General features: G+C 35.0%; 1 protein-coding gene across 2 annotated transcripts; it reads right to left on the reverse strand.

Moving 5' to 3' along the window:
* Positions 1-16474: 16474 nt before the first annotated feature.
* LOC101894182 (band 7 protein AGAP004871) lies at positions 16475-111461 on the reverse strand. Of its 2 annotated transcripts, none has more exons than XM_059131250.1 (8): positions 111298-111461; positions 62009-62118; positions 55179-55251; positions 54921-55003; positions 47784-47987; positions 42125-42180; positions 22272-22452; positions 16475-22140 (listed from the first exon to the last, which is right to left on the reverse strand). In XM_059131250.1, the coding sequence occupies exons 2-8, from the start codon at positions 62105-62107 to the stop codon at positions 21853-21855; spliced, it is 984 nt and encodes a 327-aa protein (XP_058987233.1). In that variant the 5' UTR covers positions 62108-62118; positions 111298-111461; the 3' UTR covers positions 16475-21852. The 2 variants fall into 2 exon arrangements, with proteins under 2 accessions (XP_058987233.1, XP_058987232.1); XM_059131249.1 differs by lacking the exon at positions 111298-111461 and adding an exon at positions 78657-79317.
* Between the last annotated feature and the right edge of the window lie 9127 nt (positions 111462-120588).

Raw genomic sequence — 120588 nt, forward strand, 5'->3', positions numbered from 1 at the left:
TATCGAACCTTATATCAAATGTTTCTATTTCTGTTTCAAACTTATCATATTTAAAATCGTTGTGTTCCGCTACAGTATCACTCAAATTTTTTTAGTAGTACCACTAAAATTTTTTAAGTTATGCTGTACCGGTACAGTACACTATGTTTGTGTACAGTTTATTTTCGAGCGCTGATTAAAATACATATTAAATATATAGATCAATATTCAATTCCTCAAAATTCTAAAACTTTTTCGTGCATTGAAATTTATACCATATAAAATTGTATAATTTTTTGTTCCGCAAACCAGTTTGCAATTTCCATTTCTTCATCCTCAGCCTTTCATTTCAAATCACAGCATTGTTTCCGAAATTGATATTGTAATGTAAATTTGCATTCGATTTGATAGCTCAACACACAAAATGCCTTGGAAAATTCGCCCATCCTCCATTTGCTATTGAAATGTTCTTCTTATCTTCTTTAAGTGGAAAAAAGAATCTCCGGAAATTTTATTTAACATTTTGACATCTTTAATGCAGAGATGTTCATTTTTGCAAAACTCATTGGCCATGTTTGGACAAAACGAATCTCAACTCTAAAGAAATTGTTGCTGAGCCCAAGCAGAGGAACTTTCAGGCAATGCAAACGTTGCTAGGCAAAGGATTCTATTGTCTTCGGATAAACAATTCAGGGCAAAGACATTGTTATTAGTATTGTGTCTATGCATAATATTAGACTGACTTTTCTTTTCCCCTCCATTTCCCTCCTCCCTCCGTTCGTTCGTTCGCTAAGTGTTGCATGCTGCAAAGACATCTTAATGTGGCAACATAAGAAGAAAATACTGCAAGCTGCCATTTTCTTTTCGTCTCTGTAACTGGCTGCTGTGCGGGTAAACAACTTTAGAAAAATTTCATTTTTTCCCTTAGTTTTCCTCCGACTCTGACTCCTTTTATGTCTTTAATAAAGAGTTTAAGTCAACATTTCCTTTCATTTGAACTGTTTGTGTGTGTGTGCGTGTGTATGTACGTGCTGCTGGTGTTGGTGTAGTTGGCTGCTGTACATCATTGCGTTGTTGCTGCCTGAACTTGTTGAGAGGCAGAGATAATGAAAAATTTCTCGGCATATTGCCAAAGGTTCGTCTGGCGGTCATGCAAAGAAAAAAGTAAACGCCATAGAAAACACCAACAAAATCGGGAAAACGGAAAAAAGTAGCTACGCCAAAATGCAGTACAACGCAGAACAGAGCAATATATATCCAAGCTCCAGACAATTTATGCCATAATATGCCAATAAAGTGCACAGATTTAAACAACATAATTTGCTTTTTTTTCTTCGGTTTGGTTCGGCTTGGTTTTCTGCTACTGCACTTATTTAAAGAGCAAAGCCTCCGGCCACGGATGGGTGTCTTAAGCATGGCATGCGATTTGCAACAGTTGAGCATGAAATAAATATGAACAATACGGTGTTTTGGTTAGTAGTCACGTTCGTTTGGAAATCAATTACCAAAATATCCTTTAAGGCATTTCATCGGATTTTGTTCATAATATCATTGGCAAAAAATTTAGCCTGGATCGATTATATGATGAATAAATTTATTTGTTCAGTATTAATTGAATTTGAACCAATTTTCATAAAAATTTTCAGAATCGTTTCTAGGGTATATAAAGTATTTTTTATTTGCGCTATGCGTAACTTCTTGCGTCTCTTGGCTAAAAAAAAAAATAATAAAAAGAGCAAATTCTATCCCAAAGTCTTAGATGCTTTATGGTATCCTCCCTTTAAGGATGACCCTTTAGTACTGGCAACGGGGCTACTGTGTTTCAGCAGGAAACCCATACATTTCTTTCGAAAACTAAGACTGGTTGCTTCTGAGAAATTTGAAAACCAAGTCCTTTTTTGTCCAAGTCCTAATTTTTGATTTTTTATTTAAAAAAAAGTCAATTTTTTATCAAAAATTTTTTCAATAATCTTGAATCCTATGTGGGGCAGGTACCAGAAGGAGTGTTCCCATCTCTACCATCTTCATAACAGATCTCGTTTTGATAGAAATATTGAGAAGTATCATCTCTGAATGGAATCGGATGGTAATTTCACGTTTTATGAACTTCATGGATACTCAAAATTTTGACCCTTTGTGGGGAAGGTACCAGATGGAATGTTCCGATCCCTACCTTCTTTATGACAGATGGTGTGTTGATAGAAATATTGAGATGTACCAAGTCTGAATGGAATCGGATGTTAATTTCGCGTTTTTTTAACCTTCTTGGATGTACAAAATTTTGAACCAGAAGGAGTGGACCGATATATCCCAACTTCACAGCAGACTTCAGATTAATAAAGGTATTGCAATGTGTGTAATTGATGATGATGATGATGCTTTTTCGGGTTTTATGATCACTTTGATTATTAAAAACTTTGATCCTTTGAGGGGAAGGTACCAAAAGGAATGGCACGATCTTTTTCATCTTTATAGCAGAACTTGCGTTTATGGAAATATTGAGATGTGCCCAGTCTGAGTGGAATCGGATGTTAATTTCGTGTTTTATGAGCTTCATGCATATTTTAAAATTTTGACTCTCTGTGGGGAAGGTACCAGAAGGATTGGGCCAATATATTCCATCTTTTTCACCAGACCTTCGGTTAATAAAAATATTATGATATGTATAATTTGAAGACAATCGGACACTTACATCACATTTAATAAGAGTTATAATCGTTCAACATTTTGACCCTTTGTGGGGGAGGTACTAGATGGAGCACTGATGCAAATATTAGGATTCGAAAAGTTGGAGCAAAATCGGATTATCCTTTCTCCTTCTGTGCAGCAAATTATTTTCTTTGAAAATGTTGACATTTTGTGGGGGAGGTACCAGAAGGACCTATATTGCCCATCTCCCAACTCGATATAATTTGACAATAATATTACGATGGGATATTTCCTGCGAGAGTTATCGTACGCACTAGCCAGCCAGAATCGTTATTACGATGAGGCACCTTTTGGTCATATCAAATGATATATATCCTCTCTAGCCATATGGCTCAGGGTATAAAAATGGCGATTTTTTAAATTTTTGATCATAAAAAAAAAAACAAAGTAGTATGTACAGAGAGATTATAGCCCGGGACAACTGCTACAATTCTCCTTTCAAAAGTATGTGAAAGTTTCAAATAGTTTACAAGATATAAACCCATGAAAATTTTCACATTTTCCAAAACCCCATTGAAATGTGAATTTTCTATATTTTCGACTTTTTGACCATGAGTACGACGATTTTTTTAAGCCTTCTTTTGAATGCAAGTCCAAATTTTAAATAGTTTACGAACAACATTTGTATGTTTTCCAAAATAAAATTAAGTCCGATAAAAAACTTCAAGTCAAAATGGTCTAGTGGACCTCGGTAATCAGAAACGCGAGGCTCTCATAAGCCTTTCAAATCGCCCCATCATAATGTATATACTTTATGGTGTCTAAAATGCTTATTTCAAGTTGTTCCAAATGAAATTTGAAACTTAATATACCCCTTTATAATATGGTGGAGGGTATATAAATATTCATTCTTTAAATTAGTGTATGATATTGTTAAACTTCTCACAAGTCAATATCTCTGCATATCTCAAAGAAAGCTAAGCTTAATCTGAGATAGAGCCTTAACTTCATTCACCCTAAACTTAGTTTAATCTATATTCTGTTGCCTGATACATCCCGGCTTGTATTGATCCATTCCATCTCCACAATAAATTGCGATCATCACGTGAAACTACAGATTCCGAACACCATAAACAAGATAAGATATGGGCTTCTTCTTCAACAGCAAAGCTAGATCGACTCAGCTAGTGGATATACGATGATCGGTATGTGAAAATGAAAGTCTTGGATTCATATATCGTGGTAACATCTCCAAATATTGGTGTAGGGTAGAAGGAGTTTATTAGGGTAGAAGGAGTTTATTGCCATTGTTTGATTTTTTTTAATTATTATCGGCTAATCTGGGTGTCCAGTAAAGAAAGTCTTAAAGTCGGGCGGGGCCGACTTAATGATACCCTACACCACTTTGCTAATTTAGGAGAGCTCCACATAACAATTAAAAGTTTTTATGGGAGAAATTAATCATTAACCATTTGATATATATGAGAGCTATATCCAAATCTGAACCGATCTTTATAAAATTTAGCAAAGATATTTATGAGATGTATTTCATATATTTCCCCAAATATCCACAAGTATTACGGAGTGCATATTACGGCTGTGGGTAACAAATATAACAAATCGGATGAACAATATGTATGGGAGCTATAGCTATATCTGAACCGATCTTCAACAAATTTGATATACTAGCTTCTAGTCTCAATTCGGTCGTACATGCCAAATTCCATCCCATTTGGACAAATATTAGACGTTTGGTGCACAATCAAAGGTAAATCGGACGAAGTTATACATGGGAGATAAATCCAAATCCGAACCGATCTCGATAAAATTTAGCAAAGGAATTTCTGAGCTGTATTTGATATATTTCCCTAAATATTGTTATTATAGAGTGCATATTACCGCTGCGGAGGAATAAAATAACAAATCGAATGAACAATGTATACTGGAGCTATAGCTATATCTGAACCGATTTCGATCAAATTTGGCATACTTTTTTTCAGGCCTAATTTGATTATCTCCGATTTCAATAGGGTCCCTCCTTGGGCCAAACAAATGATTTGTGCAAAATTTCATCTGGATCGGGTAATAAATGCGAATTGTACTTTGTTCACAAAAATACATGGACAGATGGACGGACGGACGGACATGCATAAATCGACTCAGAATGTGATTCTATGCAGATCATCAAAAGGAAATATGGGTCTATCTCGTTTCCTTTTGCCTGTTATAAACAAATGCACATAGACCACCTTGTGTATAAGAATAACTCCGAATGAATTCCATACCCATAATGTTACTAAGTCATACTGCACACATTCAGAATAATGTATATCATTGATCTCGCAAGGCAGAGCCTACATTGTACAGTTCTTTCTCCAACGTTACATATGCAAATCAACTGAAATCCACACATGCCTCTCTCATGGATCAGCAAAAGTCATTGTAAACCAAATATTAATTTATATTCCGATTTCATTTTTATTCATTGTTTATGTACGTATGTATGTAGCTAGCCATTGAATATTCTAGGCAACGTCATAAATATTTAGAAAAAAAAAATTGTAGACTTACCTCATAACGTGTATCAATTTCCGGTAATTTTTCAAGAAATTCTTCAACCATACTGGTCCGAGACGATGATGAGGGGAAAATGATGTAGTCAAAGCAGCAGAAGGCAGACGGCTGGTCTTTGGAGGAATGCACTACGGCAAATAATTATGAATTCAGGTTGCTATTTGAGAGTAGAATTCCTTTTGCTGTGGGGCGGGTGGCAAGTATGCAGGCATGTATGCAGGAGTGGAGGGTGGGCGTTAAAGGCATGTGCCTTGATTTTGTAATATGTTGTTGTTGTTGTTGACGCTGATGATTGTTGCTGCTACTGCTGTTGTTGTACCTGCTGAAGCATCAAATAATAAAAATAATAGTCGTCGTCGTTGTTCTTGTCGGAGCAAAACAATCACAAAAAGATTCAGGCCATAGAACAAAGTGAACCGATGATGGCGATGCTGATGATGATTATTATGCTGCTGCTCTTGTTGCTTCTGCCAGCGATGATGATGATGGCGATGCAGCCGTTGATGTTATGTTAAAGCCAGCAAATATTTTGCCGTTCTTGTGCGCCCCCTTTAAATGAATCGGACCGTGTTGCATGCGAAGAAAACAACAAGAAAAAAATCAAGAACACAACAAAAACGCTATGAATCCTTTTGTATTTGTGGAGAACCTGTTGAAATTTATGTTTTACATTTCCTTTTTGGTATTTATTTTTCGTTGTTATTATTTGCAGTTTGCCGTAGTTGTAGTGGTGGCTGTTTGTTTTGCTTGTTGTTTTAATCAAAAAAGTTAAACATGCTTTTGAAATGAACTTTTGTTAATGATGCTGATGCTGAAGGAGCAGAGGATGTGATAGATGAACGAGTTTTTTCGTCAGCGTAACACCTTTTCAATATGAATGAATTGCTTCGCTTCGACGAGGTATTGAAAGTATTTTTGTTTGGAGGAGGGATCAACGACTGTTAACCCCTGGTAAAAGCCCCTTCACACACATACACATTTATTCATTTACTAAAACTAAACACAAACACTTTTATCCTCTTTTGTGTGACAGATAAGACAACAACACTTGTTCCACCAGCGAAACCACACACACAAAAATAACGTTACTTTTTTCACTTTTCTTCACTACACTGGCGGTCCGTCACTGGCTCACGAGTTGCTCAATGGTCTTTTCTGGATTCGATTCGATTCAATTCGATTTCATCGATTTGGAAGTCTGCTTGAAGGGAGCCGCAGCAACAGGACTACGTCATCGCAGCTTCAAGTCAATACACAGCACTAAGGAAAACCTTTCGAAAGTTGATATTTTTATATTTTATATAGAGATGATGTTCTGTGGAGCCGAAAGGAAAACAAAATTTGCCACACAGCCACAACACAACGAATGTGTGATGTTTCTGTGCTGGTTTCTGCCATCTGCCGTCTGAGGTTCTGCTGGGTACTGCTGGCAGTGTGCCTGTGTCGTTTTTGGTTCTCTGCTCAAAAACTACCACTTGCTTGCCAATGTTTTCGCAGTTAATGCTCAGGATAAACAGGAGGACTTGGCAGCCAAAGACACCAACAGCAACAACAGCGACAACAAAAAGCATAACACAACGCGACACACATGCATACACTTTACAACGTCACATACGTACATGGAATTCACCACCAGTAAAAAAAGCCATGGCACCCCATGCTCACCCACACCCTTGGAGCAATAAAAAGCACAGCGAACAGAGAGCGAGCAACAGCCAGTGATACCTCACACATCGATACTCTTTTGCGTAAGAGAAGAGTTGTAAAAGAGACCAGCAAAAGTTAAAGCTTAAAAAACTGAGCATTCCCTAGCCAAATACTCTTCGGCTTAACACTTTTGTCCTTGTCAACTCAGAGTGATAACATTCTTGCACGCAAAACTCTTCTCTTCTTGAGGGTTTACTCTCATTGAGTGAGTGTTTTTTTTTTTTCGTTGGAGACACAAAACAACTAAAAGTCTCATGTGTGTGTTGCACTCAAAACTTTATTACTCTTCACTACTTGGAGCATTTAAAAGTTCTCCATTACAGAGCTTTTGGTTTTTTTTTTGTCTCCAAACTTACTCTCAATTTGCCAAACAAAAAACAAAGAAAGAAGAAGACAACTCACTCCATGTCAAAGTTCATCATCCATGGCACTCTCGGCTCCGCAAGAGAGAGAGAGAGGAGTCCATGGCACAGTTGCTGGCACTCCAGTGCGTATGAGTTTGCCGTTTATAAGGTTCACTTGCTTCAAATGTGAATTTAATTTCGCTGCACTTCATGCGGAAACTTTTGAACCACATTTAGCGGCATGCCGATGCCGCCACATCGATGTCATTAGATGATGAAACTCGTGGTTGAGATGCAATGCTAAGCGTACACATACATACACGCATACACACACGTGTGGAAAGTTGAAGAAAATGCGCCAAATGCATGGCGTCAGATAGCACCTTGAGTTAATTTCCAAAAACGAATGCATTTCCCGCTTTTAATGTGCCATCTCTTCAAGTAGTTGGATTTTTGTTGTGAAAATGATGTGCCACTTATTTTGTAATGCATCAATTAATAATTAAAATTATTTTTGATAATCAAATAAACGTACATGTAACATTTTTAAGTAATTAGTAACTGACTTGAGACAAAAAATAGGAAAAGACAAAAAATAGAAAAGTATAAAAATATTCAAAATTATTAACGAAACGCGTCGCATAGTGGTGAGTGTGGGATAGTGTCTATCTGGCTTCCTTTTCAGATCATTAAGCTCGTCTCGAAAGAGAAATAAACACATAAATCGCCTTAACAAGGCAAAACTAAAAAATCATTAAATTTGGCTTAACACATATATGTTTCTAAAACAGCTTAGTGACAACTTTTGAATTTTTATTTCAGCACTTAAAGAACAAGGGTTCTCATGTAATGAAAATTTGTCATATGAAAGCACTAGATTCACTTTTCGATGTAAACCCCATATAGCTGCACCGGACATTTTTGTTACTTTAAACGTCTCGGAGAGATAGGAAGATCCATATATAGTTTCCTATGTCGGGGATCAATGTTCCGAGGCATTACATAAATCTTGGCCCAACACATAGTGTTGTAGGGTATAAAAATTCGAAAATATCCCCAGAACTGCGAATATTTTTAATCCCGGCCAAATCACAATTACATTTAACGGTCACTTCTGGCCATTACAGTAATTCTGATAGCCAAGATATCGGATATCTATCAAAATAGGTTCAATATACAGGGTGAGAAAAAAGAAGCTGAATCAAAGTCAAATGCCATCATTTTTAATTTTTTTTTTAATTTATTTGTATGAAAGCAAAAAATGTGGGAAATAGGTCAAATTTTTGAATAAGTTTAGATTTGTTCGAATTGGTCACCTTTGGCACGAATTATGGCCTTCAAATGGCTAATGAAACCATCACACGCTGCTCGAATGTTGTTCTGCGGTATTTTGGCCCATTTCCGGCGAAGCGCTTCCTTGAGGTGATCAACAATTTGGTATTTTTTAGTGCCGACCTTGCTTTCCAAAATACTCCAACGGATCGGTATACGGAGATTTTGGTGGTCATTGTGCATTGGCTGGAAAACTACAAGTGGTTATCGTTAGAGCACTCCAGCATTTAAATGTGAATAAATCTTTTGTGTCTCGTACCATCGCCCGTTACCGTGATACTGGTAGCGTAGCCCGACGACAAGGAAGTGGACGGAAGAAATGGTTCGAAAAGTAAAGAAGCTACTTGATCGAAACCCGTTTCGCAGTGGCTAAAAAATGGCTCGTGAGCTGAATATATTGCAATATTCCATTCAGCAAATTCAGCCATTGAAATTCCAAAAAGTGCAAGAACTTACACCGCGACAGAAAGAAAATAGACTCAAAAGAGCTTCGCTTGGCCAAAAGTGGTGAGCTGCCGAATTTGGTTGTCTCCGATGAGAAAACATTCGTTGTTCAGCAGTCAGCCAAAGATGTCAGCTGAAAATGTGCACCTTCCGTTGGCCACCTGAACTCAACCGTCGGCCATGGTGATGGTGTGGGCCGCCTTAACAGCGGATGGTCATTCTTCGTTCGCATTAATCGACCTTGGCATCAGAATAAATGACGAATATTATTGCGAAAATATTCTGGAGGGTGTATTAAAGCCATGGGCAAGCAAACATTTTGGCCGCAAACCTTGGACGGTCCAACAGGACTCAGCACCATCGCACTTAGCACGCGCCACCCAAGAATGGTTACAAAATGAGGCTCCTCGTTTCATTTCCAGCGCACAATGGCCACCAAAATCTAAAGATACCATTCCGTTTGAGTATTATATCTGGAGTATTTTGGAAAGCAAGGTTGACACTAAAAAATACCAAAGTGTCGATCACCTCAAGCAAGCACTTCGCCGGGAATGGACCAAAATACCGCAGAACAACATTCGGGCAGCGTATGACGGTTTCATTGTCAGTTTGAAGGCCATAATTCGTGCCTAATGTGATCAATTCGAACAAATCTATACTTATTCTAAAATTTGATGCTATTTCCGACTTTTTTACTTTCATTCAATACAATTTTATAAAAAAAGTGTAAAAATATGGCGTTTAACTTTGTTGCAGTTTTTTATATTTGGCTTTCCTTACAAGCAAATCATTATTAATGTGCGAGGGCGGTTCAGAAACTTCTTAGCCTTTAAAACTGTAATTGCATCTTCATATGAGCTAAAACGCTTGCCAGCAATGCATTTTTTTCAGATTTGGAAACAAGTACAATTTACTAGGAGCTAAATCAGAAGAATAAGGTGGGTGGTAATGCAACTCTTACTTTAATTCGTTGATTTTAGCCATTGTTAAAACACTCTTGTGTCCTAGTGCGTTGTCTTGATGATAGTAATTTTTTTGTATTGTAAGTCAGAACGTTTTTCTCGAATTTGTACATTTAATGGATTCAAAAGGTTGCATTAGTACTCTGAATTAATGTTTCACCCTTTTGCAGGAGAGTCAATCAATAAAATACATTTGAAGTCTCTAAAAAATTTTGCCATTACCTTACCAGCTGATTGAATTGGTTTTGCCTTCTTTGAGTCACTTCCTCCAGCTTCAGACCCCTGTTTGGATTGTTCCTTTGTCTCTGGAGTATAGTCATAGACAAATAAAGGTATAGACTAAAAAGTTGTCTCATCTGTTATCTCTGAAAAAAGTGCTTCAATAAATGTCATTCATGCTGTGAGTCTGAACCTCTCTCACAGACTCACTCAATTCTCTCAAAATATTAAATATTTCTATGATTTTTTATTATTTATCAATTAAAACAATTAAAAATATAAAAATATATAAATAAGCAAACCGTCATAATGTTAGTTGTTGTGGTCCATTTTTCATCCATAATGCTAGAATTCTTCCCTGTCTTTAACTCTCTTCTCAGGCGTGCCGTTGTTCAACTGAACCCCTAAATATTTTGCGATCATCTCCAAAAGCAAGAGGCCGCTCTGTATCTCCAAATTTAGACTCATCTATTTGATTTGCTTGTCTACGATATTTGGCTATATTCGCCAACGAAATCAGCATAAAAAATCCAGAAGTTCGCCTTTTGTTTACTTCGGATATCGCCTGTAAGTAATGCTGGTAGTTTTTCACACAAAAGTAGTGGTCCATTCTACTCGCTGTCCTAAACTCAAACTTCGTGCGAGATCTCGTGTCCTTTGGTTTCTATTTGTGACCTTTATAACGGCTGCAAAATCAGGAACATTTTTAGTTGTTGGTCCATTTCAACCCTCAGATATATTGCTGACATCTTTAAAACCAGTAGGCCTAGCTCTTTTGAGCCTAACCCTACCCTTGTGAAAATTTTCGTGAGGATCGGACGATAATTGCAATCTGTATATAATAATCCCAGCCTGTGTTGTAAGGTGAAAAAATATTACAAAATATACTCTTCAATATTATGAGTCAAATTAAAAAAATCGCATGCGATAAAAAATATGAAAAAATTAAAAATATCACAAAATACTACAAAACCTATATTAACATCATTATTAACATCTTTTTATGCGATTTTCTTAGATTTTAAACTTTTATGCCAAGAGGGCATTTTGAATTGACAAAATTTGTCAAAATCGGTCCAGCCATTCTTGAGATATAAGCATTATAGCTAACATCCCCTTCCTTTGTATATATACATTGTATAAATTTCGCTATATATATCCGATATATTTACTATCGGCATCTACGTAACGGTCAGAATTGCCCTGTTCGTCTATTTGTGATTTGGCTGGGACTAAAAATATTCGCGGTTTAATGGAAAATTTGACTTTTATATAACACAAATGTTATAGTCTATTTCACCCACTAAATATTACCTGATGACCATCAAAATTGGAAGGCTTCTGCCCAGCCTTAAGCTCTAGCCCATGCTATTTTCCGCGTCGATTGGTCCATAATTGCGACCTGTAGAACAAAGGCAAAATTAGGATTTTTTTCAGTATTTGGTCCATTTTGACCCTAAATATTATGCGATCATCACCAAAAGAAATAGGGTTCTATTCTGACCTTAACCCCACCTCCATACTAAATTTCGTTAAGATCGGGCCATAATTGCGACCTGTAGAGTGATTACAAATTAACATGGACAGACGGACGGACGGACATATATAGCTAGATCGACTCAGCTCGGCGAGATAGGAAGATCCATATATACTTTCCCATGTGGGAAACCAATATTTCGTGGTGTTACATAATTTTTGGCCCAATCAAATTTATAATACCCCCAACACATAGTGTTGTAGGGTATAATGAATAAATTGTTTTCGAAGTCAGGTGACTTCACTAGCCCTGAGTGATTTGACTGGCCCAAGATCAGCAATAGTGACATCTGCCGAAAATTAAAATTTTAAAACTTTTTAGTCCTTACCTTTATTTGTCTCTGGAGTATAGCGTCGGTGGATCCATTTCTCATCAACAGTTATGAAACGACTATTCTCTTAGCAGGATTTCTTTGATTTTCAAGATGTCCTTTCTTGACCTTTCTTCGAGAAATCAATTATAAACCCCCAGCCAATATGTAATATTCAAATTAAATAAATAAAACATCCACAGTATTATCCGTTATTCAGAATGAACTTTTATTTAATTGAAAAGATACATAAAACTTGTTGTTATTATAATTATGATTTTTTTGTTGTTTTTTTTTTTAATTTTTTGTTTCAATTTGTCATAATGGTGAGTTTAGTGAGTGAGTGAGTGAGTGGGAAAAAGTGTTCATGTTTGTCATTTGTTGTATTTTTATGTTGACATTTCGGTGAGTGGTGTTGGTAGGTTTATTTGAGTGTGTGTGAGTGTTTGAGTTGTATAATTGTTGGTAATAGAATAAGTATATAGGTGTTTGTATGTGTATTAGTGTATAAATGTGTTCGTGTGTGTATGTCAGGGAATGTATTCCATTGTATTATTATGAGGTTAAATTTGAATTTGAAATCTACAGAAGAAAAAAATCCATATGTTTATGTGTATATTGTTATTATTTTCTTATTTGTTTTTAATTAATATTTACAATATTTAATATAGTTGTTGTTGTTGTTATTTTTGTTTTTAATCAATTTTGATATCATTCGAGTTATTCGTCAATAAATAAGTTGTTGTTGATTTAAAGGGTTATGCGTTTTTTGTATGCATGTAAGTGTGTCTATGTCTTTCTAGGAAAGGGATGAAGTCGTGTGGAGCAATGCTTAAGTTGTAACAGTAAATAATATATACGGAATGAAAAGTTCTGGGACTTTAATATAATAAATTAAATAAAAATTAAGGCTTAACATTCAAATGCATTGATTAGTTTTTAAATTAGAAATCATTGTTAGTCCCTGAACTCAGTCATACCCCTCATTTAATTAATAACACATTCAAATATATGCATAACAAAATAATTGTTTAACTACAATGTATAACAAAATTCTCTATAAACAAAATTTTTACTAAAAATAATTTAAACTATTTCAATTTTTGTAAAGATTTGAAACCCATTAATTATGAAATTATTTTTGACAATTTTTTTTTATTTTTTTCATGAGGATAGAATTAAACATTGGTGATTAGCCACTTGTTGTTCGAATTTGATACGATTTTTGATTTTAAATGACAATTATTGACTAATTAAAACTGTTCCCTTTTTTTGTAATATAATTTATTAATTTATTATTTTTTTTTTATTTTATAAGTTTCTTCCTTTGCTACCATCATTTTAATAAAATGTTTATTCTGGTTTTCTTATTTTGGGGGTTGTTTATTCGTATTGGCTTTCTTAGTTTAAATTTAAATTCTTTTAATTCATAACTACGTTCATCCTTGGTTTAGGTTTTTTTATTTTTGGGTTTTATTTTTTTTATTTAATTAGTTATGTTTATTTCGTTTTTTATTGGTTGGCATGGCTGAGTTGTGTTAAATGATTTTATGTTTTATGAAAAAAAGGCTAATTTGATTTCATTTTTTTTAGTTCAATTATTTTGATTAAGATTCTCTTTGTGTCTATGTAGAGAAGTTTTCATAAAAGTTTGGCACAGTTTTTATGTCGAGTGTTTTGCTTGTGTAATTAAGTGAAGTTCATGTTTAAATAAATTGGTTAAGCGTTTCACAACAAAGTTAAATTAAAAAAAAATTCTGTAAATATCGAGCGCTATAAACAATTTCTTTCCGGGAACCCATAGGCGGAAATTCTAAAGAGCTATCAAAAAGGTCATTATTGGGTGGCCCATCTTTACATCTAAAACAGTCTAGTAACATAATACGAGCATATAATACGACCAAAGATGGTGCCCATACCTTAGCACTAATTTATATAATTTCCTAGCCGTTCATGTTCGGATGTAATTCAAATCCAACAAGTAAACCAGTAAAGAAAGTCTTAAAGTCGGGCGGGCCGACTTTATGATACCCTACACCACTTAGCTCATTTAAATGAGCTGCGCATAACAATTAAAAGTTTTTATGGGAGAATTCAATCATACACGCTATGATTATAATTATAATTTAAAGTTCAAAGAACTAAATATGCCGAAGCATTTGTATCTTTTTAATTCGGACTTGTATTGCCCATTTGGTGCACGGTACAATGAAGAGAAGGTAGGTCAACTTTGAAAAAATTGCAAGTATAGAGGTCTACCTGTTTGGCTTGTAATGTCAGAATTAGTATCAAAACAATAAAAAATCAAAAAACTTGTTGCATTTATTTTGAATAAATAATTGAAAAACGCGATAACTGAATGAAAGGTTAGAACTTCTTTTCAAAATCATGTACTATATATCTCTAAAGGATTATTTCGCTACAAAAACTCTAGATTTTGTCAATGTATACGTTGAAATAAACATTTTGAAAACACCCGAAATTGAATATTTTCTGAACAATTTTTTTGTTATTGAAAAGAAAACACATGCATAAACAAATAAAGATGACATATTAAGCCAAGAAAATAAAAAAATTGAAATCATATGGTAGTTCTGCCCTACCTTGAATTCATTGTACCATGATTTGGTGCACAATTAATTTTAAATCGGATAAAAATATATATGGGAGCTATATCCAAATCGGAACCGATCTCGATTAAATTTGGCAAAGATATTTCTCAGAGGTATTTGATATATTTCCCTGAATATCGTTGTTACGGAGTGCATATTACGGCTGTGTGTAACAAATATGACAAATCGGATGAACAGTATATATCGGAGCTATAGCTATATCTGAACCGATCTTCACCAAATTTGACATACTAACTTCTAGACTCAATTCGGTCGTGAGTGCCAAATTTCATCCAATTTGGACAAATATTAAACGTTTGGTGCACGATCCAAGGTAAATCGGACGAAGTTATATATGGGAGCTATATCCTAATCTGAACCGATCTCGATAAAATTTAGCAAATGTATTTCTGAACTGTATTTGATATATTTCCCCAAATATTGTTGTTACAGAGTGCATATTACGGCTGCGGAGGACAAAAATAACAAATCGGATGAACAATATATATGGGAGCTATAGCTATATCTGAACCGATTTCGATCAAATTTGGCATACTTATTTTCGGGTCCAATATGATCGCACATGCAAAATTCCATACTATTCGGACTGATATTACACGTTTGGTGCAAAATAAAAGGCAAATCGGACGAAGATATATATGAGAGCTATATATAAATTTTGACCGATTACCTCCAATTTCAATAGGGTTCGTCCTTGGGCCAAACAAATGATTTGTGCAAAATTTCATCTGGATAGGTCAATAAATGCGAACTGTACTTTGTTTACAAAAATACATGGAGAGACGGACGGACGGACATGCATAAATCGACTCAGAATGTGATTCTGTGCTGATCATCAAAAGGAACTATGGGTCTATCTCGTTTCCTTTTGCCTGTTACAAACAAATGCACAAAAACATAATGTAGGGTATAAAAAGCAGTTAAGTTCGGCCATTTTTATACCCTCCACCATACTATGGAGGGTATATTAACTTTGTCATTCCGTTTGTAACTCCTCGAAATACTCATGTCAGACCCAACAAAGTAGGTCCACGTTTTCATATAGCTCCCATATAACGGTAACCCCCCTATATTCGGTATTTTGATGATTTTAGCGACGTTATTCACCGGAATTGTTTCAAATCTGGTATTTGAAGTTCCAAATGGATACTACACCCTAAGACAGAAAATTGTCTTTGCAGGTCCACGTCTTCGTATAGCCCCAATATAACGGTACCTCCCTATATATTCGGTATTTTTATGATTTTAGCGACGTTTATCAAATCTGGTATTTGAAGTTCCAAATGGATACTACACCCTAAGACTGAAAATTGTCTGTGCAGGTCCACGTCTTCCTATAGCCCCCATATAACGGCACCTCGCTATGTTCGGTATTTTGATGATTGTAGCGACATTATTAACCGGAATTGTTTAAAATTTGGTATTTGAAGTTCATTATAGGAACTACAGTCTGTGACAGAAAATTGTCGGTGCGGGTCCAGTTTCGAATTTGAATATGGTAATGGCTTATGACAAACAATGCATATGTATGTCCACGTCGTTTAGACCCCAATATAACGGCTATATTCGGTATTTTTAAAATTTTAAAAGAATTTTTTAAGGATTTTATTTTTTGAAAATTTCCAAATTCGTTGCAAATGGTGGAGGGTATTAAAAGTTCGGCCCGGCCGAACTTTATGCTTTTTAACTTGTTAAACTTTTAGACAGGTTAGCAAAATGAAACATAATTATTCCTCCTGATTTTCTTAGTTTTTTTTCTAGAATTTCTTGAACCTGGAATCCTGGAAACTTGAAATATAGCTTTTTAATACCTTTCACCATACATAGCATGGAGGGTAAATTAAGTTTGTCATTTTATTTGTAACTCATCGAAATAATCATTTGCGACTCAACAAAGTATATATTCTTGATCAGCATAAGATTCTATGTCGATATAGCAATGTTTTTCCGTCGGTCTGTCTGTCCGCCCGTCCGTCTGTTGTTATCACGTTAGAGTCCTAACGGCATGCGGTAGGAAAATAACATTTTGCATAGAGTGGTATTTTGTCTGCAGTCGGATCAAGTTCGAAGAATAGCCATATTTTACAGGAAAGGTAAGTCGTCTCTCAAACTCTGTTAGATCCCTGGACACTGCAACATATCTGGCAATGAATCGGCTATAGAATTGACCAGACGCTGATCTGGGTCAGTAGATCTAGAAATTGAGAGCTCAGTGAAGCCACCTATCTGCCACTTCTTCCAAATACTGCATAAACTTTATCTTAGAAATTTTCAACCGAACTGGCTAATTGGGAGGGAATGTAAAGTCTCCAAAGGAGATCAAGGTCACTCATATTCTGATCCCTGATCACTTCCCCGACAAAGTCGGACATGACGCTTGTGGTGGGCCTAATTACAGGACACTACAACATAATTGCCATGACTTCTAAGGGTGGGCGGGGGACGATGCTGAATACTGCAGGCTTTGTCAAGACGAGGAGGAAATTGAGGCGGTGGAGCACTTACTCTGCCACTGCACAACTCTTATCGGAGTGGGTAAGCAAATTCTGACCGACTTGTGCTCCCGACCGAGCCAGTAGTCATTCTTCAATAAGCCAGAAGACTAAAATGGCTGAATACACAGTGGATACAAACCTACTAACTTCTCTAGTCCTATCTTCAAATTCACGCTTCTTCACTATTCGTTAACTTCCCTTTTATTATTCTAAGCTTCCATCTTCTCTAAATTAGGACGAACACAATAGACCAATAGGTCACCGAGTCGAGTGGTTGTTTACACAACCATGAATCCTTTTAACCTTACCTAACCTTGGTCAACGTTTATCTATAGCTCCCATATAGTTGTACTTCCCCATATCCGGCATTTTGACGATTTTTCCCACACTTTCTAAAGTGATAGTTTAAAATTCGGTATTTAGAGTTTATATTGGGATCTACCTCCCGTGGCAGAACTTTGTCTTTATGGATTCACTTTTTCGTGAAGCCTCCATGTAACAGTACCTCCCGTTGTTCGTAATTTTGACAATTTAAGTCACATTTGCAAGCGAAATAGTTTAAGTTTTGATATTTAGAGTTAAAATTTTGATCTATCTATCGACAAAATATTGTCCATATACGTCCATGTTTTCCTATAGTCCCCATATATTTGTATCTTCCCATATTCGGTATTTTGATGATTTTAGGATCAGTTTTCAGAGGAATAACGAAAATTCGATATTTTTAGTTCATATTAGATTCTACATCCAGAAAACTGTCATTATAGATCCACTTTGTCCTATAGCCCTCATATAAAGAGCCTTCCCGATATTCAGTATTTTACGATTTAAATCACACTTTCTAACGGAATTGCTTAAAATTCAGTATTGATATTCCATAAAGGGTTCATCTGTTTATATTGCACAGTTTCTATAAAAGTCAACTCCTATCCTCCCGATATTCGGTATTTTGATGATCGTAGCCAATTTTTTCACGGAATTGTTTGAAATTTGAAAAATGAAATTTTGTGTAGACCTACCTGCCTATAATTAGTTATGTATTTTAATTAAAATTTGACTTCTTCCGGTACATTTTGACAGAATATTGTATTCCTCCCTTCAATATTTATAGCATCAAAATCAAAAAATTACGTTTAAGAGTATGTCAGTTATCTTTTCGGCCAAAACGAGCTGTCATGATATGGAATGGAAATCGACCTAATTTATGGAATCTTTCTGCACAGTAAAACCATTATAATATACCAAACCAGTAAAGAAAGTCTTAATGTCGGGCGGGGCCGACTTTATGATACCCTACACCACTTTGCTAATTTAGTAGAGCTCCACATAACAATTAAAAGTTTTTATGCGAGAATTCAATCATACACGCTATGATTATAATTATAGTTTAAAGTTCAAAGGACTAAATATGCCGAAGCATTTGTATCTTTTAAATTCGGACTTGTATTGCCCATTTGGCGCACAATTAATTTGAAATCGGATAAAAATATATATGTGGGCTATATCCAAATCGGAACCGATCTCGATAAAATTTGGCAAAGATATTTCTGAGCTGTATTTGGTATATTTCTCTGAATATCGTTGTTACGGAGTGCATATTACGGCTGTGGGTAACAAATATGACAAATCGGATGAACAGTATATATGGGAGCTATAGCTATATCTGAACCGATCTTCACCAAATTTGACATACTAGCTTCTAGACTCAATTCGGTCGTAAGTGCCAAATTTCATCCAATTTGGGCAAATATTAGACGTTTGGTGCACAATAAAAGGTAAATCGGACGAAGTTATAAATGGGAGCTATATCCAAATCTGAACCGATCTCGATAAAATTTAGCAAACGTATTTCTGAGCTGCATTTGATATATTTCCCCAAATATTGTTGTTACAGAGTGCATATTACGGCTGCGGAGGACTAAAATAACAAATCGGATGAACAATATATATGGTAGCTATGGCCATATCTGAACCGATTTCGATGAAATTTGGCATTCTTATTTTCAGGCCTAATTTGATTGTATGTGCAAAATTCCATACTATTCGGGATGATATTACACGTTTGGTGCACAATAAAAGGCAAATCGGACGAAGATATATATGGGAGATATATCTAAATTTTGACCGATTGTTTCCAATTTCAATAGGGTTCGTCCTTGGGCCAAACAAATGATTTGTGCAAATTTTCATCTGGATAGGGCAATAAATGCGAACTGTACTTTGTTTACAAAAATACATGGACAGACGGACAGACGGACGGAGGGACGGACATGCATAAATCGACTCAGAATGTTATTCTATGCAGATCATCAAAAGGTACTATGGGTCTATCTCGTTGCCTTTTGCTTGTTACAAAGAAATGCACAAAGACATAATACCCTTACCACTATGTGGTGTAGGGTATAAAAAAAATCCGTTAAAAATTCTGTTATAATCTTAACTGCTTCATTCGGTAAGCAGTTGTATTAGGGTATGGACATGCATAGGCCACTTTTGTCATAAGCCATTACAATATTCAAATGCGAAAATTGAAAAAAAATCGGTGAATAATGTCGCTAAAAACATCAAAATACCGAATATAGGGAGGTACCGTTATATTGGTGCTATACGAAGACGTGGACCTGCACAGACAATTTTCTGTCGTAAGCTGTAGTATTCATAACAAACTTCAAATGCCAAATTTGAGACAATTACGTTGAATAAAAATTCTGTTATAATCTTAACTGCTTCATTCGGTAAGCAGTTGTATTAGGGTATGGACATGCATAGGCCACTTTTGTCATAAGCCATTACAATATTCAAATGCGAAAATTGAAAAAAAATCGGTGAATAATGTCGCTAAAATCATCAAAATACCGAATATCGGGAGGTACCATTATATGGTAGCTATACGAAGATGTGGACCTGCACGAACAATTTTCTTTCTTAGGCTGAAGTATCCATTACGAAATTCAAACACCAAATTGGAAACAATTCGGGTAAATAAGGTCGCTGAAATCACCAAAATGCCGGAAAAAGGAAGGTACAATTATAAGGGGAATATACGAAGACGTTAACCTGCACAGACAATTTTCTGTCTTAGGCTGCAGTATTCATTTCAAACATCAAATACCAAATTTGAAAGAATTCTGATGAATAATGTCGCTAAAATCATCAAAATACCGAATAACGGGAGGTACCAGTATATGGGGGCTATACCAAAACGTGGACCTTCATGACCCATTTTAAATACCACAAGTCCTGCATACACAATACATATTGGAGTAAAATTCTATCAACCTACTTCATTTCGTTCGGAAGCTAGAGTGATTTCCATAGACGTATAGAAGGGCAGACGGAAGGATATCGCTAAATCGACATAGAATTTTATGCTGATCGAGAATATATATAGTTTGTGGGTTCTAAAATGAATATTTCGAGGTGTTACAAACGGAATGACAAACTTAATATACCCTCCATACTTTGGTGGAGGGTATATAAAAACCATCGCCAAAAATCTTTAAATTGAGTCCAAGTTTTGATACAGACCCATGCAACGATATTCTCCCTTTATTGATGTTCAAAGGCCTTATCAATATTTCTCAAAAGACCTATCTGCCTATATCATTAGTTATGTATTTTAATTAAAATTTGACTTCTTCCGGTACATTTTGACAGAATATTGTATTCCTCCCTTTAATATTTGTAGCACTGATTAAAAGCAATGCATGTCGGTTATCTTTTCGTTCAAAGCGAGCTATCATGATATGGAATGGAATCTTTCTGCACAGAATTGACAGCTAGGTGTAGAATACATTGCAAAGAGACTCAGAATTTTAAAGGATCTGGCATACTGCTTGTATAATGCTGAACCCAAATTTTAGGGTTCGCGTGGCCAACCTATTTGGATTTTGGTTGCGTTTTCCCATGGTGACACAAATGCCGATCTTTTTAAACTTATTCATAGTAAAACTATTCGATACAACAAACAAGGTTAATAAAACTTATTTTGATGATGTCATATTGAAACGTAACAATCGATCACTCTAATGCCATGAAAATAATCTTGTGTGGCGAACAAGAACACAATTTTTCGTGTATTTATTAGAGTTCGAATCGTAAATGAGAGTGAGATGGATTGTGATCGGTTATTGTTTACAGCTTTGATTAAGTTCCTCTTTTTTAATAATTTTATTTTTGTGTTTTTTTTTTAATCCTTGTATTGCCTGTTTTGTGAAATCGTAAGTTCTGGAGGGGTCTTGTTATTATTTTCTTCATCATCATCATTATTATTATTATTACTTTTACTTTTTCTGGATTTTCATTTAATCTTCTCTTTTCAACATCATTTAAGGGGGAGGATCATGCATTTTATTGGGGAGAGAGAGAGGGAAATCAATTTGCTTAGTTTGTGTATTTTGAACGGGATCGTGGGGGGAGGGGTTGGAGAATGGGAATAAGGGGGCTTTATGTTCATCTGTATACATAAGTAAATGCCATCTTATTTGTATTTATTGTTGTTGTTTCTGTATTTGGGTACATCTCAAAATATTTGCACTGACTGACACTAACGTTTTTTGTTTTTTTTTTTTTGTTTTTTGCTTCTTTTTTATTTGTTGCTACAACTCGCGCTCTCTCTATCTATTCTCATATTCATTTTGTTTCCTTTTTTCTCAGAGCAAGCAATTTTACATAGCTGCAGTAACAATGCCATTGGTTTCATGATTCACATTGTTCACATTGCTGCTCGTTGTCGGTATGGGACCCATGCCCGCCATCATCGATGCAGCCCCGGCTACGGTGGATGGCACTATGACGGGTGTGGGAACGGCTTCGCGGTCAGCAATGGCCTGGGCTGTATTGGCGGCGGTTTTTATTGTATCAGCATCGTTCGACTTGAGGAAATACGTTATCAGATCAATGGGCAATGGGAATACGATGGTTGAGTTCTTCTCGGCTGAAATGGCACTCAATGTCTGTCCATTGAAATTGTAACGACAAAGGGAAGCAAAGAAAACGCAGAAGGAGAAAGAGAGAAAAGATACAAAAGAAAGACATTTCATCATTTATCTAAATAACAAATGATTTTATTTCATTCGAAATTTACCTGTAAATAACGTAGCTGTAATGCTGCCGGTGAATCGCCAATAACTTCGGAGGCTTCTCTTAATGCTCTCGAGGCTTTCTGTTCACCCTCGGCGGCTATGACTTTGGCACGTGCCTCTCGTGCTGCCTCTGCCTCGGCAGCCATGGCTCTTTGTAATTGGACGGGTAGACGTACATCTTTGCTGTTGATGGAGAGAAATAGGAAGACAAGACAAGACATGGTTAATGTTCTTCAAATGGCTGGAGATGTTCGAGGAAAATAAATGTGAAATTTTCTTTCCCAACTAAGGTGCTGTTAAATATGTCCTTAAGGATATTAAATGTGAAATATTTTAAGGTACATGAAAAATACTTAAAATGATAAATGTGCGTGTTGAAGAAAACATAGAAGAGGTGAAAATAAAAAGGGTTCTGCTATGAATTTTAATTGCGTTTACAATTTATATAATTGACTACAATTTAAGAAAAAGTACTGAATGTACCATACTCATAATATTCAGTTTAGAGCTAGAATTTTAAAAATATGATATAGGCAAGTAAGATAAGGGAGACTTTTTTGATGTTTGCACCAAAATTACAAATCAGCGAACGAGAAGAGCAAGAAAGAGCAGTTTTGAGTAAGAATTTGATGAGTTTTAAAACAATTCTAGTTTTTAACTTTTTCGATAAAAATTTTATGAGAATTTCCGAAAAATTTTAATCAATCTAAGTTGATATAGCTCAAAGCACATATACGTAAAATTACATAGGACCATTAAATATATAAAGTTAAATATTCGCTTTTTAATCATTTACATCTTAGTGGGGGCTATTCCTCATTATGACAGAAATTGTATCAACGACCGATTTTAAGTAATGTACATTGAGCATTTTAGAACCCACAAAGTATATATATTTCGACCTCCATTAGAGTCTATGTCACATACGTAATATGCACTACAGAAGAATGGTATTTGGTACCAGACATCACATACTGCCCGAAAATACCTCTGTGAAATTTTATCGAGATCGGTTTAGATTAGGATATAGCTGCCATATAAATCTTTATCCCATATCAGGCTTATTGTGCATCAAATATATATACCAAATATCACCCCAAATGGACTGAATATTGGCAATTACGAATGAATTTATACTATAAAGCAGTACTTCAAATTTGCTGTAAATCGGTTCAGATATAGATATTGCTACCATATATACGTTTTATCTGATTTGGAGTTAAAAGTCCCTCACAAGCGTAATATGCATTTGACCACAATGATATTTGGTACCAGATATATTATAGTGCTCGGAAAGACCTTTGCCAAATTTTATGAAGATCGGTTCAGATTTGGTTATAGCTCTCCTATATATATTTAACAGTTTTCTGGTTAATTGTGCAGCAAATGGCCAATATTTGTCAAAAATTCCTGAATTTCGGTACATCCGACCGAATTCAGTCTAGAAGCAAGTACATCAAATTTGGAGAAAATATGTTTCATCCGATTTGGTGATTATGTCCCTCACATTCGTAATATGCATTCGACAACAATGATATTTGGTACTAGATATCTTATAAACCTCGGAAATACCTTTGCCAAATTTTACCGTGAACGGCTAAGATTTGCATATAGCTTCAATATATATGCTTAATACGATTTCAGGTTTATTGTGCAAATAATGGCTAATATCAGCTAGAACGGAGTGAATTTCGGACACGTACGTTTCCATTTTGCGAAACTCGGCTCCGATATATATTTTTATACCCTCCACCATACTATAATACTCATGTCAGACCCAACAAAGTATATATATTCTTAATCAGCGTAAAATTCTAAGTCGATTTAGCGATGTCCGTCTGTCTGTCTGTTGTAATCACGCTATCTTTCGAATGAATTGAGATAAATGGCTATAATTTTGCATAGATGTTTATTTTTCCATTAAGTTCGTAAATGGTAAATGTACCTCCTGATATTCGGTGTTTTGATGATTTTAACGACATTATTCACCGGAATTGTTTCAAATTTGGTATTTGAAGTTCGAAATGGATACTACACCCTAAGACGGAAAATTGTTTGTGCAGGTCCACGTCTTCGTATAGCCCCCATATAACGGTAGCTCCCAATATTCGGTATTTTGATGATTTTAGATACAATTCCCACGGAAATTGCTTGAGATGTGGTATTTGAAGTTCGTAATGGATGCTAAAGCCTGTGACAAAAAATTGTCTATGCAGGTCTAAGTCTTCGCACAAGTTACGTAATTGTTCAATTATGCCCTTCACTGTATATATTGTTTTACTTTTTCTTTATTTTCATTCTTTATAAATTATTCTTTACTCCTTTCCTTTTAAATTGAATTCTGATCTCTCTCATCCATAACCCTTAGTTTTAAGAAATTATGTTATAAGTATTGTTGTAAATCATAGAGTCATTTCAGTCGTATGTAAGAAGTTAAAGCGAAGTGTCGCAAATATTAAATAATAAAATTAATTGAACTAAAGTGTGTTTCTTCTATTTACTTAACTGGCGCAGTCTACATAACGAATCTACCTTAATAAAATCACAAAAAAAATATTAATAAACTAAAGTTTATTATAACATGAGATAAAAAAAAGAAAATTGCAACAATCAAGTTAAATACGAATATGTGACTTGAAAAAAAAATAAAAACAGAATATTCTAATTTAAAATTTGTTGAATTCACTAATTGTCAAAAAATGTGTTGTGAAAAAAAAACATCAGTAACAAAAAATAATCAATTGAACGTTCAAGGTCATTCAAGGGCAGAAATTGCAGTTGCTTCAGACAACTAAAATATGAAAAAGACAAGATATTGCCACCAAGTGAAGTAAAAAAAAGACAACAGTGAAGTAAATCAAAAAAGTAACCAAATAAAGCAACAAATTCACTGAGTAAAAGGGCTACGTGACTTTGATCACATAAACAAAGAAGAAAAAAATAAAAATAAATAAATAAATTGAGAGCCAATAAAAAATATAATTTTACTCTCAGAGAAAATTTAAGTGAATCAAAATGGCCCAATTATCACTCTCAATGAATGACATTCTAAAAGACGCTCAGCGAATTCATGAATACAGGGGAGACGAGACTTATGCTCTCACTTCCTTTTTAAGAGAGGTGGATACAATATTTTCTCTTATTCAGCAAAATGCCGAAGCGAAAGAGTACATCTACCAAAGAGTTGTATTAAATAAAATTCAGGGAGAGGCTCTTCATGTTTTACGGACCTTGGGCCCAAATCCGAGTTGGGATGAGACAAAAGAGGCATTAATCAGCAACTTCGGAATCCACGAATCGTATCACCAATTATATCAACATGCATTTGAAGCAAAAAACGTTTGTATCATTAACTATTATAAGCAACTAAGAGAAATACTATGTAAATTAAACGAAAAATATGAATACGACAAAGAGAAACCTGTAGAATTTAGTCCCTTATATGTAGAGAAAATAATTCTAAAAACATTTTTAAATAATATTGATTTAAATCTTGCATCTGTAGTAATTAACAGAAATATTGATAAATTAAGAGATGCATTTAATTTGTTGGAACGCGAAGGTTTGATTAGATTAGAAAAAGAGAAAAAAAATGTTGATCAGCCAAAAAGGGACAATAATTACGATTATAATTCTTTCAAAAGAAATAGTAATAGGTTATATGTTAATAGTAATCATAACAATGGAAATAATAGAAATATAAATGTTAATTCAAGCCAAACAAGATCATTTAATAGTAACCAATATTCAAGAAACTATCAACGCAACGGCTCTAATGTTCATCGATCTTTTGGAAATGTAAATAACAGTTCAATACCTAATGTAAATAGTGAAATGGAAGTAGACCATATTCAGTTCAGCCAAAATGTTAATTCAAACGGGGAAGAACAAGTAAATTTTCTTACAACTGCCTCAAAAAGGCACTTCCAATGATTTATCTTACTATTGGAGAAAACAAAATTAAAGCACTTATTGACACCGGCTCAACTACTTCCATTATGAACGAAACCAAACTTCCAAAATTTAAAAGAATTCCACTTTCTAAGAAAATATCCTTTACGTCATTAAATGGTAGTATGGAAATTACACACGAAATTATTACAGACCTACCCATAGAATTTAGTGAAAAGGCAACAATGTCTTGGAAGCTAACAAAATTTTTTAATAAGGATTTTGATGCAATTTTAGGTCAGAACATATTGAAGCCTCTTGGAGCTATAATTGACATGGAAAGAGATACATTGACAATTAATAATATTACGCTAGATTTTATTAGAATTTGTCCATATGAAGCTGATGAGATTCACCAAATCGAGACATTAGATTTTGAAACCACAATTTTAGATCATTTATTCAAAAATTTGAATCATGAAGAATCTTTAGCTTTAGAAGACATTTTATGTTCATTTAACGATTTAGTGTATCGAGAGGGCGATAGGCTGGGAAATACACCTATTGTCGAACATGAGATTAAAACCATTTCCGATAAACCTGTATATACCAAAATTTACAGATACCCATACATATACGAGCAAGAAATTTGTAATCAGATAAAAGAAATGCTTGAAGGTGGTATAATAACTGAGAGCAATTCTCCTTATAACAGTCCTCTTTGGATTGTTCCGAAGAAAATAGATCACTCAGGAAAACAAAGATTCAGGATTGTCATTGATTATAGGAGACTCAATGATTTAACGGTTGATGACAAATTCCCAATCCCCAACATTGATACAATACTGGATAAACTTGGTCGTTCGCAATATTTTACTACAATAGATTTGGCGAAGGGGTTTCACCAGATTATGGTAAAAGAGTGTGATAGACCTAAAACGGCTTTTTCAACACCCTACGGACACTACGAATTCGTCCGAATGCCATTTGGGTTGAAAAATGCCCCTGCCACGTTTCAACGGCTGATTAACCAAGTTCTTCGTGAGTTTATTAATAAGATATGTGTCGTATATCTCGACGATATACTTATATTTTCGTCCAGTCTTCAAGAGCATATGACAAGTATTAGAAAGATTTTTAGTGCTTTGAGAAAAGTAAATCTAAAAATTCAGATCAATAAATGCTCGTTTTTTGCAAAGCAAACTTTATACTTAGGCCACTTGCTGACAACACAAGGAGTTAAACCTAATCCAGAAAAAATCGATACAATTCTAAACTTAAAATTACCTCATACTATAAAAGGTATAAAATCATTTTTGGGTATAACAGGATATTACCGCAAATTTATAAAAGATTACGCCAAAGTGGCATATCCAATGATTAAATACTTACAAAAAGACGTTCGATTAAATGTTAATGATCCAAACTTTATAAATTCATTTGAAAAATTAAAAAGAATCTTGACAGAAGACCCAGTATTAAAATATCCTGACTTTCACAAACCTTTCCAATTAACAACTGATGCTAGCGATATCGCAGTTGGTGCCGTTTTACAACAAAATGGACATCCAATATGCTACGCCAGCAGGACACTTAGTAAACATGAACGTAATTACTCAGCCACAGAAAAAGAACTTCTAGCAATAGTTTGGGCAACTAGCTATTTTCGTCCTTATCTGTACGGCATTAAATTCGATATACTATCAGACCATCAGCCATTGAAATGGTTACTTGTAAAATCTCAGACAAAGGAATTGAGCCCACGACTATATCGCTGGATAATGAAATTAAGTGAGTTTAATATTAATATTGGGTACATCAGAGGAAGAGATAATACGGTTGCTGATTTCTTAAGCAGACTTAATAACGATTCGGGGCAAATTAACCATTTCAGCGATTCCAATGGATCATTATACAATAATGGTGATGATGATTTGGAAACCATCCATTCGCAGTTGGAAGGCGATAATGATTATATAAATATCCTTGATACTGTAGTTAATAGGTTTAAAGTACAAATTATTTTGACAAATGATAAATATAAAGAAACTGATGAAGTACATGGCAATAAAAAGATTTTTATAAATTCAGAAGATTTAAATGCTACTGTGGATAAAATACTAATGGACAATATAAAAAAAGGAATAGTTGGAATTTTTACAGAACTTAGTGATAAAAAGTACTATATTTTACAAAAAAAGATAACAGACCTATTTCAGGGCAACTCTTCCGTTAAATTTGTTCGGTGTGCATATATGGCACAAGATATGAAAAATGAAGACGAGACATATCAACAAATACATTACTATCACAAAAATGAGACTGGACATACCGGTATAAATGAAAATTATGAGGGTTTAAAACGAAAAATATATTTTCCCAACTTAAAATTTTTAATCCAAAAATATGTTAATAATTGTGATATTTGCAGTAGGGTAAAATTCGATCGAAATCCCATAAAAGCTAAATTTCAAAATACGGAAACTCCAACCGATATTAGACAAATTATCCATATGGACATATATATAAATTCAAAATGCAGTTTTTTGACATTTTTCGACCGTTTTTCGAAGTTTGCAACAGCTTATTATTTAGAAGACAGGACTAACCAAACGGTCATAGAAAAAATTCGTCTATATAAATCACAAATGGGATACTTCAGTAAACTAATCACAGACAATGAATTTAAAAGCATAAATATAAAAGATTATTTTAGAGAGGAGAATATAGAACTGCACTTAGTCAAATCTAACAACCATACCGGAAACTCTGATATAGAAAGATTCCACAATACTCTTACAGAAAAAATTAGAATGTTGTATATTGAACAAAAGTCTTTATCTATTAAAGAGAAAGTAAGTAAAGCCGTGGAATTTTATAATAACAGTTACCATTCAGTCATTAAGGAAAAACCATTCGATGTTGAATTTGGAGTTTGCAATAAAACAAAAGTCTATGAAAGAGCCATTGCTATAAAAGAACATGTAATAAATAAAAGAAATATGAATAGAGAAAATTATACAGAACATAGAGACAAAGGTTACATTAAAAATTATAAATCTGTAAGGCATAAAGATGAGCCTAAATTTCGATTAAATGATCTTCAAAATGTGCATAAATCCAATATAAAAAGAAAAACGAAATATAAAGATGAATATGATATCAAATGCCTTAACTCTTAATATATTTAATTAACATTTGACACTAGTATATTTTATTATTAGTTTGTATAGTAAGTTATTCTTAATGTCTTAAACAAAATTAACAACAATGTGGACATTGTCCTGATTTAAACGAAGGGGAAGTTACGTAATTGTTCAATTATGCCCTTCACTGTATATATTGTTTTACTTTTTCTTTATTTTCATTCTTTATAAATTATTCTTTACTCCTTTCCTTTTAAATTGAATTCTGATCTCTCTCATCCATAACCCTTAGTTTTAAGAAATTATGTTATAAGTATTGTTGTAAATCATAGAGTCATTTCAGTCGTATGTAAGAAGTTAAAGCGAAGTGTCGCAAATATTAAATAATAAAATTAATTGAACTAAAGTGTGTTTCTTCTATTTACTTAACTCACAGCTCCAATTTAATGGTACTTCCCTATATACGATATGTTGATGATTTTAGCTACATTATTCGCCGGAATTGTTTCAAATTACCAATTTAGAGTTCGTTATGGGAACTACAATCTGTGACAGAAAATTGTCTATGCAGGTCCAGGTCTTCGTATAGGCCCCATATGTCAGCACCTCCCTATATTCGGTATTTTGACGATTTTAGATACAATACCCACCGTAATTGTTTGAGATGTGGTATTCGAAGTTCGTAATGGATGTAGCAGCCTGTGACAGAAAATTGTCCATGGAGGTGCAGGTCTTCGCACAGCTCCGATATAGCGGTATATCCGATATATATATTTTGATGATTTTACCGTTTATTTCAAGTTTCGAATTTGAATATGGTAATGGCTTATGACAAACAATGCATATGTAGGTCCACGTCGTATAGACCCCAAATATATATTTGGTATTTTTAAATTTTTAAAAGAATGTATTAAGGATTTTATTTTTTGAAAATTGCCAAATTCGTTCCAAATGGTGGAGGGTATTTAAAATTCGCCCCGGCCGAGCTTACTGCCTTTTAACTTGTTTTAATATAATCCTTCTCCAAGATAGCATGCACTCTATAGCAAACTATAACTGCTGTAAGCCAAATGTTGATAGGTGGTATGATCTACTTGTAATAAATTCTTTTGTTACGGAAGCTCTACTTAATATGCATAGTGGTGTAGGGTGTCATACATTTGGCCCCGCCCGACATTTGGCATTGCCTTACTGGTTTGAGATGCATTTAAGATCCGTAGAATTTTTGGCATTGAAAATAGGGGTTAGAATGGACATAATTTTGCAGTTGATCTACGAGTAACAATTAAAAACCAATGGACACGGAAATTGGTATGATGTTAGGGTGGACTATAGCATGGAGCTAGAGTTCAGGGTTGGGCAGAAACCTACCATTTTGTTTGATCATCGAATAATATTTAGCGGAAGAAATATACCACAATTTAATGTAAGAAACTTTCAATAAAACCGCGAATATTTGTAATTCCTGCCAAATCACAAACATGAAAAGGGTCACTTCTGACCGTTACATTGATGCTGATATTTAAGATATCGCATTTAAAGCTTAAAAAAACCAATACAATCTCATATACCATAGGCAGAGGCTAAGATCGTGCGGGGACTGACCATGTGATACCCTACAACACTACAATATATTGAAAGGCCCCTTATATCCAAATCCATTTTGGAAGATTTCGTTTATAATATAATGTCGTAGAGCTCTACCCTTAGCTTTTTGATCGGGGGGCAGTTTTAGAATATTTACGCTCTCCGTCGTGTTATTAGGTATTCAAATATCCAGTGTCGCTTGGTTTTTAAATGTGACCTGTAGAGCGTCTGCAAAATCAGGAAAATTTTATTTTTTTGGTTCATTTGAGCTCCTAAATTCAAACACAATAGGCTTTAATTCTGACCCTAACCTAACTGTTTTTGGTCTATTTCAACCCCTAAATATTTTGCGATCATTTCCAAAAACAATAGGGTTCTATTCTGACCATAACCCCACCACCATTCTTAATTTCGTGAGAATCGGGCCACAATTGCGACCTAAAGCGTAATTACAAATTAAAATGGACAGACGGACGGAAGTACAAACATAGCTAGATCGACTCAGCTCGGCAAGATAGGAAGATCCATATATAGTTTCCTATGTCGGAAACCATTATTTCGAGGTGTTACATAATGTTTGTCCCAATCAAACCTATAATACCCCCACACATACTAGTGTTGTAGGGTATAATAATGGTTCTTCTACCAATCGAGGTCCTTTTGATATCTAGTACCCATTTAACTCCAAGTTTTATCTTTTAATTTTTAATATTCCTATTATATACTTTCGATAATACTTTTCTAATACTTTTTTCCCAAAATGTCAATTGTAATTGTATGTCAAAAGAATTAACATTTTCGACATTTCATGATGACTTGTCAAAGGCTGACATATATATATATATATTATAACAACAATGAACAACAAGCCTTTGTGACCCAAAGAATATAATATTCAATACAACCATTTCTATGGAAACCAGAAGAATTCAAATTCTATTCTCCTATAAGAGTCGCTTTCATAAGTCTCTATCACAAGTATAATGTTATAATGTATTATAATCATATTGTCACTCAAAGTATTATTCATATCATTCCATTTATTAATTATTTATTGTACACTCGCTTTCGTTCTAATTCATTTCTATTAAATATCATTGCAATTAAATACATTTTCCTTCCTCCTTGTCTTTGTTTATTTTCTCATTTCCTTTCATTTTTTTGAGACAACATTGAATTTCCTTTTGAGGCTCTTTGTTTTGATAAAGACATTGACATTTTATTGACCCAAAATAATTTCAATGTTGAGTATGTTTTCATGCTCTTCATCCGGGGCGGCTGTCCTTGTGACCAAGTGTCGCTGCCATTATCCATATCTTAATGGATGGATTCCTTTTTTTGTTTAACTCATAAGATAATAAAAACGAGGCAAATGATTGCCAACCGTCGCTAAATAGTGAATGTGAATGAATGTGTCACTTTCACTCAAGCAGACAGGCAAGCAATCGTTTCAACGTCGCCATCGCTTAATTCGAACGACATCATTCAATGTGGCAATGGTAAGCCAACTAACCGACCAACAAACCATCCCCATGATCATAAAGCTGTGATTAATTTCATCGTCATCATAATGTCATAAACAGGCGCCAATAGATGAAATTGTCTGATTGTTAAACAATCGCTAGATATGATGATATATTTCTCAGGGTTTTTATGAGCCATACTGGCAATGAAGTGCATATATAACGGAAGCGAATTTAATAAAACTACACTCGGACTGAAATGATATGGCAATTTTTATGATCAAGTGTTAATGTTTTTCAATAGTTTTTTTTTTTCTTCTACGGGTACAAATAAAGATATAAAAGCGGCCATTAAAGACTTTATTGAAGGAAATAATTTTGTAGAATTAAATAGACCTACGTGCAGACAAAAAATTACATGTTAAAAAAAAAAACAAGTAAAAAAGCTGTAGTTCTACCAGGCCGAACTTTAAATACCATCCAGCTTTTGGAACGAATTTTGCAATTTTCAAAAATATAAAATCCGTTAAAAATTCTGTTAAAATCTTAAAAATACTGGATGTAGCCGTTATATACATCGTCTATAGGACGACGTGGGCCTGCTTAGTCACCTTTTGTCATAAGCAATTACAATATTCAAATGCGAAACTTAAAAAAAGGTGAATGATGTAGCTAAAATCGTCATAATGCCGAATAGAGGCTGGTACAGATAATTTTCAGTCATAGGTTGTAGTATCCATTATCAACTTTAAATATCAAATTTGAAACAATTCCGTTGAAAAATGTAGTTTAAATAATCAAAATACCGAATATCGGAAGGTAGCGTTAAATGGGGGCTAGACGAAGACGTGGACCTGCACAGACAATTTTCTTTTATATGCTACAATATTCATTAAGAACTTCAAATACCGAATTGTAAATAATTCCGGTGAATAATGTCACTAAAGTCATAAAAACGCCGAATATTGGGAAGTGTCGTTATATGGGGGCTATACACACATCTAGATCTGTACAGACAATTTTCAGTCAAAGGCTGTAGAATCTATTACGAATTTCAAATACCAAATTTGAATTGTTTCCGGTGAATAATGTCGCTAAAATCGTGGGGGCTATACGAAAATGTGGGCATGCACAGACAATTTTCTGTCTAAGGCTGTAGTATCTATTACGAACTTCAAATACCAAATTTGAAACATTTCCGGTGAAAATTTTCGCTAGAATCATGAAAATACCGAAAATGGGGAGGTACCATTATATGGGGCTATACCAAAACGTGGACCTACATGGACCTACGTGGACTATTTTCATTACCAGAAGACCTGCAGACATAATATACATTTGAGTAAAATTCTATCCAGCTACTTATTTTCGTTCGGAAGATAGAGTGATTTCCACAGACGGACAGTCGGACGGACATCGGTAAATCGACATAGAATTTTATGCTGAGCAAGAATATATATCCAGTGTTGGGTCTAAAATGTATATTTTGAGGTGTTACAAATCGAATGACAAACTTAATATACCCTCCATAACTGACTGAGATTGACGCTAAAATTGAAGCATACTAAAAGGTTACGAAAAGTATTTTGTATGTGGTGGTTTCAGAAATGTGTACTTTAATTGAAGGAAAAGTACAGAATGATACTAAATTTGGTGTTGGGTGTAGGGGTAGAGCTGTAATCCTGAAATTTAGATTACTAATGGTATATGTGTTTAAGATTTGACAGTGGTTTGCAAATGCATCCAATATTTGCAGGAAAAGTACCAAATGGTACTAAATTTGGTGTAAGGTCGAAGGATCGGGTTTATATCCTCAATTTTGCTATTGAGGTCTTTGTTGGTATCTGGAACTGAGATATGGAGGTGGTTTCGAAAATGCATACTACAACTATACGAAAAGTACTAAATTGTACTAAATTTGGTCCTTGTGGGAAGGATAGAGATAAAACTCTGAAATTTGATATTTACATTACTTATGGTATCTGTTTTTGATATATGGCGGTGGTTTGAAAATTCGTCCTATATTAGTACGAAAAGTATTAAATGGTTTAACATTTCGTATTGGGTGAAGGGATATGACTGATATCCTCAATTTTTCTTGGTATCTGAATTTGAGATATAGGATGTTTTTGAAAATGTGTACTTAAATTGTTCGACAAGTACTTAGTGGCTAAATTTGATTTTGGTGAAGGGATAGAGCTGGAATTCTGAAAGTTTATATGGATACCACTCTTGTTGTTTGTAGTTGAGAGAAGGAGCTAGTTTTTGATATAAGTACTACAATTGTACTAATTGGTACTAAATTTCGACAATGGGGGACATTACAGAGCTTAAATTTGAGATTGTCTTGAAATGCGTACTTTAACTGCACAAAAAGAACTAAATGTTACTAAATTGGTATTGGGAGAAGGGACAGAGCTGAAAATCACGAAATTCGATATGGATGTCACTGTTTAGAGAAGGATGTGGTAATGGAAGGTGTTGGGATAGAATTCTGCAATTTGGTATCAAGATCACTGTTTACATATAGGTTGGTAAGAATGGGAATGTATACTATGATTGTGCGAAAAGTGCTAAATGGTACTAAATTTGCTGTTGTGTGAATGGATAGAGCTTGAATCCTGAAATTTGATATGGAGGTTACTTTTGATTTCTAGCCCCATTTTTATACGCTCAGCCATATGGTTAGAGAGGCTGTATACCATTTGATACGGTTAAAGCGTGTCTCATCAAAGTAACGAGAACAAATTCTGTTACCTCTTAGGACCAAATCCGTTTCAGAACATTTGGAGTCGATCTATGGATGTCCGTCTCTTTGTCTGTCTGTATGAGGACTCTCGAATCGTAATATTATTGTCAAGCTTAGATCGATTTCGGTTCAGTCAACTCCTTTCGAACCTCCCCCACAAAAGATCAAAATGTTCAACGAAAATAATTTACCGTAAAGAACAAAAAATGATCATCGAATTTGGTGCCAACTCTCCCAATATTCGCAACGGTGCTATGTCAGGTGCAAACATTTTAAAAAAATATTTTGAAGGATTCTAATTCTCATAAGATGTAAAATTTCGCACATCCCAATATTTAAGCAAGATCTGATGTAAAGATGGTAGATATCGATCGACTCTTTCTGGTACCTCACCCACAAAGGGGTCAACGTTTTGAATAACCATGAAGTTTATAAATCGCGAAATGAGCATCCGATCATTTTCAACCCAAGCACATCCCAATATTTATGTCAACACATGATCAAGTTTGAAGATGGAATATGTCGGACCATTACTTCTGGTACCTTCTCCACAAAGAGTAAAAATAATCCTAACGATCATAAAAAAAATATTTTTATTCGCACAAGATTTAGCGTGAAGGTTGTAGATATCTGCCTACCACCTCTTGCATCTCCCGCGCATAGGATCACAATTATCAATGCTTATATCTCTCAAACCAGTGAAACAAGTCTGCGATTCTATTCAAACTTGTTAGGTCTTAATATTTTTCTCAGCCAAAGATTTGAATATGGAACTTATAGCTCCACTCTTTCTCGTAAATTCCCCGGAAAAAAGGTTACATTTTTGATTAACAATTATTCCCATGAAATTGATAATAGATTTCTGACATTCTTCAAATTTTGTACATGCCAATATTATTATCAGTTTTAGATGAAACGGAACACTTCAAAAAATACCACGCGTTACGCAGTACTGTAATCTGTGGTAGTATATCATCCGGCTGTACATGATACATTATCGTACTACTTAAATAATTTATCTCCCCTTCTCCCTCCCTTTCAGTGGGACCACTACCAATATTCGTTGAAGGGCAAACGCGACATTGTCAATCCTTAAAATCATATTTGTCCTTATGTCCTTGTTGTTAATGGATTCATTTGTGGGTATGTGTGTACACGCTTACATATTTATGTAAATACATACATTTGTTTATGCACATATTTATTTGTCAATATGTTTGCTTTTACGCGCCCAGTTTGTTGTATTTATCTCATCTTAACGACGACGACGACGAAGCATAATTTTGCTCTAAAATACTTATGTTTACAATGACTTAACGACCTACATTCGATGTCAGCTGGAAAGATGTTGTTAGCGAACAACAGTGGGAGCAGGACAATGAAATTTGGGAAAAAGGAAGAAAAAATATTAAAAAATGAGTAAAAAATACGAACTTTTAATACCCTCCACCATTTGGAAGGAAAATAAAATCCGCTAAAAAATCTGTTAAAATCTTAAAAATTCAGAAAGTAGCCGTTATATTAGGGTCTATACGACGACGTGGACCTGCATAGGCAACTTTTGTCATAAGCCATTACAATATTCAAATGCGAAACCTGAAAAAATCCGGTGAATAATGTGGCTAATCATCAGAATACCGAGTATAGGGAGGTACCGTTATATCGGGGCTATACGAAGACCTGGACCTGTAGATACAATTTTCTGTCGCAAGCTGAAGTGCCTATTACGAACTTCAAATACGAAATTTAAAACAAGTTCGGTGAATAATGTCGCTAAAATCATCAAAATACCGAAAATCGGGAGGTGCTGTTACATTGGGCCTATACGAAGACGCAATTTTCTGTCATAGGCTGTAGTACTTATTAGGAACTTCAAAAACGAATTTTGAAACAATTCCGGTGAATAATATCGCTGAAATCATCAAAATACCGAATATCGGGAGGTACAGTTATATTGGGGCTATACGAAGACATTTACATGCACAGACAATTTTCTGTCATAATTTTTCATCTATTACAAACTTCAAATACCCGATTTGAAACAATTCCTGTGAATAATGTCGCTAAAATCATCGAAATACTGAATATCGGGAGGTACCTCAATATGGGCTCTATAGGAATATAGGGCTGTAGTATCCATTACGAACTTCAAAAACCAAATTTGAAAGAATTCCGGCGAATAATATCGCTAAATTCATAAAAATACCGAATATCGAGAGGTGCCGGTTATGGGCCTATACGAAGGCGTGGTCCTGCATAGACAATTATCTGTCATAGGCTAAAATACCCATTAAAAACTTCAAATACGAATTCGGGTGAATAATGTCCCTGAAATAATATCGTCCTGTATATGGCGGCTTTACAAACCACTGGACCTGGTTAGACAAATCTTTGTCATAGGCTGTAGTAACCATTAGGAACTTCGAATACGAAATTTGAAACACTTCCCGTCAATAATGTCGCTGAGATCAGCCAAATACCGAATATAGGGAAGTACCGATATATATGAGGGCTATACAAAGACCTGGGGGCTATACAAAGACCTGGAACTGCATAGAAAATTGCCCATTTTCGAACTCCATCTAAGTTTGAACATAATATTATGGTGTACTAAGTTTGGATCAAATCGGATACTCCCTTCGAAAGTTATGGTGTGCATTAGTCAGACGGCCGGTCGGACACCCCTATGTCGACTGCAAATGTGCTGAAACGGATTTGATCCAATATTCAACGGACCCATGTTTTTTTCGGCCATTTCGATGACTCTTTGGGCCCATTCCAATCGACGAGGCTTGTCCGCAGGGAACAAACGCAAATCAATGGGAATAATCCGTTGTAATGTGGACCGAGCCATGCCCAACTGCTGAGAACGGCGTTTTTGGGATGTTCTTGGGGACCTCTCAACACTGGCTCGTGCGGCAGCGATATTCTCGGCCGATCGCCTTGGTCGACTTTTATATGGCCTCTTCGGATTAGAAAGAGCCTTACCAGTCGAATATTTTTCGTATAAACGCTTAATGGTGTTCTAGAAGGAGAAGAAAATGACCTCGAATCGTATCAACTAAGGAAATGATAGAACCACTCCCGACACTCAATTCTGCTTGTTAATTTATATATGTGTACGCAAGACCTCATATATGATTGCTGGAAATTTCGTTTAAAATATTTAAATCAATGCATTCATTCATCATTTTAAAATTGTCCACAAATTAGAAAAAGTTCGAAGACAGGTAAAAATGGTTGACATCTTTTTATGCGCAGTTGGTTGCCTTCTAGTACTTGCGACCATTGTAATTTTATTTATTTTTTTTTTCTTTTAATGTATTGTGTGTGTTGTCGATCCACAAAATCTCTATGGTAAATTTTGAATTTATAAAATTTATTTTTAAATCTATTTTCATGATTTTTCTTCCTTTTACGCCCACTGTCGACACCATCACGTTGACAGTGGAAAAGCATGAATGATGTTCGTTGTGTTGCACTTGGCATCCATATTTGGCTTGGCTTGCCCTAAGTGGTTACTTTGGGTTGAAAGGGTCACCCAAAACATCTCCGCAACTCGGTGCCACACCGCTGTATTCCCACCATCCACCAGCACGCATTTACTCAAACAGGGTTAGGCACTTTATTCACAGTTGCTTTCACATTGTCGGGATGAGGTCAGGAAGGTCGTCAGTTTGAATGCCTGTGGTTATGTTAAATTTTGTATAAAGTGGACTGTGAAATGGTTTGAGGTCACGGCAAACACAAATTCCATGACATTATCCATTATCGCTGCTGGTAATGTGAGCGAACGAACACGATGGAACGGCGGATGTCTAAATTAGACTGAGAAGAAATTCATTTAAATAAATAAATTGTTGTCGTCCAGGCTGGGCCGTACTTTATTACTTAATTTGTATTAAAGTGTTGTATTGAATGAATTAATTTATATATAATACAATTATATTAAATATACTTATGTATGTCCCACAACACTGTATGATTATTATAAATTTAATTTGGCCAAAAATATTGTAATATCTCAAAATATGAGACCTGGACCCACTATTTCGACGATCTGAGTCGATGTAGGAATGTGGCCGTCCATCTTTACATGTTAGAATGTAATCACTCTTCAGGTCGTAGCTATGGTACTGAGGTTTTTTATATGCGGCCAATGAAAATAAGCTAATATAATTTGGGGATTTTGGGAATAGACTAAAAACAATTTTTTTTCTTGAGCTTGCAGTCGCTTTGCGGATCACAATAATAAACTAATATATAAAGAATTTTGCATTAGGTAAAAGGAAAAGTAATAATGACGGCCCCTATGGAATTATTCTCAAAGGAATTTATCTAACGGAACGCACCATTATAGCCCAGCTCCGCACCGGATCTTAGGTGGGTAATAGTATTACATTATTGTCATGCTTAGACTATATCATAAAAAGTATAGCTCGGTGGACCACATTTTTATGCTACCTTAATATGGACACATGAGATTTAAAAAAAAGAAACAATTAAAAAAGCATCTAAGTTCGGCCGGCCATGCTTTAAATACACTCCACCATTTGGAAGGTACAAGTTAAAAAGTTAAATTATGGACCGATCCTCATGCAATTTTGCATGGAGGTCAGAAAAGAAGCCTATTGCTTTTGAAGATGATCACGTAATATTTAGGGGTTGGAATGGTCCAAAAACTCAAAAAAACCTGACTTGCAGTTGCTCTACAGGTCGCAATTATAGACCAATCGACGCGGAAGTTAGCATGGGGCTTGGCAGAAGCCTTCCAATTTGGATGGACATCGTTCGTTCGATTGTTACGTAGATGCCGATAGTGAATATAGCGGATAACAAAGCGAAAAATATACAAGTATGTACAAAGGAATGGGATGTTAGCTAGAATGCTTATATCTCAAGAAGGGCTGGGCCGATTTTGACAAATTTTGTCAATTCAGAATGCCCTCTTAGCAAAAGAGAATAAAATCTAAATTATATACAGATTGCAATTATCGTCCGATCCTCACGAAAATTTTCGTAAGGGTAGGGTTTGGCTCAGAAGGGTTAGGCCTACTGTTTTTAAATATGTCCGCAATATATTTAGGGGTTGAAATGGACCAACAACTAAACGTCACAAATAGAAACCAAAGGACACAAAATCTCGCATGAAGTTAGAATTTAGGACAGCGGGTAGAACAAACTACTTTTATGGAAAAAATACCAACATTTCCATTCTACCAAAACGCTGAAAATAACATGCAGGCGAAATCCAAAATACACAAAAGGAGATCTTCTGGCTTTTTATGCTGATTTCTTTGGCGAATATAGCCAAACATCGTAGACAAGCAAATCATATAGATGAGTCCAAATTTTAAGATACAGAGGGGCTTCGTGCTTTTGGAGATGATTGCAAAATATTTAGGGGTTCAAATTAACCAAAAACAAATGTTTTCCCGATCACACAATTGAAGCCAATCGACACGCCTGAGAAGAGAGTTAAGGACAGGGAATAAGTCGAGCAATTTGGATGACTATTGGATTATTTTTGCTGTAAAATGGACTACAACAACTAACAACCGACGGAGTGCGTAATTATTGGGCAAATGTCCCAGGTCAAAATACTAAGGGTAATATCTGGGCATAATTTCAAAAGCGAAATCTTCCGAAATGAATGTGAACATAAGGGGGCTTCTAACATATTGCAGTGTTGTGGGTATCACATGGTCGGCACGATTATAGCCGTTGCTTACTTGTTTATTATTATTATTTTATTTATTTTTTTCTTTTTGAACGTCTCCGACTCGATTCCGAAAATAAACTCATATTTTTTCTTTAAAATGTTGTGTATATTAGATCCTCTCCCTAGCGATTTGAAGGTATATTTACTAAGTTCTTACTCAATCAAGTGTATTAAATGTATATTGTTAAACCTGAAAATATATTAAAATCTGCTCGCGAAGCGTTTTTAGTGTAATGAGATCTTAAAGTTTCAAACGAATGTCAATTTTGTTGTTATTTGGTGCTTAAAAATCCGGATATTCAATTAAATGCATTCGATATGGGTAAATTAAAGGTTAAAAATCTAATCAAAGTCTAATTATTTTTTTCTCGACTCAAACTCCAGGAAAACTGTCTGACTTCTATTTATAAAGTCCGACTCCGACTATGAAGTCCGGTTTCTACCAATTCCCAATGACTGTACAAAAAGGGTCCAATTTCTTACATACGATATTGAAAATAAACGATCGAAATGATATTAAACATAGACCTTTCGCTTGATTTATTAAAAATCTACATGTTATGTTTAAGATTTAAATGAAAATATCTATAATTTTCCAATACAGTTTTCTTACAGTTTCCCATCCTACGCCTTTTGGTACAATACCTGAACAACACTCTTTCCTTTGTCCTTGCAACATTACTTTTAAAACACATACTTAAGATATAACATTTTTTTCTCTTATTGTTGCTGTTGTTTGTGGTGGTTGATAAATGGTTTACTGCCTTGAAAATCCATTGAAAGTAAAACATCTCTAAGGACATCATTTGTAAACATTAAAAAAATATAAAATAATAACAAGGCGAAGACGACAACGAAGAAAAAGTAAAAGAAAAAAAAGAAAGGAAAAAATCACTTTAGAATTCGTACACCTGCCACAGCAATTCATACGGAACAGGAATAGTAATTTTATCTACCAAAACAGTAGCTGCATTGAATTTGGCCAACATCAACAAAAATTTTTCCTCGAAATAAAGGAAAAACAGAACAACTGCCACAACAACAACAACACATGATGGAGTACGTGTCTTGGTGACAGAATAAAAATGATTTCTTATCTCTTCCAGTCTATTGTACTCGTTGGTAGGTTGTTTGGGTGGTTGGCTGGCGGAGGAAATGCATCCAGGACAAGAGAATGTTGTATAGAAAACATAAATAGAATCTCGTGCAACCCAACTTAAAATCTATGAATGAGCAGCAAGCTAACGAATAAATGAATGAATGACAGACGGAATGACTGACTGACTGACTGACTTACATTTCAACACGTTCCACTTTAATGCCCCAAGCGTCGGTAGCTTCATCCAATTGTACCTGAAAATAGATGAAATAGTATATTTAAAATACATGGATGATAATAATGCGAAGAAGAAGAACAAGAAAAGTGAGATAACATAATGCAATAATAAAAGGAAAACGTAATTGTAGATTGCGATAGAAATCTGTGCTGCCACTAGATGTGACTGCTGTTGCAGCTGCTTTATCTACCGGGTTTAGTCATTTTTTGAGGTGTAGCGAAATAATGGCAGAGTTTTTTTGACTAATTTGTGATAAATGATTGCATATGAGTTCATCCAGTTTATTATTTCTAGGAAAATTTATCGAAAATAATAACGCAGTTTATTCATGGAAAAAATTGTAAGGGAAAAATTTTATTTGTTTGGGCTGTAACCCATGGAGAACGCGACTTAGGTTTTGAATTGCAAATGCTATCATATACCTCTACACCATTTTAAAATATGATACCAGGGAGCCGGATACCAACATCTAAAATTCCCAGCATTTAATATTTCTTAAACATCTGAGTTTTTTGTCTTAAAAGACCTTGCAAAAAATAATTTTACAAAAATTCTCAATTTTTATCATGGCAATCCTCAAAAAAAAATCTGCCAATTTTTTCTAAAAAATACTTACCAGAATAGCTTTTTAAATATTAAACTTATAAAAAACCAGGAAGAATTTCATAATAATCCTAAAACCCGCGATTAATAAAAACCAGAGTCTTTTGAGAGCTATACTGAAAATTCGCTAATGATTTAAACCCGGAAAGTCTATGAAACCATTTGTAAACAAGCCGACTATATGATACCCTACCACGCTATAATACAGTAATACTTAAATAGAATTAGAAACCAGTAAAGAGTGTAGGGTATCATAAAGTCGGGCGGGGCCGATTTTATGATACCCTACACCACTTTGCTAATTTAGTAGAGCTCCACATAACAATTACAAGTTTTTATGGGAGAATTCAATCATACAAGCTACGATTATAATTATTATTTAAAGTTCAAAGGACTAAATTTGCCGAAGCATTTGTATCTTTTAAATTCGGAATTGTATTGCCCATTTGGTGCACAATTAATTTGAAATTGGATAAAGATATATATGGGAGCTATATCCAAATCTGAACCGATCTCGATAAAATTTGGCAAAGATATTTCTGAGCTGTATTTGATATATATCCCTGAATATCGTTGTTACGGAGTGCATATTACGGTTGTGGGTAACAAATATAACAAATATGGAAGTTATAGGTATATCTGAAGCGATCTTCACCAAATTTGACATACTAGCTTCTAGACTCTATTCGTTCGTAAGTGCCAAATTCCATCCCATTTGGACAAATATTAGACGTTTGGTGCACAATAAGAGGTAAATCGGACGAAGTTATATATGGGAGCTATATCCAAATCTGAACCGATCTCGATAAAATTTAGTAAATGTATTTCTGAGCTGTATTTGATATATTTCCCCAAATATTGTTGTTGCAGATTGCATATTACGGCGGCGGTGGCAAAATTCCATACAATTCGGGCTGATATTAAATAAAAGGCAAATCGGACGAAGATATATATGGGAGCTATATCTAAATTTTGACCGATTATCTCCAATTTCAATAGAGTTCGTCCTTATTCATATGGATCGGGCTATAAATGCGACCTGTACTTTGTTTACAAAAAAACATGGACCACCTTGTGGTGTAGGGTATAAAAAATAGTTAAAAAGCTTCAATGAGTCTTTCGACACTTGGACCTCCGCCCCCTGAAATGGTTTTTCAAATGTAATGAAAATTTCTCTAATTCGAAAATTGTACTTCCTTGAGAGGGAGATATTAAAAGGAGTGGCCCAATAAATCCCATATTTACATCAGATTTTGTGTTGGTGGAAATATTGGGGTATGCCAAGAATGCTAATTTTGCATTTTATGATGGTGATGGATATTTTTAACCCCTTGTAAAAGGGGTGCCAGAAGTAGTAGTCTGATCTATTCGATGTTCATATAAGATTGTAGAAATATAGAGATATGTACAGATCGAAAATAGTCAAAACAAGTAAAAAAGCAGTACGTTCGGCCGGGCCGAACTTTGAATACCCTTTACCATTTGGAAAGAATTAGAAAATTTTCAAAAAAAAATAAAATCCATTAATTTTTTTTTAAATCTTTACAATGTCTAATATAGGAAGGTGCCGATATATGGGGGCATATATGATATTGTGGACCTATTAAGACAAATCTATGTCTGGGTGTAAAGTACTCACAAGAAACTCCTTGTGTGGATTTTCAGATAATTCCATTGGAAAAAGTGGCTAAAATCATCAAACTACTGAATATCGGGGGTACCGTTATATGGAGGATATACGATATTGCGGACCAATTCCCTTTCAGGGGGTAAAGTGCTCACAAAGAACTTCTTGTGTGGATTTTCAGACAATACGATTTGAAAATGTGGCTAATATCATCGAAATACGGAATATGGGGGGTACCGTTATATGGGGGCTATACGATATCGTGCACCGATATAGATAATTCTCTGCCGCAGTATTAAGTACCCATTAGGAACTCCTTGTATGGATTTTCAGACAATTCCGTTGAAAAATGTGGCTAACATCATCAAAACACCGAATATCGGGGGGTACAGTTATATGGGGGATATACGATATCGTGGACCGATATAGATAATTCTCTCTCAGGGGGCAAAGTATTCACAAGGAATTTGTGTGAATTTTCCGACAATTCCATTAAAAAATGTGGCTAACATCTTCAAAATACCTAATATCGGAGGGTACCGTTATATGGGGGCTATACGATATCGTCGACCGATATAGTCCATCTTCGAACTTGACCTGCCTACAGACAAAAGAGAGATATGTGCAAAATTTTAGCTTCCTGTCTTAATTCGTTTAGACTGTAGCGTGATTACAACAGATGGACGGACAGGGCTAAATCGTCTTAGAATTTTACGCTGATCAAGAATATATATACTTTGTTGGGTCTAAAATGATTATTTCGATGAGTTACAAACGGAATGACGAACTTAATATACCCTCCATACTATGTATGGTGGAGGGTATAAAAAAGTTGACCCTTTGTGAGGAAGGTACCAGACGAAGTGGTCCGATCTATACATTTTTTTACTAGACTTAGAGTTGTTTGAATTATTGGTATGTGCCAAATTAGAAAACAATCGGACTCCTCTTTAACATTTTATAAGCTTTGCGATTGAGGGAGTGGCTCGATCTATTGCATCTTCATATCAGAACAAAAGTTGTTAGAAATATTGGGACATACGAAATTTGAAGATAATCGAACTCTTCTTTATCGTTTTAAGAGTTATGATTTTTCAAAAATTTTGACCTTTTGTAGGGGAGCTACCGATTGCTCCGATCAATCCCATCTTTATACTACACTTAAAGTTGTTAAAAATATTGAGATGTGCTACATTTGAAGACAATCGGACTCTTCTTTAACATTATATAAGCGTTGCGATTAATCAAAATTTTGACCCTTAGTGAGGGCCATTTTCATACCTTACCTAGCACAACAACATCAGATGATCCTTTTCTCTTTTAGAATTTTGACCTTTTGGGGGTACGTACTGGAAGGTGTAGACCAATATTGCCCATCTCCGAACTCGATCTAAGTTTGATAGTAATATTAAGATGGGACTAAATCGGATACTCCCTACGAGAAAAGGGACTTATATCGCCTTGTGTAAGACTTGTTGTTTGGTATAATTTTGATGCATATGTTTTTGTCACGAAGTTCTCAGATCGAAAAGTATTTGATGTTCGTCAAACAAAAAAAAAAAAAAAAAAAACAGGCCTAAGTAAAAACCCTATTGATTTTTTTTTTTTTTTTTTGGTAATCGGGTTTAGATTTAAAACAGTAGCAGCCATATATTAATACCTGCGATCACATGAATTAGCAGGGCATCCCTCCCCAGTAACATCAAAAAATTTATAAAATTAATCAATGTTTTAGTTGTCTGCATTCACCTATTTATAGTTTACTTACTTTAACAAGTTAAAAAGCAGCAAGTCCGGCCGGGCCGAACTTTGAATACCCTCCACCATTGGAAATTTTCAAAAAATAAAGTCCTTAAAAATTTCTGTTAAAATTTTAAAGATACCGAATATAGCCGTTATATTGGGGTCTATACGACGTTCACCTACATAGGCCTTGTTTGTCATAAGCCATTACAATATTCAAATTCAAAACTTGAAATAAACGGTGAATAATGTAGCTAAAATCATCAAAATATCGTATATAGGGAGGTACCGTTATATCGGAGCTGTGCGAAGACCTGGACCAGCATAGACAATTTTCTGTCACAGGCTATAGCATCCATCACGAACGCCAAATACGTAATTTGAAACAATTCCGTTAATAATGACGCTAGAATCATCAAAATACCTAATTTTGGGAGGTATCGTTATATGGGGGCTATACGAAGACGTGGACCTGCACAGACAATTTACTGTCATAGGCTATAGTATCCATTTCGAAATTCAAATACCAAATTTGAAACAATTCCGGTGAATAATGTCGCTAAAATCATCAAAATACCGAATATCGGGAGGTACCGTTATATGGGGGCTATATGAAAACGTGGACCTTCATGGCCCATTCACGAACTACTACTGGAAAAATAAACAAGTGTGCAAAATTTTAGCCTTCTATCTCAATTCGTTCGAAAGATAGCTTGATCACAACAGACGGACAGACAAAGAAACAGACAGACGGACATCGCTAAATCGACTTAGAATTTTACGCTGATCAAGAATATATATACTTTATTAGGTCTGACATGAGTATTTCGAGGAGATACAAACGGAGTGACAAAGTTAATATACCCTCAATAGTATGGTGGAGGGTATAAAAAAAATCGGGAAATATACCTAGAGTTGAACTTGACTCTGCAGCAAATGTATCAATAGGTTTTAAGTTTGCATTAAAACCTTTTATTTTGGCATAATTATTAAGACATGAAAACTTCGAGGATATATATAGGAGACTCAGGCCTTATTCAGTTTTGTGTAGAGAATTTTATAACGAGCGGATCAGTAATGCCCGTCTAAGAGTGAGAGCAACATTACGATCAAAAAAAAAATTCGAAGCATAGCCAGATCGACTCTAAAATAAGTGTGGGTTATAAACCCGTTATTTCGGTTGCCACATCATGGAACTCCAAACCATAAGAATTTTTTACCCAAAATATCTCATATACCTTATGCATTTATTCATATTAACAAGTACTCTGACATTTGGTTTGGATGCTTAGCTTGGTGAAAATAAATATTGTCGTATTTATGTCGTCATCATTTTCTTATTGTCCTGACGGTAAAGTGTGAAGTTGGTGCTATTGTTCTTGTTGCTGTTGTTGACGTTGCAGCAACATATCGGCGTGTAACATGTATTCACATTCTGCTCCAAATAATACACTTTGGCTGGCACTGGTAAATAAGCTTAGCTGGCATATATTTTATCCTATTCATGCTACACCTGGCTGAACCCTAAGTAGTACTCGCAACACATACTGCAACCGAAACAATACCAAAAAAAAACAACAACAGCAGAAGCAGCAGCAACACCATAGAGCCGTATATATTCACATTATTCCCAGCTACTCACTCACCTGCATGGTGTCGGAAATTGTCATACGCTCACTGAGAATCTCGTGCAAGTGTTGGGTGCCCATTGTGTTTCGCAGAGTGGTTTGCGCCAGCAGCCTTGTCGAATGATGTGCATTTTCCACATTTGCTATGGAGACTGTTGCATTCGAAACCCGATAATAGACGACGGCATCCACTGACACAGTAACACTGTCCTTTGTTAAGACCTGGAAGACAGAAAGTGGAAAAAAGTTTAGCAAAAAAAGAAAGAAAGAAATCTCAGGTAAATATAGAAGCAAAGTTAACAAAGCCAGCCAGAATGAATGGTGAATGAAATGAACGAAACAGAAAATCAGGAATCAACAAAATGCCATAAACAATGGTAAAATAACTTTCTATTGAAAAAGTAATAAGATGAAGATAGAAAAATGTGTTCTCCTTCTCCTACTTTTCTTTTTTGCTTCATTGCAGTTTCCTTAAAACAGGGATCTATGCTATCAGGAATGCGTAATGTTGATAAAGTAAAAGTTATTTTCCTTTTGAGCGAAAGAAACAATTTCGTTTTAAATGCAATCAAATGGAAAATGCTTTCAAGGAGAAAAATTTTCAAGAAAGTCGAATTTTTTAATATAAATGGAAGAAACAAAATATCTGACAAAGAAGAATGAGGATGGAATGATAGACTTTGATTGAGATAACCTGAAATTGATTGTATTAGCATATGCAAGAAGAATTACTTTAAGATGACTTATATTAATAGGAGACCAAATTGGGATCCCTTATTGATATGTGTTGGAACTTTACTTTATCGTGTTAAAAATGAGTACAGGATAATAAACATTGTTTTTGTTACTGCAGCAATTTCCAAAAAAAGCTCTATATTTATGGAGTCGTATGATCCGGTCCCTTATATAATTTTATTTTCCGATATATATTTTTCTTAACCGTATATGAACTATGAAAAGTCATCTTCGCTTGAACTGCTGTAAAAAGCCCATTTATTATATAAAAAAACAAGTAAGCAAAGCCTATAGTCGTGCGGGGCCGACCATGTGATACCCTACAACACTAGAATATGTTAGAAGCCCCCTTATGTCCAAATCCATTTTGAAAGATTTCGCTTTTGAAATTATGTCACCAGGGACATTTGACCAATATTTACGCACACCGTCGTGCTTTTAGGTGTGTGGTCCATTTTACAGCTAAATATAATCCAATGGTCATCCAAAAGGCTAGACTTCTTCTTTGTCTTTAACTCTCTTCTCAGACGATTGGATTCAATTGTGTAATCAGGAATTTTTTTCTGCTTTTGGTTAATTTGAACCCCGAAATATTTTGCGAAAGTAAGAGGCCCCTCTGTATATCTACGATATTTGGCCATATTCGTCAACGAAATCAGCAAAAAAAGCCAGAAGTTCGCCTTTTGTGTATTTCGGATATCGCCTGTAAGTAATGTTGGTAATTTTCCACACAAAAGTAGTGGTCCATTCTACCCGCTGTCCTTAACTCGAACTTCATGCGAGATTTCGTGTCCTCTTGTTTCTATTTGTGTCCTTTTTAACGGCCTCACAATCAGTAGTATTTTTTAATTGTTGGTCCATTTCAACCCCTAAATATATTGCGGACATCTTTGAAAATAAAAGGCCTATCCCTTCTGAGCCCAAACCTAGCATTGTGAAAAATTTCGTGAGGATTGGACGATAATTGCAATCTGTATATAATAACCCCAACCTGTGTTGTAAGGTGAACAAATATTACAAAATATACACTTCAATATTATAAGTCAAATTGAAACAAGTAAGCAAATGCTATAGTCGTGCGGGGCCGACCATATGATACCCTACAACACTACAATATGTTCGAAGTCTCCTTATATCCAAATCCATTTTGGAAAATATTAAGCACTCCGTCGTGTTTTATTTAAAACAATTTCACACAAACATTCTGGTCCATTCTATAGTTAAATATAATCCAATACTCATCTAAAACTTCTTTCCTTTTCTGGCCAGAGACCATCCCGAATTAAGGAGAATTGTGAAAATCGGACCAGCGGTTCTTGACTTATAAGCAGAATATATAAGATCTATTTGTTTTACATATATATTGTTCATATTTTGCTATATATCCGATTTCTTTGTTATCAGCATCAATTTAATGGTCAGGAGTGATCTTTCAATGTATTTGTGATTTAACTGGGGTTAAAAATATTCGCCTTTTAGTGGAAATTTTCCTATTTTCTTACATAAAAGTTAGGCTATATTTTACCCGCTAAATATTGCCCGATGACCGCCCAAATTAGTAGGCTTTTGCCAGTCCTAAACTCTAACTTCATGTAAATTTACGCGTCGATTGGTTCATAATTATGGGCTATAGAGCAACTGCAAAATCAGGAAAATGTTCTGTTTTTGGTCCATTTCAACCCCTAAACATTTTGCAATCATCTTCGAAAATAATAGGGTTCTATTCTGACCCTAACCCCACATCAATTTTCAAAATTCGTGAGGATCGGGCCATAATTACGACCTGTAGCTTGATTACAAATTAACATGGACAGACGGACGGACGGACATACATAGCTAGATCGACTCCGCTCGGCGAGATAGGAAGATCCATACATACTTTCATATGTGGGAAACCAATATTTCGAGGTGTTACATAATTTTTGGCCCAATCAAACTTATAATACCCCCAACACATAGTGTTGTAGGGTATAAAAAATCAAAATAATTTATTGTAATTTACTAATTTAATTTAAAACTTGCTAATTCAGTTCAAAACAAGAGGCTGCAGTATATATTATATATATTTTGGTATATAGTATATGTTTTTAAAAAATGTAACAGCGAGGCGGTTTTCCACAAATCTCCTTTATGCAAATCTAAAACGTAAGATTATTTAAATTTTCATAGAAATCAGTTGTTGATACTTTTTACGATTAAGTGCTTTTGACCGCCCTTTCGGTACAAAATTGCAAATATCATGATACGCCAGAAGTGACATCTATGCCAAATTTCAGAAGTCTATACCCATAAATATGATATATGAAGGCGTTTTCGGAAATGTCTACCAAATTTGTGAACTGAAGCTTTAGGGTGAACGGATGAAGCTGAAATTTTGTATTGGGGTCCCCATGGGTGGTAAGTTTGTTATCAAGAGATAGTTTTGGAAACGTGCACTACTATATTTGGTAGAATTTGGTATTAAGTGAGCGGATAGTGTTTGAAACCTGAAATTTGGTATTAGCGTCGCTTTTAATGTGTATCCTGAACTTATAGAGGTATTTTTGGAAATGTGTACAATAAAAGAACAAAACGTACTTAATGGTACTAAATTTTGTATTGGGTACAATCCTCAAATTTTTTTGTACCTGCAATTGAGATACGGAGGTGGTTTTGAAAATGTGTACTATTATTGTTCGAAAAGTTCTAAGTTGGGCTAAATTTGGTAATGGGTAAAGTAATAGAGCTGGAATCCCGAAATTTTGCTGTTGATATCTGGAATTGAGATATGGAGGTGGTTTTGGATATATGAACTATAATTGTTCAAAAACTTCCAAGTGGGGCTATATTTGGTATTGGATGAAGTCCTCAAATTTGCTATGGATGTCACTGTTAATTTCTGTGGTTAAGAGGAGCTGATATTGAATATGCTATAAAAAAGTAGATTGTGGACGTTTTTGTTGTTCCTTTTCGGCATTTCTGACTCCTAAATTACGAAGCTTCAAAACTCTGGGTTTATTTCAATTCAGTACACACAGGGATGTCACAGAAACCATGTCGGTTTTGCTTATTGTTGTTTTTGTAAACCAATGTTGGTTTCATTTGGTGTCATGAAACCAAGTTGGTTTTGTCAATTTCGAATGTAAATAAAACCAATGTTCGAAAGAGCTGTTGTTGCTTACATGTGTTATTTGTTTATTTGTCATTGAAATATCAGTAAAAGTAAAGTAAATAAAAAAAGGAATAAGTCGCTATAAATAAAGTAAGATGGCATCAGCAGTGGTAGTTTTTGTGTTGTTGGACGAAGAACGTCCTTTAAATATCCTTTAAAAAATCTTTAAAAATTCACGTTTATGGTCCTTAAATATCCTTTAAAAAATCTTTAAAAATTCACGTTTATGGTCCTTAAATATCCTTTAAAAAATCTTTAAAAATCCACATTTATTGTCCTTTAAATATCCTTTAAAAAATCTTTAAAAATCCACGTCTATGGTCCTTTAAATATCCTTTAAAAAATCTTTAAAAATCCACGTTTAAATATCCTCTAAAAATTGTTTAAAAAATCCACAGTTTTAGTCCTTTGGATATCCTTTAAAAATTGTTTAAAAAATCCACATTTTTAGTCCTTTGAATATCCTTTAAAAATTGTTTAAAAAATATACATATTTAGTCCTTTGAATATCCTTCAAAAAATGTTTAAAAAATCCAAAGCAAATGAAAAGTGACAGCTCTAAGCAACTTGGTTTATTTCCAATAACAAAACCAATAACATTGGCTTCTATGACAACCAAAACCGATAAAATTGTAATTCGAAAATAAAACCAATAACATTGATTTTCATGACACCAAAGCATTTTCTCTTGTCGTTTTTAAAACCAATAGTGACAAAATTGGTTTCTATGACAGCCCTGACAAATTGTGATCCTACATACCTTTCTACACAAAGATTAATCCCTGTGAACAACATTTAAGTTATCGCCCTAATCTTAAAGTACGAATATGCAGTAAATACGTCTAATACAGTTTGACACATTTTTTTACTTTTTAACACTTTCCGTACCATTTAAGAACAAAGGTTTAAATATTCAGTCATATCTCATCCCTCTTCGAAATGAACGGCAACCAAGCATAACTACTGAACAATAATAATATTTTGTAACATTTAGTACTTTTCGTCAGAAGGTCAGGGTAACATCCTCGAGGTGCTTTCATGCATAATTTGAAAAAAAAAGTACTTTTACCAAGCTAAAAGTACGAAGTGTAAACTCAAGCCTTATGAAACCAGTAAAGAAAGTCTTAAAGTCGGGCGGGGCCGACTTTGTGATACCCTACACCACTTTGCTAATTTAGTAGAGCTCCTCATAACAATTAAAAGTTTTTTATGGGAGAATTCAATCATACACGCTATGATTATAATTATAATTTAAAGTTCAAAGTATTTAGTCCTTTGAACTTTAAATTATAAAGCATTTGTATCTTTTAAATTCGGAATTGTATTGCCCATTTGGTGCACAATTAATTTGAAATCGGATAAAGATATATATGGGAGCTATATCCAAATCTGAACCGATCTCGATAAAATTTGGCAAAGATATTTCTGAGCTGTATTTGATATATTTCAATGAATATCGTTGTTACGGAGTAACAATAAACTGTATATATGGAAGCTATAGCTATATCTGTACCGATCTTTACCAAATTTGACATACTAGCTTCTAGACTCAATTCGGTCGTAAGTTCCAAATTCCATCCTATTTGGACAAATATTAGACGTTTGGTGCACAATAAAAGGTAAATCGGACGAAGTTATGTATGGGAGCTATATCCAAATCTGAACCGATCTCGATAAAATTTAGCAAATATATTTCTAAGCTGTATTTGATATATTGCCCCAAATATTGCTGTTGCAGAGTGCATATTACGGCGGCGGTGGACAAAAATAACAAATCGGATGAACAACATATATGGGAGCTAAAGCTATATCTGAACCGATTTATATCTGAACATATTTTCAGGCCTAATTTGGGTGTATATGCAAAATTCCATACAATTCGGGCTGATATTACACGTTTGGTGCACAATAAAAGGCAAATCGGACTTTATCCTTCACTTTTCCAAGAGTAAGGAATAACAAAAGTGGACTATAAAGGAAAGATATAACAACGGGCCATAGTATATTAAGTACTCTAAAAATATGAGGTTCCGAAATCTATATCTATAAAAGAGGAGAATGTTTGTACGTTTGATTGTTTGTTTATTTTTTTGTAATTTATAGACTCAAAATCCGCTGAACAGAATTTCCTGATAATGTCCACATATACTATAGCATCACTTGAAAGTAACATTGGCCATAAAAATTCTTAAAATTCCTCTTGGAACTGGAGATATAGCATATGTTTTGTATTTGTATGCATATATCTGTTGACCAGTTATAGATAGAGTCTTCAAATTTGAATTGTGTAACGGAATTTGGTATAAAAATAAATGTATTAAATTATATAGAAATCGGGTCAGATTTGGATATATCCCCCATATATTTTTTGCCCGATTATATATTTCAATGAAGATTGGAAGGCGTTGCGGGATTCAGTACAAAAATGTATTTACAAAATTATATGGAAATCGGTTGAGGTTTGGTTATAGCTCCCATATATATTTTCTGCCAATTTTATGTATATAATACACCAAACACAATATGTATCTCCAGTTCAATGAAATTTGGGATATTCAACGGAATTTGGCAGAAAAACTTATTTGCCAAATTATATAGACATCGGTACAGATTTTTATATAACTCCGAGTTTGTATATTTGATGGACCAAACACGATATATATGTCCGATTCCAATGCAATCGGAATCAGTAACGGTATTTGGAACAAAAAACAATTTTCCAAATTATATTGAAATCTTCTCTAATTCGGATATTGCTTATTTTTGGTCATTTTATGTATTCTACAATTTCAATGAAATTTGGAATCTATAACGAAATTTGGCACAAAATTTAATTTGCGAATGATATTGCCCCGGGTTCAGCTAGTTGTACATAAAGAGTGATAATCATGCATAACTTTCTATTAATAATTTCCTCACGGCGTATTTCCAGGTCGCCGTGTTGTCTGGTCGTTGGGTATTAAAGTGAAAAATCAATCATCATCATCATAAATAGTTCTTATTACTCATTTCTTTTAGCATTTATCCTCTTTACATATTTATCACTACTAACTAACTTTAAACTCCATCCAACTGATGTCCTCACAAAGGCTTCAGTCACATTTGCCCATAAAATAATTTTCCAATAACTTGCAATATATTAATTTATATTAACTAGCCTTTGATATGCTGATATCCTTAAATCCCTTTTGAAAAACACAACTCCATCAAACGCTCTCTCCACACATGCAAATCATACACAAACACACATCTCCTCATTTCGAACTTACCTCCTGTGGTGGCACATCATATGTCCTTGTACGTAAATCCACTCTGGCATATGAGTCTATACATGGCAGGATGAAAAATATTCCTAAAAACGCCGATGACGACGAAGGAAGAAAGAAATGGCAGATAAATGAAATTATTAAGATTTAATTTGTAAGCTTTTAAATCCATAAAATCTTATTACTCAATAACACAATGGAATAGTTGAAATGGAAGAAAAACTACTGCTCTACTATTTGATTTGATTTTTTTGTACATACCTGGTCCTTTGGCACCGCCCTGCATCAAACGACCTAAACGAAAGATAACAGCACGTTCATATTCCTGGACCACCTGCAAAAAAGAAAAAGGAGACAAAAAAGTGGGAAGGACAAAAGCAAAACAATTCTTGTTTACATGGAATATTGTACAAATATACATTGGGGTATGCCACACCATGACCACCTGAGTCCTTATGTCAAAGATAGGTTCTTACATACATATGTTGTATGTATGTACATATGAACAATATACCAGCTTGGTGTGTTCACAAATTTAAACAAGTTGGTATTTATATTGATTTTGGGGTGGAACGATATTTTTAGTAAAATTAATAAGGAGTCCAGTTTAAAAAGTTATTACAATTGGGAAATTCTTTAGGAAAATTACACTAAGAAGCTTCAGAATGTTATACTCAAAACCATTTGTTTATGATTCGAAAAGTCGGTGAGTTAAATTGACAGAATATAATATTTTTATTTAGCTTAGACCTCTTAACCCTTTCAGTGTCAATGAAAATTTTTGTCGAGATAAAAATCTGAAATTCCGTACTAATTTACTAAAATGTGCTCAGAAATTCGAAAACGAAACTAATAGAATAGAACTGCAATATTTTTAAATAGCGAACGTGTGTTATTAAAAAATATCAAAAATAACGGTTCGTAAGAAAAACAAAAAATGGCAAAGAAAGAGAGTACTTTTAAATGTCAAATATATTTGACAAAAACACTGAAAGGGTTAAAACTCACAATACAAATTGTATTTAATTACGAATAATTGATGTTTTTTAACTTCGATAAAATATCTCCTTTCAAAACAAGGGTTCAGGAAACGTTATCGCTTTTGTCCCCAACTGTATACTCAATATAAGGGTACAGCTTAATTAAATATAGTTAAAAAAACAAGTATGCAAATTCTATGGTCGTGCGGGGCCGACCATGTGATACCCTACAACACTACAATAAGTTAAAAGCCCCCTTATATACAGATCGATTTTGGAAGATTTCGCTATTTAAATTGTGTCACGGAGCACTGACCTGACCAGGGACATTTGCCCCATATTTTAACACTCCGTCATGCTGTTATTTGTTTTGGTCCGTATTCCATCCAAAATGCTAGAATCCTTCACTGTCTTTAACTCTTTTCTCAGGCATGTCGATTGGCTTCAATTGTGTGATCGGAAAAATATTTTTGTTTTTTCTTTTTGTAATGCTAGTATTTTTTTACACAAAATTGTACCCGCTGTCCTAAACTCTAACTTTATGCGAGATTTCGTGTCCTTTGGTTTCTATTTGTGACCTTTATAACGGCTGCAAAATCAGGAAAATTTTTTGTTGTTGGTTCATTTCAACCCTTAATATATTGCGGACATCTTTGAAAACATAGGCCTAGCCCTTCTGAGCCCAACCGTACCCTTGTGAAAATTTTCGTGTGGATCGGATTTTTTCAGTTTTTGGTCCATTTCAACCTAAATATTATGCAATCATCTCCAAAAGAAGGAGAGTTCTATTCTGACCCTAGCCCCATCTCCATTCTAAATTTCGTGAAGATCGGACCATAATTGCGATCTGTAGAGTGATTACAAATTAACATGGACAGACGGACAGATGGACGGACGGACATACATAGCTAGATCGACCCAGCTCGGCGAGATAGGAAGATCCATATATACTTTCCTATATGGAAAACCAATATTTCGTTGTGTTACATAATTTTTGGCCCAATCAAACTTATAATAACCCCAACACATAGTGTTGTAGGGTATAATAATCGCCATGTCTAATTTGTTATAAATGATTGCATATGAGTTCATCCAGTTTGTTATTTCTAGGAAATAAATCGGGGATAAAAAATGCGATACTTATATAGAAATAGAAATTTAAAACGAAAAATTGTGTTTTCTTGAGGCTCTAAGACCATTTTTAGGTACTGAATAGCGAATTCTACCAAATGTTGCTGCTCTTAGGGACATCTAACTATTCATCAAAACTAATGCTACTAAATTTGTGCATAGGGCCCATCATCCCATTTAGTTAGCAAAGCGGAATAATTTTGAAAAATACTCCACAATTTATTTAAGCTTGGAAATAAATTTGGAAATTATTTCCAAAAACCCGAAAATTATTTAAATTTTCTTTATTTTAAAAACCAATTTTTTTAAAAAAAATTCTTAAAGAATCGTCATTTATTCGAACTCCATTTTTTTGTAAAGTAAAAAACAAATACAGGGCGAGATGAAAAAACTGCAACCAGCTTCAGACTGCTGTTATTTACAAGCCACTCGTCCGACAGCTGTTAAAATTATTCCGGTGACAGCTCATTAAATTGTTTACAAGCGTACAAAAGCATTTTGGTGAGAATTTTCCAGAAAAAAAAATATTCGTGATGGAACTCAAGCGTGATAGTGTGATTTATATTTGGCTGGAAAACCACAAGTGGCTATCGTTAGAGCACTCCAGCATTTAAATGTGAATAAATCTTTTGTGGACGGAAGAAAACAGCAACATCAGCAGAAATGGTGCGAAAAGTAAAGAAGCGACTTGATCGAATCCCGCATCGCAGTGGCCGAAAAATGGCTCGTGAGCTGAACATATCGCAATATCCCATTCGGCAAATATGGAAAATTGAACTCGGGGAAAAGCCATTGAAATTCCAAAAAGTGCAAGAACTTACACCGCAACAGAAAGAAAATAAACTCAAAAGAGTTGCTTCGCTTGGCCGAAAGTGGTGAACTGCCGAATTCGGTTTCCTCCGATGAGAAAACATTCCTTGTCCTGCAGTTTGTAAACAAACAAAATGATCGTGTATACTTGCCAAAGAGGTCAGATGAAAATGTGCACCTTCGGTTAGCCACCAGAACTCAAGCGCCGGCCATGGTGATGGTGTGGGCCGCTATAACAGTATAAATGCCGAAATCGCGAAAACATTTTGAAGTGTGCATTAAAGACTTGGGCACGCAAACATTTTGGCCGCAGACCTTGGACATTCCAACAGGACTCAGCACCATTGCACTCAGCACGCGCCACCCAAAAATGGTTACAAAATTAGGCTCCTCGCTTCTTTTCCAGCGCACAACGGCCACCAAAATTTCCGGATACCAATCCGTTGAACTCTTATGTCTGGAGTATTTTGGAAAGCAAGGTTGACACTAAAAAAATACCTAAGTGTCGATCACCTCAGGAAAGCGCTTCGCCGGGAGTGGGCCAAAACACCTCAGAGCAATATTAGGGCCGCGTGTGGTGGTTTCATTGGCTGATTGAAGGCCATAATTCGTGCCAAAGGGGACCGATTCGAACAAATCTAAACTTTGAAATTTGAAGTTATTTCCGGCATTTTTTGCTTTCATTCAATAAAATTTTAAAAAATGTAAAAATTATGGCGTTTGACTTTGTTGCAGTTTTTTGTATATCACCCTGTATATCTGACCTCCGATATTCGGCTTTTTGGTGGTTTCTTTCCGTTGTGGTTACTTACTGGTTACTGGTTAAATACCAGATGACATTCCAACCAATTTGTAGTTAGCTGTAGACAATACATTTTTAACTAACGATTTTTTCAACCGTTTGAGAAAAGTCCAGCAGTTTTTTTTATTATTTTAGTAAGTATAGGGAAATTCCAAGTTAAAAACTATTAATTATTTCTCACTGTGTGAGTGTTACAATTATTGAAAATTCTTATATATACCTTCAACCTCTTCAAGAGGAACCCGGAAAAGAGGAACGAAATAGTTCGCTTTATATCTAGTCATAATATTAGAAATTTTGATTTTTTTTTTAATTTAGGTAGAGGCGTTCTTCATTGCTTGTTCTTATACTCTCCACCTTAAAAAGGAGCGTAAATTAAATTTGTCATTCTGTTTTTAACATAACTAAATATTCGTCGTAGACCCCATAAAGTAAATATATATCATGATCAGCATAAAATTTTAAGTCGATTTAACAATGTTCGTCTGTCTGTTGAAATCACGATACAGCCCGCATTATTTACGCATTGTGTTATTTTTGCATTGTGTCTAGAATAATTCGTATTGAAAATGTGATATATTGGTCCACGTTTTGGTATGGCCGCCATATAAAGGTACCTTCCGATATTCGGTATTAGTTTTTAAAAAACGGACAGACATATTAAATTCTATGCTGGTAAAGAATATTTTCTTTCTTGCTTTTCAAACAAATATTTCGAGGTGTGACAAACGGAATGACACATTGTATATACTCCAGTTTTATTATGACTAATAGCTAAAATCATTTTTTTAATGAAGAAAAAAAAACTTTAATCACATTCAATACACCTCAATGTGCAGGTATTAACCGTATCTACTAGACATGTATTGTATGAACATACTTGTGTATTGAACACTTGTCATGAGGGCTTTTCAAACATAAATCTATATACAAGTGTTATGTTTGAACACATATTCTGCTTGAATGGCATATTTTTGATGACTACAGGAATATAACTCTTGGGTGGAAAAGTCTACAGTTATAAACCGAATATATGGATAAAGTAAAGTATAAAAATTATTGAGAAGTCCAACTACTCCTTGAGAAGTACCCTACAACTCTATGTGTTTTTCAAAGTGGTATCACTAAGGACACAGACGGACCAAGTAAATTAATGACATGGGGGCAAACACCACAAACATAAAGGGACACGACAAAACGTTTTCAACTGTTCTACAAATGTCAATTATGATATGCTCCCTGAAGTTGGAACCGCAAAAATTACAACTCTCCAGGCATCCCGACCACGATTGTGTTCCGAATTTGCTGTAATTCAGCATTTTGTTCTTCGTTGGACATTCATCCAAATTTGTGGTTCAGGATTTCAAATTTTTTTGGATTTTCATGGCTTTTCGAATACTGAATTTCTTAAAAATAAATAGTGGTCTCCTGATTTTTTCCAAACTTTGAATGTTTATTCCAATAGCGAATATTTATTTTTTCCAATTTTGGATCCAATCAGAATATTTATTTAAAACGAATGTAAAAAACTATTCGAGCCGTGATTTAAGTATTTTTCCCAAATCTTCAAATTTTTATGATTGTTTCCGAATCGTGGAAGTTTTTAATTTTTTTTAAGTTTATACGCGATTTATAAAATTTTTAGCCGAATTACCACTTTTACAGATTTTTTTTTTTTTTTTTTTTTTTGTATTGTCTACTTTTTCATCATTTTTGGAATGGTCGACTTTCATTTTTTTTATTCCAATCATAATTTTCAAGAATATTTTTAAATCGTGCATTTTTTAACGATTTTGATTTGTATCCGATATATTTTAAGAACATTTATTTAAATCGTGATGTTATTATGGTTTTTCATATGAAAGACTTCAGAGCCTTCAGATATTTTTTACAAATCATATACTTTCCTAAAATTTTTAGAAAAAATTCGAATAGAGGAACTTTTAAGTATTTTTATTCGAGATTTTTTTTTTAATTTTATTGAAAATGTTAAAATAATGTTTGATTTCGGATTACGCTTTTTAATTTTTATACCCTCCACCATAGTATGGAATATATATTTTAGACCCCACAAAGAATATGTATTCTTGATCAGCATAAAATCCTATGTCGATTTACGGATTTCCCTCCGTCTGTGGAAATCACTCTAGCTTCCGAACAAAATGAAGTAGGTTGATAAATCTTTACTCAAATGTGAACTATGTCTGCAGGACTTTTGGTATTGAAAATGGGCCATATAGGTCTACGGTTTTGGTATAGCCCCCATATAACGGTTCCTCTCGGTAATCAGTATTTTGATTATTTTAGCGACAACATTCACAGAAATTATTTCAAATTTGGCACTTGAAGTTCGAAATGGATACTACAGTCTAAGACAGAAAATTGTCTATAGAGATCCACGTCTTCGTACAGCTCCCATATAACGGTACCTCCCGATATTTGGTACTTTGTTGATTTAAGCGACATTATCCACCGGAATTGTTTCAAATTTGGTATTTGAAGTTCGTAATTGATACTACAGCCTATTACAGAAAATTGTCTATACAGATCCACGTCTTTGTATAGCCTTCATATAACGGTACCTATCGATATTCGGTATTTTGATGATTTTAGCTACATTATTCAGTTTTTTTCAAGTTTCGCATTTGAATATTCTAATAGCTTATGACAAAAGTTGTCCATGCAGGTCTACGTCGTCGTATAGGCCCTAATATAACGGCTACATTCGGTATTTTTAAGATTTTAACAGAATTTTTAACGGATTTTATTTTTTTGAAAATTGACAAATTCATGCCAAATTTTGGAGGGTATACAAGTGTAAGTGAGTTTTGAATAATTTTTATTCGAATAATCGATTTTTTAAAAAGGTTTATTCAAATTGTGATTTTTTGAAATTTTTTTTAAATCGGGGAATTTTTATTCGGATCTTATTTTTCAGATTTTATATTAACGCGCTGACAGTCATTTATAGTATTGTCAATTATTTGTAGTGATTAGTTTATGATTTTTGTGATTGCCCGAACTGAATAGTTAATTACAAGAATATTTATACAAAGGTGCTTCAATAGAACTTTTAGATGAAATACATAACGGACGTTCTATTAATTTCAATATTAATCTGAGGGTATATCGGAAAATATCGGAAAGACAGAACACTTATCGAACGTATCTTAATACGATGACCCTTATCGTAATTTTGCTAGAGCTAAGAATTAGCTGCTAGAACTAAAGAATGACTTTTTTATTCCATAAGATATCTGGTGTTATGATGAAGCATACTGCAATGTCGTCTAAGCCAACTACACTCCTTGCGAAGGCGTTTATAAATATTTTTTTTTTTTCATTTGACAATAAATGTTCATATTTACCTTAAAACACACAAACAAACTGAAGGGCAACGTCAAAATGACCAGACACACCGAAAGGAATATCAGGATCTTGCCACACGTTGATGCCTGATGATTCATGTCTCCATTGACTTTGGGTTGCCGGACAGCACAGCACACAGCAAAATGACATGGAAGCGAAGGAAAAGAGAAAAGGAAATAATATTAGATAACAAATGCACACACACACACACTCAAATATATAACAAAATAAATATTTATTATTTGATTCAATAAGGAAATATTATATGGACTAGTGTTGCTACTAATACAAACTACTAATGGAATGTTCAAATAATATTATTGAGGCATTGCAAAAGAAATGTTGAAATGAGTATTTTCTTTTCTGGGCGACATATGGCCACCCGTTTCTAATATGACAAGTTTTATGGGCAATTTTCCTCTTCGCTCACTTGCCTTTCGATAAATCTTTATAAATGTTGTGAGGGTTTGGTTGGATTTTCTTTGCTTTTATTTTGGAAAAAAAATTTTTTTTTTCAAAATATATTTTTGTTTTTATTTGTGTAGCATAGAAATATTTAGGTGTTTTGGGGGAGGGCACATAGAGGAATCATATTTTTTGTTCAATGACATTTATGGCTCGAAACCAACAACTAGTTATTGCTGTTGTTATTGTTATTGGTGTTGTTGTTGTGTTTATGCTCCACCATCATAAATCACAGCCATTTGCGCCATTGGAGTGTAACATTTGTCCAGTTTGTATAATTTTTTTGCGCAAAACTAAATCAATTCGAGGTATCACAGATGGTCATAAGTATTGCGGATAGTTTTTTTTTTTTATGAAATTAATTTCAGAATTTTAACGATTGTAAATTAAATTTCAAATTTTTTAAAGAAAACAAACTTTTTACAAATCATCGAACAATTTCGAACATACTATTCCGTAAAAGCACATTATTCAAAAACAACGTTTAAAGAAATTCTTTTCCCAAAAACTAGAAACGTGGTTTATTTTAAGATTTTTTTTTCATGGCCATAGTCATGGATTTTCAAATAATTTTTTTCCGAAATGCCGCGATAATACATATCGGAAAACATTTTTTGAAAATCCATGACTATGGCCATGAAAAAAAAATCTTAAAATAAACCACCTTTCCACTTTTTGGGAAAAGAATTTCTTAAAACGTTGTTTTTGTTATCAGCTTTCTATTTGAGAGAAATTTTTAGTTATAGAAAGTTGTAAAGAATCGTTTGAAAATTGTGACCCTTTGTGGTTGAGGTACCAGAAGGGGTTCGCAGATATACAGGGTGAGATAAAAAAAACTGCAACAAAGTCAAACGCCATAATTTTTACATTTTTTTAATGTTATTGGTTAACAGCAAAAAATATCGGAAATTGTATCAAATTTCAGAATAAGTTTGGATTTTTTCGAATTGGTCACCTTTGACACGAATTATGGCCTTCAAACGGTCAATGAAACCGTCACACGCTGCCCGAATGATGCTCTGTGGTATTTTGGCTCATTCCCGGCAAAGCGCTTGCTTGAGATGATCGACACTTCGGTATTTTTTAGTGCCAACCTTGCTTTCCAAAATACTCTAGACACAATAATCCAACGGATTGGTACCCGGAGATTTTGGTGGCCATTATGGGTTGAAAATGAAGCGAGGAACCTCATTTTGTAACCATTCTTGGGTGGCGCGTACTGAGTGCGATGGTTGTAATGTCCAAGTTCTGCAGCCAAAATGTTGGCGTGCCCAAGGTTTTAAACACCATCCAGAATATTTTCGCGATAATATTCGGCATTTATTCTGATGCCACGGTCGATTAATACGAGTGGAGAGCGACTATTGGCATGGCTCGCACCATCACCATGCCCGGCGCTTGAGTTCTGGTGGCCAACCGAAGGTGCACATTTTCAGCTGACCTCTTTAGCAAGTTAATTCGATCATCATTCATGTTGTTTGTTTACAGACTGCTGGACAACAAATGTTTTCTCATCGGAGAAAATCAAATTCGGCAATTCACCTTTTTCGGCCAAGCGAAGCAAATCTTTAGCTCTTCTAAGTCTACTTTCTTTCTGTTCACGTCGCTTCTTAACTTTCTGCTGATGTTTCCGTTTTCTTCCGTCCACTTCCTTGACATCGGGCTACGCTAACAGTATCACTGTAACGAGCAATGGTACGAGACACAACAGATTTATTCCCATTTAAATGCTGGAGTGCTCTAACGATAGCCATTTGTGGTTTTCCAGCCGAATATATAAAGAAATCACACTATCACGCTTGAATTCCATCACGAATAACTTTTATCTGGAAAATTCTCTCCCAAATGCTTTTGTACACTTGTAAACAATATAATGAGCTGTCACTGGAATAATTTTAACAGCTGCCGGACGATTGGCTTAGAAATGACAGCAACTTAAGTTGCTTGCAGTTTTTTCATCTCATCCTGTATACCCTCTCTAGTCTCTAGAGTAAAAAATATGGCTTAAAAGGATCTGTATTCGGAGGTGCCACCTTATGAGTAAGGCTATTAAAGCAGTCTTTTATCACAGAAGAGAGAACCAATTACAAACTCCGCATAAACAATTTTAAACGATTTCCCTGAAAAAAGTGGCTAAAATCATCAGAATACCAAGGTACTGGGACATGGGAGGGCTATGCCAAATGTCAAACTCTGTGGACAATTAAGAACCCCTAGAACTGAAGACGTAGACCTACATAGATAATGTTCTGCCACTGGGAGTAGAACCCGTTACAAACTCTAAATACCGGATTTTAAACAATTATAGTAAAATATATGATTTAATTCGAATAGGTTGGAGGTGTTGTTACATGGGTGTTATACAAAAATATGGACCGATATGGCCGAGAAAATACGCAAAATTCATTTTACACAAAATTTTAGATCTCTCTATCTCAATTCGTTTGAAATCGATTACAAACAAGTAAAATAGTATCAGTCGGTTTTGCCGACAGATGTATACCCCCAGCCTTGAGTTATGAACGTGACAGATTTGGACTATATCGACTACTTCTTGTACTTTATATGAGATAGGTGCACATTTTCGGAAATATGCGTCAGGCAACAGATATAGCGGACCGAAGTATTCCATTTTCATACTTAATTTAATACAGATAAAATATATTGGTGTGTGCAAAATGTGAAGGAAATTGAACATGCGAAATTTCAATTTTATGCGAAATCATAAATTCCGACAAATTACATATTCATATCAGAATACTGGTTAAGAGAAATATTTAGATAAAGCAAGTTGTTAAGAGTCACCGACTTGTTTCGCAAGTTATGACAATTATAAGTTGGCAGATCTCGTGTTGATGAAAATATTGAGAAGCCACAAGTCTGGATAGAATCGGATGTTAATTTTGCGTTTAATGAGCTTCGTGGATACTCAAAATTTTGATTCTTTGTGGGGGAGGTACCAGAAGAAGTGGACCGATATATCCCATCTTCACACCAGACCTTGGGTTACATTAAATATTGGGATGTGTGAAATTTGAAGACAATCGGACTCTTACATCAATTGTATGAGAGTTTTAATTATTGAAAATAAAATATTGACCCTTTGTGGGGGAGGTACCAGAAGGAGTGGACCGATCTTATCCATTTTCACACTTAACCTAGCACTGACGCAAATATTAAGATTTGCAAAGTTTGAGAAAAATCGGATTATCGTTTCTCTTTATGTGCAAAAAATGAACCGATATATTCCATCTTAACATCAGACCTTGGGTTAACATAAATATTGGCATGTGTGAAATTTGAAGACAATCGGACTCTTATATCACATTTTATAAGAGACGTAATTATTCAAAATTTTGACCATTTGTGGGGGAGGTACTTGAAGGAGTGGACCGATATTGTCCATTTTCACACTTGACCTAGCCCTAACGCAAATATTAAGATTTGCAAAGTTGGAGCAAAATCGGATTACCGTTTCTCTTTCTGTGCAAAAACTAAATTTTTGGAAAATTTCGAACTTTTGTGGGGGAGGTACCAGAAGGAGTGGATCGATATTGCCCATCTCCGAACTTGATCTAAGTTTGACAAAAATATTACCATGTACCAAGTTTGGACCAAATCGGATACTCCCTTCGAGAGTTATCGTGCGCACCAGCCAGCCAGACAGACAGACGGACGGACGGACGGACATCGCTAGATCGACTCCAAATGTTCTAAAACGGATTTGGTCTAAAGAGACCTAGGGTCTAAAACCGTTATTTCGACTAGGCACGTTTTGGCCGTATCAAATGATATATACCCTCTGTAGCCATATGGCTGAGGGTATAAAAAGCAGACTGACTGATAGATAGGCGGACATCGCTATATCTTATGCATTGTTGGGTCTATCGTGGGTATTTTGAGGAGCTATAAACGTAATATCAAGTTAATATACCCCAAATACTTTAATTCTAGGTATACACTTATATGGGGGCTATACCAAAACGTGGACCGACATGACCCCTATTTTGTACAAATGATTCTACATGAGGCCCATTGTGTAGTGTATGGAATGGTCTAGGCTTTATATTATAGGTCCTAAAAAATGTTGTCTTAGTACCCAACGCTCGTTTGGTTTTTTGATCAACAAACCGAGTATTATAACCTCCACTCAGAATTTCCCTCCCCAAGATTGGCTATTGTACAGTGTAATCGGGGAAGGATTTTTTAGGGATCATTTTTTAAAGAAAAACTATAAGTTCGTGGATTTATTGTTGATTAAAAAAAAACATTTTGAACTCCTAAACCTTATGTTATAAACTCCATTATCATGAACGTGTTAAAAAATAATTTTTATGGAGCTCCAAAGATCTAATCATGAATTTTCCAAAAATATTTTTAATTTTTTGTTTTTAACAAAAAATATATATTTTTCACAATTTCACAAGTTTATTGTGAAATTCCAAAACGCTCATTACCCAATAATAATAATTACACTCAAAAATTCCCCCTCAATCCTCTTAAAACAAATACCCCCTAATTGTCAATTTGAGACTCTCCACGACAATCTTTGCAAATTCCCCACGACGAAAATCTTCAAACAAATAAGTTTCCAAATATCTCTGCAGATTTGAGCATGTACTTGTACTACTCGTTGGCAAATAATTTAATTAAAATTCTTACCCTCCATCGTAGTTAAGTGAGTGTTGGTGGTGCACCTTTTGTCGCCAACACAATCAATTACAAACGCATAACATGCATTAGCACCCCATCATGATTCCCTGACTCAATGCAAATCTATTTTGTTCGCACACACACACATTCTCTCCCTCCCTCCACAACCCTTTTTTATATTTCCAAATGTGGCCCTTGGGAGCAATTGTTGTAATAACTCAAATACCATTGTGCCCAGCTAGCCGGTGCAACCTCCTCCGCAACCGACATGCCACCCAACTGTGGTCGTCTATTCTATGCAATTCAAACACAATGGCATGCCAAAACCCCAGCATTGTGAGTATACAACACCAAACCACCCAGTCCACCCTCCCATTCACCTCCGCATCACACACGCATGCACTTAGTGCCCAAGTTGTGTTGCAATTTCACATTGTGTCTGCATCTTGGTGAGTGTGTATGTGCGTGTCGGTGCAACAAGTTCTGCTAAATAGTAGATCGTTTTCTTTTCTTGCCTCCTTCTACAATTGTGTGTGTATGTGTAAGTCTATGTGTATGAGAGTATATTCATTCTTTTGATGCATTTTCGAAATCACTTGACACTGTGGGGGTAAATAAATATTTTCCTTCCAGAATTATGCATGTCCTCGTATGCGTGTGTGTTTGTTCTGTTGCCAATTTTGAATATTGTCAAAAGGTTGATGTGGCGCAAATCGCATTTAACCTTTCATCAGGGTAATGAGCACTCAAAGAAATTTCATATTGGCTTATTGATTAATAATTGTGAGATAATTAGCAATAAAGTCTTATTAGTTTATAATGCATCATTAGAAACAAATTTTAATGAATATAATTAGAACAATTACTGAAAAAATATTAAGAAATAAAAAAAAATATTAAGAGACGATGTTAAGAACAATATATGATATAAGAGTAAATATTATCCAGATTATTTTCACGGACCATTCAGTTTATATTTGTTGATTTTTTAACATTTTTATACCCTACACCACAAGGTGGTCAGGGTATTATGTCTTTGTGCATTTGTTTGTAACAGGCAAAAGGAAACGAGATAGACCCATAGTTCCTTTTGATGATCTGCATAGAATCACTTTCTGAGTTGATTTATGCATGTCAGTCCGTCTGTCCATGTATTCTTGTGAACAAAATGCAGGTCGCATTTATTATCCGATTGAGATGAAATTTTCCAAACAACATTTGTTTGGCCCAAGGACGAACCCTATTGAAATTGAAGATAATCGGTAAAAATTTAGATATAGCTCCCATATATATCTTCGTCCGATTTGCCTTTTATTGTGCACCAAACGTGTAATATCAGCTCGAATAGTATGGAATCTTGCACATACAACCAAATTAGGCCTGAAAATAAGTATGCCAAATTTGATCAAATCGGTTCAGATATAGCTATAGCTCCCATATATATTGTTCATCCGATTTGTTATTTTTGTCCTCCGCAGCCGTAATATGCACTCTGTAACAACAATATTTGGGGAAATATATCAAATGCAGCTCAGAAATACCTTTGCTAAATTTTATCGAGATCGGTTCAGATTTGGATATAGCTCCCATATATAACTTCGTCCGATTTACCTTTTATTGTGACCAAACGTCTAATATTTGCCCAAATGCGATGGAATTTGGCACATACGACCGAATTGAGTCTAGAAGGTAGTATGCCAAATTTGGTGAAGATCGGTTCAGATATAGCTATAGCTCCCATATATATTGTTCATCCGATTTGTTGTATTTGTTACCCACAGCCGTAATATGCACTCCGTAACAACGATATTCAGAGAAATAAATCAAATACAGCTCAGAAATATCTTTACTAAATTTTATCGAGATCGGTTCAGATTTGGATATATCTCCCATATATATCTTTATCTGATTTCAAATTAATTTTGCACCAAATGGGCAATACAAGTCCGAATTTAAAAGATACAAATGCTTCGACATATTTATTACTTTGAATTTTAAATTATAATCATAGCGTGTATGATTGAATTCTCCCATAAAAAGCTTTTAATTGTTATGCGCAGCTCTACTAAATTAGTAAAGTGGTGTAGGGTATCATAAAATCGGCCCCGCCCGACTTTAGGACTTTCTTTACTGGTTTTTAACTATCTAAGGTACAAGCGTGGATTGTATGAACATATTTCCCTCCACCATATAATGGTGGTTATATTAACTTAGTCATTTCGTTTGTAACTCCCCGAAATACTCAAAGAATATATTCTTGATTAGTGTAAAATTCTATGTCGATTTAGTGATGCCCGTCTATCTGTCTGTGTGTCTCTCTGTTGTAATCACGCTATCTTTGGAACAAATTGAGGTAGAAGAGTAAAATATTGCACACATGTGTAATTTGCCAGTGGGAAGGTTAAAATGGGGCCATGTCGGACCACGTTTTCGTATAGCCCCCACATGACGTTACCACCATACCATTCGGTATTTTGATGATTTTAGCGACATTATTTAATGGAAGTGTTTCAGATTTTACATTTGAAGATCTTAACAAGTACTACACCCTATGAAAAAAAATCGCCTACCCAAGTTTACGCCATCGTATAATCCTCATATAATGATACCTCCCGATATTCGGTATTTTGAGGATTTAATTTTCACCGGAATTGATTTAAATTTCGCATTTGTAGTTCGTAATGGGTACTACAAAATATGACAAAAAAATTTATGTACAGGTCTACGTTTTCGTATAGCCCCCACATAACAGTATCTCTCGATATTTGGTATTTTAATGGTTTTAGCGACACAAGTTCATAATGGGTACTACAGCCTACGACCAAAAATTGCCAATGCTGACCCATGCCTAATTCACCGGAATTTTTCCAAAATCCATATTTGAGATTAACATTGACAAGTAAAAAAGCTGTAAATTCTAAATCGATCTTTGAATACCCCCACCATTTGGAACGAATTTGGCAACTTTCAAAAAAAAAAAATAAAAAAAATTCTGTTAAAATCTTAAAAATATCAAATGTTGCCGTCATATTAGGGTCTATACGACGGCGTGGATCTGCATAGGCAATTTCTGTCATAAGCCATTAAATACTCAAATGCGAAACTTTAAAAAAACGGTACTATTATATGAGGGCTATACAAAGTCGTGGACCTGCACATACAATTTTCTGCCTTAGGCTGCAGTATCCATTACGAACTTCAAATAAAAAATTTGAAACAATTCCGATGAATAATGTCGCTAAGATCATCAAAATACCGAATATCGGGAGGTACCGTTATATATGGGCTATACGAAGTCGGGGACCTGCACACACAATTTTCTGCCTTAGGCTGCAGTATCCATTACAAACTTCAAATACCAAATTTGAAACAATTCCGGTGAATGATGATGCTAAAATCATCAAAATACCGAAAATCGGGAGGTACCATTATATGGGGGCTATACCAAAACGTGGACCTACATGAATAAATTTTTAAATTTAATCAACCTACTTCATTTCGTTCGGAAGAAAGAGTGATTTCCACAGACAGATCATCGCTAAATCGACATAGAATTTTAAGCTGCTTAAGATTAAATATATACTTTGTGGGGTATAAAATGTATATTTTGAGGTGTTACAAACTGTGGAGGATACAAAAATTACTTGTGAAGGACCACGTTTTCGTATAGCCCTCATATGTCTAGGGATTTTTCTTTTTTTTTTATGTTTTTCTTTTTCCTTCAAAATGGTGGAGGGTATTAATGGTTTGGCCCGAACAAACTTATCTTCTTTTTTTCTTTTTAATATTTTTTATTTGTTTTGCCTTCAGGAGCATAAACAAAGGAATCACTCGGTTTGCCAACGCGTGAACATGCCAAGTTCAGCTGACCGTGAGAAAATCAGGACCGATTTCAATATAATTTGACAAAAATAAATTTTTGTCCCGATTCCGCCACACATTCTGAATTTCATTGAAATCGGCCTAAAATGTGTATGGGAGCTATATCCAAATCTGTACTGACTTCAATACAAATTTCAAAAATTTTTTTTGGTACTAAATTTCTTTACACATTCCACATTTCATTAAAATTGGAGATAAATAGCGTGTTTGGTGCATCAAATAAACGGAATCGTTCGAAAATATATTTACGGGAGCTATATCGAAATCTGAACCGATTTCAATATAATTTGGTAAATTTATTTTTGTACTAAATTTCGACACTAAATAATGTTCTTTGTCATAGAAGTTATTTTTAAAATAACTTCTGTGGAGAATATCCCAGACAAAAAACAAAGGAACTGATGAGGATTGGTGCTTTTTTCGAAACCTAGGTATTCCCTGCCTTACCCCTGGGGTAAACATTACCATCGTTCTCCACTAATAAACAAACGTTGTTTTCATAAAAACAAAAATAAAGGGATTAAACCCGACCATTTTGCAACAACAAAATGCAAAATATAAATAAAAATATTGATTTTCAGGTTCTACTTTCCACAGTGTGATGCTACAAAAGATCAAAGGTTATTTCCTAATTTCAAAAACCCATTTTTAATTAAAGTCCACCCAAATTAATATTTTGTTCACATAACACAGAACATCGGAAACAACAGCAACAACAACCTTCATTCATACAACAAATTCTGTTGACACTGGGCACAACGGCGCTGTTATCAAGAGATGCAGTCACTCGGCGATTGTTAGAGACCACAAATGCATTCACACTTTTCCCTCATCTATGCTAACCACGCATTGTTTACTGCTTTTGGTTACTTAAAGTCACACACACACACACGAACACAAACATATAAAAGGAAAAGACAAACAATGCCATTATCGACAAAGAAATTCATTTAAACACATTCCAACACACAGAGGGAGAGAGAGAGAGAGAGGAGAAGACACACAAAACATGGGCAGTTGGTTGTCTGTTTGTTGAATGTGTATTTGTGTCCTGTGTGCGTTTGCGTTTGCACAAATTCCTTTGCGGTATAACTAGGCACTAATGCAATGGGGGGCACCACGCACATACAAACATACATAGATAAGTAAACGTGACGGTTTTTCATCACATCTCATCACCAATGTGGTTAGAAGCAGTATGACCATACATGAATACATGTATGTACATGTACATGTTTTGGAATGCTTGAGCCACAGCCACACACACGCATATGGGCATTGAACAAATAGGCTTGTTATGGGGCATCAAATTAAAAAAGGTTATTCCTTTGCATACAATTTGTTCTGAGGCTCAACACAATGCATACACAATCATAGGACATAATATACTTTAGTAAATTTTAAGAAAATCTTAAACAAATCACGTCATGGAAGTACAAAATAAAATAGTTTCCATTTTTAAAAATTACAATTTAATGGCCTACAGCAACTTAAGGACTATTTTAAATGGAACGAAGATCAAATTCATTTTTCTGCCATAATTATGTTATTTAAGGAATTTTAGTTCAATCGCATCCCTGTGATATGAAACCCAAAGTGACGGTACAGCTGTGACATCACAAAGGTAAGTTTTCTTTTTGGATCCATCTTTTCTATGATACGAACTATATACACGAAACACATACTCCATTAACACACTTCCCTTTATGTTATCTGCACATACACCATCCTTCTCCCACTCTTTCTCACTTGCTTGTCACGGGCCTTTTGCCAGTCAGTGTCTATCATCCTCGTCGTGCATCAACACCTGTGCCAGTACATCGGGGCGTATGTGTAGACATTATTTAATATCATGTTAATCATACGACCCAGATTACTTGGTATTCTCATTCCGCCTAATCAGAAATCACGAAATGCAAGCAGATAGCGACACTAATTAAAACAAGAATGGCAAAGTCCCTGATGCTTAGCGGTGGGTAGGGAATATTAAAGAGCGGAATTAGAATTTCAGTTTAAAATCTAAGACTTTATGTTATAAAGTGCAAAGCATGTTGAGAAACTTTAACTCTTCTTTTATGAATATTTTTCTTGGCTTTATGAACATTTATTATTATTCCTTCATGACTTGGAAAAGGACATAGTTCTAAGTTCGATCTAGTTTTCCAAAATTGCTTAATCATCATCAATAAAACATATAGAAGTTGATATGTGATTGAATTAAATGTATCTAAATTTATACAAAAATAATATTATTCAATCGGTATGGCCGTGTTTCTCTTGGAAGGTTAATAGCACCAGAGATGAGATTTAATATGATGAAATGGTTCGCTACGCAGATCTGGGTATTAAGTCGGATTCAAGAATGCAGTTTAGATTTTTTGCACCCCTTCACCATTCCATGAAGGTACATTAACTTTGTCATTCCGCCTGTAACTCCTCGAAATACTCATGATACTCCCTAAAAAGTATACATATTCTAAGTCGATTTAGCGATTCCCGTCTATCTATCTGTCCGTCTGTCCGTTGTATTCACGCTTTTTTTCGAACGAGTTGAGAATAAAATTTTTCACACGAATGTATTCTTCTAGAAAACATGATAGGTTCGTAAATGGGTCATGACGATCTTTTTTTCGAACGAGTTGAGAATAGAATTTTTCACACGAATGTATTCTTCTAGAAATCAGGTTAGGTTCGTAAATGGGTCATGCCGGTCTACGTGTGAATATGGCCCAATATAACGGTACGTACCGGAATTTTTTTAATGTTCGTATTTAAATTTCGTAAAAGATACTATAGCCTATAACAGAAAATTACATATACAGGTGCACGTCTTCGTATAAGTACTTCCCGATATACGGTATTTTAATGATATTCGCGACATGATTCCCCGGAATTATTTCAAATTTCGTATTTGGAGTTCATAATGGGTACTACAACTTACGACAGAAAACTATCAATGCAGGTCCATGTCTTCATATAGTCCACATATAACGGTTTTGTTTCAAATTTCATATGTAGAGATTTTAATGGGTACCACAGCCTTTGAAAAAAAAAACAAATACACATGCACGCTCCCGTTTTCGTATAGCCCCGATTTCATTTAATCGGTATATTTTGGACTTTATTTGAAATTTTGGTGGAGTGTACTAAAAGTTCGTTCCGGCCAAACTTAGCCGTTTTTTTACTTGTTCTTATTAACATATACTTTGATTGGTGGGTATTATTAACTTAGAGCTAAAATGTTTAGGCTGTATTCAAAACAAAAGCAAGCCAAAGGCGAATACTTTAATTTTAAGACTTTTCAATGCAAAAGTCGATCAATTAAAAAAACATGAGGTTTTTTGACGATGTATAACTCAAGTATATACATAAATATCCCTGCATATTGTACTTATATATTTGTATATTTTGTATATTGTACATCGCTATGTCATAGCGATTGGAATATTGATTTGATTGAAAATGATTGAAAATGTCGAAAAGTATTGTAGACTCAAGAAAATCATTAGCAAAATCGGGGATATTTGTCGAGATCTTCGATTTAATGAAATCGGGAGTATCCTTTATATGGGCCCTACTCCAAAACGTGGACCTACATTGACATTTATAGGGCGAAAAAGTAATCTACAGGGTGTGATGAAAACCTGCAACCAACATCAGCCACCACAAAATAATCGTGTTTACTTGCCAAAGGGGTCAGGTGAAAATTTGCACCTTCGGTTGGCCACCAGAACTCAAGCGGCGGCCATGGTGATGGTGTGGGCCGCCCCATAACAGCCGCTCGTAATAATCGACCATAGCATCAGAATAAATACCGAATATTGTCGCGAAAATATTCTGGAGGGTGTATTAAAGCCTTGGGCACGCAAACATTTTGGCCGCAGACCTTGGACATTCAAACAGGACTCAGCACCATCGCACTCAGCACGCCTAATGTGATCAATTCGAACAAATCTATACCACCCAAGAATGGTTACAAAATGAAGTTTCTCGCTTTATTTCCAGCGCATAATGGCTACCAAAATCTCCGGATACCAATCCGTTGTACCAATCCCTTGTGTCTGGAGTGTTTTGGAAAGCAAGGTTGGCACTAAAAAATACCAAAGTGTCGATCACCTCTAGCAAGCGCTTCGCCGGGAATGAGCCAAAATACCGCAGAGTAACATTCGGGCAGCGTGTGACCGTGTCATTGGCCGTTTGAAGGCCATAATTCGTGCCAAAGGTGACCAATTCGAACAAATCTAAACTTATTCTGAAATTTGATGCTATCTCCGACATATTTTGCTTTTATTCAATAAAATTTAAAAAAAAAAAACAAATTTTAAAATTATTTCGTTTGACTCTGTTGCATTTGATGCACAATAAACCTGATATATCTAAATCCGATCAGATATCTATAAGATTTGACAGAAGTATTTTTGAGCTCTATAATCAATAATATCGTATCAAATATAACCATTGTGGAGTGCATATTACGCATTTGAGGGACTTAAGACTCCAAATCGGATGAATATGTCTGTCAAAATAGATCCCTATGGCTTTTTGGAGATGAAAACAGAAAAAAATCCTGATTTTGCAGCTTCTCTACAGGTCACAATCATAGAATAATTGACGCAGATTATTGCATTATTGCATGGGGCTAGAGTTTAGGGCGGGGCTAAAGCCTAACATTTTGTTTGGTCATCGGACAATATTTAGCGGATAAAATAGACCATAACGTTTATGTAAGATACGAAAATTTCCACTAAACCTCGAATATTTTTAATTTTAGCGAAATCATAAATACATTAAATTGTCGCTTCTGATGGTAACAGTGATAATCATAGCCAATGTATCTGGTACATAGCGAAATAGTTCAATCTATATGTACAAGAAATTGATGTTAGTTATTCCGCATGTAAGTTAAGAACCGCCAGACTGATTTTGACAATTCTCACCTATTCGAAATGTCATCTTACCAGAAAAGGATAAAACCTATGAAAATCGCTCAAAAATATGCCAATAAAAAGTGAATATTTCTTGTCAAAATATGTATTTATCGCATGCGATTTTTTCATAATTGACTTACAATTTTTGGTTTGCATATAGAGTATTTTTTTTACACCCTACAACACTATGTGCTGAGGGTATTATATTCAGGTCGCGACTATGACTATTGACCATTGTAATATATTTTACAGGTAAAATTGACTACAACTTTTTTGTGATTTTTTTTTTTTTTTTTTTTTTTGAGGGATAAATATTGGACAAATGCTCAGGTCAAAGGACAAAAGTAACGTTTGGGCAGGACTGTATGGCATTATTTCAAAAACGAAAACAATCAAAATGTATGGTATCACATGGTCGGTCCCGCACGACTTTAGCCTTTGTTTACTTGTTTTGTTTACAATTATTTACACCAATATTAAAATTTCTCCTTTGCACATTCCCGAGCTTTGAACCCTTGTGTGGGATATGTAAGAAGAAGTTTTGATAATAATGAGAGCTCCACTATATAAAGCTACTCCTCTCAGCAATTACAGACTATTTATACCCTACACCACATAGTGGTAAGGGTATTATGTCTTTGTGCATTTGTTTGTAACAGGCAAAAGGAAACGAGATAGACCCATAGTTCCTTTTGATGATCTGCATAGAATCACATTCTGAGTCGATTTATGCATGTCCGTCCGTCCGTCTGTCCATGTATTTTTGTAAACAAAGTACAGTTCCCATTTATTGCCCTATCCAGATGAAATTTTGCACAAATCATTTGTTTAGCCCAAGAACGAACCCTATTGAAATTGGAGATAATCGGCAGAAATTTAGATATAGCTCCCATATATATCTTCGTCCGATTTGACTTTTATTGTGCACCAAACCTGTAATATCAGTCCGAATAGTATGGAATTTTGCACGTGCGATCAGATTGGGCCTGAAAATAACATTTGCCAAATTTGATCGAAATCGGTTCAGATATAGCTATATCTCCCATATATATTGTTCATCCGATTTGTTATTTTTGTCCTCCGCAGCCGTAATATGCACTTTGCAACAACAATATTTAAGGAAACATATGAAATACAGCTCAGAAATACATTTGCTAAATTTTATCGAGATCGGTTCAGATTTGGATATAGCTCCCATATATAACTTCGTCCGATTTACCTTTGATTGTGCACCAAACGTCTAATATTAGCGCAAATGGGATGGAATTTGGCACTTACGACCGAATTGAGTCTAGAAGCTAGTATGTAAAATTTGGTGAAGATCGGTTCAGATATAGCTATAGCTCCAATATATACTGTTCAACCGATTTGTCATATTTGTTACCCACAGCCGTAATATGCACTCCGTAACAACGATATTCAGGGAAATATATCAAATACAGCTCAGAAATATCTTTGCCAAATTTTATCGAGATCGGTTCCGATTTGGATATAGCTCCCATATATATTTTTATCCGATTTCAAATTATTTGTTCACCAAATGGGCAATACAAGTCCGAATTTAAAAGATACAAATGCTTCGGAATATTTAGTCCTTTGAACTTTAAATTATAATTATAATCATAGCGTGTATGATTGAATTCTCCCATAAAAGCTTTTGATTGTTATGTGCAGCTCTACTAAATTAGCAAAGTGGTGTAGGGTATCATAAAGTGGGCCCCGCCCGACTTTAAGACTTTCTTTACTGGTTTTATACTTCTCTTCAAAAAAATTATTATTATAGGTTAAACACCCCCATAGTTTCATAAAAATTAATTCTCAATTTGAAGTATTTTAAAGGTTTCACACGTTTTTTTTATCATATTCTATATTTCCAATCTAATATTTTGCATATTTTTCCCCATTACAAATTATATATAATATATTGCTTAATGTGAAATAACTTCGGAAATAGTCCCTATACAAAGAAACCTTCGAATATGGCCGAATTTAACACCACCTCAGGACGAATACCGTGTTTACTTGCTGAGTTAAAAATGTACGCCGGATTCGACGGGGGTTATACAAGAACTAGATCGGTAAAGATCATTCTAAAACTAGATCAATGATGTTCAGATCGGCCAAATCATAAACCCTATCCAAGAAACCTGTCATCATTTTGATGAAACCCATATTACCACACACACTTTTTTGTTGCACAGTGTAAAATATTGCCACAATACATTTTGTACATTTTCAGTTGCCAACTTAATAAAAATGTCATATTTAATAATAACAACACAATATCTTTTCCCATCTCATCCTTTGTTCTCCAGCGGCTGAACGCAAAAAAAAGACCGCAATCCTTTACTTTTCGCTACCACCTCAACCGACAGAAAACAAAACATGTTTATCAGATGAGAACATAGCCATAATATGGCCGATAATTATCTTTAGGAAAATATGACCCAAATTTTATAATCAACTTGCATGCACAGACACAGACAAATACCAACCGACGCCACTTCCGTGGCCGTATCCTGTTTCCTTTTTCAATTAAAAATTTATATTAAATTAAGGCAAAGAAGAAGAAAAAATCAACAAAACAGAAGAAAAGCATACAGCATAACACTGTATTGGTGCAAGAGTTGTGTGTTTGTTGTGCTCATGTGGCTGGCTGTGTGTGTATGTGTTAGGGGGGTCCATATACATATGGCTCTACAAAAAAAACAGAACTTACTTCTTCGGGTATCTATGACTGAAATGGTATCGGGCATTTTGCTGCCGAACGTTTGCAAATGGCTCGATTGTATTTTAGCTGTTTTCTTATGATATCCTTTTTAGAAACTTTTTCTTCTTCCTTCTTCCTTGCTTGCTTCCTTTTTTTTTTGTTTGTTTTTTTTTTTTTTCTTACTACTTTAACGTTTTACTCTTCCTTTTCTTTGTGGGTGGCGTAGTGAGTGAGGATGTCAATGTGGGGGGCTGTGTGTGTATGTGGGGGATCCACACTCAAGTAATGATTACAATTACAAGCGAGGTATGCCAAGTGCTTCGAAACTAATCACAGGATGCACAGACGCACACACATGCACACATTGGAGAAATAAATCGTATCACTCACTCACGCAAGCAGGCAGGCACGCACACACACGGACTCACACGTGTACGTGTAGTTTTGTAATGATGACGCCAAAGGGGGAGCGAGCTGGGGGAAGCTTTCAAATAAAGTAATACGATGCAATGCAATGAGTCGTATGAAGCTGATGATGATAATGATGCTGATACTGATATTGAAGCTGAAGCTGATGATAATATTACTGGCGATATACTGGAGGAGCAGGAGGAGAAGGAACTTTCTACAACTTTTACGGCTACTGCTACAGATGCTGATGCTGGTGGTATTTGGTTTGGATATTGAGGTCGCTTGATTCTTAAAATGGCAATAAGGTATTTTTTCCGCTTTTACCCAGTAACAGCTACGTTAGAAATTATTTTCCTTGTCTGCTTTCTTCCTTCGTTTGTTTCACAGGATAATGCACCCTTACAGGCTTACGCACCACACAGAAAGTGAGTGTGTGTCAAGACCGTCGGTATCTATGTTGGCTGGCTATGTCTGCTGGCTGTGCTGTGCCTTATCCCCGAAAGACAACTGTAAATGAATTGCGGGAAACTAAAACAAAATACTCCTTGAGGGACAATTCGATTTAAGTGTTGAATTATCGACAAAATGTCCAAACAAAATAAATGGATGGAATTTTTTTTCTCTCCTGAATTGGTTTGTTTATATTTGTTTTCTTTTATTTCACGGCACAGGTTTTTGGTGGCTGTTTTTTTTTTTGTGTGTTTTAAAGGGCCAAATAAATAACTTTTTATTGAACCACAATTTTCTTGTTTACTTTTGCTTTGGTAAATTTTATTCGATTTTTTGTTTATTTTTTGTGTTTAGGATTTTCCTGGTTTTTTCACGATTTTTATTTAATTATTCCTGGTTAGCCTCGTTTGACCAGAGAATTCATTCACTCAGGCCCATAGAAAAGGAGTAGCTTTAACACACCGAAACACGCATATGTGCTGGCCACAAACACATTCACAATCGAAACACACACAAAACAGCAGGAGCAACAACAACAACGTTACCGTAGACCCAGACTCAATCTCCTGATGAGTTTGATGAGAAATCGGAATATTGGATATTTTTTAGGATTTCGACCGTTCGTATTCACTTAACCAGTCCAACTGATACTGCACCAACTTAACAACTGAATTCATTCTGCGTCATGTTTACACTCAATTACAAAACACACGGACGCACACCAAGGCACCAACACACACACACACATAGCCATACACACTAAGCTAACCTATGGATGGGTAGCCGCCAAAGCTACTAGCAACTGTCAAACTTAACAAACCAACCGACCATGAGGGTTAACGTGCTAATGTTTGATACTGTTGTGATGTGATGCTGTTACGAAGCCCAGAGAGCTCTCCAATCGCACAGTGTGATGCTCTACACAACACACATACGCGCACACACACGAAGAACCCAAGACAAAAGCTATGGCACAAAAGTAATCTTTCACCATATGAGCTTTATGGTGATAAGATTGCCCTGGCAGAGAGAGAGAGAGTATAACGAAATGCCATTAGTAAATGCGTTCTCATGAGGTGCTCCAAAGCCAGCTTTACGCATGGTAAATCATCCTGCTCTTCATCCTTCCAAGCATCAGGCATGATGCTCGCTGCAGACATCGCACATTGATGCTGGCAACTCACACTGACCTTGCGCACTTGAAAAAGCCTTAAACCAAAAAATACGTTTTCCAAAAGCCCTAGCAAGCTCCCTCAAATCAATTCATACTTCAGGTGAAAAGTTTTTCTCCATTAACCTAGGACAACTCTCATTCACATGCTCCATCATTACTCTTTATTTCTTCAAAATTCAACAGCAACGAGTCGACTCTAAAATTCTCTTTTAAAAACAATTTTCACTCCCTCAAAAATTTCACTCCACTCAGTTTGAGTTAATTCCACAAATTTTACTCACACTCACAGAGTTATGAGTTTAATAGAGAAAATGCTATCACTCACTCTCTTCCTCTCTTTTTATGGTAGATTGGAGTTATATGTGGCCATATGTTGTGTTTCAAAAACTCGTTCTCATCATCATCATCATTAATTGATAACAGAGGTTCTTGGTTTGGTTTTGTTTCGTTGTTTTTTTTTTTTTTTTCTCCTAGCATGGCCTATATGTGATTTATGTCACACACAACATTGTGTGAAGAACACGCACATACAAATGTTTGTATGTGAATGAGCCAAAAAAAAAAGCAGTAGATTATTTATTTGACGCATTGTCCACCATTCTTCAAATTAGCCATGTTCACCACAACAATGAGATATTGTTAGAGGTCCTCGTAAATATATTTCGGGACATTGACATACTTTAATAAACTGCGACGTCTGGGTAGGCGGTAATGACTTAATTATACCCTACACTGGGACTTGTAATGGGTGATTTATTCAGAACTACATACAGGGTGAGATAAAAAAATGCAACAAAGTCAAACGCCATAATTTTTACATTTTTTTTATACCCTACAACACTATGTGTTGGGGATATTATAAGTTTGATTGGGCCAAAAATTATGTAACACCTCGAAATATTGGTTTCCCACATAGGAAAGTCTATATGGATCTTCCTATCTCGCCGAGCTGAGTTGATTATTGTATGATTAGGGTTAGGCTCAGAATGGCTAGGCCTATTGTTTTCAAAGATGTCCGCAATATATTTAGGGGTTGAAATTGACCAACAAAAAATGTTCCTGATTTTGAAGTCGTTATAATACAAATAGAAACCAAAGGATACAAAATCTCGCATGAAGTTAGAGTTCAGGACTCTGGGTAGAATGGACCACTACTTTGTGTAAAAAATACCAGCAGGCGATATCCGACGATAGCCAAATATCGTAGACAAGAAAATCAATCAGATGAGTCTAAATTTCGAGATTCAGAGGGGCCTCTTGCTTTTGGAGATGGTTCAAATGAACCAAAAACAGAAAAAAATCCTGATACAAAATTGAAGCCATTTGACATGCCTGGGAAGAGCGATAAGGACAGGGAAGAATTCTAGCTTTTTTGCACAACTAGCAACACCACATAGTTCGTAAATATTAGGCAAATGTCCCTGTTCAATATGCTAAGGGTAATATCTGCGCAGTGCTCCGTGACATAGTTTCAAAAGCGAAATCTTCCAAAATGGATTAGGACCTAAGAGGGCTTCTAACATGTTGTAGTGTTGTAGGGTATCACATGGTCGGCCCCGCACGACTATAGCCTTTGCTTACTTGTTAATTTTATTGAATGAAAGCAAAAAATGTCGGAAATAGAATCAAATTATAGAATTAGTTTAGATTTGTTAGAATTGGTCACCTTTGACACGAATTATGGGCTTCAAACGGCCAATGAAACCCTTCAAACGACGCTGCTCGAATGTTGCTCTGCGGTATTTTGGGCCATTCCCGATGAAGCGCTTGCTTGGGATGATCGACACTTTGGTATTTTTTAGTGTCAACATTGCTTTCCAAAATACTCCAGAGACAATAGTCCAGCGATTGGTATCCGGAGATTTTGGTCGCCATTGTGAGCTGGAAATGAAGCGAGGAACCTCATTTTCTTGGGTGGCGCGTGCTGAGTGCGATGACACTGAGTCCGGATGTAAGGTTTGCGGCCAAAATGTTTGCTTGCCCAAGGCGTTAATACCACCTCCATATTTTTTTTTCGCAATAATATTTGGCATTTATTCTTATGCAACGGTCGACTAAAACGAGCGGAGAGCGACCATCGGCTGTTATGGCGTTGCACACAATCACCATGAGTTTTGGTGGCCTCCCGAAGGTACACATTTTCAGCTGACCCCATTGGCAAGTAAACACGATAATTTTGTTTGTTTACAAACTGCTGGACAACGAATGTTTTCTCATCGGAGACGGAGAATACAAAATTAGGCAGTTCACCACATTGGGCCAAGCGAAGCAACGCTTAAGCTCTTTTGAGTCTATTTTCTCTGTGTTACAGTGAAAGTTCTTGCACATTTTGGACTTTTAATGGCTGTACCCCGAACTCATTTTTCAATATTTGCCGAATGGAATTTTGCAATATGTTCAGCTCATGAGCCATTTTCGGACATTGCGATGAGGGTTTGGATCAAGTCTCTTCTTTACTTTTCGAAGCATTTCTGTTGAGTTTTTTCATGAAAAATTCTCAACAAATGCTTTTGTACCCTTGTAAACAATACAACGAGCTGTTAATCTAATAATTTTAACAGCTGTCGGACGAGTGGCTTAAAAGGGACAGCAGTTTGAAGTTGCTTGAAGATTTTTCATTTTTCAAAAAAAAAAAAAATAAATAAATAAACAAAGGCTACAGTCGAGCGGGGCCGACCGTTGAATACCCTACAACACTATAATAAATGATACAGTTTATATAGGCGAGATACTCGAAAGAATTCCACTAGATTTTGGGACAAATAATAAAAGAAAACCATCAGGTTCCGTTCTCTAATTTTCGAATAATAGCAACTTAAACTCGTTTGCTCATTTCCAATTTATTGGTAGATGTTGCACGTAAATTGTCTTCCTAAATCTGGAACCAATATTTCCAAAAGACCTATAATCTCTCAGAAGTGGCAAAAGATTAACATTTATTATTGGGTTTTGACTGAAACGCATCTCTATGAGATACCGATATTTGACTATATTCGTCCACGAAATCAGCGTTAACGAAATAGTCAGAAGTGCGACTTTCCTGTATTTGTGAATTCTCCAAAAAGTCACTGGAATGGACATTTTCGTATTTTGTCTATAAAAGTTTTGCGTGAGGGTCGGGCGATAATTACGACCTGCTGACAATTTTGCAGTTTTTTGGTCCATTTCAACCACTAAATATATGGCGATCATCTCCAAAAAGAGTAGGCTTCTATTCTGACCCTCATCTTATCCCCATGCAAAATTTCGTAAGGATCGGGCCATAAATGCGATCTGTATATGATATCCTGATATCCTAACTACTTAGTTTTGTTAGCTGTAGAAATATTACCAAATGTTTAATTCAAAATGAAAATATGCCAAAAATATGACAAAATTGAAAAAAATATGAGAAAATTTTACAAAATCAATATTTTCATATTTAGCGAGATATTTTTATGCGATTTTTTAGACGTTTTTTCTTTCCTGTCAAGAGGCCATTCTGAATTAATGACAACTGTCAAAATCAGTTCAGCCGTTCTCGACATATAAGAGATCTTTCAAGCATATCCTCTTTGATAGACATATCTATCGCACATATTTTGCTATATATCCGATTTGTTGGATGTTAACAGAAGAAACCTTGTCATGGCTTTTGATTTCGCTGGGATTTAAAATATTCGCGGTTTTATGAAAAATTTTGAATTTTTTCAACACAAAAGATAAGGTCTATTTTACCCACTAAATATTATCCGATGACCACCCAAATTGGTAGGCTTCTTCCCCGGTCCATTTCAACCCCTAAATATTATGCGATCATCTCTAAAAGAAATAGGGTTCTATTCTGACCTTAACCCTACCTACATTCTAAAGATCGGGCCATAATTGCGACCTGTACAGTGATTACAAATTAACATGGACAGACGGACAGACGGACGGACGGACATACATAGCTAGATCGACTCAGCTCGGCGAGCTAGGAAAATCCATATACTTTCCTATATGGGAAACCAATATTTCGAGGTGTTACATAAATTCTGGCCCAATCAAACTTATAATACCCCCAACACATAGTGTTGTAGGGTATAAAAAAACAAGAATAACCAACAATGCTGCAGAGTGAATAATAAAGTAAACAACTAAAAAGTAACTAAGTTCGACCGAACTTTTTCTACTCTCCGCCATCCGAAAGGATCTTAAAATTTTCAAAAAATCCGTCGAAAAATTCCACCCATATACGAAAACGTGGTGCAGGATAAGTAAGTTCGTGTCATAGGTTGTAGGAATAACGTCGCTAATATCATCGAAATGCGAAATAGGAGTAGAATTTTACGCTGATAAAGAATATATATACTTTGTTGGGTCTAAAATTATTATTTCGATGAGTTGCAAACGGAATGACGAACTTAATTTACCCTCCATACTATGTATGGTGGAGGGTCTAAAAAACAAAATTACCAAAAGCTCAACAGTTGCATTATTCCATACGTTTCCACAAACCGGCTACCAGTAGTTATGATTCCGCACAAAACATAAAAAAGATTATAAATATTGCAATATGGGTATCGGGAGCAGAAAAAAAAAAGGTACAGCTCTATGATTGAGATTACAAATTGTACACAGCAAAGGGTGATACGAATAACCACCTTTTGGATAAAAAATGTATAATATTCGATATATTCGGACATTTGGTATTAAAAGTTTCAAGTGGTACCAAAAAAGTAGCCTTGATAAACTTAAAGAAATGAAGGGGTTTCAAATGCACTTGCTAACTTTTTTCCCAACCTAATTGTACTTCAGCAAAATTACATGCCTTCTGCAAGATGTCATAAACATAGTTATTTGTAAAAGAAAGGCAGTCATAAATATTCTTTTCCACATTATATATTTTTTCCATCTTCTTCCCCCATTTACTTTCTGCCCAGCATTTTCTGATTAGTCATTCTGTAATTTCACAAAGTTTCTTTAACATCTCATTAAAAATTTATAGCAACATTTTCCATCTAAAACTAAATATACGTGAACTCTTTGAAGTTTTTTTTTTCCCCACTACGATAGCAGTTATCTACAGAATGACCGCAGGGAAACTTGTTGCCGCCCGCAGCGATTTATGCGTGTTTCCCCTCCCTTTTGTGAAAGTCTAAGCATATCAATAAACCACAAAAGATGACAGATCATCATCGTCGTCGTCATAGTCGATTTTTTTGCTCCAACTACTACACACAGACATGCTTCCGGTCATAAGGAACTACACACGTTTGAACCTTTTCATTTTGGCTATGAATAAAGAGATGAATAACATGTTCAAATTAACATAACTAAACGTAAATTATAGTCTATTCATATGCAAACATACACACACACACACAGACGCAATGTGATGTACTGCGTGTGTTGAATAGAAGACCTTCAGGCAGATGAGTGTTTGTTTGTACATACATACATGTATGCCTGTACACACATATATGTATATGTATGTTGTTGTTCAGGCTATATCATTAAGTACTTGAAATGATAATACACATGTATTTGTGCTTATGTAAGTGGATGTTGGACCGCATGTAAGTGCGTGTGTATGTTCATAATGTTAATATGTTAAGTGAAAGGCAATTCTCTTATTTATTATGGACAATTTGATGGACTCTGTATTGTAAGTATGTATGTATGTTGTAGAATTTTTAAACAATATGGAAATGTTGAGGGTAATTTAAAATTCACATGTCCGAACAAAATTATAGAAAGGCTTTGTGTCCATCAAAAAATTAAGGGAATATAATCTTCTTCCTTTCATTCGTAAATTAGGAAAAATTATAATTTTAGAAAAAAAAAAAAAAAAACATGTAAAAAAGCAATAAGTTCAACCGGGCCGAACTTTGAATACCCTCCACCATTTGGAAGGATTTTGGAAATTAAAAACAAATTGCGTTGAAAAATTCTGTTCAAAATAATAACAAGTAAAAAAAGCTGTCATTTGGAACAAATTTGGCAATTTTCAAAAAAAAAAGAAAAAAAAAAAACAAAATCCGTTTAAAATTCTGTTCAAATCTTAAAAATGCCGAATGTAGCCCCATGTATACGACTATATGGTCCTTCATAGGCAACTTTTGTAATAAGCCTTTACAATATACAAATTCGAAAAAAAAGTTCGGTGAATACTGTAACTAAAATCACCAAAATACCGAATATCGGGAGGTACCACTATATATAGGTACTATGTGAAGACGTGGACCAGCACAGACAATTTTCTGCTTTAGTCTGTAGTATCCATTACGAACATCAAATTCCAAATTTGAAAGAAATCCGGTGAATACTGTCGCTAAAATCATTAAAATACCGAATATCGGGAGATACCGTTATATGGGGGCTTACGAAGACGTGGACGTGCACAGAAAATTTTCTGTCTTAGGCCGTTGTACCCATTACGAACTTCAAATACCAAATTTAAAACAATTTCGGTGAATAATGTCGCAAAAATCATCAAAATACCGAATATAGGGAAGTACCATTATATGGGTGCTATACGAAAACGTGGATCTGCACAGAGTATTTTCTGTCTTAAGCTGTAGTACCCGCTACGAACTTCAAAAACCAAATTTGAAACAAATTCCTGTGAATAATGTCGCTAAAATCGTCAAAATACCAAGTATCGGGAGGTACCGTTATATCGGGACTCTACGAACACGTGGAGCTGCACAGACAATTTTCTGTCATAGGCTGTAGTATCCATTATGAACTTTAAATATTAAATTTGAAACATTTCCGGTGAATAATGTCGCTTAAATCACCAAAATATCAAAAATATGGAGGTACCGTTATATGGCGGATATACGAAGTCGTAGACCTGCACAGACAATTTTCTGTCTTATTTTGTATTACCCGTAACGAACTTCAAATACCAAATTTGAAACAATTCCGGTGAATTATGTCGCTAAAATCATCAAAATACCGAATATCGGAAAGTACCGTTATATGGGGGCTATACGAAGACGTGGACCTGCACAGACAATTTTCTGTCTTAGGCTGTAGTACCATTACGAACTTTAAATATCAAATTTGAAATTTTTCCAGTGAAAATAGGGAGGTACGTGGACCATTTTCAATACCAATAGTACTGCAGACATAATATACATTTGGGTACAATTTTATCAATCTACTTCCTTTCGTTCGGAAGCTAGAATGATTTCCACAGACGGACAGGCGGATAGACGGACGGACATCGCCAAATCGACATAGATATTTTAGGCTGATCAAGAATATTTCGTATCCCGAACAAACAAGTCTGTTAATAGACAAGGCACGGTCGACGAAGGGGTTTTAGTTGTAACAGACAAAACCAACTTACATGGTTATGCTACTTCGCTCAGGTAGAACGAAAGCATAACAAGTGGAGAAAGATGTAAATGAGTGCGGTCGTAAGATCTAGTAGATTTTCCAAAAGAATTTTAGTTTTATTTAATTCTTTGGTTCCTCTTCTATTGAGCTTACGATCTCGCATTTGAGTAAAAATCTTTTATACCCTACACCACAAGGTGGTCAGGGTATTATGTCTTTGTGCATTTGTTTGTAACAGGCAAAAGGAAACGAGATAGACCCATAGTTCCTTTTGATGATCTGCATAGAATCACTTTCTGAGTTGATTTATGCATGCCAGTCCGTCTGTCGGTCCGTCCGTCCGTCTGTCCATGTATTCTTGTGAACAAAATGCAGGTCGCATTTATTATCCGATTGAGATGAACCCTATTTGGCCCAAGGACGAACCCTATTGAAATTGGAGATAATCGGTAAAAATTTAGATATAGCTCCCACATATATCGTCGTCCGATTTGCCTTTTATTGTGCACCAAACGTGTAATATCAGCCCGAATAGTATGGAATTTTGCACATACAACCAAATTAGGTCTGAAAATATGTATGCCAAAGTTTATCGAAATCGGTTCAGATATAGCTATAGCTCCCATATATATTGTTCATCCGATTTGTTATTTTTGTCCTCCGCAGCCGTAATATGCACTCTGTAACAACAATACTTGGGGAAATATATCAAATACAGCTCAGAAATACCTTTGCTAAATCTTATCGAGAGCGGTTCTGATTTGGATATAGCTCCCATATATAACTTCGTCCGATTTACCTTTGATTGTGCACCAAACGTCTAATAATTGCCCAAATTGGATGAAATTTGGCACTTACGACCGAATTGAGTGTAGAAGCTAGTATGTCAAATTTGGCGAAGATCGGTTAAGATATAGCTATAGCTCCCATATATATTGTTCATCCGATTTGTCATATTTGTTACCCACAGCCGTAATATGCATTCCGTAACAACGATATTCAGGGAAATATATCAAATACAGCTCAGAAATATCTTTGCCAAATTTTATCGAGATCGGTTCAGATTTGGATATAGTTCCCATATATATTTTTATCCGATTTCAAATTAATAGTGCACCAAATGGGCAATACAAGTCTGAATTTAAAAAAAACAAATGCCTCGGCATATTTAGTCCTTTGAATTTTAAATTATAATTATAATCATAGCGTATATGATTGAATTCTCCCAGAAAAACTTTTAATAATTAAGTGGAGCTCAACTAAATTAGCAAAGTGGTGTAGGGTATCATAAAATCGGCCCCGCCCGACTTTAGGACTTTCTTTACTTTTTTTTTTTTTTTTTTTTTTTGTCATAGATGTTATTTTTAAAATAACTTCTGGCGAGAATATCCCAGACAAAAAACAAGGGAACTGATGAGGATTGGTGGCCCTTTCCGAAACCTAGATATTCCCTGCCTTACCCCCTGGTAAACATTGTCATCGTTCTCCACTAATAAACATGCGTTGTTTTTATAAAAACAACAATAAAGGGATTCAGCCTGACCATTTTGCAACAACAAAATACTATGGTATCCCGAACAAACAAGCCAACACTGATCAAGGTCAAGTTCTGATCAAGAATATATATACTTTGTTAGACCCCATAAATGTATATTTCGAGGTGTTACAAACAGAATGACAAACTTTATATACCCTCCATACCATGGTGATTGTATAAAAAAACGTAACACGAAGTGTTGAAACGAATCTAAAATTTTATAGTTGAATTTTCGTTAAAAAAATTAGCTGGCATTTGTTAGTATTTTTACGCATTTTGTAAATTTATTTTTGGTTTAACATTTTAGGAGAATCCTTTAATATACGAAACCAAATTCCATTTATTTTATATTTCATGTTCATTTTGAGTTGAACGTTTTCATGTAGCAATTCATATTTCTAACCCATTGCCCAACAGATTTAATTGTCAAACTATTAAATTTAATTCTTTATCCACTTATTTATTTTTAAAATTTCAAGATTTTGGTTAATGCAATACCAATATTTTTTTTTTTTTTTTGTAATAGATCACTGCATGTCATCCCTGAAACCTAAGCTAATCCGTATCAAAAGAAATCCACATGAACTAAACAAAAACTATTCTCAATAAATTTGATTGCAAAAAACAGATGAACAACAACTGTTTGCTGCCTTAACCAATGTTTATCATCTTCTTCAGATTGGTCATGACATTTAAAGTTGTTTTGCGGTTTGTCTTTCAAGTGGTCTGCTGTTGCTCTGTTAAAGTTCACCACTGTCAATACGACTGTCACAATGCAACAAACTAAAGTCCGAGAGTATTTGTGTCAGTGCCTACAATGACAGTGATGATGTTGGTTTGATTAATGCTTTCCTCCCTCCTCTAGCATCTATCACATGAATTGGCTTTAAGAGGACAAAGATGATAGTGACGATGATGATGATGATGACAATGATAATTGTTGTCATAGTCTCATATATATGTATGTATAAAAGTATGTTACATTGCCGGTGAATTGGAATATGAATGCCTTGGGTTATCATAAAAACACCCACCGATACACACCCATGCGCATACGTACATATCCTGAAATTACAATAGTTTAAATTACATGCTACAAACATACGCACACATTGCTACACCAAAGCTCACCACTTGACTACGAAGTTTGTCTTTTTGACTTTTATGTCGGCCATAAAAGGACCAACTGCTTGTCTGTCTGTCTGTATGTGTAATTGAGAGTATCTCATCCTGGAGAGTGTGTGGTTTTGTATGTTGTGTTTTTATTTTAGGTTGGCTATGTTGTAATGGCAGTATGTGTTTATGTTTTTTCCTCCTTTCTCTCCTCCCTCTCTCTCTCTCCCACACACTGTAACTACTTTTGACATTTGTTGTTTGTTAAATGTGGTGCAATTGTCAAGTGGTTCCCAAGTTGTGGTCTCTTTTTAAAGTTCAAAGTTTTCTTGTGTGACCGCTAATGCGGTAGTGTGTGTGTGTATTTGTTTGTATCTACATTTCTTACATTTTCTTAGTGTTTCTTCTCTCTCCTAATAGTCTGTCATTGTAGCCGTACGTTAATCGTGTTTCTGATTTTATTCCTCCTGCTAAAATTAAAACTTAAATTAGTTTCAGTGTGTTTGTGTTCGAAATGTTTTCAAGAATTTTGTATTCGGCAGGGATTTCTTTCAATGAAAAATGCTTCTCCTAATTTAACCTTGTATTAATATGAATATGTGAACTGGGAAATGTCAAAAAGGGTCGGTAAATATATAAATGTTTTTAAAATCAAGTTTTGGCTGCACAAATGCTGTATATACCCTATAAAAGTACCCAAATAAAAATCTTAAAGGAATCTTTTCAAGCTCGAAGAAAGACAAATTGCCAACTATCTCCCAATATGGATGACTGAGATTTGGAAGGTAGAAAAGGGATCACTAAAAAATAAAGGGTGCTCCAAACATTTGTTTTTCTTTTTTTAGGGAACCAGTTGTACCAATGTCCTCCTCTTCAATTTTTCTGAATAAACAAGTAAAAACAGTAAGTTCGGCCGAAATTAAATACCATCCACCATTTGGAACGTATTTGGAAATTAAAAAAAAAAATGAACCAATAAAAAAAGTCTTAAAGTCGGGCGGGGCCGACTTTATGATACCCTACACCACTTTGCTAATTAAGTAGAGCTCCACATAACAATTACAAGTTTTTATGGGAGAATTAAATCATACATTTATGAACATAATTGTAATTTAAAGTTCAAAGGTCTAAATATGCCGCAGCATTTGTATCTTTTAAATTCGGAATTGTATTGGTGCACAATTAATTTAAAATCGGATAAAGATATATATGGGAGCTATACCCAAATCTGAACCGATCTCGATAAAATTTGGCAAAGATATTTCTGAGCTGTATTTGATATATTTCCCTGTGGGTTGTGGGTAACAAATATAACAAATCGGATGAATAATATATATGGGAGCTATAGCTATATCTGAACCGATCTTCACCAAATTTGACATACTAGCTTCTAGACTCAATTCGGTCGTAAATGCCAAATTCCATCCCATTTGGACACATATTAGACGTTTGGTGCACTATCAAAGGTAAATCGGACGAAGTTATATATGGGAGTTATATCCAAATCTGAACCGATCTCGATAAAATTTAGCAAATGTATTTCTGAGCTGTATTTGATATATTTCCCCAAATATTGTTGTTGCAGAGTGCATATTACGGCGGCGGTGGACAAAAATAACAAATCGGATGAACAATATATATGGGAGCTATAGCTATATCTGAACCGATTTCGATCAAATTTGGCATACTTATTTTCAGGCCTAATTTGGGTGTACATGCAAAATGCCACACAATTCGGGCTGATATTACACGTTTGGTGCACAATAAAAGGCAAATCGGACGAAGATCTATATGGGAGCTATATCTAAATTTTGACCGATTATCTCGAATTTCAATAGGGTTTGTCCTTGGGTCAAACAAAAGATCTTTGCAAAATTTCATCTGAATCGGGCAATAAATGCGACCTGTACTTTGTTTACAAAAATACATGGACAGACGGACGGACGGACATGCATAAATCGACTCAGAATGTGTTTCTATGCAGATCATCAAAATGAACTATGGGTCTATCTCGTTTCCTTCTGCCTGTTACAAACAAATGCACAAAGACATAATACCCTGACCACCTTGTGGTGTAGGGTATAAAAATAAAATCCGTTAAAAATTAATGCGCTAGGTAATTTTTGTCATATGCCACTTCAATATTCAAATACGAAGCTTGAAATTATTTCGGAGAATAATATATCTAAAATCATCAAAATACGGAAAATAGGGTGGTACCGATATATGGGGGCTATACGAAGACCTAGACCTGCATATACAATTTTATGTCATAGACTGTAGTAACCAGTAGGAACTTGAAATACAAAATTTGAAAAAATTCCGATGAATAATATCGCTAAAATCATCAAAATAACGAAAATAGGAAGTTGCAGTTATATGGGGGCTATACCTCACGTGGACTTATATAACCCATTTTCAATATCAACAAGTAAAAAAGCAGCAAATTTCGGCAGTGTCAAACTTTTTATACTCTCCCCCAATTGGAAGGAATTTATAATTTTCAAAAAATTCCGAAACGTATAGCTACATGAAGAGGAGGACTAGCATAGACAATTTTCTGTAGTAAGTTGTAATGTTCATTACGAACTTCCAATATAAAATTTGAAACGATTCCGGTGAATAATGTTGCTAAAATCATCAAAATACTGAATATCGGGTGGTACCGTTATTTGGGGCCTATACGAAGACGTGGACCTTCATAGGCTGTATTATCCATTACGAACCTTAAATATGAAATTTGAAATAACTCCGGTAAATAATGTCGATAAAATCATGAAAATATCGAACATCGGGAGGTACCGTTATATGGGGGGTATACGAAAACGTGGACCGTCATATCCCATTTAGAACTTAAACAAGTAAGCATAGACTATAGTCGTGCGGGCCGACCATGTAATACCCTACAACACTACAACATGTTAGAACCCTCTTATGTCCAAATACATTTTGGAAGATTTCGCTTTTTAAATTATGTCACGGAGCACTGCCCAGATATTTTGACACGGGGCATTTGCCCACTATTTACGCACTCCGTCGTGCTGTTAGTGGTTGTGATCCATTTTACAGGTAAATATAATCCAATGATCATCCAAAATGCTAGAACTCTTCCCCGTTCTTAACTCTCTTCTCAGGCGTGTCGATTGGCTTCAATTGCGTGATCAGAAAATTATTTCTGATTTAGGTTCGTTGAACCTCTAACTATTTTGCGATCATCTCCAAAAGCAAAAGACCATCTGTATCTCTAAATTAAGACTCATCTATATATTTTGCTTGTCTACAATATTTGACTCTATTCGTCAAAGAAATCAGCATAAAAAGCCAGAAGTTCACCTTTTATGTATTTCCGAAGATAACGTATTCCTTCTATTTATGACCTTTATAACGGCTGCAAAATCAGAAACATTTTTAGTTGTTGGTCCATTTCAACCCCCTGACGGACATCCTTGAAAACAATAGGCCTAGCCCTTCTGAAACCTACCTTCGTGAAAATTTTCGCGAGGATCGGACGATAATTGCAATCTGCAAGGTGAAAAAATATTGCAAAATATACTCTTCAATATTATAAGTCAAATTGAAAAAAATCGCATGCGATAAAAAATATGAAAAAATAAAAATATGTCACAAAATAACACAAAATCTATATTAACATCATTATTGGCATCTGTTTGTGTGATTTTTTTCTTTTATGCCAAGAGGGCATTCTGAATTGACAAAATTTGTCAAAATCGGTCCAGCAATTCTTGAGATATAAGCATTCTAGCTATCATCTCTTCCTTTGTATATACACATTGTATATATTTCGCTACATATATCCGATATATTTACTATCGGCATCTACGTTACGGTCAGAATTGACCTGTTCGCCTATTTTTGATTTCGCCGGGATTAAAAATATTCGCGGTTTAATGGAAAATTTGACTTTTATTTAACAGAAATGTTATGATCAATTTCACCCACTAAATATTATCCGATGGCCACCAAATTGGGAGGCTTTTGCCCAGCCTGAAGCTCTAGCCCCATGCTAACTTTCGCTTCGATTTGTCCATAATTGCGTATAATATTTTAGTCCATTTCAACCCCTAAATATTATGCGATCATCTCAAAAGAAATAGGGTTCTTTTCTGGCTCTAGCCGGACCTCCATTCTAAATTTCTGCGAGATAGGAAGATCCATATATACTTTCCTATATGGGAAAACAATATTTCGAGGTGTTACATAATTTTTGGCCCAATCAAACTTATAATACATACACATAGTGTTGTAGGGGTAATAAAAACTATGCATGTATGTAAAATGCTAGCCTTCTATCTCTATTCGTTCGACAGATAGCGTGATTACAACTAACGGACATCGCTAGATCGCCTTAGAATTTTACGCTGATCCAGAACATATATACATTGTAGGGTCCATTATGCATATTTCGAGGAGCTACAAATGGAATGACAAAGCTAATATACCTTTCATAGAGTGGTTGAGGATATAATAAACATTTGAAATTCTTTAAAGTCAAATTTTAAAGTTCTGTTTTTTCTTTTATCACATCAAACAAGCGTTTCATTATTGTACCCCATTCACTTTAAAAACTTTCTCCCCATATTTTTCGTTGGCTACATTCGAAATTTACTTTCACAACAATTCATTTATTTTGTTAGCAGCTGGAATAATGTTCTTTCTTTTGTCACTTTCAGCACCTACTTCGTTTCGTACTTCTTCGTTTCCTTCTATGTTTGTTGCTTCTTTTTTTTTTTTTTTTTTTTTTTTTTGATGCGGTTTAACTTTTGCAATGCCAAAAACTGGGAAACTTTTTCAAACAGTAGTTAAAGTGAATTCTTAACACTTGAATTTTGCACGTGAACGAATAAAGTTTGGCCCTCAGCTTAAAATGCATTCAACCTTGCCCCCGAACGAGAGGCACCACGTATACGCCTGTGTGTGTATGTGTGAGCGTTTGTTGGTGTTGGTGTAATTGATGATGATAATTCGCAATGCAATCGTTGTCGTTGTCATTTTGAATCAATTATGGCTTTCTCAGCAATCAATGATTGAATGGCTGCCAACAAAGTCCCCAGATGCTATTGCCATTCGCCGATATGTGAGATACAGCATTTTATGAGAGATTGCGTTATTGCCAAGGCAAATTGTGATAAATGTTTAATTTGTTGAATGCACCTTTAGGTGCATTGTATAATTTATCAAAGCAAAGCTAAAATATTGGATTTTTTATGAGAAATATATACACAAACATTATGTTTTCTCTTTGATATATTGCGATAAAGAATATTGAAAATACGTTGTTAGATTAGAATAAAAATGAAAGAGTTTAAATGAATTAGGGAGGGGCATAAAAAATGCTGAAAAGTTTCTTCAAAACATATTTATATTTATCTCAAAATCATACTTTGTCGGTAGATTAATTACACAAATATTGAATTGAGAATTAAAAAAATCAAACCCCGAATATATCTTAGATAATCCTCAATAATGATTCAGAAAGTATTCTTAAATTATCGCCAATAGAAAACAATAGAATTTAAAATAAATTTATTAAGAAAACAAGTAAGCAAAGGCTACAGTCGAGCGGGGCCGACCGTTGAATACCCTACAACACTATAATAAACGATACAGTTTATATAGGCGAGATACTCGAAAGAATTCCACAAGATATTGTGACAAATAATAAAAGAAAACCATCAGGTTTCGTTCTCTAATTTTCGAATAATAGCAACTTTAACTAATTTTCTCATTTTCAATTTATTGGTAGATGTTGCACGTAAATGGTCTTCCTAGATCTGGAACCAATATTTCCCAAAGACCTATAATCTCTCAGAAGTGTCAAAAGATTAACATTTATTATTGGTTTTGACTAAAACGCATCTATATGAGATACAGACATTTGACTATATTCTTCAACGAAATCAGCTTTAACGAAATAGTCAGAAGTGCGTCTTTCCTGTATTTGTGAATTCTCCAAAAAGTCACTGGAATGGATATTTTGTCTACAAAAGCTGGCAAACTATTTCACACATTGAATATTTTTGGATGGCCATCCAAAACTATTTGGCTTTTGCAATGTCCGGTAATCTCCATTCAAATGCGCGTGAGGATCGGGCGATAATTACGACCTGCTGACAATTTTGCAGTTTTTTTTGTCCATTTCAACCCCTAAATATATGGCGATTATCTCCAAAAAGAGTAGGCTTCTATTCTGACCCTCATCTAATCTACATGCAAAATTTTATAAGGATCGGGCCATAAATGCGATCTGTATATGATATCCTGATATCCTAACTACTTAGTTTTGTTAGTTGTGGAAATATTACCAAATGTTTAATTCAAAATGAAAATATGACAAAAATATGACAAAATTGAAAAAATATGAGAAAATATTACAAAATCAATATTTTCATCTTTAGAGAGATATTTTTATGCGATTTTTTAGACGTTTTTTCTTTCCTGCCAGAGGCCATTCTGAATTAATGAGAACTGTCGACATCAGTTCAGCCGTTCTCGACATATAAGAGATCTTTCAAGCATATCCTCTTTGATAGACATATATCGCACATATTTTGCTATATATCCGATTTGTTGGATGTTAACATCAACGTAAAGATCAGAAGTAACCTTGTCATGGCTTTGTGATTTCGACGGGATTTAAAATATTCGCGGTTTAATGAAAAATTTTGAATTTTTTCAACCAAAAAATTGGTAGGCTTCTTCCCCGCCCTAAACTCTAGCTTCATGCGAAATTCCGCGTCGATTGGTCTATAATTGCGACCTGTATAGCTACTGCAAAATCCGAAATTTTTTTCAGTATTTGGTCCATTTCAACCCCTAAACCTAGGCTTCTATTCTGACCCTAACCCCACCTTCGTGCAAAATTTCGTTAGGATCGGGCCAAAATTGCGACCTGTAGCGTGATTACAAATTAACATGGACAGACGGTCAGACGGACGGACGGACATACATAGCTAGATCGACTCAGCTCGGCGAGCTAGGAAGATCCATATATACTTTCCTATATGGGAAACCAATATTTCGAGGTGTTACATAAATTCTGGCCCAATCAAACTTATAATAGCCCCAACACATAGTGTTGTAGGGTATAACAACATTCCCCCTAAAAAATGTGTTCTTAAAAAAAAAAAAACAACTAAAAAAGCTGTATGTCCGGATCGAACTTTTAATACCCTCCACCAATTTGAACGAATTTGGCAATTTTTAAAGAAAAAAATAATAAAATCCGTTAAAAATTCTGTTAAAATCTTAAAAATACCGAATGTAGCCTTTATATTAGGGTCTAGACAACGACGTGGACCTGCATAGGCATTTTTTGTCATAAGCCGTTACGATATTCAAATGTGAAACTAGAAAAATAAATTTGGTGGATAATGTTGATAAAATCATCAAAATACAGAATATAAGGAGAAACTAATATATGGGGACTATAACAAAACGTGGACCTGCACAGACAATTTTCTGTTTTAGGCTGTAGTATCCAATACGAACTTCAGATACCTAATTTGAAACAATTCCGGTGATTAATGTCGCTTAAATTACCAAAATACCAAAAATAGGGAGCTATCATTATATGGGGGCTGTACGAAGACGTGAACCTGCACAGACAATTTTCTGTCATAGGCTGAAGTATCTACTATGATCTTAAAATGCCAAATTTGAAACATTTCCAGTGAATAATGTCGCTAAAATCATCAAAATATCGAATATCGGAGGGTACCGTTATATAGGGGCTATACGAACGGGAGGTACCTTTATATGGGGGTTATACGAAGAAAATTTTCTGTCATAGGCTGTAGTATCCATTACGAACTTCAAACAACAAATTTGAAACAATTTCGGTGAATTATGTCGCTAAAATCATCAAAATACAGAATATCGGGAGGTACCGTTATATGGGGGCTATACGAAGACGTGGACCTGTACCCAATACGAACTTCAAATACTGAATTTGAAACATTTCCGGTGGATAATGTCGCATAAATCACCAAAATACCGAAAATAGGGAGGTACTAAACGTGGACCTATATGGTTCATTTGCAATACCAAACGTCCTGCAGACATAATATACATTTGAGTAAAATTTTATGAACTTACTTCATTTCGTTCGGAAGCTAGAGTGATTTTCACAGACGGGCGGACATCGCTTAATCGTTTGTAAAAACAATTTATTGAACATCGAAAACTGTTCAGACTCCTAATTTGTAATTTTGCAACGAAAAGTTATAAATGTAACGATCAATTAAAAAGAAAATTTAAATTGTAGCAGCCCGTTTAACATATATGTTTAACATAATATTATAAACTTAATTTAAAATAATAACTAACATAAGAGAATGTAATATGTTAATGTATGTTAATGCACGTTACATCGCATGTTATGTTAGGCGATAGCATAAGCTGAGCGAAAGATTAACCCTTACACTCAACTATGATTCTCTTGTACTTTATTTTAATGCTTCTTCTTGCTTAACGAAGTTTAGTGCGTGAATGCTCTCACGTACCCTTAACTTAACGATAGTTAGGGCCATTATGCTACTCTTTTTCTCTCAGTAACTCAATGTATATGCAAAATACCTATAATTGCAAAGTAATAAATACTCAATTAGTAGTTAAGTTCTATTTTATGTTCTGATTAAACTTATGCTAGAAATGATGTTGCATCTTGCTATTATGATCGAGCAATAGAGTAATAAAGTTGGTAAACGGAAAAAAACCCCTCTCTTATTTTGGGAAACATAAAATAATTATAAAATCTGCTGTTCGATTCGACTTATTCTGTCCCAGAATAAATTAATAAAAATGATAAAATTAATAATAACCCTTACCAAGGAAAGGAGTTTCCACCATTTGGAGATTTCCCCCCTTACAAAATCTAATTAAGAAAACAATAATTATTATAGAATTATTGTAGTGGCGCTTGCGTTTAATTTTGGGAAAATATTAAAAACGTTGTTTTCTATGAAACCTACATTTTGTTCTTTTGATATTCTATTAACATTGTTTACAGCGCCATCTCTTGGTTTCTGCTAGCAAACATTGCTAACTTGTTCTTTTGTTGTTGACGTTTTTCTCTTCATATTGATTGTCATCTATTATGTTTTAACTGGAAGGATTTAGGGCATTTAAAAGCGTCACCGAGGCTTCGATAAACCTAAAGAACTTTTGTTCTGCCATTTTGTCAACTTTGATACCAGCGATTAACATCCACAGTGTACTTAAGTTCCTCTATTAAAAATAGTGAAAACTGTGAATTTACTGAAAGTATTTTCCTTTCATTTAATTAAAATCATTGGTTCTAGATTAGTTACGATTATAATAAATTTGTAAGTATTAACAAGCAAAATAAAAACCAAGAGGTCTTGTGATAGTTGTTAAAACAAATTAATTCTAGAAAATAAGTCTGGCAATATTATTCTCTGTCGCGAAACAACCATTTTTATAATTTGGAATTGCTGTTGGATTAATTTCCAAAACTCCTACTATAGATGGTAATGATCAATATTCTCTTTAACAACTTTCTGTCATTGATTCTTGGTGTTGATTTTTTTATTAGGTTTGCTGCTTTGATTGCGCATACGATTTTTACAGCGCACATTTGTTTGCCTCTCTCACATCAGTCAAGGTTTTTTTTCTTCAACAAGGCTATTCAGTTGTCATTGGTCTCCGCGATTTGAACATCGTTCTGCTGATCGCACCCCTTGTGTGAAGAATTGCCGTAAAAGTCATTGTTGGAAAAGAATATTAAAGAAAGGCGGAATCAAAGATTTTTTTCAAGAGTGCTGTAAAACATTGAAAAGGAGCATTTATTTCTAAAGAATCTCTGCTAAGTATTGCCAATAAAATCCGCTAAAAGGCAGGTGTAAATTCAAGTGGATCCTCTAAATATCAAGGAGAATAAAGTTGCATGCTTGAAATGGTTTGAAATTTTCATGAAAAAGTGCCATTAGACTCAAAATAGCACATATAACTTTGTCATATAACATTTGTGTTCCTCGATTCAGTGCTTATAATCCATTTCTTAAGATTAGTTTAAATTATTTCCATAGTAATTATATTAGATTTGCCTTTGAACTTATTTGAAATAGAAAACAAAACAATTTTAAGGAATCATATAAACAGTGAAAAGTGCAAAAGAAATCATATGAAAAAGAATTTTAGAAAAAATACCGTTTGTTCTGAATAAGACCATTACCCAAGTTAAACAACAACAAACACTGCGTGTTTCAAAAACAAAAATTATGTATAATCGTAATTTACATTTTGTGTATATTGGGTAATGATCTTACGGAAATGTTGCTACTGTAAACATTATTTTTCGATGGCAACAAAAGTTTCATTTCACCACACACAAATGTTGTGAAACATTCGTGAGTAGATTCGAGAAACATTTTGCTAGCAACATTTCAGTTCTCTTCAGCTACATTTCCTAGTCTTTCTCAGCAACATAATAAACAGTGCACGCAACATTGCCCACAATAAAAGGAACGATAGCAGCTGCGCAGCCGACGTACGCATGAAAGCGCTTTCAGCGAGGGACGGTGAGCGGTGAGTTGTTGTTTTAATTCTTTAATTTTTATTACATCTTTTTCCTTGTTGTATTTTAAAGTATATTAGAGTGACCATGTCAACTGAATTGTAAATTTTACAGATTTTAATTTTTTTTTTAAATATTAACTATACCTTACAGTGGTTATTAGCTGTTGGTTTTATGTTCTCTTTAAGAAGATATTAATTTTAGCCGCAGAGCTTTAAGTTTAAATTTCTTTTGGTATGGTCACCCTAATATTGGTTGTTGAGAACCGCAGTCAATGTCTGTATTATGAATTTTAAACAAAAAGGAAAACAGCAATAGTTCAATGATCTTTGATGGGTTCTAATGTACTTTCGCTGGACAACATATGTTTTAGATTTATTTAAATTCGATTTTTCAATTTTTTTTTATTTTTTTCCAAAGGCAAATTTAAACTTCAATATTATTACTTTTGAAACTCGAAATTTAATTAGTATAATGTTTACATTGTTTTTTTTTATTTATTTATTTTTTTTTATTTTTTAAATATTACTTCTACTAAATTTATAGAGAATAAGTTTTGATATTTGAATTCTATTATTTTTTTCTTGTGATGGATAAGATCCTAGTTAACGTTATATTCTATAATGTTTATTATTGAATTTTTCATGAAATATATTACAATGAATAGCGAATAAGCTAACAAACTTGTCTGTTTGATTCCATGTAAACTTGGTAAGGCTTGTTGGTGACGTCATAGGGGTTGAAACACAAATGCAGATGGCTAATTAGCATGGATCGTTTCGACCATGGTTGGGAGGGCGATGTTGGCAACAAAAACAGCATGTTGTCTAAGTCTTTTGTCATGGTTTGATTCTATCAACTTTTCTCAGTATTTCCTCAATGTTTCTATTCATTTCACTCTCTTTGTCTCTTGTTGTTGCTACGACATTCACCTCAATTTTCCGTTTCCTGCTCGGACACCGAATCAACCTCTTTCCGTTTCCTTCCTTCTCTGTCTATTACTTATACGGCACGCATACAATTTAAGAATTTATTCGTTGCGTTGTGGTATTCATGGCATTGAAGTATATCGAACCCTACCCACCGACGAGTGATAAGGCCGGAGATATTGCGTGCTGGTGCTTCAGAAAAATGCCTTAGTAACATCGACCACACATTAACAACGTTGTATGCTACAGAATAAATTTAATGGCGCCCATACGTGGAGCCCGAACTAAATCTTTTGAATTTTATACCATCTTGCATTTTGCTCACATAAGTTCGGCTCTAAAACTTATTTGTTGTGTTTAATTTCTATCAAGAAAACAATTAGGATTTCTTGGATATTGGTTTTGGTCATATTACAAATCCTCTACCAACCAGAAATCATGCTTGTTTTCAAATTCGACTGTATTAAAGTGTATTGTGTTTTAGTCCTTGTTTGAATAGGAATTCAGTTTCTGGATAGATTTTATACTAGTACTGACCACAGATGAAAGATTAGGACATAATTATACTTCTTTTTATTTCTTGGATTTTTAGGAATTTGTATTTCTATACCAAGGAATATCGGATTATCTTCTTCTCTATATTTTCTGTACCATGATGAAAGACGTAACATTAACAAGCTATTCTAATTTGCAAGGAATCAAACAGACATAATTTTGAAATAGAAGTGTGGTAAACCAATATCTATTTGTTATATAGTTATTAATTATTTAATTCAAAATAGCTACAAAAATTCAACTTTTGCTTGAATTTATTGGCTATAATTTAAAATTAAAATTTCTATACTATTGATTTATTATATTTGTTGATTTCCTTTTTTTATTTCAAGCATATTTTTTTTGGTTTTTTTATTCTTAAATTTTCAAGTCTTTAACATTTTCATTCTACAATCCTTTGGTTGTGTTTTTTTCATTTGAAATTTCCATTGGTTTTTATAAACCTTGTTTTCAAAAATTTTTATAGGAAGTTTCAAAATTAGATTTTTGCATTTAATTTTCATTTTCTTATCTTGTTAGTGTTTATTTCTATGAGTAAATATAAAATTAACTAATAAATCCAGTTTTCCAGTTATCCTGCTAGGATTTAGAGATTTTAATATTGTTTTTTTTTTTCATTTTTTGAAATTTTCTATCATATAAAATTGTTAATAATTTAAAATTTGTCGTTCACTTTGATCAAATTCCGTAAACTTTCAGTCAGTGCCCCTGATAATTTCAAGGTCTATTTATTTCAGTTATTTTGGTTATTTTTCTTTTGTCGGTGTATATTTTTTTTTGTGTTTTGAATTAGTGTGATATTTTGTGAAGATGTCTCAAGAGGCAGGTAGTGATGTTGTTCATTCTGAGGGTATGGCTGAGTCTCAGTTGACTTGTGGAGCTTGTGCCGCTTCGGCTACCTCCAAGTCTCAGTTGCATAGAATTAACTGTGGACATCATTTTCACAAGACATGTTTATCACAATGTATGAAAACTCGTCCATTTTGTCCAGTGTGTAACGCTCGTGTTTTATCTGACCAGATAGCTTCGAATGTGTCCGGAATAACAACTAGGTCACAGGCAAGAGTTCAAACCCCCCAACCCACAACATCTCATAATGCGGATGGACAGTCGTCTTCTGTATGTCAGCCTCCAGCTGATGTATCAACACGTTCTGAGGATCTTCAAGGTATGATTGCGTCAATTGTTTCAGCTCAACAGGCACAATTGTTGACCAATTTGAGCGACCAGATTGCGAGATTAGTTCAAACGAATATTGAAGCGAGATTTTCACAATTAAATTTGAATGGCAGATCAGAATCTCCTGTTGCAGGAAATACCCAAAATACTTCTCCCAGAGGAATGCAGACTTTGCCCGCTGTGGAAGAAAGGACATTCAGGGAAATGTTTGGATTATCCTTGAACACTTCAGGTGGCCAGAATATCCATAACACTAGTCGCTCAGGTCCTTCGGTTTCTGGTACAGTTGGGTCACGAAATACCTCATCTTCGGATCTCAACGCAAGACCGGATAAAGTTTTACATATAATGACCAACTGGAAATTGAAATTTACGGGAAGTTCTAGTGGTTTGTCAGTTGAGAATTTTATTTATAGGGTTAAGGCGTTGACAATCCAAACTCTTCAGGGTGATTTCGAGCTGCTGTGTAGGAATGCAAGTTCCCTCTTTGAGGGAAAGGCTGCAGACTGGTTCTGGCGCTACCACCGTTCAGTTCCGTCAGTTTCTTGGACAGAGTTGTGTAAGGCCTTGAGACAACAATATGCAGATTCGAGAACTGATATTGATATAAGGGAGTTAGTCAGGGATAGGAAACAAAACCGGGGAGAAAGTTTCGACAGTTTTTATGAGGCTGTTGTAGATTTGACGGATAGGTTGAAAGAACCACTGTCCGAAAGTATGCTGGTCCAAATTTTACGTCGGAACCTGTTGCCTGATATTCAGCATGAGATTCTCAATCTAAAGATCAATTCGCTGCAGGAGCTCAGAGATGTTTGTAGAAAGAGGGAGATTTTCATGCAAGAAATTCGGCGGAAACATAGTGTTCCTTTTACCAAGCCATTTTCGGGGTCTAAACGGGTATCAGAATTAGTCGATGTTGAGGATGATGTAATGACTGAGGGGCTAGAGTCCATGAATGATGAAGTTTCTGCTTTGAGCCTAACTTGCTGGAATTGTAACCAAATGGGGCACAGATATCAAGACTGCCTTTCGGACAGGACCGTGTTCTGTTATGGTTGTGGGGCTCCAAATATGTACAAACCTAATTGCGCCAAATGTAATCCAAAAAACGGACGTTTGGGTGCACAAAGGAGTGCGCCAACACAGGGGAAGTCATTGGAGTAGGGTCGGAAATAAAAGTTTTGAAAAATAAATCAGAAAAAGATGGAGAGAGTATGAATGAGAATTGCGATAGAACTATGAATTTAGTGGGGAAAAATGTTAATTTTGAGAATTGTAATTCTAAACTGAGAAAAATAAAACCATTTCATGTTCGTCTAAAAGAGTATTACATAGTTAGAAATAGAATTTTTAATGAGGATAAGAAAACAACGAGATCATCAAGAAGAATGCGAGAGTTTTGGGGAAAGGTCCGGAATTTTAAAAGGAAATGTATTTGTTCGGTGTTAGATCGACCTTCAGATGTGAGACCATACGCTGAGGTAATCCTCTTTGGTAAGAAATTGCTAGGGCTGCTCGATACTGGGGCTTCTTTGAGTTGCATAGGGTCAGATGTGGCGAAGATTTTCTTGGAGTCCGGTCAAACTTTCAAGAAGTTAAATACATCCATTAAAACTGCTGATGGTACATGTCAGAAAATAGAGGGTTTCGTTGAGACCAATATCATTTTTAAGGGAATAGAAAAACCGATTACCATATTTATTGTACCTAGCCTCGATAGGGACCTGTTTCTAGGCATTGATTTTTGGAATAAATACAATTTGCTTCCCACAGGCTTGTTATCCGCTGATTATAGCTCAGACAATATAAATGTTGTTTCAGAAATAGCTTCCAAAATTCAGCTTTCAGACCTGCAACAGCATCTCCTAGACCAAGTCATTGATTTGTTTCCATCGTTTGCTAAACAGGGCTTAGGAAGAACGAATGTTATTCAGCATGAAATAGACACGGGCTTAGCAAAACCTATCAAACAACGTCATTTTCCGGTTTCTCCAGCAGTGGAGAAACTAATTTACGCTGAACTTGATAGGATGTTGGAGCTTGGAGTGATAGAGGAGTCAAATAGTGCTTGGTCCTCACCAGTAGTTCTGCATAGAAAACCGAATAAAAACAGACTTTGCCTAGATAGCCGTAAATTAAACTCTGTGACGGTAGGTGACGCATATCCGTTACCAAATATCGATGGGATCTTGAGTCGCCTTCCAAAAGCACAGTACATAACCGCCTTAGACCTAAAGGATGCCTTTTGGCAAATCCCTTTAGATCCCAAATCTCGCGAGAAGACGGCCTTCACCGTTCCTGGGAGACCGTTGTATCACTATACCGTAATGCCTTTTGGATTATGCAATGCTCCGCAAACCATGTCCAGGCTTATGGATAAGGTGATACCACCCTCTCTCAGGACGGAGGTGTTCGTATACCTCGACGATTTATTGGTTATATCTGAGTCGTTCGAAAGACACCTTGAGGTCCTAAGATTGGTTGCTCGCAGAATAAGGGAGTCAGGTTTAACTATTAATGTTGAAAAAAGTAATTTTTGTGTATCCGAAGTTAGATATTTAGGTCATTTAGTCGGAAATGGGGTAATAAGAACGGATCCAGACAAAGTATCCGCAATAACAGAATTTCCAGTCCCAAAATCAGTACGACAGGTCCGTAGGTTCCTGGGTATGACAGGCTGGTATCGAAAATTTATAAGGGATTATGCTTCGATAGCCACTCCGTTGACCGACTTAACAAAAACAAAGCGAAAATTCGTTTGGTCGGAAGAAGCTACCAAAGCATTTGAGTCTTTAAAAACCCACCTGAGCACCGCCCCGGTTCTACATAGCCCAGACTTTTCACAGCCATTCTATATACACTGTGATGCCAGTAGAACGGGGATAGGAGGAGTATTGGTGCAAAAGGATGCGGAGGGTGAAGAGTTTCCCATCGCCTTTATGTCGAAGAAACTTAATCAAGCCCAACGTAACTATTCTGTCACCGAACAGGAATGCTTAGCAGCGATGCTTAGCATTAAGAAATTCAGAGCTTACGTGGAAGGACATGAGTTCACAGTGATCACTGACCATGCGTCATTGAAGTGGCTCATGTCCCAAAACGATCTCAGTACTAGGTTAGCTCGGTGGGCACTAAAGCTTCAAGGCTACAAATTTAAAATTGAACATCGGCGTGGTTCTCAAAATATAGTCCCAGATGCCCTTTCCCGGGTTAATTGTGATGATCTATCTTCTTTAAGTTTAAGTGGCCAGTCCGTACTTGAAATACAAAATCCGTCTGAATTAGAAAAGGTAGGGTTTTTCATTGATATTGATTCTGACCATTTTAAGTCTGTAGAATATAAAGAATTGTTGGAAAAGGTAGGAAAAAGTGTAGACACTATGCCAGATTTGAAAATAGTTGATGGTTATCTTTATAGAAGGATGGAGCATGCTACTGGTGAACAAGTACATGATGACCTGGCGTGGAAATTATGGATTCCGCGGGATATGATTCCTGATGTCTTGAAGCAGGCTCATGACGATCCCTTAGCTTCTCATGGAGGCATTAACAAAACGTTGTACAGAATCCGAAAATTTTATTTTTGGCCTAACATGGTTGTGGATGTGAAAAATTATATAAATAACTGCGACATATGTAAGTCAAGTAAACATCCAAACCAGCCTCTTCGTCCTCCTATGGGTAAGACTTCCGATTCGCAAAGATTTTTCCAAAAGATTTATATAGATTTTCTTGGTCCTTACCCTAGGTCTAAATCTGGCAACATTGGAATATTCGTTGTGTTAGACCACTTTAGCAAATTCCCTTTTCTGAAGGCCGTAAAGAAGTTTACGTCAGATGTGGTCATGGATTTCATGGAAAAGGAATTGTTTCATATATTCGGTGTCCCAGAGACCATTGTTTCTGATAACGGATCCCAGTTCAAATCCAAAGCATTTAGTCAGTTGATGACACGGTATAGAGTTAATCATATTTTTACAGCCATCCATGCCCCTCAAGCCAACGCTTCTGAGCGAATAAATAGATCAATTTTGGCAGCAATTAAATCCTACATTGCTCCGGATCAAAAGAATTGGGATAGTCTGTTGAGTAGCATAGGATGCGCCTTGCGATCCACAATACATTCGGCAATAGGAACCTCTCCCTATTTTCTAACCTTCGGCCAGCATATGGTAACTAACGCTTCTATATATCCTGTTTTACGTCAATTAGAAATGCTCGAAGACAGAACAGTTCGTTTTGATCGCAACGATTCTATGGCCATCATGGGTAGTAGGGCCAGGGAATTAATGAATAAGCAACATGAGAGGAACGAGCGAGCTTACAATCTTCGATCCAGGGACGTAGCTTATAATGTAGGCCAGGAAGTGTTTCGACGAAACTTCAAACAAAGTAGCTTCGAACATGGCTATAATGCAAAATTGGCTCCGACATTCGTTAAAGCACGCATTCGTCGTAAGGTAGGAAATTCTTATTACGAATTAGAAGATCTGAGAGGTAATTTAGTAGGTGTATATCATGCCAAAGATATTAGGCAGTAACTTGCTGCAAGCGTTATCAGCCTTGTGTTCAAATGTTGAACCCCAAGTCAGATTTTGGCTGGGGGGATTTGTAGTGGCGCTTGCGTTTAATTTTGGGAAAATATTAAAAACGTTGTTTTCTATGAAACCTACATTTTGTTCTTTTGATATTCTATTAACATTGTTTACAGCGCCATCTCTTGGTTTCTGCTAGCAAACATTGCTAACTTGTTCTTTTGTTGTTGACGTTTTTCTCTTCATATTGATTGTCATCTATTATGTTTTAACTGGAAGGATTTAGGGCATTTAAAAGCGTCACCGAGGCTTCGATAAACCTAAAGAACTTTTGTTCTGCCATTTTGTCAACTTTGATACCAGCGATTAACATCCACAGTGTACTTAAGTTCCTCTATTAAAAATAGTGAAAACTGTGAATTTACTGAAAGTATTTTCCTTTCATTTAATTAAAATCATTGGTTCTAGATTAGTTACGATTATAATAAATTTGTAAGTATTAACAAGCAAAATAAAAACCAAGAGGTCTTGTGATAGTTGTTAAAACAAATTAATTCTAGAAAATAAGTCTGGCAATATTATTCTCTGTCGCGAAACAACCATTTTTATAATTTGGAATTGCTGTTGGATTAATTTCCAAAACTCCTACTATAGATGGTAATGATCAATATTCTCTTTAACAACTTTCTGTCATTGATTCTTGGTGTTGATTTTTTTATTAGGTTTGCTGCTTTGATTGCGCATACGATTTTTACAGCGCACATTTGTTTGCCTCTCTCACATCAGTCAAGGTTTTTTTTCTTCAACAAGGCTATTCAGTTGTCATTGGTCTCCGCGATTTGAACATCGTTCTGCTGATCGCACCCCTTGTGTGAAGAATTGCCGTAAAAGTCATTGTTGGAAAAGAATATTAAAGAAAGGCGGAATCAAAGATTTTTTTCAAGAGTGCTGTAAAACATTGAAAAGGAGCATTTATTTCTAAAGAATCTCTGCTAAGTATTGCCAATAAAATCCGCTAAAAGGCAGGTGTAAATTCAAGTGGATCCTCTAAATATCAAGGAGAATAAAGTTGCATGCTTGAAATGGTTTGAAATTTTCATGAAAAAGTGCCATTAGACTCAAAATAGCACATATAACTTTGTCATATAACATTTGTGTTCCTCGATTCAGTGCTTATAATCCATTTCTTAAGATTAGTTTAAATTATTTCCATAGTAATTATATTAGATTTGCCTTTGAACTTATTTGAAATAGAAAACAAAACAATTTTAAGGAATCATATAAACAGTGAAAAGTGCAAAAGAAATCATATGAAAAAGAATTTTAGAAAAAATACCGTTTGTTCTGAATAAGACCATTACCCAAGTTAAACAACAACAAACACTGCGTGTTTCAAAAACAAAAATTATGTATAATCGTAATTTACATTTTGTGTATATTGGGTAATGATCTTACGGAAATGTTGCTACTGTAAACATTATTTTTCGATGGCAACAAAAGTTTCATTTCACCACACACAAATGTTGTGAAACATTCGTGAGTAGATTCGAGAAACATTTTGCTAGCAACATTTCAGTTCTCTTCAGCTACATTTCCTAGTCTTTCTCAGCAACATAATAAACAGTGCACGCAACATTGCCCACAATAAAAGGAACGATAGCAGCTGCGCAGCCGACGTACGCATGAAAGCGCTTTCAGCGAGGGACGGTGAGCGGTGAGTTGTTGTTTTAATTCTTTAATTTTTATTACATCTTTTTCCTTGTTGTATTTTAAAGTATATTAGAGTGACCATGTCAACTGAATTGTAAATTTTACAGATTTTAATTTTTTTTTTTAAATATTAACTATACCTTACAGTGGTTATTAGCTGTTGGTTTTATGTTCTCTTTAAGAAGATATTAATTTTAGCCGCAGAGCTTTAAGTTTAAATTTCTTTTGGTATGGTCACCCTAATATTGGTTGTTGAGAACCGCAGTCAATGTCTGTATTATGAATTTTAAACAAAAAGGAAAACAGCAATAGTTCAATGATCTTTGATGGGTTCTAATGTACTTTCGCTGGACAACATATGTTTTAGATTTATTTAAATTCGATTTTTCAATTTTTTTTATTTTTTTCCAAAGGCAAATTTAAACTTCAATATTATTACTTTTGAAACTCGAAATTTAATTAGTATAATGTTTACATTGTTTTTTTTTATTTATTTATTTTTTTTTATTTTTTAAATATTACTTCTACTAAATTTATAGAGAATAAGTTTTGATATTTGAATTCTATTATTTTTTTCTTGTGATGGATAAGATCCTAGTTAACGTTATATTCTATAATGTTTATTATTGAATTTTTCATGAAATATATTACAATGAATAGCGAATAAGCTAACAAACTTGTCTGTTTGATTCCATGTAAACTTGGTAAGGCTTGTTGGTGACGTCATAGGGGTTGAAACACAAATGCAGATGGCTAATTAGCATGGATCGTTTCGACCATGGTTGGGAGGGCGATGTTGGCAACAAAAACAGCATGTTGTCTAAGTCTTTTGTCATGGTTTGATTCTATCAACTTTTCTCAGTATTTCCTCAATGTTTCTATTCATTTCACTCTCTTTGTCTCTTGTTGTTGCTACGACATTCACCTCAATTTTCCGTTTCCTGCTCGGACACCGAATCAACCTCTTTCCGTTTCCTTCCTTCTCTGTCTATTACTTATACGGCACGCATACAATTTAAGAATTTATTCGTTGCGTTGTGGTATTCATGGCATTGAAGTATATCGAACCCTACCCACCGACGAGTGATAAGGCCGGAGATATTGCGTGCTGGTGCTTCAGAAAAATGCCTTAGTAACATCGACCACACATTAACAACGTTGTATGCTACATTATACGGGTGTGGTACTTACCAGTCGGTCGTACTTAGAAAAAATACATCACGTTAAAATTTTGTTTGGATGGATGTTGTTGGAATATATTTTAGAAACTATCACTACATCGAGTTTTATACCAATTCATAAAAATTAAACATATTTAATGTTAACAAGTATGTATAGGTTATATATAGCCCGACGATGGCGTCCATATGTAACCCTACAACACTATAATTTACGGTAAAGATTCCATAGATCTGACTACAATGAACGAATCCCTCACGAGACACATAATTGGACTTTTTAAAATAACCGTTTTAAACATTATTCGTGATGGCTAGAAATAATGAATTTAAATATTCAAGTCGGAGATGTCATTATAACGTTTCGTTTTTTGAACAATCCTTATGGATCTGAAATTAATGCGTTCCAGAACACTAGTTTTTCTAACAGACAATATCCAGTATTGGATGTCAATGTGTGATTGTGGCTCATTTGATTCTTGGAATAATGTCATATAGTACGGAAAGGGGTTATTTTGGTTTTCTATCCGAAGTCACTCGACCATACAACAAGAAAAAACCAGTAAGGAAAGGTCAAAAGTCGGGTGGGGCCGACTATATGATACCGTACACCACTATGCGTTTTTAGTAGAGCTCCCATAACAAAGGAGTTTATATTGGGAATTTATGTGAAGTAGATCATACCAACTATGAACCGAATAACATTGCTATCGTGCATGATATGACTTCCATAAGGAATATATTAAATAAAAAAATATTTATTGCAGCAATAGATATACCGGACCGAGTTTCACCAAATGGTAAAATTCGGTCGTAAATGAAAAAATTAATTTAATTTGGTCTGATATTACATATATTGGGAGCAATATTCGTAAAATCGGATGAAGATGTATATCTAAGCTATATAAAAATCTGAACCGATCTCGATAACATTTGGCAGATTTATTTTCAAATATCATTGTGTGGAGAGCATATTACGCATGTGAAAATTAAAATTCTGAACTTTTGGACAGATTTTGGCCATTTGGTGTACAATTATCCCACCAAAATCTGTTGAAGTTATATATAGGGGCTATATCCATATCTGAACCGCTCTTGATAAAATTTGGCAGAGGTATTCATATAAAATATCAGGTACCAAATATCATTGTTGCCGTATGTATATTACGAACGTGAGAGACTTAAACACCAAATCGGTTGAAACATAGATATGGGAGCTATATATCTGAAATTGGATGTACCAGCTTCTAAACGGAATTCGGTAGGATTTGCCAAAATGCAGATCATATTGGCCGCTTGGGGCACCATAAATCCGAAATCGGTTGAAAATATATATGGGAGCTTTATCGAAATCTGAACCGATCTTGATATAACTTAGCAGATGGACTGTGGAGTGTATATTAAGAATGTGGGGGGCTTAAACATCAAATCGGATGAACCTATACCTGGAAGCTATAGCTATATCTGAACCGATTTTCTCCCAAACTGACGTACTTACTTCTAGATTGAATTTGGTAGGATGTGCCAAAATTAGCAATTTGGTGCACAATTAACCCGAAATCGGTTGAATATATATGGGAGCTATATCTAAATCTGATCCGATTATCACCAATTTCAATAGGGTTCTTCCTTGGGCCAAACAAATGATTCGTCCGAAATTGCATCTCAGTCGTATGATAAATGCGACCTGCATTTTGTTCCCAAGAATACATGGACCGACGGAGAGACGAATTGACATGTATAAATCGACTCAGAAAGTGATTATATGAAGATCCTCAAAAGTAACTATGGTTCTATCTCGCTTCCTTCTCCATGTCACAAACAAATTCAGAAAGACATAATACCCTTTACACTGTGTGGCGTAGGATATAAACAGCTAAGTTCGACTGGGCCGAACTTTTCATAACCTCTTTTTTTTAAAGGAACTTGAAAAATGTCAAAAAATCCATAAAAAATATCCCTCTCCTTCATAACTAATTTTTGGCGATTACGAAGTGCAAATACGAAATTTGAAACTATACCAAATATTGGAAGGTGCCGTAAGATGGGCGCTATATGAAAACTTAGACGGACATGATCCATTTACGAACTTAATCTACCTGCTGGCAAAATACACATGTGTGTAAAATTTTAGCCTTCTATCTCAGTTCGTTCCAAAGACGGCGTGAATACAACAGTCTTCTGCCCATCCCTAAACTGTAACCCCATGAAAAATTACGTGTCAAAAAATCCACATTTTTTGTCCATTTCAACACTTAACATTATTTCGAACATCTCCAAAAGCAATGAGTTTAAATTCTAATCCTACCCCTACCCTCATGCGAAATTGGTTTCAAAAACCAGACGTAGTGCTAGTTATTCAATAAATTCAAACAAAATCATACGTTTCATTATGCGATCACGATAGTCGTCATCTCTGACTTTCCCAACACCATTCGATTGTTTAATATTCTGGAAAATATTGAAAATAATATTCACCATATATTTTTTTTAGGAAATCGCAATTAATATTCTTTTCCAACATCTTTTCAATTCCGTCATAACAAATTAATTTATTTTCTTCTTTCCGCTTACCAAACTTGACATTTTTTTTTTTTTTTTTGACTTCTTGACGGGTTTTCTTCACTTTTAATGCTCTAGCTTCTTCTTCGTCTTCTTCTTCTATCACTTGTTACTGGCCACAATTACAACAACTACACTGGAGATTCGAATGATACTTGCGTGTTGGAAATACCAACAATTCCATTGGCGCAAAACTTTCAAACTGCCAACAATTGAAAGTTGTTGCCATGTCTTCTCTCAATTTGCTGGCTGCCGATGTTTCGGTTCCCTGGTCAGGTTTAGGATTTTTGCCTGGTATCAGTAAATGGCTATGTATGTGTGTGTGTGCATCTCTGTGTGTATGAGAATGAGAGTGTAACAGCAAATGCCTTTAACAACATTCTGTTTGTCATTTAAATTAATTGTCACTTTTGCAACAAAATCCATAGCTAGGCAAAAAGACAAATAGCTCTTATTAAAGGAAGCTAGCCAAAGCAATGGGGAAAAAGCAGAAGCAACAAAACATGACAACAACCACATGAAAGCGATATTGTTCCCTTCCATGTAACAAAAATGAAAAACTGCAGGTGTTGTAAATTGATGTTCCGCACTAATGAATGCATGGCCACGTATTGGTTGGAACAACGAAAACTCTTGTAAGGGGGTACTGAGAGAGGGAAAAGCTATGGTTAGAAGAGAAAAGTTACACTTGTTCCCCATTATAACCACAATTGTTGGAATTATTTTGAAAATGTGCGAAGCAAACGTGAAAGAAATACCGAGGAAAATAATTAAAGGCATTCGATGAATTATTAACACATGAGAATTATATTTCTTTTAACTTTTAAAATAATTTTGAGTTTGTAAGGAGTGAACTTGGGCGCCATTAAATTTTATATTTCTTAGGTAATTTGTTAAAGGTTTAACAGCAAATTGCTATAATGTCGAGTCACCCTATGACTGTATTTGTTCTCATAGGAGGTATAACATAGGATATGAACAATAGCAATATTTCAAAATAATTTATGGAAAATATCATAACGAATTAATTTTTTTAGATCTATCTAAGGTCTAATTTTTTAGGTCTAAATGTGTAAAAATATTTTCTTAACAAGTAATCAAAGGCTATAGTCGTGCGGGGCCGACCATGTGATACCCTACAATACTACAAGGTTAGAAACCCCCTTATCTTCAAATCCATTTTAGAATATTTCGCTTTTGAAATTATATTACGGAGCACTGCCCAGATATTACCCTCAGCATTTTGAACAGAGACATTCGACCAATATTTACGCACTCCGTCGTGCTCTTATTTGTTGTAGTCCATTTTAAAGCTAAATGTAATCCAATGGTCAACCAAAATGCTAGAATTATTCCCTGTCCATAACTCTCTTCTCAGGCGTGTCGATTGGCTTCAATTGTGTGATCAGGAAATTTTGTCTATTTTTGGTCCATTTTAACCCCTAAACATATTGCGGACATCTTTGAAAATAATAGGCTTAGCCCTTCTGAGCCTAACCCTACCCTTGTGAAAATATTCGTGAGGATCAGACGATAATTGCAGAATGTATATAATAACCAAAACCTGTGTTGTAAGGTGAAAAAATATTACAAAATATACACTTCAATATTATAAGTCAAAATGAAAAATGGCATGCGATAAAATTTATGAAAAAATAAAAAAACTGTCACAAAATACTACAAAATATATAAAAAACACAATTTTTGGCATATTTTTATGCGATTTTTTTAGAGTTTATTCTCTTATGAAAGGGAATTCTAAATTGACAAAATTTGTCAAAATCGGTCCAGCCATTCTTGAGATATAAGCGTTCTAGCTAACATCCCCTTCCTTTGCATATATTTATTTTATATATATCCGATATATTTACCATCGGCATCTACGTAACGGTCAGGATTGACCTGGTCGTCTATTTGTGATTTCGCCGGGATTAAAAATATTCGCGGATTAATGGAACATTTGAAGTTTATTTAACAGAAATATTATGGTCTATTTCACCTACTAAATATTACCCGATGACCACCAAAATTGGAAGACTTCTGCTCAGCCTGAAGCTCTAGCCCCATGCTAACTTCCGCGTCGATTGGTCCAAAAGTTCGTCCTGTAGAGCAACTGCAAAATCGGGAAATTTTCCAGTTTTTAGTCCATTTCAACCCCTAAATATTATGCGATCATCTCCAAAAGAAATAGGGTTCTATTCTGGCTCTAGCTCGACCTCCATTCTAAATTTCGTGAAGATTGGGCCATAATTGCGACCTGTAGAGTGATTACAAATTAACATAGCCAGACGGACGGACGAACATGCATAGCTAGATCGACTCAGCGCGGCGAGATAGGAAGATCTATATATACTTTCCTATGTGGGAAACCAATATTTCAAGGTGTTACATAATTTTTGGTCCAATTAAACTTATAATAACCCCACACAGTAGGGGCGGTCTAGGAGTGTATGCATATGATAGGGTTGGGTTTCTGGAAATTCGTACTAAAAGAGTACGAAAAGTATTAAAATGACATAAAAACAAGTTAAATAGTATCAGTCGGTTTTTTTTCCGACAGATGTATACCTCCAGACTTGACTTATGATTTTTCAAACTCTTGACTCTTTATGAGTAGGGTTCCAAAACATTTGGCAAATATTGACCAATTCGTATCGGACTTATACTTAGACTTATATAAGTATTACAACTTGACAGATTTGGACTATATTTGGAGATATTAGACTATAAAGTACAGGAAGCACTTTATATGAGATATGAGCAAATTTTTGGAAAATGTGAAAATATGCGTGGGGTAACAAATGTAGCGGACAAAAGTGTACCATTTTCATACTTCATCTAATACCGATAAAAAATATTGGTTTGTGCAAAATGTGAAGGAAATTGCAAATTTATATCCAATTTTATGCGAAATCACAAATTCCGATTAATTATATATTCATATTAGATTTCTGGTTAGGAGAAATATTTCGGAAGTTATGACAGATATAAGTATTGTATATTGTGACCCTTTGTAGGTGAGGTACCAGAAGGGGTTGGCAGATGTCTATCATCTTCACAAGAGATGTTGTGCTAGCAAAAATGTTTGTATGTGGTAAATTTGAGGAGGTGGATGGATGGATTTGGATGCTTATTTCGCTTTTTTTAAGCGTTTTGCTTTTCAAAATCTTAAACTCTATGTGGGGGAGGTACCAGAAAAAAAGTTGCGATTTGTACCATCTTTATAACAGATCATGTGTTGAAGAAAATATTGAAATGGATCAAGTCTGATCCACGTTTTATGAGCTTCATGGATACTAAAAATTTTGACCCACTGTAGGGTAGGTCCCTCAAGGAGTACCTCAAGGAGTAAATATTCTTACGTGTGCTATTTGATGAGAACCGGATGCTTAAATCGGAGTTTGTGATCGTTTTGGCTATTCAAATGTTAACCCTTTGTGAGGGAGGTACCAGAAGGAATGGTCCGATCACTACCATCTTTATAACAAATCTTGCGTTGATGGAAATATTGTGTTGTGCCAAGTCTGAATGGAATCGGATACTAATTTCGCTTTTTTATGAGCTTCATGGAAATTCAAAATGTTGACCACTTGTGGGAGAGGTACCAAAGAGAATGGACTGATATATCCTATTTTCACAGCATAAATTGAGTTTGTAGAAATAGAGGGATGTGTGAAATATGAAAAGAACCGTATGCTTATTTCGGATCTTATGATAGTTTTGGTTATTCAACATTTTTACCCTTTCTTGGGACGGGTACCAGAAGGAATTGTCCGTTCTCTACCATCTTTACAACAGATCTTGTGCTGATTGAAATATTGAAATGTTCCAAGTCTGAATGGTATCGCATGTTAATATCGCGTTTTATGAGCTTCATGGATATTCAAAAATTTGACCCTATCTTGGGAGAGGTACAAGAAGGAGTGGATATATATTCCATCTTCACACCAGGCCACGGGTTAATATTGTTCATTTGTTTAATTTGAAGACAATCGGACTGTTACTTCACATTTTATAAGAATTAAAATGTATAAATTTGTTTGAACCCTTTGTGGGGGAGGTACTTGATGGGGTGGCCCGACACTGTTCAACATCTGGCATAGCACTGATGCAAATATTAGAATTAATAAAGTTGGAGCAAAATCGGATTAGCTTTTGTCTCTCTGTACAGTAAAATTATTTATTAATATTTTTTTTTAATTTTGACTTTTTGTGTGGGAGGTACCAGAAAAAGTGGAACGATATTGCCCATTCCCCGAACTAGATCCAAGTTTGATAAGAAAAAAAACGATATACCAAGTTTGGACCAAATCGGATACTTTTTTTTGAGAGTTATCGTGCGCACCAGCCAGCAAGACAGACGGACGGACGTACATAGCTAGATCGACTTCAAATATCCTGAAACGGATTTGGTCCAAAGAGACCTGGGGTCTAAAATCGTTATTTCGATGAGGCATGTTTTGGCCATCTCAAATGATACATCCCCTTTCTAGCCATATGGCTGAGGATATAAAAATCGTGTAATAATATGAGGCTGAACAAGAAAACTTCCCAAATGATCTTTCGTCATTGTATAATATTAGCTGAACTTACTCCCATTTCCATAATTCCACTGAATTCATATCTTCCTCTACTTAGCTTGTTTCTCAAATTAATATTCCTTTAAAACTCACCATAATACGTTCACATTTTGCACCTCATGTGTACGTGGAATAACTTTTGTTATCCGTAGATTAAATGAAAATTTTTCGAAGTCATAAAAATGGCATTGGGAACATCTGCCAGCATCTGACTCTTTTGTTTGAATTCGATTTTGTGCCAAAGTTGGTTGGTTGGTTGGTGAATGTAGCAAAATTCCATTCAAACTGAAATGGCAAAGTTTCCAAGTTTTTCCATATTTATCACGATGTACATGTGTGCGTATGAATGTTATCCAAAATACCAAACACTCCATAAATCATACGACACCATGGTCTGGCAAACAGCAGCACAAATGACGGACCGGATTGGTTGCAGTCGAAGCATCAGACAATAGTTATGCATTCTGTTTGGTTGTTTTTTTTTTTTTTGCTATTCGTGTTTCATAGTCTAATCTGTATCCAATTTGTTTGGTGATATAGAATTTGATGAAAAAGATTTGAAAGATTTAAAATTGTGAAAACTCAACGTTCACAAAATATTCATAAATTTTAATAGTTGTAAAGGGGCTGTAAGGTTTAAGAAAAGACTATCGGAGAAATCGTAGAATTTTCCAAATTCTTTTCCCAAGCACATCAAAGATATAAAAAATGGATTGTTTAAAGTAAGGTTTTTTTTTCTAGGATCACCAAAAAATTGACAAAAAACATAAAAAACACTTGAAATCGGAGTTATCCCTACATGGTGCTGTTCCAAAAAGCATACCGATATGACCCATTTTCTGTACCAATGTACCAAAGATATCTATTCAAAGCTCTATCCAAAATGTTGCGAAAGGAATCTCTCTCTATAGAAGTCCCCTAAAATATAGTTTTGAATACATAGAGTCCTTTTTTGGGTTAATCTACAAAGGAGTACTATCAAGTCCACATGGAATTTTATTCTTTTTCTTTTCTTTTCCTTTTTTTATTTGGAAGAGCCATAATCCTGTATTTATATTATAACGTAAATATCTCTAGAGTATATTTCTACAAGTGGATTTTTTAGAATATTTTTGTAAACACGGCATGTTAGGTTTTTAAGAATATTTTGAAGTACCATCAGAGCTATTTGGATTGGATATTTTGCATCAGATATCAGAGCTGTAGAGCTTATATGAATGTTTTTTTTTTTCAAATATCACTATTTTTTATATATATATATTTTTTTTTCAATATTTTTTAAGACCTTTTAAAAGTGTTTTTCTTTCATGGAACATTAAATCTCCAAACGTGGCATTTTAAAAAATAATTTTTCCAAGACCTTAACGGATATAAGCGTAGTTTTCTTGAAAAAAAATTCCAAGACCGCTAGAGCTATAAAAAAAACCTTAAAAGCTTCAAACAAATTTAATTTAAAATTTAAGAGCTTCCAACGTGGATTTTTAGACCTGGATATTCATAACCTACAAAACTATGTGCATGGGGTATTATTCGTTTGATTGGGGCAAACAGTTAAAAATATTAAAAAAAATATCTCCTTGGCCCACGATTTTATATTTCCATCTTCCTCTCTCGCTGACCTTTACATAGGTGCTGATATACAGAGTGAGATAAAAAAAAACTGCAACAAAGTCCAACGCCATTATTTTTACACTTTTTTTAAATTTTATTAAATGAAAGCAAAAAATTTCGCAAATAGCATCAAATTTAAGAATAAGTTTAGATTTGTTCGAATTGGTCACCTTTGATTATGGCCTTCAAACAGCCAATGAAACTGTCACACGCTTTTCGAATGTTTCGCTACGGTATTTTAGTCCATCCCCGGCGAAGCGCTTGCTTGAGGTGATCGTCGCTTTGGTATTTTTTAGTGCCAACCTTGCTTTCCAAAATACTCTAGACACAATAGTCCAATTGATTGGTATTCGGAGATTTTGGTGGCCATTGTGCGCTGGAAATGAAGCGAGGAACCTCATGTTATAACCATTCTTGGGTGGCGCGTGCAGAGTGCATTGGTGCTGAGTCCTGTTGGAATGTCCAAGATCTGCGGCCAAAATTTTTGCGTGCCCAAGGCTTTAGTACACCCTCTAGAATATTGTGATAATATTTGGCATTTATTTTGATGC

Source organism: Musca domestica, unplaced genomic scaffold, assembly GCF_030504385.1.
Source record: "Musca domestica strain aabys unplaced genomic scaffold, Musca_domestica.polishedcontigs.V.1.1 84, whole genome shotgun sequence".
Taxonomy (NCBI): Eukaryota; Metazoa; Arthropoda; class Insecta; order Diptera; family Muscidae; genus Musca; species Musca domestica.

What these genes read in the sequence shown, in the direction of transcription:
- LOC101894182 (XM_059131249.1), bottom strand. Translation starts at nt 78,693, where the DNA reads ATGCCCGATACCATTTCAGTCATAGATACCCGAAGAA. An exon ending in GTTTGTTTGTGTGTTTTAAG is followed by an intron (nt 55,252 to 62,008) that starts GTAAATATGAAC and finishes TCTTTTTTGCAG; the next exon opens with GTGGTCCAGGAATATGAACG. An exon ending in CAATTTCCGACACCATGCAG is followed by an intron (nt 42,181 to 47,783) that starts GTGAGTGAGTAG and finishes ATCTATTTTCAG; the next exon opens with GTACAATTGGATGAAGCTAC.